The following is a 144,179-nucleotide window of genomic DNA, read 5'->3' on the forward strand; positions in this document are numbered from 1 at the left end:
GTACTATCTGGCCCTGCAAAAAAGCAGGGTTAGCCGGCTTATTGTGGTGCTAGCACCACAATTGCGGTGCTAAGAGATGCAGTGTGAAACGAAACAGGGCTAAGCAACAGTGGGGCTAAGCATTAGCCAATCACAGAAGTCGCAATTGCACGTTAATCGCGCTCTGTATGGTAAAATCATCAATATTTATGAGCTGTGTGATTGCCCAGGGTTAAGGCGTTAACCTCGGCTAAGCAAATAGTAAGGGGTTAAGAAAGACAGTGTGAATCGAAAAAAAGATAGTATGGGGTTAAGGATAGTCCGGGGTTAAGGATAGTATGGGGTTACGGAAATGCAGTGTGAAAAGCATATAAGAGAGCAGCCAGCTTCCTCCTTAAAGGAGAATTAAACTCTTGGAGCAAGTTAGCTTTTGTGAAAGCAGAAAAATCAAAGAATAAGATCAACAAAAGTTTGAGTAAAATAGGACTAGCAATAGAAGAGTTATGAGCATTTGAAAGTCGAGATCACTAATGCTATGGAGATCCTCCCATTGGCAATGCGACCAAGATCTACGATGTCACAGATGAACAACTCTCCCCTTTTGGACACTGAAAATATACCACAAAACATCTCTTTTTGCTCATTCTAATCATATGACAAACGATTCATCAGTGATATAATGTTGTGAAACCTCTGTACTTGTCCTCTCATAAAGAGAACACCTCACCTTGTGATAGACTCTATAAAAGTAGGTGGTTTCAAACCGCCTCGATCACAAGAATCCCCGTTAAATTACGAGAACTTTTTTAGGTTGAAAAATACCCATTAATTATTCCTGCATTCACACCGCCCTGAAACATACCCTTCGGGATAAGTTCCTGAAGTTACGAGCATGCGCAGTATGGTCTGATAAGCAGCAAGGCGCGAAATTCAAAATCACTAACCCAGCAGCAACCCATGCACGGCGCCGCACCCAACGACACGCTGGGCTAAAAGTTCCCGTAATTTGCTTTCAGACCGCCAAAATACCCACGACCTTGGAAAAATCCCCGCGAAAGTTCTCGTAATTTCGCCAAGTACCTACTATTTATCGGGTATTTTCTTTCGGGGATATTACGCGTAGTTTGCTTTCAGACCGCCAAAATACCTGGTATTTTCTGATCGGGGTAAATTTCCCGATCAGAGAATACCTGGAACTGGCGAACTTCGAGGCGGTCTGAAACCACCTAGTGAGAATATAAGTGAAATAAGTACTAAAGTAATAAGGGAGTTGTACGTGGGTGACATCACAGATCTTGGTCGCATTGCCAATGGGAGGATCTACATGGCATTAGTGATCTCAATATTCAAATGCTCATAACTTTCTTATTATTCATTCAATCTTCCTCAAACTTTCAACAATATGTTTCTTTGATTTTTCTCTTTGATATGGATTCAGCTGGTTTCAAGGGTTTCATTCTCCTTTAAATACTGTCCTTTGAAACTTTCTGTACTTTAGAGTCAGTTGGCTATTCATCAAGGCCCTTCTTGATTCCATTACTTTGTTGTTTAACACAATGGAAGGATTGGTTAAGTGTATGATACCCATTGTTCAGGGTTTTGCGATCAAGCTCCCCTAGAGCTTGACCAAGCCAACCTGGGGAGGGGGCTTCTGTGTACATTGGCATTGTTTACATCTGGCAAACAAGTGAAAAAGTTCGGATTAGATTATAAATTGGTATGGATCCATATATGTATTCCTGGGCCCATTCCGAATAATAGTCCTGGAAAGCCCTGGAAAAGTCTTTCAATTTTCCTTCGCTCAGAAAGGGTAAAGACTCTGTCATCGTCATCTTCATCATCATTATCATTATCATCATCATCATCATCGCAGGGAATAATTTTACTGGTATGGCATTGCAATTTGCTCCACATTTTAAAAGACTGCTACGCATGAAGTCTTTTGTATAGCATATTTTTACATAAGACTGTACATTACGTAGTTGAGAGCTTTTCTCATATGACCAAAAATGCTAATCAAATTTGTAAAGCTAAACTATTCCCTGCATCATCATCTTCATCACCATCATCATCATCAACATTGCCATCATCTTCATTATTATCATCACTGTTAATAGAACTTTTGTCATCGTAGTCATCATCATCAGCATCATGACCACCACCACCACCGTCATCATCTTCATGTTCCCATCACCATCACCACCACCACCACCTCCACCACCGTCACCACCATCATCACCACCACCACCACCGCCACCACCACCATCACCACCACCACCACCGTCACCACCACCATCAGTACCTTCACAAAATATATACACTTTTTTTTTGGGGGGGAGGTATAGTAGTATATGGATTTGATTTGCACAAAGATGATAATAACAACAACAGCAATAGCAACAACAAACAGCAATGATAATTATTTCTTCTGACTATTGGTGATTTACGAACTGAACAAAGTGGCAATATTTTGTAATGACATGATGTCCATTTTACATATATAGATATCAAAATTATCTTCTAATATTTCTTTGTACTCAATTTATACATATTTTGAAACTTTGAATTAATATTCCATTTCTTTTGTATCTTCCTCTACCATATACATGTAGAATCAGAATCCAGCATTCCAAATATTGTTTTAATGAATGGGAAGTGCAACAGACAAAATAGCCTTGGGTCGAAATTTATCATGCGACAATAACTGAAGCAATTTATTGAAATCAGACCAGGCAAAAAATGAAACTGTTTACAATTTCTGAACAGCTATTATCCTCGCTTCATTATATATTTCAGTTTGTTTGCAATGCGGGAGGTGGGGTGTTGATCTGTTTTGCAGTCCGTCACATATCATGCATGACATCTCTCTAGAGATGTAATCACACATGGATCTGATACATAGAATTGTGTAAAAAGGGGTTGGACTGTATTTCTTTGAAATATATTTGCCTTTGAATATAGAATTGATTCAATTTGTCAAATCTGACTGGGCTTATTTTAAGGCTGTATTAAGATACATGGGATATCCAATCAGGATATTCTGCTCAGAAATATCAAATTTTCAACACTGAAATGTTAAACGGTGGGGTTTGGGATTAAACTATTACATTTATACCCCTTTCATAAACCCATCCTCCAATTATCCGCCTAAGAGCAGGGGTGTGAGAGATCAGATTTTTATCTGATTTCAGATTTTTTTGGTTTTGATTTTCAGCTTAATTTCAGCTTATTGTTGGCTTTCCTCTGTACAAAAAGTATGGGAGCTCTTTCTATACCAGATTTTTTCAATACTCTTCAGCTTTTTTCAGATCTTTTTATTTGTGACCACTCACACCCCTGCCTAAGCGTAATGCGGATAATTCAATAAGAATTGCATTCACAAACTCCGAAAATAATCCGCACTATTTTTTACGAGCGCCCGACCTGAAAAAGGCGGATAATTGTCACGGCAACTGCACACACCCCCTCCGATGGGGTTATGTTGGAAAAGGGTGACCTTGTGACCGCACCATGGCAATTATCCGCATTACTTTGGAAATGCGTTCATAAAGTCAAAATCTGGTCCCGATGCCGCTATTATGCGGATAATTGCAGCATCGAAATAATGCGGATAACTCTGGTCCCGCTCCGATTTTACGACCAAATTATGCGGATATTATCCGCATAATTGGGTTTATGAAAGGGGTATTATGCACAAATAGAAACAGATCCAAAGGATTTCATGATTTGGTAATAGGATAGGGCCGATCAAAAATGGAAGCATAATATGTATGGTGAAAATTGCTCCTGGAAATATTTCGTCTAATGTTGAGTTAGGGTTGCAGTTCGGGGAATGGTTAGCTACCTATATTTAGGGTAAAATCAAGGGTTGATTAATAGTCATTTTGTGTGGAATCATAGATGTAGGTCCATGGTGGACTTAGTGTAGTGAAGCAATTGCCACTGGAGCAAATGTTGTGGAAGCCATGTATAGTTTAATACCATAATGCAAGGTAATTTGAGAATCAATCTTGTCTTTATGATTAACGATGAAATATTTTTTCATGGTACATTGTATGTTGTACTGTCTCACGTTACCTGTACAACTGTACATATATGTACAGATTGAATCCTATATATACATGTACACCGTACTTGTAATAATGGTAACAAGATAGTAAATGTACATTGTAAACCCTTAAAAATTAACATTCAAGGCCAGTTGCCAATAGAAATGCACACATGGAACAATAATAAAAAATAAATAAACAAGTGGTCTTGTAGGAGACTAGTGGAAACTGTAACATCTGTTTGCAATTATGGTTTACAAAGGTCATGTACAATACTACAGGTGGATCATCATTGTCATGTATTATGAGAGAAACAAGTTAGTGTCATGTAACATCATTCAAAATTATATGAAATGCTTAGCTTATGTTTTTTCCCCATGCTTGCTTGTTTAATAAACAATTATCCGATTTGTGGTGATTTTTGGCAGAATGAGTGAGTTAACATTCAGGTCATTGTCATAGTGTAAGTATATACAGTGGTAGATATATATATTTTTTTTTTTGGGGGGGGGGGTGGAGGCAGGGGGCACTTTAATATACAAATAATGAATGATTATGAGTGCAATGGACAGAATACTTCATGAGGTGAAATATGAAATCCATTCAACGAGGTGTAGCCGAGTTGAATGGATCATTATTTCATCTATCACCGAATGAAGTATTCTGTCCATTGCACGAATGAAAAAACATTCATTATTTGGTTTATATGACACCTAATATTTTTTTTTCCATATGAATTTCATGAATTTCGATGCAAAACATGCTCATGTAGTGCAAGTTCGTTCTGTTGATTGTTACGTCATTACAACATGCGCACTGCTGGTGCATGAGCTGCAGTCTCGGTGCGCGAGTGCAATGGACAAAATCGCATGGATCCAAAATTGCACGGTTGATGACGTCATTGCAAAATGGGCTGAATGAACGATATCAAACAACCAATCAAATTACAAGGATCTATCTAGGTGTCATATAATGAAGATTATTGTGGGGCAGTAGTCATCTGCAATTCCTTTTCAAGATTACAGTGTTTATAGATTATATCACAAATGTAGTAGTCCTGTATCTAATTTACTCCCCCTTTTTTGCCTTTTATAGACATACAAGTATGTATGTATATGATTCCATCAGTTGTTTGTTAAAAAACAGCCTACATGTATTTGTCTTCATGTGGGCCTACGGCAGAAGATAAATATGTTGTACTGTGATCTTATTCTTTTGTGGATTTGGGAGTGAAACATTGTTAAAATGTTCACTTTGTGTATTGTCGTTATTGCCCAATGTTGCACACATCAAAACCAAAGTTTGATTGTGTACATAAAAGCTCAATAGAAAAGAAATATCTGTCAGTGTGTATACAGACATTGGCTAATAAGCCAGTTAATACTATAGACAGAAGATTCAGAAGATTCTGCACATGATCAGAGGAAGGTCATTGGTACTAATGTGACATGGTGGTTTAAAGTTTAATGAGATAAGCACCAACTTTGATGTCTTGATTATTCATATATTCATGTGAACTGTGTTTTTCATTTACATCCACAAAAACAACAATGCGTCCACGAACGACTGGTATTTCACAGATGGCCAAGTACATTGTACTACATGCTATAAATAATTATGCATTCAAAGTAGAAATGCAACAAATTTTAAAGTTCATAGAGTGTTCATTGATGTGCTATTATAGTCACCTGGTTTATTCTATTTCTTCGTCCTGCTATGTAAGGCATGCATACGTAATATCTTGCTTTGGAATCTGCCTATCATAATGAAAGAAATGAAAGGTCATTTGACCAAAATTGTCCATGAGGTAAAATGAACTGGTCTATTAATTGACTATAAACATCCCATAAAACAGATATCTACAATATACACATGTACAATGTATGTGAACAGCACCAGTATACCAGTATTACAAAGGTGTTTACTTCTCAAATACCAAATCGTTGTGATTTTTAAATAAAGTAAATATTCTGTAATCATGAATGAGTGGAGGAGAGAGATCATACAGTTGTCATATGTTTTTCCATTGCATTTGCTTGAATGAATCGGTTGTATTCTATTTTGTGCAGATAATCATTATTATCACATTATGAGACAAATATACATGTAAATGGTTCATGTCTGGTAATAAGTCTCTATTTGCAAGGGTGGCAGGAGAAATGACAAAAATGTCACCCATTGTTCATCTACCGGTTGAAGTACAAGGGCTCACTAATGCGTATTATTCCAGAGCCCACTTAGCGATACAAAGATCTGTCAATATGTGCCGAATCGCAAACATGGGAAATATTATGTTTGATTAAGCTGGCTTATTTTTATACAGGAGTGGTGCAGATACTATTTTCCGCTTGCTTGCATCTGTTTAATATTCAGCTTTAGTTTACCAATTAGTTAGTTTGTGAATAGTATATGTACAGTGTACATGTAGTTATTGAAAATAGATGGGATTTGAGCCGCATATAGCCTTCAGGGAGTCCAGATATTATCAGTTCACGAATATATCAGAAGTAATACATTAATAGCACCTGAGGATATTGGCGCAATATGCCTTTGGAAGTGTTGATAAGCCAAAAGCAAGGTGTGATACATTTCATTTGCTCTATCTGTTTGCCATTCGATACCAGATTAAAGGAATTAATGGTCTAGACATCATTAGCAACGTAATATGATTAATTAATTTCTCAAGCATCTCTCACATGGATATTTAAGAGCTTGGAGTTTTGTTTGTGGTTTTGATTATTGGTTTTGATGATGTGTCTTCAATGTTCTGCAACAGTTGAAAAGGAGAAAATATACCATGCTGTCTCGATTGATGGGCAGAATACCTTTATATTGTTCTTGGTTTGTGAAAAATGTGTATTGATACATACTCTGATTTGTTGCGTTCTGTTTTTACTTCCTGTACATGTAGTACCATCTTGTGAGTCGGTTTTATGTTGGAACATTTCTTAACGCATTAACTACTGGAACCGGGTGGTCAGCGGACAAAGTCTATGGAAATTTGAGAATTCAGTAGTCAACGGGTTAATTGATCCTGGGTAGAGAGAAGCAACACCAATAAAATGCCCATCAGCGATGTATAAACGTATTCATTGTGCGGCATTAACTACGATGTGATAGCGCCTCGAAGGTTTCTACGTATATACATAGAAATGGCACTACATGTATAAAGTTGTACAAAATGCTGCTGCTCGTCAACTTCATCTGACGTAGCTGCAGCAGTGATCGTTCCTGTTTCTTGATTGCTTTAATTTTCTTCTGTTGCCGGCTCATTTGTTGAAAAAAATAGCTTTCATTCTGTGAATCTGTTTGGTGGACTTGTTTGACTTGTTATTAGTGAGTGTATTTTTGCTTCTGTCCTATGCAGTGATGATAAACACGGAAAGTTGTTTTGACTCAAGCTGGCAGTTCTAACCTAGTCTCGGATGGTGATAGATTGTTACCGTTGCTTTGTGACATAATCGCTGCACATGGCATATTGAAGAAACTTTGTACTTTGAATCATGGATCAATACCATTGCACATGATGAATCAAAGAAACTCTGCACTTTGAAACATTGGTAAATACGATCTTCGAGCATTACAACCCAATCTTTGTTTTTTTTCATAAAGTGAAAGAATAGCAGAAAAAGCTAATCCCTTCATATTTGACCACCCTCTGTATCTGTTACCGAATGCATTCATTTTCCAAGGTTATTTTGATATCCACTGTGGGATACAAATTTACATTACATCTGCAGACTGGCATTTTATTTGAATAGTGATTGGTCTCTGGCGATGTTGAATTTCTGTATGTATTGCCCCGTTTCCCCTGTGTACCTGTAGAATATTAATTGTTAATTCATCTTCTCATACAGTTTGTGCTCATGTTCATAATATGATGCATACCCGGTAATAATTTGTCTGGATGGCAGGTCTGCACACTGGATGCTGTTGGAGGTGAAATTATTGATTCCATGCTTGAACAGTTTATAAAATTCTCAGTCTCATTAATGCCATTGATATATTTGATAGATATTGTCGAGCCTCTTGATCTGAATCTCTGGATTTGTTGCAGTCCTTTTATTTTGAGTTTCCAGAGAATTGGTGGAATAAGAGTTTACCACACTATTAAAAACAGGTTGGTTTGTGCACTTTGTTCTTGATACGGGGAAAATACTGTGGCATTGTTGGCATGAATAAGGATGAATCATTGCAACTCATTATAATTACATGTACCTGAAAAGAGCAAAACAATCACAGTTTCTCAATCTTGCGAGTTTATTACGGGCAGACGTCTTTATTCTTTTGGGGTAAATTTATCATCCTTTTTATAGCTTTCATCAATTACAATCCCGAACTTTGATGTTGTGTAGACAGATTGGATGGGTTCGGCATTCACCTGTTAGGAGAATGATTGAAAGGAATATTTTGTTATGACTTATTGCTCTTGGTTCAACATAAATCATATTGCAGATGATATGAAGGCGTTCCATGAAAACTATATTGTGACGATTGACTAAATTTGCAAACTAGAATGGGTGATGGCCATTAAATAATGCCTCTGCTATTGCCAATAAACTCTGAAGCAGTGTGCAAATTATCCGTAGTCATATTACTCAGAATTACTTTTATTTTCTTCAACTATATATAAACTATAAAAATGCCAATTCTTTAGAATCATGATTTATGATGTTAGCCTATACCCCTTGAGGGAACGGTGATGAAAACAAACTATGTCATCAATGTCCTGCCATAGTTGGTCAGGCTAGGTGCAGCTTCAGACCATCTCTCAGGTCCTGGAACCACACCCACTGAATTTACATATTGAACTTGATGTTTTCCCCTCGATAAACCTGAATATAAAAGTCTGGAATGGAGGCTTCGGTCCCAATAGCAGAGGAATTTCAGAACCAACTGTTGTCAAGTTTTAGTGGTTTATGATTCAACGGTGAAAGTTCAAGCCCCCATCATCATGGTTCAAGTTGATCCATGCATATAGATTTGTAGGTGTATGCTATTCATGCTTTTCATCGAAAGCCTATCAGGAGTGGATTTGAAGGGTAGTTGGGATCAAAACTGGGAAATGAGCGGGTGTTTGCAGTACTAGGACTCAACTAGGACACTTGGAAACCTTGGACACATACATGTATTTGCCTATGTATGGAAGCGAGAATGTAGAATTGCCTGATGTTTGTGATGTTTAGAAAAATGTCCTTAGGTGTGTAGGATCTTGGAAATATTAACGGATATACTGTATGCTACGAATTTATCTCTGAATCATCTTTGAGTCTGTGTTTCAGGATCAAACTGATTGTATCTCTTGATGATTGTATCGCAGTTCTATAAACCTGAGTTATAAAACATGATTATTGAAGAATTATGAATATTGTTCATATTCAGTCTGTAGATGTGGCTTGCCAAGTAATCCTATCAAGCCTGCCAGCCAGTATTTTGATGATCTTTTCAATGGCACAATTAGCAGTAGAATTGTGAGAAAGATCCCCATGAAGCGGAATAGCTGTTCCTGTGAACCTTCAACTATATTAGCCACGTTGATCTGGTAGCTTCAGAAGTGCTGAGATGCATCCAGTGTCAACTGCACGGCTTAATGTTTCTATTTTCAGTCTGGAGTTGTGCATTCAACCAAATTGAGGTTATTACTCTGTAAATTTACTTTAAAAGAGGTGTGGATTGCTCTGTTTTCCCCTGTGTAGAGGATTCAATCAATACTGTTGACTTAATAAGGACAGCTACTAATCATCAAGCCCTTCTCACATCATTATGACGACAGTAGCTGGGATCTGCAGCTTCTTGAAATAAAAGGATTTCACGCAACAACTCCCATCTTCAATGCTAGATGAGGGCTTAACAGTGAGAGCTGAGAGGAACAATTAAATCTATCTAGTCAGTTCTGGTCTAGTGTATACTGTTTTTCCTCATGCATACCATTTTCAATGGAGATGTTCTGTAAGTGATTATCAGGAGGATAATGATCTACCACGTTGGATTTTTACATAGTGATGTACTTGTTAATGTGTAGTTACGGTCGTCTGTAGCTGAAAGTTGGGGCTCAGGGCAAGTTTGTGCCCTCTGTAGTTCTGGTGTTCAACAAGTGCCATTCTTTTCCGTTGATGAATCTGCTTTTATAGTGCTAACTTTCAAGTTGGTATAGAATTTCATGCCATTTTGCTGTTACTTTATATAACGAGGGCTTCTTTAGTGTGCATGGATCATATTCAGTTCATTCATCTTGGCTATCGAGGGAGCGCATCTATATGTTTCATCAATGATGGATTATAGTTTACGTTGTGTCTTCTCGATGTTAAGTGCTTTTATATGTTCAAGAAACTGATTGCAATTGGCCAAAATCTTCGCGAAAAGTTGCAAGTTTTGATCTTGAAGTTGGCCCTGTGCACATAAAGCATCAAGATTTCAAGACTTCACTTTTTTATTCTCATGCTGTGGATTGACTGATGCTGTTGTATATTGTGGCTCCAAATGCATTCAAATGGATATAAATTAACATCTTCCATATTAGATATATTAAACAACATGGTTGTGATGCATGTATACAGAGATTGCACATAACTTTCGTATCAGGATGATAGAGCTTTAACGCTGTGTTATCTTTGCTATTTTGCCAAGTGAAAATGAAAATAGAAATATATGATACATCACATGTTTGCCTCTCTTCAAGAGGAACAAGACTTTCATAAGATTGTGTGTGCAGTATTTTCCTGTAGGATGTTCCATCGTGAATTCAAAATTTTTTTGACCTACAACATACTTCAGTGATTGTCCAATAAAAATTATTGTCTCAAAAAGATCGAAGACTCCGTTACTATCAAGATGTCAGTGAAGATGGATCATTTGACGTTGAATGTGAAGGCACTGATAACGTCACCTCAGTTTATGAGGAAGGCCTACAACACTCCGAAGATTGTCATCAACAATGAGGTAAGAACTCGTTAAATCTTGGAAGGGAAATTCTATTGTAAAAAAAGTATGATTATTGTTAAAAGAGAAGAGAAAAATCGAGAAGAAGACCCGTCAAAGCGTACAACAGGAGAGAACAACGTATGTCATGATTTTATTCATTGTATGTACTACCATCACTATAGATAGTCCTGCATTATAGCTGGAATACGAAATGGAACTATCTATTTTGTAGTCTTGTGGTATCAGCAGTGTCTGTCCAGAAGCGCTGTGGTGTAGCGGTTCTGACTCTTGCCTTGTAATCAAAGGGTCGTGTGTTCAAATCCCACTATGGCCTATATAGCATCCTTTGGCAAGGCATTATTTGACACTTAACCACTCTCACCCAGGTGCTGATTGGGTACCGGTAGGAAACAACCGTCATTGTGGTTGGTTTAGCAAGTGTGCACCTGTAATAAGCTGCTAAAAAGCTATGAATCCAGTGACCAAGTAATAATAATTGTGACAGTTTGTGAAGTGCTTTGAGCAGTTGGAGACTAATAGAGCACTATAACAGTCAATTGTTATTAGAGGAATATCAAAATTTGGCATCTAACAAGATTGATCTGATAACTTTTGTTGATTTGATCTGACTGTTGCTATGGTAACGGTATACTTCAAACTGACACAAAGATTACATCCTGAAATTTTTAGAGCATTCCTTGCTTTAGAAGGGATTTCTGTGTACAAGACCGAATTATTTTTGTTGGTCTTTTGGCTTTTTTTTAGATAACAGTGAGTAGTAAATTTTCTCATAAATTCAAGATTTCTGATCATATCTTTCATACAACATTTTTAATGATTTTTTTCCCTTTGATATTACCATGAACCCAAACTCTACAATTGGAAAATCTTCAGATTGACAAAATTTAAAAAACTTTAATCTATGTTTTGGTAAATTATTTCCCAAAGTGTTGGTCAATATTCTTGTGTGGATGATATACAGTGAATGTATTTTGCAATTATTATGTGAAAAATCATATTATATTTGTTGGTTTTGGGGAAAAGAAATTTCCACAAGTATGGAATGGGCTGACAATTTCAGGATGTAGTCTTTGTAGCTTTCTGGTATATACAATCCCTAAATTTGCATAGATATAAAGTGTTTCTTTTAAAGAAAAAATAATGAGAGAGGGTTCCAATTCTGCTAAATATGCTCAAATTCAAATTTCTGCAAAGAATGAACAGATGATGTGATACAACAATTATAATTCTTATAGTTGAACCTTAACAAACATTTTGAACATACTAATATGATATCATGTCATATATATATGATTTGGAAGAGGTTTATCGTGGTGAAGGATTGAGTAGAAGAAATAAATGGAACCCTTATACCAGGAAATTGTTCTAACAGACAAAGCCTTGGTGTGCAACTTCAGTACAAGTACCATAGCAACGCTACCAAGCAGCCTCATGGTTTCCATGTAAATTTCATACCCAGTTTGAGGGGGAGGGGGCCCTGTTTCTTTACTTATGCCATTTTAGAGATCTTTGACCTTTGATTTTTACAGAATTTCTTTTAACTTCAAACTATGGGTTATGAGGACATCCCCCAATGAGTCAAACTTTATTATCCTTACTCAGGGCGCTTTATTCTTGAGGTATTTTATTATTCTTAGAAGCCTTTGGTTAGGTGCCAAGAAGCATTTCTAATAGTTTGGAATGACACATATTCTATTCCCATGAAGTATTAAACACCTATTCATCTTCACTTTATTTGAAATGCAGCTTATTTATTTGATTGATTAGTCCTCTTTTTTGTGCTTTATCATTTGTAAGATAAATTGATTACAGTGTGCAACTTTTATTACTATTATTTGATTTACAAGTGATTTTTAGTGAACACAGTAACGCAGTAAACTAGAGTCTTTCTTTAGTTTTCTTTTAATATGGGAAGGCATAGCCAAGTTGAACTGTCTCATTCTTAATTCATATTCGCTGTGAAAAGTGACTAGAAAACCCTGCATTTGAATTTTAAGATTGGCATTTGAATTGTTTTAAGTTTGAAAATGAATAAATAGGAAAAATCGACTAGGCAAATTGCGTATAGGCCCTACATATTTGAATCTTTGACACTTTGGCACTTTGACACTCATCCAAACTTTCTTTCTTTCTTTCTTTTCTTGTGCGCCTCGGAATAGAATATTTCTAGATAGATGGCGCTATATAAATGCCTACTATTATTATTATTATTATCTTGTATCTTTGAATTAAAATCAATAAATCCAAATCCAGAGTTCTATTGTTTTACTATCCAAAGCCTATCTTAATTCATTTTATTCACCGTACATGTACATGTCTATTATAAAAGAGTGTAATCTTTTCACATCTTGGAAAAAATCACTATAGGCGGTTTCAAACCGCCTCGATCACAAGAATCCCCGTTAAATTACGAGAACATTTTTAGGCTAAAAAATACCCATTAATTATTCCTGCATTCACACCGCCCCGAAACATACCCTTCGGGATAAATTCCTGAAGTTAGGAGCATGCGCAGTATGGTCTAATAAGCAGGCAAGGCGTGAGATTCAAAACCACTAGCCCAGCAGCCACCCACGGCGCCCGCGCCCAACGACACGCTTGGCTAAAAGTTCCAGTAAATTGCTTTCACATTGCCAAAATACCTGCGACCTTGGAAAAATCCCCGCGAAAGTTCTCGTAATTTCGCCAAGTACCTACTATTTAGCGGGTATTTTCTTTCGGGGAAATTACGCGTAGTTTACTTTCACATTACCAAAATACCTGGTATTTTCTGATCGGGGTAAATTTCCCGATCAGAGAATACCTGGAACTGACGAACTTCGAGGCGGTCTGAAACCACCTAATCTTTTACTGTGGTTATTCTTCATGTATACACCTGTACCTTATGTATATTATGCAAAGTTGTACAAACTATTTATTGAAGTTTCAATACTTTTTTAGTAAATATAATGATGTGGATTTTCTGTATTGCAGAAGGACATAGACTGTGACATCCTTCTGCAAAACAGAATACTGTCCTTGTAGTTTCAAGTGCCTGTATTTATGTTGCTATTAAGACAAAAATTTTGTTTTTTACTCTTTTTTTAGCAAACTTTGATAAAAATGAAAACAAACAAATAACCACCACTTCAAATGAATATTGATGGATATGTATATACATGTATATACTGTTGTTTCTCAGATTAATACAAATACTAAAGATCAACTTTATATTTTGCTTTTCAATGATTTAAATAATTCCATCCTCAATATTCTCATATGCTGTATTGAAGAGATGAAATCATAATTCACTATCTATGATTGTCAAAAATAAAAATGATAACTTAAATTATGCACCTAGTTTTAAATCTTGTAGATGCACTGCATCCTAGTGTATGTAGATCTCACTGGGATTAAAGTTCAAATATGAACATGTAGGTCAAAGGTCAAAGGGAGTTTCATATAATGATTGGAATTGCAAATTTCTTCTGAGTGTTCAGTAATTTTACACCCAGGAGTTCATTTGAACTATACAGTACCTTTGATTGTAAATATCTTGTCTGGAGGGAGGGGAGAGAGGGGGGAGGGGGTGGGGGTGTCTGCTGTGCAAACCCCTCACTCTAGTTAAGGGTCTGAATTTGCAGCCTACTCATCCATTGTGTACTGAAGGCTTTGTACGTGCTAGTCTGTGTGGATACACACTTGCTGATCAAAGTTTCAATCAGGGTCTGTGCCTAGACTAGGGGGGGGGATGATGACACTGGTATTTTGACTTGGGAAAGACAAAAACAAAAGGGACATTTTTTTGCTCAATTGAAGAAAAGGAGTAACAAAAAATAAAGAGTTAATTTACCCAGATGATGCCAGATCTCTCATTTTGATCCTCTTCTGTCTTCCCCTTTCTTCCTCTTTGTTCCCTCACATCTTGAAAAATCATGGTGTGGTGTGGGGGGGGGGGGGGCAGCTGCCTCCTGCCCTCTTCTCTGTGCTGATACGACTGGAATGAGGGGCTTAGGATCGGGGGGGGGGGGAGTGATTTCGCTGGGGTATTTTATTTAGTGGGGGCAAAAAGTCTCTGATTTTGATACTCACCTGTCTTCCCCTTTCTTCCTCGTTCTTCCCTCACATCTTGAAAAACCATGGTGTAGTGTGGGGGGCACTTGCCTCCTGCCCTCTTCTCTGTGCTGGTACGCCTGGAATGAGGGGCTTGGGATCGGGGATCGAGTCGGTGAAAATGTTATGCTTGGCATTACGCGAGATGCGGCGAGAGCTCCCACCCCCCATCTCACTTTAGTTTCTACTGATTAATTCTTGTTCCTCCCTGCATTTGGGATAAGATGCGTTTGTGGACTATGCTATCTTGTACGGCTGATGGAAAGTTGTGATCCAAAGGCTTCTCACGATAATGAATGTTGTTGGCGTATGTATCTGGGGCCTCGTTTCCTAAAACTTGTTATAATAACAAATTTGCGATAATGGTTAAAAGCTAATGAAATATTTCAATCTGATTGGCTGGATAGTAGTTTGTTGCAGAAATTATTTATTTGTTATATTACAAAAATTCCTTATGAAACGGGACTACAGTTTGGTACATGCATATCCATGGAGATACATTTTTTTTATGTGTGAAGTGTGAACCCGAGGAATATCTTTGCTCTGAAGGTCACGCGTGTTGTTGAGGCAGACAGACAGTGAATAGTCATCAAAGGCCAATATGATAGGAGCATCAAGAGATAGAATATTTGTGAGATGAAATATGGGTGACGTTAGGACGGGCAGCTGACAGCTCATTTCCTGATGGGAATTTCAAATCCCCAAAATACAGAGTTGGTTCGTGAGGTCTGTTCTCATTTGCCCAAGTTAGAAACATAAAACTGTCTTGTTTAAACAGGGAGCCTCATCCCAATTCCCTGGTTTAAAAGTGGGATCTTATCAGGTTGCATGTCTTGCACCTACAGAAATCGATAGCAATGCAAGACCAGCCCTCTTCTTTGTTTTTCTCTCTATTTTCAAATTTTTGTTGGGATGGATTTTAAGTTACCCTTCAAATGAAAGCCAGCAATTGAAATAAAAAGTGAATTTCGTGAAATATTGGAAAAAGGGTTGTTTACCCTATTAATATCGATATATGTGAGCATAATTTCACAATTTATCTTTTCAAGTCTTGAAGATTGTAATGACAGACAAGGTCTATACAAATTAACAATTGTGTTTGTATTGCAAAAAGGCTGATATATACACTGTTTCTGATGCAATACATACATGTAGTAAAGATTGTGATTAGAAAAGGATATATTTCAATTAATGAGTCAGGAGCGAACTACACAATTCTCAGAATTGAGTTTATTGTCAATCAATCTCTTTATTGTTTAAAAGCTAATTAAAAGATTTCTCAGTACAATATACACAGTTTGAAACTAATAATACCAGAGAAAGGTACTGTGTGGTTAATATTTGTCTGGTAATACCATGGACCTATTCCATGGTAATACCCTGTCAGACAGTGCAAACAAATACAGCTAAACCTATTTTAGAGTAATTTAAATACAGCTACGCTTGAATTATGACTTCCACATGGTGATTTTACACCCAATGTTCACAAAAATACCTGTAAAATGTGTGACCCAGGAGCGGATCCAGGATTTTCCAAGGGGGGGGGGGGGGCACATTGTCCCCAAGGAAAATTTGAAAAGCAAAATTTAAAAAAATGGTCCTCACTTGTGTATGGTGGATATATTTCCATTGAAAATATATGCCGTAACTTTCTAAAAGGGTGGCACACTTGTGTAAGAATGCTATATTTACATGCACATTAATTTTTGTTTTTACTATGGCTCGTAAAAGGGGGGGGGGCGCACAGGCCGAATGTACCCCCCCCACTGGATCCACCACTGATGTGACCCTGCAGATGCCTCAAATTAACTTATGTATTTTCATAGAATTTCATTTCGCAATCGTGGAAAGTACCTTTTATCAAAGTAACTCTCACATGCATGACTTTGCATGTGCACCTTTTTTCTTCCACCTCCCTTTCCCTACAGTATGCTTTTAAAAGTGACATCACTTTTATAATACTACACTTGTGTTTATTAACTGGTTTTCATGTAGCCCAGTTCCTGTGACTGCTATTCTCTCAAGATTTTGCTTACGATAGCTGGCCACTGCATTCAAATTATTTATGAACTTGTAATTATGATTTATAAATAAGTGTAGTAAACACCTGCTTGAGAAAACAAATGTCTGCAATTATCCTGATCCCAAAAACGATTAATGCTGGAGACGTATAAAGTGATTTTCACCCAGATAGGAAATGTTTTGGGAGGCTTAGCCAGTATGCATATATAGTGAGTGTAGGGGGGGGGGGGTGTTGTAAGTGGAAAACTTGAGTTCAAAGACTAATGTTACAATTGTAGGGGCCCCACAGGGATATGTCCTCTCTACAGGCCTTTTCTCACTATACAGTGCGTCCCACAAGAACCAGTGATCTTTTAAAGTTTGTCTTCTACACTGTACTTGTAGCATGCTGAAGTATCTGGCTACTTAATTCACGATGCTATCAGAGCACATTTCTCTGATTGTGGACCTAGTAGGTCCATGCTCTGTTCAATCATTTTGTTGAATGATGTAATAATCATGATTCAAAACACAAACGTAAATCACGGTAAGTGCAGAATAAGGGTTAAGTTGACCTGCTCTCCAACTAAGTTTCCCTCTCACTTCGAGCCTCACCAGTGCGCATAATTTTGCGCAGTTTGACCCAGGAATTATTGGTCAACAAAGATACTCAACATCTATATTTTCAATAGATGTCTATGACTACTGCAAGAAGCAAAAGTGTTAATATTCTGCTGGCATCGCGCAGTATGACATGAACAAGGAAGCTGACCGACATACACATGTACATGTAAATGCATGATTAAAAATAATCCCATTACGTTTGTATGACCATTTTCAAATACGATTCTGCAGAAAGGTCTATTTCCAAACGCCTCCTTTTCTGTGGTTCATGTTTGTGATTTGAAAGATGTTTATTTTCACTTTTGACTAAACGCAACCGTGATTCTGCAGAAGTGTCTTTCTAATCATGATTCAAGTAAGTCATGATTCTAAGGTAAAAAAGTGGCGCATAAACCCGAACCCTAAATTTCTATAAATTTACTTTTACACTGCAAAATTTCTGGACAAGTCTATATGAAATTTGTTTTAATTTTATACTGAACGTAAATTGTCCTATTTTCATAGCAATTCTTGTGGGCAATATCTTTTTAGATATTACAAGTTCTGTGCTTTCACACTGGCATTGAGGCAGCGTAGCTCAGTTCGTTAGAGCACCGCCTGCTTCAGATATTATCGTATGCATGGCCGTATGTGCAGTCGGGGGCAGAGGGGAAGTTGGCCCCCAGAAATTGACTGCTACGATGGTTCGGATGAACGCCGACGATATGTATGCAGACTATGCACTTTAAACCAATACACTCTTTGTAAAAGAGTAGGGTGTTCATCTGATGTATTTACCTGCTGCCCCCCCCCCCCCCCAAAAAAAAAAAAAAAAAAAATCTTCAGAAGGTCAAGTCAATCTTCAGTTGCAACATTAATCAACACTTTGATTGTGGGTATTGACAGAAAGACAAAACAAGAGACTAAAATCACTATTTTCTGATCTTTGTAGAATTTTGGATCAGATTTTTTTTTTTTTTTTGAATTTCTTTAACTTCATCTTTATGCACCTTTCCCAGAATGACCCAAAGCCCTTACAACAAGAGAAGAGAAATTGTTACAAATATACAAATGAAACCTAAGACGGTACCAGGTATTTCGTCAGATTGGGCCGGTATGAAAGTACCTTTTGAGGTATTTTGATTTCCCTAGTGTATCTTACAGCTACATAATAGGCCAGCAGTAACCACATAATACCCCATATGCAGCCATGCTTGAACCCCTATTGTGCGACAAAAGTAAAGAGAGAGAGACTATCCAACCATGGACAGAGCGTTTTGATCAAGTGCGGCGAGTTCACTATATGTTGGTGACGTTTAGTTGTGTTTTTATTGACGTTATGTGCAGGACGTCTGTTAACTTGGCTCTCGTTGGCTCGCTAGATCTCGAGGAAGGAATGTAGGACTTTTTGTCACGTAGAGCGTATGAACCTAGGATTTTGTACAGGTTCTTTTGGGGGTTTGGGTTGGGAAGTTTGTGATGTGTACTTGGATTAGTTGCTGTATTATATATTCATTAGTGGATTTATCTGCTCTTGCTGTGAATTAGATTTGTGAATTCCTTTGGAAGAAAAGGTAAGTTTTGTTCTTGATACAAACAATTTTTTGTTTGTTTGGGAGGGTGTGGAGAGCATTCAGTTTGAATCAAAGGAGGAAGTCAACCTTGATGTATTAAAAGGTTTTATGCTCCTAGAGTCAGGAAAATAGCGAAATCGGTCGGTAAAACCCAGAACTTTCAGGAAAATCTGGGGAACTGTTTTGAAGCACATACAGGGTTTATAGTAAATCAGAACAAAGTTTCAAGGCACTTTCCAGATAATTATGTTACTACCCTGGTGGACCCTGGTCATTGGATGCTCCCATACCCTCACACAATCATGATAATAAGTATTCAGTTCTTGTAATCTATATCTAGTATATCATAAACCATTTAACAGCTCTTATTGCTTTAAAAGGGACTGTTGGCTGTAGCCGAGAAATTCTGTTACAGCTCACAAGCATTTCAAGGAATACACATAAATTCCTGACAGATACCCCATTTACCTCACCTGGGTCGAGTGCAGCTGCAGCATACTGTGGATTAATTTCTTTCTAAAGGAAATGGGTCAGGATCTTGATTCAAATTTTTCTTACTGTAATTTCAATTCATCTGCAATTTATATATTTTCATTTTAAATTCAACGGCGATTCAGCTTATAACATTCTGGATCTTGAATCTTGATTTTTCTTTTTTTAATAGTCATATAAACCCACTAAAACCTGTGTTTGATATGTAACTGAACAAAAATCCGACACTCAAATATTTTGTCATAAGAAAATACCAAAATTTTCTTTTGCATCATTTCTGTCCTTGTTATAAAGTTGTTAACAGGCACATGTATGTTACAATCCAATACATTATAGTAGTCATCACACCATATGCCCCAGTTATATCTGCATACTGCATGATGCTATTGTGACAAACACAAAATGCATTTATTCATATGAACAAAGAGGAAGTTTTTGTGTGAATTTTCTCATCTATTATTTGTCTATAGGCTGACCACTAAATTACTTTATTTTGATTTGTTGTGCCAATAGATAAAAAGTGTGTCAAATTTTGTTGATCAATGATGTACTCATACATGTATGTCATATTTTCTCTGTTTATTAAAGAGATGTGCAAATAAAAAAAAAGAAGATGAATAGGTTTCTAGTTTTCTTTATGCATAAAATAGGAGTCAGACTATTTTGTTGAAAAGTTGAAATTGTTAGGCAAAAGTGCCATTTCATCCTACAAAATGTTGGGGATGAGTTATTCTTGCCCAAAACTGTAGTTGATAAATGTTGTTGTTTGTTGGAAATTAATGGCGACCAGTCATATTTGACTATTACCGCCAACTCGTTAGGTCAACTATTATTTTCTTTCTTTTCTTCGACTTGTCCTTTAAAATTGTTCCTCTCCTTTCTTTGTTTTTGTTTTTTTCTAATTATTATTATTATAATAAAGACTATCGTATCTTTAATACACAAGGGTTTTATCCTAGATTTTTAAATATTTTATAATGCACATAATTGTCTAGTGTCATGATATCATGCAATTGGAGCACTTGTCGTGTCTGCTACATTTATTTATTAAACTACATCCTGAAATTCATAACTCATCTTCCATAAAACCCTGTGCAATATCGAAGCATCCTGCAAAGTTTACACTGAAGGAGTGAGTGCAATATAGGAAATGATTCTAATGTCACATCTTCCTGTGTTCCTGATAGTGATCTTTAGGATTGGTCAAATCGGGTCACAGTCTGTCAGTATGACCCCCCCCCCACTGGGGCTTCTGCCACCCGCCTCTCCAGTATACCCCACCCCCAAAAAATTTCTTGCCTGTTGATACTGAGGAAGTACTACTGCTTGAAGATTAAAAAAAAATGGTTTCTCAATATTCAGATGTTATACTACACTTCTTGGTTCGCTCTGTGTACCAAGTTGGAATTGCACATAGCTTTGTGGTGAATTAAGGTCTATTTGCACACTTAACATTGACTATTTTTTTTTATTAGTAATGAAATGTTTACCATACCTATCCTGTGGTACAGTGGTTAAGTGTATAGGCAATATTTTTTTTTATCAAACGTATTTCATCAAACGTGCTCCCTTATTTGTTTTACATATTTTGTAATTTGTTTTCTTGTAATCATATTATTTCCATCTTATTTCATGTAATTAAAATGTTAATAATCCAGTTTTGGTTTTGAATGTTTGTGCAGATCAAGCCATTGTGCATTTCATGATCCTCTCACCAAAAGACGTTTGTTTCTACGTTTGTATGAAATGTTTTTATCTTGTCTTGAAGTGGAAATAAATGAATTACAAATTGAATTGAAATATGAAAATCATCAGGGATATTTAAAAGATACTGCATGCAAGGCCCATGCTATGAGCCTTGTGTTTCGTTTCTAAGATGGGAATGATTTGATTTGACAGTTAATTCATTTCCTACTGACCTTCCTTGCCCTATGTCTCATTTATGAAATGAATGATTTAATATGACAGGTTTTTCATTTCCCCTTTCTATAAAAGGGATTGGTCTGCATATGGTTACAGTTTCTATTTGTGGTACATATATATAAATGTCTAGTATTATGATGGCAAAATTAATTAATAATCACTTACACTTTCAAAGCACAGTGTCAAGTTGCAAGTTTTGTATATGTCAACTTTACCCAATTTTGTTGTGTCATACTGTCATTTCAAGGATAAAAAGATGTGTTTTTGTTTGTACAATTTAAAGTATACATTTTGCGGGAAACTTATATGTAATTATGTTTTTTTTTTTAATTTTTTTTTTAAATGTTTTTATTGATAAATCTTCAACATACAAATCATTTACATCAAATTCCACTATAAAAGTTACCAAAAAAAAAAATCAAAAATCAATTATGTTACTGTATATAGTTGAACATACATGTATATATATGAAATATTAATTCAAAAGGTTTTTTTCATATTACATTTATAAGCTTGTGATTTCAAATATTATGCTTCATTAGAGTAGCATTTTCTTTGATTTCAAAAATCACTTTAAAACAACATATAAATAATGTAGATGGGGAATAGTAATATTCTCATTCTCATGTTGATTATAATTTTGGTCCAATTCACTGGCATAGGGCTGGAGGGCTTGTTCCACAACCAAGACAAATATAGAAAAAGAAGAAAACATAAAATTAGAAAGGGTAAAATATGATATAATGTTTGGTTACAAAATCTATCAAAAACGTTGATTTCATTTTACAAAGGTAAAATTTTTCACATTTACACCTGTATTCATTCATTCATTCATTCATGTATGTCATTCATAGATTAAAATAACATTTACAAACATATTGATATAGGATTATACAAGAAATATAAATAATTTATAAAGCAAGAAGACAGCTTAGAAAGCAGAGAAGCCTTAAAAAAATTGGTGCTGCCAACAAAAGTACAACATACAAATTATACAAAAAACCTTACAATATAAATACAACACCTAATAGCATATTGTGCCCTCTCAAAATATTTGCTCATTACACCACTGCCCCGAATCTAGTGAGTGTTATAGAGTGAAGGGCAGGGAAAAATACATGGGGGCTGGGGGCACTTTACCACCCCCCCCGAAATACTCAAAAGAGCCATGGAAACTAAAAATAAGAGCCCTGGAAACCCCCATTCATGTTTAAAGCTTAACCCAATGTTTTAGACAGCATTTAGGGGGCAAGTTGTGAAAAGTTGCCCCCGAAAATAAATATAAAAATATTTTTTTTGCCTGAGGAATTTTTAAAACCTGATTTGTGATTGAATTATATAACCAAACACCAATATGTATATAAAAGCACCAATACTGAGCACCTGCAGTATGTATGTATTCCAAATGGTTAATTCTATGTACAGCCTGTATGTATTTTTTAATGATTTCAATTTCACGTGACGTTCATCCTATTATTCAATTTCTTTTAAAAATATGATGATTTCATTCTTTTTCTTACTTAATATTTCTATGTTTAGGTAATGGTTGGTCTTGCAACCAAATTTTCATATATGAGTAATCATTTGCAGTAGGGTCTAATTAATATAGACATTTTCCTTTTTGAGAGTATTATCAGTTTCATCAGAATGATAATTGTTTGAAGGTCAATTTGTCATCTTTTAATGTGCCTTTAATCATCTTTAATCATGAAAATGTAGAAAATGTAATCTTAATTGCAAGTGGAATGATGGTGATATTGTTTTGTGACTTTAATATTATAAAAACCTAAAGTTTATCTTCACACCTAACCAGTCCTTATCTTACATCCTGTGGTAAAGTATTGTGGTTAATTAATCAGGTCAGTTGAGGTCAATGAGTGTAGTTTGGGAAGTAATCATGGAAATTGATATTTATGTCAACAGATCGCGGAGGTGGAAGTTGAGAAATCACTTGTCAAATCTATGCTTGTTATTGAACTGGGATCAGTGTTTCTTTCCTGCGGACTTTGTTCCATCTTCACAATACAAAAGGAAACTGAGTGGCCTTTTTTGCCATCTTTGTTAACTCTTCATTTAAATAAGAATAGGAGTAAATATGGTTGATTAAAACATTTTATAGATCATAATCAATACCCGGTATTATCAATGAGCTGGTGCATGATTATTTCACTAATTTTACCCTATATATGTAGGTACAGTGTACGATGTTTTAAAAAACAGTTCAGGTCTCTATATTTTTTTACTTTTTATAAATTCATGTTTTTATTTTGAAACTTTGCTTGCATGATGCATCCCTTCCACATACTTACAAGTACATACACTTAATGCAAAGATTACAAGGGGGAATATTGGGTTTATTTCCAATTCGTCCAATTGCCAACTCGTCTACTACCAATTGGTCTACCATCAGTTCGTCCACTCACCACATGGTCTACTTTCATTTAGTCTAATGCCATTCCATCTAATAACCAGTTGGTCCAATAGTCATTTAGTCCATATACCATTTGGTCTAATTAAACTAAAGTGTTAATTGTGAATGAATGAAAAGAAAATGGGTATTAGACCAACTGGTTATTAGACGAAATGGTCATAGACGAAATGGTGATTAGACGAAGTGATGATTGGACCAAATGGTTATTGGACCAAGTGGTTATTAGACGAAATGGTCATAGACTAACTGGTGATTAGACAAAGTGATGATTGGACCAAATGGTTATTGAACCAAACGGTTCTTAGACGAAATGTTGATGGACGGAATGGCATTAGACTAAATGAAGGTAGACCATGTGGTGAGTGGACGAATTGGCAATTTACCAATTTATTTGGTGCATACATTCTACATACATAATGCAAAGATGATAAGGAGGACTAATACTCTCTTCATGTATTTTATTACCCCGGTAATAGTTCAGACAATTGCATTTGGAAATGAATCAATTGTTCAATTTCTCTCCGGCCAGTGGGCTCACACATGTGTAGTCAAACAGAGAATGATACTGCTGTTCCTCAAACTATCTGTCATGTAGATGTCATTTGTATAATTAGAGCATTTTGTTGTGTCAGTGCAAGAACGCCCTTCACACCACACTTTCGCGCATTGCATGCACGCTAAATCGCCCTTTTAGCGTGCATAAATGCATTGCGTATTAGGGCATTTCTGCAACGATGTGGTGAGCGAAAATGTTTTGCTAAGGGCGTTCTTGCACTGACACTATGATTTCCTTTTGTAACTTCATATATATGTGATATAACAAGTAAACAACTTACAAAAGGATCATTCTTGTTTGATGTCATACAAGAAGAACGTCATTCTTGTCTGATGTCATCATTGTCTTAATATCCAATGTATGTTGTCAGTATTTATGTAGTATGAAACAAGCCCAACCTATTTTATTCCCTCCCATTGACTCATTTACTGAACAAACGTCTTAATCTCCAATGGTTTCCTTATTTACCACCAATCACTGAAGATCAAGCACGTTTCCATATAACGGTTTGTTGACAGAATATAGTCGCGTTCACATGGGAGTCTGTGAAGTTTAGCATTTCCCTCATCTACATGTACATGTATAGTACTAAGAAAAGTTTTGAATTGATTTTGAAATTGATAAATTCCCAATGATTGTACCAATCAATGTTCCAATCAATTTCAGCGATGGGAGGTCATTGATTGAATAAATCTTCATTTAGGTGACAAATGTAAATGCCCTTTTGTAAACAAACTGATGAAATTAAAAAAAAATGACATTTAGATGGGAGTTTGTCATTAATATGTATAGAATATTCTGATGACTCATCACTCAAGGTACTACTACGCAATAGTCGTACTAGATTATTGTATAGATTATTGTATACATAGTTTTCCATTGTTGAGTTTGATCGGATCTATTGAAACTCGTTTTTAAGGTATTGATTTAAAGGTCTGTATACGTTAATAATTTTCATCGCTTCATAGGAACTTGAATTACCATATATTGATTGAAGATTATAAAAATTATAGTGTAATCAATAATTGGATTCTAAAAAATAATCGCATTATATAATTTTGATAATAATGCTGTTGAAACGAAGACATTAGTAGCAGTAATTTGGCTGAAGTCAGCATATTTTGGGGCTATTTTAGCTTTATTATTTTTAAGTTGATTAATTCTGCTAATACGCTCTTCTTATGCATGAAAGGAAATTTTGTCATCATGCAGTACGCTCACTTTTAAACTAAAGGTGTTCCGTGTGAACATAGCTAGTGTTGAGTCAGTGGATGAAGATCCCCTGTTAGATTTCCATTTGTCCTATATGTGAACTTGTATGGATGAAGAGGATAGTACCTACGGTGCCAAACTGCCTACGAGTTAGCTCAGAGTGGAACGCAAATAACGTTTTTTTTATAGCTGAGTGATTTCTGTCCGGGTTAGAGTGTTTGCTGCGCTTCGTATGAAGCCAAAACTGGCTCCTCAACTTTAGATTTATCGCCCATGTCCAGCAAATTAGGCTGCTCAAGAACAAATGTTTGCTCTTGGGTCACTGGCAGTAATACTTCTCTCCAAGATTTGTTAGGAGACAGTCAGAGGCAGTAGGTCCATGGGTACATCAAGGTTTCGTGTTCTGTGGTTAGAAGATATCCTGGATCCTTGAAGATTTCCTTTTAAGCAGGAATTCCCCACATCACTGGAACTACCTGAAGCAGTTTAGATCGGTTTTGATTCATAATAAGATCATTTGTAAGTGAGTTGCAGTCATGTGAATGAAGTCATATGATGATAATTTGGTTTCGATATAATGATCCTCTGGATAGATGAAACTTCGCTGCAGCAGTTGTGTCACTTATATTTTGCCCTTCACAGGAAAAACTGTGGTGTTATCCAGTGTAAAAAGGACCATACCAGTCATTATACTCTGGTGTTTAAATTGACAATGTTAGTTCTACACCCATTGGCAGTTATTACAACACCTTTGGTTGTTACTTGAACAATATTTGGTGTTGTGTTCATTTTTCTTTAAGGTGTAATTTTTACACCTCAAGGTTTGGTCCTCTCGAGACACCAACTGGTGTCATTTTTGTCAGGGAATTCTACAGGCTGTTCAATGCACACTTCTGTGTAGGAACCTACTGAACCAATCTTGTTCTTGCACTCTGTTACTTTCAGGAATTGGACCTGTCAGGAAGCCGGAACTCCTTACACGGATCGGACTACGGTTCTCCCGGTTCCCATCTTGGACTTCCATCATCACCCCGGGGATACCTGGACGGCGACCTAACTCTTAGGCCGCGGAGCATGAAAGTAAGTCTGTCTCCATCAACTAAAATTTGTTCAATTTCAAGATTCTCACCCGATTAGCTCTCTTTGAGATTAAAAGCATCATTTCCATATTTTGCAAAAACAAAACATCCACAGGATTTGAACCTTAAGATGAAACCTGCAAAATGTTCTGCCTATAACATTTTTTAAAATAGATATAAATGAAACTGTTGTGGTTAGTATAGTTATCCGAATCAGAAAAAAAGTGGAATTACTTAACAAATCGGGCTGATGTACATTATAAGGGCCTATTATATGGTCTGTAGACTACTGCACATAAGACATTTAACCTAAAATTCTTGAGAATTCTCTCAATCAAAACTTGAGAAGGATTTAACTTGAAAGATACCATTCATTGTACAATTGAGCTTAACTGTAAGTTTTTTTAAACCATGTACAAAAAGTTACAGTGAATATGAAGCATAGTTTTTATGCTACAGCCCGAGGACTTATTAAAATTCAATATACGAATGGCAAGGCCAGTCTTTTATATGGCACATTTCTATATTACAGCACAAATTAAAAAAAAGGCCACAATAATATCCAAGGCCAACAATTGGTAGGCGATCCAGGGGGGGAGGCACTTCCATTGGCGAGTGGATACCAGGCACGACCAAAAGAAACATGTAAAAAGGATCTCTTTTCAAGATTGGGCATGGTACGTAACTAACATAATAAGGGTGTTAAAAACACTAAAACACTGAAATAGTGGCCTTAGATTAATTCAATGTAATCATTGTTAGAATGAGTGAAAGTGAGTTATGTCTTCTTTTGTCCTTCTTGTTGCAGACAAAGCGCGGTGGGAACTTGGGTGAACCTCCTGCCAGACCTGCTAGCATAGCTGTTATGTCCAGCGGTGGACCGCTGACCGCCGGATATCGCCTATCTAAAAGCAACTCATCGACCAGTATAAACTCTGTCTCCGACTGTATGGAGACACAGATTGTTAATCAGGAGGAGATCCTCCAACTCACCAGGGATGTCCGCAACTTCTCAGAGGCACTCAACCAACTCAAGAGTGTCTTCAACCATGATGGTGGGGGTAAGTAATACATGTAGCAGTAGTAGTAACCTGGGGCCCGTAACACAAAGGTTTGCGATGGATTGCAAATATAAAAGAACCGCACTGGTTGGTCCCTGGTCGGTATTTTAAACCAAATGCGCGTGTAACATTGATATTGATTGGTCAGTTAATGTAGCGATTGATCGCTAATCTTTGTGTTACGGAGCCCAGGGGACTGTTTCATGAAAGTTGTCAGTACTGACATGTTGACTCCAACAGTCAGAAGCAAGTGCCCCACAGCCAATCAAAACCCAAGAATTTCACTTAAACAATCAGCACTGCATTACAATTTAGTCAGCACTGACAACTTTCATGAAACACCCCTCAGAACTTTGAAATTTGATTTTTATTTCCTTGATGGATAGGAGTTGGTGGATTTTCTTCGCACGTGCAGCATTCATAGTTACCTCCTCCTTCCATTTACCTGATTCAGGATTTCCTCATGATCTTTCGTCCTCAATCCAACCCTCCTCTGGTTGTTTTCAAGCTTTCTTTGGTTTCCTACTCTTCCTTGAAGCAGTCACTTTGCCCTCAATAGCCATTCTTATAGGGGCTTTCACAATCGTCCATACGATCATTTGCGATCATTTGGTCACAATATATGTTGCACACAATCGCAACGGTTGTAAGCAGTCGCACCACCAATTGTGAAAGGGGCTTAAAACATGCTCTTTTTTGGCTTCCCATAAGAAGGGACAGTTTATAAAAGGTAATATTTATGATTATTTTTTATTATGCCCTTTTCAATTTGTTAATAGTTTGAGTTTTATTTGAAATTTTGAAATAGTTTCTGCATCATTGGCTATAAGCTAACCTACGATGTACTCTTGCAATATTTGAAATGAAAAAAGAAATCTTAAAATTTACCCAAGTCCCTTTTTGCAGGAAGCCAACATCTTAATCTTGCTTCAGCACTAAGAAAGATCTGAAGAAGATCCTGTTTCCTAAGCTGGATGATCATGTGGTTCCATTAGTTCTGTAATTTGCAACATCTTTTTCAAGAAATTGCCCTAATTGGGTATTAGAAAGCAGAATTTGGGACAACCGAATTAAAATATGTACCTTGGTTTCTAATATCCATTTTTTATAACTTCAAGATGAGTAGTTGTTCATACTAATTCATGCTGTGTTGTTAATCCCTGGAAGGAAGTATACTCCAGAAAGAGTTGCCAAAATGTGAGTCAGCGGTCACATAAAAGTTAACAAGTGTGAATAACTCTTTCGATATCAAATCGGTCATAATCGCTCTGTACTGAGCAACAATGATATCAGCAACATGAACAAATTGTGATAGAATTGAGTACCTGAAAGTCTTGATTCCAGCTGTTTCTTTGAATAGGTCTTTATTGTAATTCACTGCTTACAAGGCGAGCAAATTATTTGCTTCTACATTGTAGTTGAACATGCATTCATATTTCTAAATGTCTTGAACAGAATGAGTACTATACATGGATGATCAGAGTCCATATTTCCTCAATATTGTGGCGGTAGAAGAAAATAAAGAAAGGAAGAAAAACAACATTTTTTTCCTTCCTTGTCTCCCTGTCTTCTTCCTTTTACAAATAACGCAAAGGAGTTTGTGTTATTTTCCATTTTTCATAATATTAAGGAAATACTTTGACATGTCAGAGTAGCAACTGGTATGAATTAAAATATGTATCTGCACATAACATATAAACTTATTATACTTCCATATAACATTATTAACGTACATGTGAGTTGTTCATATTTTTTTTGCTGTATTATTTATTGAACATGTTGAGAAAAATCAGTAGAAGAAATAAGTTAGATGGAAAGGGAACAACTAAATATGGAGTAATAGAAGTGATACAGTCTGTTCTTGTTTTTCTGTTATGTTTTTCTCCCACTTCAAAAAATGACCCTTAAGAAGAAAATGATAAGCTGATATCCATTTGCTGTTTATTCATCTTTTTAAATGATCAAAGATCTGAAAGGGCCGCCAGCATAATAACCAAAACATCAAGCAAAATATGTGGCTGAAAGTAAATGGATTTTGCGATGAAAAGCATTCACCTCTCCATAATATATACTGATTACAAGCTTGAAATCTATGAATAAAATCAAACCCATGCCCCCCAGAATTGATAATTAGTGGTAAGGCACTCGAGCAAAAACCTTGGCCACTGTTCGTCACTTGCAAGATGTAAAACCCACACGTTTGACAGAATGATTGCCAGAAATTGACTTCAGTTTAGGCCTGAATGGCAGGGCACCGTCCACTCTCGCTCCCAGTGTGTATGACTTGAATAGAGAGCTCAATGATGAGTTATTGATCGCGGCACCCTAACTAGACGCACCGATCAATAGGGATTGATTGGTAGGCAGAGGGCCGTCATCCTACCCCTACGGGTGTGATACCATGCACCCCTTCTTTCTCCTATACCCCTTTCACTTGCCCTCTTCTCAGTTTTGTTTGCTGATCGTCGCGCTCGGCTGCAGTTCTGAACATGATTTGATCAATTCAATCCTCCAGCGACAATTTAGTTAGGCAAATTCAGAGAGGGGCTAATCGATGGGCGAAGGAAGGCCAATTATAGCTGGCCATTTGCAAGATGCCGATGGGACAAATACAAAACATGTTAGGGATTAGAGTATTGTGGTAGTGAAGGAAAGAGAAGCCATTTACTCAAAGAAATTAAGTGTTTAGGCAAAGACATAAAAGTCACCGCCGTTTCTTCTTTCTTGAAAGTGATATTTTCTTGGAAGTAATTTTTTCTTGAAAGTGATTCATATGTTTTTCTTTGTATATTTGTGTACCAATATTTATATCAATCAATTATTTTCAGTAAAGTCTTGATGAGTTAGATTTTTTTTTAGTCTATGCACTTTAGGAAAACATCTCTCCTCTTTATTTTAGTCAATTTTTATGACACTTTTATGACACTTTTACGACATTGAAATTCAATATTTTAAATTTATTTATTCAACTATCAAAAGGACATTCAATACAACTACAAGATAAAGGATTTGCACTGAGAGATACCTGAAAGAAGATTGCAATGAGGGTTTAGAGACCTTGGAGAAAGAAAAGCTTTTCAATGCTGTCACCAAAATATTAATACATATATGAAAACTGTATGAATTCTTTCAATTCTTGTAACCAAAATTGATTCTTCAAATGCTGCATTATTGTTTTGTTTTTGTTGATGAAATAGACTAAGTGCTCATATAAGTAACGTAATAAAAACAAAACAACGATAGGCTCTTGTATAGTCTGTCAGATATGACATCCCTGGTGCTTCGGAATGATAACCCCACCTTTGCACAGTAAAAACACTTTTAAAATTTTATACAACGTTGTTTACCATCATGTGAACCTTGCAGTAGTTGTTTCAACAGTTTAAAGAAGTGTTTAAAATCTTAAACAGCAAAGTTTGATTTTTAATATTCAGTTCTCAATAAATCAAGCATGGTTGTTAAAACTTTTAAACAACTAGATTAAGATTCATATAGTAAACGGTGTTTGATAAAATTAAAGCAACATTTTTACTGTATAGCGCAGCTGCCAGTATTAGGTGTTTTGAGCATTTCAAGGAATAAATTCCTGTTTATAGCTATAAACCATTTTATGTACCTCACCTGAGTCTACTTTTATTACTTATTGTTCATTCTTCACTCCAAAGGGAAGCATTTATCATTTTAAGGCTACAGAGGGGATTATGCCAAGTTGCGTAATTGTGTGAGTTTTGCCAAAATGGGTTCCTAGAAGTGCGTTTCATCAGTATCACAACTTCTATTCTCTAGTTTTAGATGCTCAGTTGATAAGAAATCCTCACGCCATCGTCAGTACCGGTACTTGAAGTGTGTGTTTCATCAGTATCACAACTTCTTTCCTCTAGTTATAGATGCTCAGTTGATAAAAAAATCCTCACGCCATCGTCAGTACCGGTACTTGCAATTTCCTTTCAAAATGTCACTTTTGGTGGAACACTAGTGCTACATTGCACAAAACGAATGGTTGTGGTTCTTTATCTGCTATAAAAAACAGAAAGGATCAATATTGGGAAATTGATACTCTTAAGCACCCAATAATGGAGTATTTAAGTTGAATTGATTGGTATAATCTGAGACAGTGAGGCGTGCTAACTTGCATCCGTTTAACGGCACTAATGCACCTGCTTATTCCATGCCATCAACATGCACAAAGCAAATGTGTCATGATAGAACTGAAAAAAGGTTTTGCTTTCCTGCTGCTGATTAAGTGGAAACCTTTTCTGAAAAAAAGAATGATGTGCATTTAGCTGAGTAGGCTATTTTTATTGTTTAAGAAATGGCATAAATTTCTTTCAGACTGAAGCAATCATCAGAATACCCATGAATTTACGAGAACTTGCAAAAACATCAAAATACCAGATGATCTGTTTTCACATGAATTCATATCTACCTGAACCAGATCTTTTTTTGGTAAATTCTTGAATTTATGTGCATACGAAGTATACCGTGCTCTAAATAGAAGGTGTACAAGTTAAACAATCGCTAGCCATCAGAATGCCATAAATTTATGGGAACTACATGTAGTAAAAACATCAGAATACCAGATGATCAGTTTTACATACATATCCACCTGAATTAGATCTCTTGGGGCGTAAATTCTGGAATTTCTGTGCATACAAATACCCTTTTTACACACGCTAAAATTTCCTTAACCCCGTACTATAGGTGGGGCTAAATTGCCATTTAGCCCCACCTATAGTACGGGGTTAAGCTTAGCCCACTTTCTTTTTACACATCATTTTTGCAAAGTGGGCTAACCCCACCTTTAGTACGGGATTATTTGGCCCTGCAAAAAAGCAGGGTTATCCCAGCAATTGCGGTGCTAAGAGCGATAGTACGGGGTTAAGATCGCTAGTGTAAAACGAAAGTGGGCTAAGCTTAACCCCGTACTATAGGTGGGGCTAAATGGCAATTTGGCCCCACCTATAGTACGGGGTTAAGGAAATTGTAGCGTGTGTAAAATGGTACGAGTGAAGTACTTGTACTACGAATGATCGACAAAAACCACTAGTCCGGGGTTAGCGAGTTTCGTGTGTGAAAAGCAAGCATTCCTTATCCGGGGTTAGCAATAACAATTTGGCATGTGTAAAAAGGAAAAAAAATAGTATGGGGTTAAGGATAGTACGGGGTTAGCGATAGTCCGGGGTTAAGAAAATCCTGTGTAAAAAGGGTAAAAGTATACTTGAAATAGTAGACGAGGTGCACAATTAAGCAATCGCTAGATCAGCAAGCTCTCCACAGGGCCTGTTCCCAATATACTCGCTGGGATAGGAATTAAATTTTTATTTTATTTGCTTTGACCCTGCAAGGATACCAGCAACCTTGGAAAAGTGTTCTTACGTGTAATTAAAAAAAGTACCTGCTATTATTTGTTTGATTTCACATTTCCAGAAAATGCCTGGTTTTCTCTGTTGGGGGTAGATCAGGGCATGGACCTACATGATCAGGGTAAATTTCCTGATCAGAGGATACCTCAGTTTTTTAGTCAGTCTGAACATGGACCTACTAGAGATGGTCTGAAAGCAAGAGAGAAAGAGAACTAAGGCCAAGAAGAGCATAGAGAAAAGGAGTCGATAGACGGCAGTCGAGCATAAAAAATTAATGAGTAGTTGAGACAGGCAATACCACTTTGAACCTTGTGGATTGTAAAAGACAATACCTTGTGCTTTCTTCTGGTAAGCGGCCTCATGTTGACACCACTCACTAACCTTACACAGATCAATACAAACGTTCACCATAAAAACAATGGTTTTTGGAACGCAGAGCGTCTTCAAGGTACGTTAAGCAGCCTCTTCCCTACAGGTGCGCATTGTGGTTGAAAGAGGCATTGGTAGGGGGCCGCTTTATGTAGGTGAGGGCTTTCACCTCTCTTGTTGCGGGGGTGTACATTGACCCCCCTGCACTCTTGAGGTACTTCTGACAGTAGGATTGAAGTACATTGTGCTTTTAAGTATAAGGCAGTTTAGGCTTGGGAATTTCATGCTAAGTGAAGCAAAAAGAAGTGTCAATTGCTTTCACAAATAACATACTTGAAATCAAGTTAAGACGGATGATCCTTTGAATTTCCTAGGATACAATTTACTTCAGAGTATTGTATCACCATGAACCTATGGTCTTATGAAGAGTTGCAATTGATATAATCAATCAGTATTGGGTCCAAGTGAGTCTCAGACAAGCCTGATATCGAAGCAATAGGCACTTGTGTCAAGAAACAGCTAAGAATGAGATGAGATATGAGACATGCTATCATTGTCTCAAGGCCAAGACATGAGACACCCGTTGTTGACAGATTGAAGTCACTCATTGAGATTAAAGTTAAAAGACAATAGTTGCAGCAAACAATTATTTGATGAGAAAGTCTTTTAAATCAAAGGTTAATTGTCAAAATATTATCATACATCCAGACACTGATTTCATCTATGGAAAGCCAGCAACATCATATAGTACTATGCAGAAATGCTTTTAAAGTGTCACATGTTCAGTATGTTCAGCATCTAAACATACTGAACATTGCAATATGTATAGCATTGCAATGTTTATTTTATTCAGACTTTAACAGCACTAATAAATAGCCATTTAGTTTGCCTTCCATAATAATAATACTTTTCACAAAGTCTTAGCCTTTAACTTTTTGTTAAATTGGCAAATTTTTCTACATGAAGATAAATGAAAAAAAAGTATAACAGTTCTTCGCAAACCTGTATTTTTAACCCCAAATGAACTTTTGATGATAACATTAATTAATTAGATTGTTGAGAAGTGCGTATCTATACATGTAGCTCCGCATTATTTGTGATGTTTTTTATTACCGGTAATGAGAAGTGAGAAGTTATTTATTAAAGCCATATTGCTTGAATAATATGAAGTAAAGTCACACGGAACAGTGATATGTGGAGTCATTGGAGTGTACATGTAGTAGCAGTATAATGCTGGAATCTATTGATCAGCATAATGTATATCAAGGCAAGAAGAAGTAGATAATAGGCCTACATGTAGTTGAATGATCTTGAAGCCTTTGAAATAAAAAGCGTACACCATACTCCATAGCATACTTATCCTTGCACAGCTGATCAGTCAGCAAGTTCCCCTCATGTGAAAGGTGAACTTCTGAGGTGATCCCTGAATGGTGATGAAAGCGTCATACCAGCAGAAGGGTCTTGTATTACGCACAAGTCCTGTCCTAGTATACTGGGTAGTGGGTAGCAAACAATGCAAAACAAAGTACTGTAAGGCAGTATTGTTTGTAACTTTTCAGGCGTTCAGTCCATTTATGGTCATATTTCAGGAACTTTATCTGCATTTAACTAGTACTGAACATTTAAAGAAACTTGGCTAGATACTGTTATACAAAAGTACAAAAAAGTAATAATTTATAGAAAAGGTGAAATATTGAGATGCATCATTAAAGGTCAAGTCCACCCCAGAAAAATGTTGATTTGAATAAATAGAGAAAAATCAAACTAGCAAAACGCTGAAAATTTCATCAATATCGAATGAAAAATAAGAAAGTTATGACATTCCAAAGTTTTGCTTATTTTTCACAAAACAGTGATACGCACAACTCAAATGAGACAGACGATGATGTCCCTCACTATCTCTTTTGTTATTTATTGTTTGAATTATACAATATTTCATTTTTTATAGATTTGACAATAAGGACCAACTTGACTGAATCATATATTATTAAAAAACGCTCATCCCACATGTTCAGGGAGGAATTAATCGTTGTTCCACTTGATAATGAGGAGAAAAATAGAATATTGAATATTCCCTATTTCATATAATAAAATACAAAAGAAATAGTGAGTGGATGACGTCATCAGTCTCCTCATTTGCATACCCACCAGGATGTGCATATAACTGTTTTGTGAAATTAAGCAAAACTTTAAAATATAACTTTATTATTTTACATCCGATTTTGATGAAATTTTCAGTGTTATGCTAGTTTGATTTTTCTCTATTTATTAAAATCAACATTTTGCTGGGGTGGACTTGACCTTTAAGGAAACAAAAGAAGAAGAAGTCAGTGCATTGTTATTTTTATTGGTGTAGCCTACACGTGCAGTCCATTTAAAGGGATACTCCGGGCTGAAGATATTTATATCTCAATAAATAGAGTAAAATTCACAGAGCAAAATGCCGAAAATTTCAACAAAATCGGATTACAAATAATGAAGCTATTGAACTTTAAAGATTTGCATTATTCCGGTGAAACAGTTCTAGAATGTCTTCATGAATATTCATTAGGTGGGCTGATAATGTCACATCCCCACTTTCCCTTTTCTTTTGTTATTACATGAAATCATAATTGTTTCATTTTTTTTCATAAATGTGTAAATGATGTGTCTCCTTTATGATGAAATAAGTTGCAGCAATAAATAACTAATGTCAATCCTATTGTTTTAGTTCATGGTAAAAAGTTTTGAAGAAACCTAATTTCATAAAATAAAATAAAGAAGAATTTGGGATATGACATCATCAGCCCACCTAATGAATATTCATGAAGACATGCCTAGAACTGTTTAACCGGAATAATGGAATTTTTTTTTAATTCATTGACTTTGTTATTTGTAATCCAAATTCAATCAAATTTTCAGCATTTTGCTCCGTGAATTCTACTCTATTTAATTATTGAGATATACATGTAAATATCTCCAGCCTGGACCATCCCTTTAAGGAAACAAAGAAGAAGAAGTCGTGCATTGTTAGTTTTATTGGTGTACATTACACAGTCCATTTAAGGAACCTTTAATAAGAGCAGGTATAATGCTGAAAACATACTCTCTTTTTTATTTCGAATGTGCCATTGAAACGCATGAACAGATCTGCTTGATTGCAATTGACGTCATAGAACTTGCTGGTACAATGTTTTCAAGTTGTATCATAGAAATATACCCTCACTGCAATTCAAGTTCCTTTGTTTACTATATTATCAAGGTTTTTCTCCAGGAAATAACTTTTTAATTATGTTGAATGATGAGCTCATCTTCCTCATTAAATAATTTTCAAATGCAGATCTTTTGATCAAATTGTGGTATTACATTTGAAAAAAGTTGGTCTGATGTAAAAAAAATTTAGGAAGAAAAAATAACGGGTACCATCAGGTAACATTTTGCCAAAGCTAGTCATAGTAATGTGAAGTATGTTGAAATATGCTATCATTCCAATTTTACAATAGTGTACTGAGTCCACTGACCATTACCACTTTCAATATAATAATTTTTTGTGTAAACTAATTTTTGTACTTATCATTTTAGTGCAGGCTATTCTTGGTATTTTTTTTTCTAACTTTGATAGGTCATTGAAACATTTTTTCTTACAGACTTGATACTTTAATCAGACAGCTGTATAGAGTTTTTTTTAATACCTCAGTCCATGCTTTTGTAATAGAAACAGAGTTATTATTTTTTTTAATTAAGAAAATTATTCATTTTCCATTTCTTTTTTTCTTTTTTAAATTATTTTTGTTATTTTATTCATTAATTTATTTTTAGGGGGGATCCAACAGAAATAATGTGATTTAAGATTGAATCTGGCGTAAACATTTGTTTTCATGCACATGAATGAACTCTGAAATGTTAAATTGGGAGACAATTCACTACTTAGCACATGCTTTCAAGAAGTCATAGTGTAAAATGCTAAAAACATGTTTTTATTTTCTTTCATGAAATCACATGTACGGTAGGCCTACATTATGAACAGAACACCACCCTGTTGTACATGTATTTGAGGTCACAGAACAACATGCAGGTACAAAAGTTACTCGAGTAATGGATATGCTCACTGCAATTCAAGTTTCTTTGTCCATTGGGTATCAAGGTCTTTCTCCAGGAAATTACTTTCAAATTATAATTAATGATGAGATCATCTATCCCATGACTTACAACAACTTACAAATTGATATTGATATAGAATGAAAGTTTAATGCTTTTTAAAGTTAAGTTTCCATTGGTATTTCATTGCTTTTTCTTAAAGCAGAAAAAAGAGAGGAACTTATGACAGCTTGGCAAAAATCCATCAAAGAGTAATAGTTCTGGATTTTTAATGTTTTGATTGGGAAAGTCATATTTCATCGGGGAGCCTCTCACATGTCCCATTAAGTGCCATTTTCTATCAAAAAATCCAAATAGGTTTTATACTTGTACTGTCAGCAATATGTAAAGAGGAATTATTTCATACAGTTACATTCTTCTATGCTATGTAAAAGTGTTCAATCATCATAAAACCATTTAAAAAATACAAATTTGGTATCTTTATGAGGGGAGATGCTTGCATGCATGTGACTGCACAAAGTCAAAATCTTCAAAATCCATGTATATTAAACTCTGTGATTCCTTCCTGGGTGGATTGTGCCCAACTTTTATTGAAATGTTTAAAGTAAACTTTCACTTTTAATTTTGGGAAAAATTATTTCACTGTGCCTTGAGGGGGAGTGTTTTTTTTTTTTTTTGGGGGGGGGGAGGGGGAATGTTATCTTGAAGCGTGTTCCTGTAAATAGTAACGCAAAATGGCCTGATCTTTTTTTTAGCCTGTCAAAATGATAGACAAGCGAGACAATGCAGATCCTCATAATAGCCATCTAAACGACTCTTAAATGACTCAAGCTGAAACATGCATTATTCACATCTTCTTACTTTAATTGAGTTCTTTTGTCGCGTGTTTGCCGAGGAAAGAGGCAACATCCAGTCTATTGTTCAAAGGTGTTGGGTTGAATGATTTTTGAACTACGTGCCTAGGGGTAGTTTGCACTCCTTTAACCAAGCTCTCAGCTTCATCAGAGTTTTCAAAATGTGATGCACTAGTTGGTGCTCAGAGTGGGGTACCAAATAGAAATCCGCTCTTTTGTTGAATTATTATATTTTTTTAAGGTTTGTACCCTGGCTTCCTAAAAAGTGTGAAATTAATTTATGTGTGCTTTATTATCATGTCATTCGGCATTTCAACGAAGATCAATTTACAAGCAATTTACAATACATCAATGTTAAAAATCCTGTTATTGCTCAATTATTGTGCTTTTTTTGGTCACAGTCCGACTGTGCACATGCAGGAATATGTGTCCGTGATTGTTCAGTGTAAAATGGTTGTAGCCTACTCTTGATGAATGCAAGATAGCAATTCACAACGTGGTACCCCGTGGTACAGCTTTGAATAGTGCATCATTCATGTATCCCACGATTCCCGATCTAGCAAATTGTTCCCAATCATCGGGACCCTTTTCATAAAGACTTAGTAACTAGAGTAACTTTGTCATTATTGTAGCTACCATGGAAACCTTGATTTTGACTGGCTGCTGATCTCTGTTACCATGGTAGCTACCAATAATGTCAATGTTGCCATAGTTTGTAAGTCTTGATAATCAATTGGTACTTATATAGCGCATAATCAATTGAAATTGCTCTATGCGCTTTGTACAAATTGCTCTCCAATATTACAGTTACACTACAACAAAAATAAATATGTTTTCAAATTTCTTTTAAAAGATTCAACAGAAGTACATGATCGAAGGTGAATTGGTAAACTATTCCATTATTTGGGAACGCAAAAATCAAAACTAGCTTTCCCCCCCCCTTTTGAAACAACTCTAGGAATGTGTAAAATTGTAGTGTCTTCACTAGAACAAAGTCTATAATGTGGCCGGTGTGGGGATCTAAGAAAACTATAGAGGTATTCGGGTGCCATTTTATGCATACACTTATAAACTAACAGTGCAACTTTGTAAGAAATTCTTTTGTCAACTGGTAACCAGTGCAAATGCTTTGATGAGACTGGGCCCAGAACAGTCTCAGGAACTTCTTATAGTTGTAATGAAGATGCAATTAATAAGTTATTTTGCGGGCTTGCCATCATCTTGAGATTTCATGCCTGAGTCAAATTTGTTTTTTTCAGGGAGGGGGGGGGGGGTGAAAATTTGCACTATTTGGTAAAAGAGGCACTCTTGATGTTTATTATGTCCAGATTAATCCCCCAAATGGCTGATAAGGGCCCCTTTTCTTAAAAACTTATATGATAACTTTGCCATTATGATAACCTCCATGATTTTGATTGGCTGCTGAGCCCCGCAGGCGTGTCATGGTTCTGACTCTCACCTTGGTTCTGATTCTCGTGGTTCTGACTCTCGTCTTTCAAACAGTGGGTCGTGGGTTCGAATCCTAGCCATGGCGTGTTTTTCTTAAGAAGAAATTTATCCGCACTGTGCTGCACTCGACACAGGTGAGGTGAATTGGTATACCCATGCACTGAGCGCCGGTGATGGTAGCTCGAGCTAAAGCCGGGGTAATCATAGCAGCGCTTTGTATCCTCAGGCAAAGAGCTTTATAAATACAGCTATTATTATTATTATGTGTAGTTACCATAATGGCATACAACCCAGTGCTAGATCAAACTCAGGCTGATTAAGAATCAGCTAAGCCCTTGTTAGAAGGTATGAGGATTGATGGCATGCCTCATTGCTGGCGCATTCTTCCATTGACTTCCCTTTTCCTGTATTTTATTAAAAGTGATCATGTATCATCACATCAGACTGTCTGGAAACCCTGGAAACTGGAGTAAATACCCCCCCCCCCCACTGGCGGATCCAGGGGGGGGGGCACAGTTGGCCCTTGTCCCCCATTTTAAAGTGAAGCCCTTTTACTTTTTGCTTGGCAAATTTTTTCGTGGACGAGATGTCCATAGATTTATTCTTTTTTTTTATAGATGAAATGTCCTTAATTTTGGGGTGGAAGCCTTTTTTTTGCTTGTCAAATTTTCCTAGGCAAAATGTGCCCCCCCCTTTGGAAAATCGTGGATCCACCCCTGCCTCCCCCCCACACACACCTTTAAACAAAAGCTATACTGTAATTTGGGTAAATCAGAAAAATTGAAGTATTCACATGAAACTGTGCATAATTCACTTTGATGAATTACATGTATAATCCTGCAATATGGACATGTCTGATAAACAGAAATACCACTTTTTCGAACTCCTTCACTCAACAAAAATACCCTGATTCGGTTGGTATAAAAGAGCTCATATCCCAATATTTAAAAAAAATTAAGCAGTATCTGTGATAAAGGAATGTATTAGATGCAAAGATCATCTGCCTGTGTTGTTGTTCCCTGATCAGTAAATCCATTTGTACAGTGGTTGTTATAGAATGAAACACAGAACAAACAAGAGATCTTGAATAGATTCTGGGACTGTAAAAGGCTAGACAGGTACTCCAGAATGTAACGTGATGTTCCATTGTAATCTTGGGGTCCATTGAGCGGCTCTTCTGTTTGTTCTTTGCAATTTGACAGAGAGACATCAGAGTAGTCTCACAATATTGACTGTATTCAAGTTTTCAAGATCGCTTCGCCTCGGTAAACTGGTTTTAGCGTAAGTGAGGACACAACCGTTCTTCGGGATGCGATCTTCGCACATTTTGAGCGCGCTACTCCACACGACAGGTGTAGAATGCCTACGCTGCGGTTTCGAATTTCGCGCGAAACGTGTCACCCCACCGAGAGCGTTTCTCTAGCAATAAGATCGTTTTACATGAAGTGATTTTGAAAAACACTTTCGTGTGATCAAGTGGGAACGCTAGCAAAGCGATCTTCCAAACTGGTTTCCTGTATCGGTTTCCAGAAAACTAGTTTTAGAAAGCGTAATGAGAATGGCTTCATAAATTATGACAAATTGTGACTTTGATTTGTTATTTATAACTAATTATGATGATTTTGAGAGTTCATTTTCATTTAGAAATTCACAGGAAGTTCACAATGAAATTAAACTTAAAAAACCATGCTTCTGTGTGAGGTCACACACATGACCTCTAAGCTTGAACGTGCATATATTTTAGACAGCAAAAAATATTTTCAAATGATAGCTGAGCAAAGGTTAATGTTATACATGTATAACCTCTGAATTACTAAATCTCTAAAAACTATAGATTATATTTATAACTGGTAATCAAAGTAAAGATTTGTCATAATTTCGGTCACACATGTGAACAAGAATGGCCCATTCGAGATACATAGGAGATCGTGAAGTATGTAACTGAACTTTATATAACTGTTTAAGATTATTAAAGGAAAAGAAGAATATTTACTTCTTCCCTTTAATAATTTTTGAATTTCACACAACAGCCTTGATTGAATTACTTGTTTGATATCACAAAAGTAATTGATTACCTGTTGGAAACGAGGGAGTGAGGAAATGTCATACCCTTCTATTACACATCCACTCCTTTTAAAATGTTTCTTCCTATGCTGTTCGCATGTTTCCTATAAAATATTCTTGTCTTTATCCTTTCCTGTTTTCCTGTTCATATTTCTTTCCCTATTCCCTATGTATACTCTAATAGTTCCTCATATTTTCCCTCTCTTATCTCAGGACAGTATGAATATTTATTGATATGATAACAAAGACTAGAGTCTGAGCTGTTAGACTACATGAGCCTCCCCCTGTTCAATAAAATTGATACAAAAGAATTTATGGATCGGGTCCATTGAGCCGTGGGTGTGAAAAGTGTGACATTAGTGCAGCGAAGAAAGCTCAATGTTTGGTTTAGGTCATTCTGAAGTGTGTATTGAATTCATGTTGGTCCCCCGGCCGCCATCACCTCCAGCTTTCTCGTGATAGGGATGTTATTGGGGGTCGGAATGGCCTGTATTGATCCGAGATTAATGTGTGAGAATGTTCGATGGGGACGAATTGATATATTAATTATTCACGGGTTATATTTGAGCTAATGGACTTTTATCACAACAACGGAGACTGGGGATGGGTGTGATTGCGAAAGAAAGAGTGACTTTATTGCATATTGATCGGCACAGAATGTTACGTGCTTATTTTATGGAATGGAATGGGATGGATTATTATCTGTTAAGCACTCCTCGGGCGTCAACCTCGCATCAAGTAATGATGATGAGGGATAATGCTCTATTGGCTTTTATGGAGCAGATGATGTATTATTCATAGCTCATGTTTTGAGAAATAAAAATTCACAAGGAAGCGCTAAAAGTATTCTTATTCGGGATGAACGATACGTGATGAGAGTGAGAGAAAAGATAAAAGACTAATGGAAATCGAGGCATGGAGAATAAGGCTTGGGTGGGCGTGTCTGGTGAATAGACAGGAGCCACCCAACCCGTGTCGGTGAACTGACATGAATTTTCCCATCGGATGAATGCACCCTCAGGCACTATTCATTGCATCCCAGGGTCCAAGCTGTACATTCAGACTATCATCATTTTGGGTTGCATAGATTTAGGCTGCGTTTATGCGACCTCAAGCCAGAATCATGATTTGAATCATGATTTGAATCATGATTCAAAACACAAACATGAATCACGATGTCACAGAATCAGCGTTTAGACGACCTTCATTACAATGCTGTTTCTCCTCAGATTCGGGCCAATCCAGTGCGCATCACTAGTGCGCAGTTTGACAGAGGAAGTTTTTCGCACGTGTTTCGGCTCTCGAAAAATCTTTTGCTTCCAGAATTCAGTCTATACCTAATTTTGTTTACTTCTATAGGGTCCATATGCTTCTATTCATCTTGTTAGTTTATCCAAAATGGTGTTCGGAAGTGAATTTCAGCGTAGATCCAATTTAATATTAACACTCTATACTCAACAACAACTGAGATCATTGTCTGTCCAGTTAATTCATTCACTAGAACTTGAAGTTGAAGACATGACCAAAAAATGAAAAGTAGTGGACGATGCGATGACCAACACAGAACTTGAACATGACAAGAAATGCATGCAGAGTAACCATGTACATACAATGAGCATATAGAGAGCCTTGAGCTTGGCAAGAGTCAAACCGAAAGTAGCCCGACACAGTGAGGTCATATAATCATGATTCAAATCACGATATCGTTTATTCGAACATTTTCATACGTGATTATGTAGAAACGTCTTTCCAAACGCCCCTTTTTTCGTAGTTCATGTTTGTGATTCTAATCATGATTATATTCAATTTCGACTAAACGCAATCGTGATTCTGCAGAATCGTGATTTGAATCATGATTCAGATCATGATTCTAGGGTGAAAAAGTGGCGGATAAACGCACCCTTAGAGAATGATGCATAATTAAACTCATAATTTTTGGTTCTCATTCTATATTCTGATATAAGATGAAAGATATGAGTTAGTAATGGATCCATGCTGAAATTTCCATATGAAAAACATAAATCTTCATCTCAGAAGTCTATTCACACTTATTTGTAGATTTTCATTAAACATGGAAGAGCTGGTTTCACCATAGAATGCTACATGTAAGAGTGACATATACGCCCAGCCAACAGGAGCTCATAACTGACTACCATGGTAGTTTGAGATTGTCCAAATAAGATTGTTGCTTTTAGATACACTTCTCTTTTTTACTGGGTGTACTCCTTTTATTTGACACTTCTTTCATGTTTTTTCAAACAATTTCAAAGATGAACAATTTACCTACACAGAGTAAATGGGTTACAGTCTTTTAAGGATAATGGAAGCAGGGAAAAACATTATATGAGGGTTTGGTCAGGGGCAGATCTGGGATTTTCAAGGGGGGAGGCACATTTTCCCCCGAGGAAAATTTGACAAGCAAGAAAAAAAGAGGTTTCTACCCAAAATGAAAGCTCATTTCGTCCACAAAAAATTGACAAGCAAAAAAAAAAATTAGGTTGATTAATTTTTTTATGGCTCTCAAAGGGGGGGGGGGGGACATCTGGCCCGTCCCCCCCCCCCCCCCGGATCCACCACTTGCTTTGGTCAATTTGCCTCTGAAATGTATTCAAGAGCACTGGAAAACTAAAAAAAGCCCATGAAATTCACATAGGGTCCACTTTTAACTGCAATACAATCTAGCAAACTTTGCCTTGTGAGCTAAAAAAACTAGCCCCAGAAAATTATTTATTAAATTTTGCCTGAATGGCAAATTGACCCTCATCACTTACGGGTGGTTGGTCCATGTAGTGTCAAAGAGGCCGTCACCACATAAAGATGTCTTTATAAGTGTGCATGATTAGCTAATAGAATAAATGGCTCTCCTTTTGTTGGAGCTACCGTGAAGGGTTGATGAGTTCGTGCAGTCCAAGAGTTTGTTATTCGTTTTGTATTGGCCTTGTTGTGATGTACATCCAAGTGTTGGGATGATATGCTTTGCCAGAAGGAACAGTTTCAATTTATTATGTTTAGTTCTTACTTTTCATTTGTTATTTGGTGTACATATTGTTAAACAGAGGTTGAAAGGCCTATAATGGAATTTGTATTTTAAATGCCGGTATTAAACCCTTTTGAACTGCCTGTTGATGTGAACTAGTTATTCACGCTATGCATTAAAAAAGTTGCGCTATGTATCAGTGATAACATTTCAGGATTTCATTTTTTTTTTACATGTACCTCACTGCTATGCTGGGCAATGGGGTGACAATTTATGAACTTATGTTAATGATGATATACTTTAGCAGTGTCTGATATATAGGCAAGCTGCTGCTTCCAGCGCTCGGTGCATTTAAGGAATTAACAGGTTGAGAGAGGGTGCCTTGTAACAATTGTAAAAAGTCTCCTGACCCATGTAATTGTTCTTACTCCTACTTTCAGTCAGAGGGTTATGGGTTCAAATCCCACTCAGAGCAGTAGTTTCTTCAGCAAGAAAATCATCCTGACTGTGCTGCATTCAGCACAGGTTAAGAAAATGGCTACCATGTAAAAATCATTGCATTTATGCTTACACTGTACATGTAGCCTAGTCTGCAGGCACAGACCCTGATTGAAACTCTGATCAACAAGTGTGTCTCCACACAAAGACTAGCACATACAAAACTTGCTGTTTACACAAGGCATGAGTAGGCTGCACATTCAGACCCGTAACTCGAGTGAAGGGTTTGCACAGCAGACTACGTGTAGCCCCTACATCTACATGTACATGTATGTCAGCTAAGCCTATACTGTCCCTTTGCTGTAACACCATATGAATGGAAAATATCCATAGATGTGTTTAATATTACTTTAATCTTTTTTCCAAACATCAATATGTGATCAACTTTTAAACATACATGTAGGAGAGTGTTTCATGAGGATTTTTGTCAGTGATTTTCACCAACAGATGTTATAAGCTACTGTGATCCTTGCATCTGATTGGCTGAAGGCAAATGAGTCAGTGAATGATCACTAACAAAACTCCTCTTGAAATGTTCCCCATACATCTTGATACCTCATCATTAAAATGCCTTTATGTATTTTTTATATTTCTGCAGAACGCACCGAGACAATCCGAGTGGCTGCCCACGAGAGGCTACGAGATCTTCTCAACATCCTGCGCGGTATCCTAGACAAGTATACTGCTCTCAAATCAACCGATATACACACAGCAGCTGTTGTACTCATAGCCCAAATCAAAGGTATATATCTGTCTTTTCTTCATGATTTTTTTAAATCAATACAATAGCCCAAACAACCCTAATTTGCATTTAAAAACGTAATTTAGAAAAAAAATCAATATTGTAAATAGTGTTGCCAAATTTCCCTGATTTTCTCAGAGGGACTCCTTTATAATAAGTGAATATAGTGTGGAAAAGTGTTTATATTTTTGCTTATTGTGTCATTATTTCTCTTGAGTCATTTGCAATTCAGAAAGACCTCTTTTAATGCTAATCAGCTCTGTCTTTCTGCAGCGGGCTCCTCCTAAAATAGCAATTTCCTGGTCCAAATGAAGATAAAAATTTACCCTGTACATGTTTGAAGTCTGAAATGATTTTCTTGAATACAACTGTGCATGTTGTCTTCAGTCTGATAAAATATAACAATTTTGTTCTTGTTTAAAATCAGGTCTTACAAGCAATAATGAGGAGAAAGACAAAGGGCATTTCTTTGAGGCAATCGATGCCTTGGCACAAGCCTTCAGTAACAGTGTTACGGAGTATCTTATGGGTGATACTGAGCAGGCTACGCTACATCTAGGATATCCGGCTTCTAAGGTAATAGCAAATGGGTTTATTTTCATAGGTCCAATGCCAATTCGTCCATTTGCCAACTCATCTAATATCATTTGGTCTACCATCAGTTCATCCAATATCCACATGGTCTAATTGCCATTTCGTCCACTCACCATTTCGTCTGATAACCAGTTGGTCCAGTCCATATTCCATTTCGTCTAATTAGACTAAGTATTAATTGGGCGAAATGAATGAAAATAAAACGAGTATTAGACAACTGGTTATGAGACGAAATGGTCATAGACCAACTGGTGATTAGACGACGTGATGATTGGACCAATTGGTTATTGGACCAAATGGTTGCTAGACGAGATGTTGATGGACGTATGGGCATTAGACTAAATAAAGGTAGACCATGTGATGAGTGGACGAGTTGGAAATAGATGAATTGGCAATTTACTTTTTTTATTGATGGCTCAGATGCACGTAGCTTCATTATTAAGCGCTATTCAACACCATTTTTTTTAAAACTGGCTATAAACCTAATATTTCTAATTAAGCATTTTGATTGGTTCTCTGAAATGTTCCTAGTGGTATCCATTTTGTGGGTAGAGCTTGAAATGGAACGAATCTAATTAAAAAAATTTTAGGGATTAATTTTCCTTGCTGATCACATGACCTCAGCTGTAAATTGAACGGAAACAAATTTAATAGGTGTTATTCTTTTTTGTATTTAGCTTTGGGGTATTATTATAAAGCATGATGTGAAAGTTGAGATCTTTAATGTGCCACAATCTTCATGCATTTGTTCAGCTCCTTTGAACTGCATGACAAATTAAGTAAAGCATCAGATGTCTTTTTCTCCTTTAAAAAATATTGTCACAAGTTTCAGGACTTCACAACCTCAAAATTTGTCCACTTCCTGACATACATCTTTGTAAACAAAATCAATGAGAAAACATAGAAATATGCTTCATATTGCTAATTTCTCTCTTTGAAGAGAATTGCATAGAGTGTGTAGAATGTTCTTATAAATCACAGCTATTTAGCAATCTACAGCTGTGAACATAATATGCATTTATAGCTACAGTTAAATAATATCTATTTGATTGTTGATCAATTGATACTTTAATCTCATTCTTGTGTTGATGTGTTTTGTTTTTGTTTGCCAATCATGTGAGAGCTAGGTATTACTAAACACACAATTCTGAATACATTGGACCAGCCTTTACTAGATCAGATACAGCTAGTGATGTCTTTGATTGTTGATCAGTTACTTTAATCTCATTTACACACATGTGCTCATTTTTTTTCCCAGTCATGTGAGAGCTTGGTATCACTAAACAGTAATCCTGAATTGGACAAGCCTATACTAAATCAGATACAGCTAGCGATGTCTTTGATTCTTGATCAATTACTTTAATCTCATTTATATGTTCTTTTTTTTGGTTTTCTAGTCATGTGAGAGTTTGGTATCACTGAACAGTAATCCTGATTACATCGGACCAGCCTATACCAAATCAGATTCAGCCAGCGATGTCAGAGAAGGAAGTAAGTTGATATTCATTTCCTCAAGTATTCTGACATTGTGGTGTCTTAAGGTTACCAGAATTTGCAAACGGCAAAGACGACGTACAAGTCCTCCATTTTTAAAAATAGATTGCAACGAGATTCCCTTTTTTCTGGGAAATTTCCTCTTCTTTATGAATCTTATATCTTCAAGTTATTTATTCTTCTTTGTATTTCGTCTTGATGCTTACAAGTAGTCAAAGACAAATACCAGTAGTGATAACGATCTCAAAATGAGTTCGAACAGAATCTTATGAAACTACATGTACCATCAAAGTGTTTGTATGTATAAATACAAAATATGTGCCAAATATCTCTGGAAGAAAATGCGTAATTGCTGCTGAGTAATGAGCAATATAACCACGGAATTCCATCAAATTTCGAATATTTTTCGAAGCAATATTAATACACTGTCCCACACATGCTTTTCTGTGTTAGCGATCAGAATTATCAATTTTAAGCTAAGATTTCATGATTTAACAAATATAAGTTTACATCAATGTACCAGAAATAGATGTCTGATAATATTTAGACATTAACCTTGATTTAAATTACCTTCCTCATGAAAAAATTGTTTGCTGCAACTACTGGTTTTTACCTTTAAAATTTAACAGTGTCCAGATGAATTATTGTTAACTTTCCCTTTTGTGATTTCTTTTGTTATTGTAATAATATCAGCCGGCCTTTTGTTATACAACATGTGAAATAACAGTTAGCCTTTCATGAATATAAATGACGGATTCATATCTGCCACTAGGTGGTTTCAAACCGCCTCGATCACAAGAATCCCCGGTAAATTACGAGAACATTTTTAGGCTAAAAAATACCCATTAATTATTCCTGCATTCAGACCGCCCCGAAACATACACTTCGGGATAGATTCCTGAAGTTAGGAGCACACGCAGTATGGTCTAATAAGCAGGCAAGGCGCGAGATTCAAAACTACTAGCCCAGCAGCCACCCACGGCGCCGCACCCAACGACACGCTGGGCTAAAAGTTCCTGTAATTTGCTTTCACATCGCCAAAATACCTGCGACCTTGGAAAAATCCCCGCGAAAGTTCTCGTAATTTCGCCAAGTACCTACTATGTAGCGGGTATTTTCTTTCGGGGAAATTACGCGTAGTTTGCTTTCACATTACCAAAATACCTGGTATTTTCTGATCGGGGTAAATTTCCCGATCAGAGAATACCTGGAACTGACGAACTTCGAGGCGGTCTGAAACCACCTACTGATAAATGAATATGAAATCCCAATATCAACCATCTAATTTAATCTTGTCTTTTAAAGCATGAGATAAAAAGATTATTGAACTTGACATCCACATGCATCAATGATTGCGATGACCTTTTGAGAGCTCCATGCTATATACATGTACTGATTTTAATCTGATGGCTGCTATGTTTGTATATTGCATGGGGCTAACACAATAAACAAATATCTGATGAATGTGCATCCAAAGTGCATATGAATAATGTAAATGGGGTTACGGTCATGTGTGGAGATTGTAGATAAAGGGAGATGAACTCTCGCTTACTTCTTGAATTTTCTTCCAATAGAAACCTGACCACAAAGTGAAAGTCAGCTTACTGAAAGTCCCTTTTATTGCCTATAGGGCCGTCTGCACCATCCCGAGTTTTCAAATTGGCGCGCTATTTCTGATCCGGTAAATTATCCCGATCTGAACAATCTGGAGATTATTTGATTAATCTTGGGATTATTTGCAAAATAGCGCGCTATTTTACGAATTATCCCGCTAATTTGTCGGTGCAGACGCACTCGGGATTATTTATTCACGGCGTCAGACCATAATGCATCGATGCCTCGCTCGAGCAGGAATCGCTCTTCTTGCGATGGTGGAGACGGGGTTTCTTGAATCTCGAGATTAATCGCGAAGAGGGCCGATCGGGCTAAAATCTCGAGATTGAGCAAACTCTGGCTGGTGAAGCACCACCTACAATGGCAGGCAAACTGCATCACCAGTTTTTACCCAATGCAATTCACCAGTCTGGGTGGAGAGTGACATACTGTATAAAGATGTGCATCAAGATTTCATCAAAGTATGATGGGGGACCTAAAGCAACGCACTTTGTTTACAAATGATAAAAACTATGACAATTCTAATATTTGTATGGACTGTTTTATCCTAATTTGTGATCAATATTCTAAACATCATTGACCAAGAAGAAACTATCACGAAACTCACTAAAACGAAAATCCCTCTTGTGTTTCCGAACAACTCTTGATTTCTTTGCCCGATGTAGAAGGGGTCCTAAAGCCACGCGCTAGATTTATCATGCTAGTATGAAAGTATTTCCTGTGCCTCAGTTTCTAAGATATGTTCATATTATTATAGGAAAATATGAAATTGAGTGAACAGTTGTGGGTTTTCTATGCATTTAATGATTTATTGCAGCCTCTGTAGAAAAATTGAATAGGAATCGTTCTTCACACACACTTGAGTGCGCATTATTTTTGCCATTGAACTTGCATGCGCTAGTGGTGCGTAGCTATAGGACCCCCTACCATACCTACTGCTGCACTCAGGGTTGCCTGGAGTGGGAACTACTGGTGTTAAATAAGCAAATACCAGCAATTACTACCTCAATAATTTTCGAGGAAAAGGGGAAATAAGTTGGAAATGCAGAAAAATACTAAAGAAAGCATATTCTAGCATTTCTCTGTACCAGCCACCCTGTACATCTTTTACTTCCCAGAATAAGTTTTTCCTGGGATTTCTTGCCTGGAGGAGGGGGGGGGGTACCTAAGCTTCTGAGGAAATTGCCAACCTGGCTTCAATGGGATTTGAACCCTGGGGCTTTTTCACAGTTTGAGGTCTTATCCACCGATCCACACCACCCCTGTTTTGTGCTGCACGTACACCGTGAACAGGGTTATGGAGCCATCAAAACTCGGCCAAGAATTTTCAAAAAGTCTTGGACTCTGTAATGTCAGTAGAGTTCATCGGGGGAAGGGAAATATCCAAGGGGTTTGAACCCTAGACCTTGTTCACAGTTTGGGGTCTCACCCACCGATCCACGGCATCCCTGTTAAGAGTTTTGCATGTAAACAGAGTTATAGCACCATTGAGTAGCATGTAGATACAGAACTCTGCAAGGAGTTTCAAGAACTTGACGCTGCAGTCACATCAGCGAAACAGACTCATCCTGACAAAATCTATTACACTATTACCAATGGCATACCATCGGTCGGTGAGGAGTCGGAAGCGCCGGTGTGACTGGAGTCTAATGTCAGTAGAGTTCATACACAATCATTGGGGAAGGGAAATAGCTGAGATGCCAGACATACCAAGCCCAAGTCCTTTTCAAAGGGCTCTTTACACACAGATGTCCAATATATAGATAGCGTGCTTGTCTTTGATGGTGTGAACAGAGAGATTCGTTACGCTTGTCTGTTGTGAGCGTCTGTTGATATGAGTTATCGATATGCCACATATAATGAGGTTCATTTACTTGCTTTAATCTCTGAGTACCTAAGACAGGGCTTGAAAGATGAGTTAATTCATTAGACAATGCATGTCTCTATTAGGTTGAACTTTATTAAGTGAGTTGTACAGTCTCTTGCCATGGAGGTTTGTAGTGTAACTATTGAAGATCAGAGAATTAAAGTCTCTTTGCGTCAGATTTGTTTTGTGTTTTCTTGAAAACAAAGTGTTTTTATATACACCCTATTTCTTATGGTACTAGACTAGCCACAGTTTTATGATTGTTTAAAGTAAAATAGAAAAGCATATGTTTGGAGTACATGTAGGCTTTATGCTGTGAGTTTAGGCCATTTCCAATGAATTCAGTATTGCCAATGAATTCAAAATTGCAGAATAATAGAAGTGATACATAATTGATAGTGGAACAGTTAATCTATTGTGGAAGAAATAAGTAATAGGCACCAAGTTTTTTCCCCCAATCATACATTTCCAATATGACATATAATGCTGTACTACAAATCTTATAGTATTAAATGGGGAAAACATCAATTTGTTGATTGTAAAGACACCTTTCTTTTGATGATGCAAGTTTTGTTCAAGGCTTCTGGAAGACCATGTGTAGAATGTGAGAAGAAAAGTAAGCAAAGGGTTATTTTTTTCCAACTACAACATAGATGTTAAATGTTTAACATTTTGGTGGAATATGACACCGTTCTCATTATACTTTCTAAAACTTGTTTTACTGGAAACCAGTTTGGAATATCGCTTTGCTAGCGTTCCCATTTGATCACCCAAAAGTGGTTTTCAAATCCACTTGACTTCACGTAAAGTGGTCTTGTTGCTATGGGAACGTCCTCAGTGGGGTGACATGTTTCGTGCGAAATTTGAAACTGCAGTGTAGGCATTCCACATACATGTACAGTGTGTGGTGTAGTGCGTTCGAAAGTGCAAAGATCGCTTCCCGAAGAACGATTGTGTCTTCACGCTAAAACCAGTTTAACGAGGCAAAACGATCTTTAAAACTACATCGCGAGGTGGTTTTCTGAACCGTTGTGGAAGATTGCTTCCAAGACTGCTCCGACCTTTCTCATAACATATTATTGTAAACTAGTTTTAGGACGGTAATGAGAACGGTGTCTATGGTAGTGCACTTCCTCAAGTGCATCCACCCCAGTCTATTTTCCTAAGAGCGCATACAGTTATTACTTCCAAGTTCCAAGGCTTTCATGACGCCCCTGTTGTCTTTGAACTCTCCTCCCCGTGATCACCTCTAGACATGATATGTCAACAATGTATGAAGTTTTATATGAAGTGTTTTGGGTCCGGTTTTACAAAGAATTGCGATTGATGCGATCAACTTCAACTGTATGGAAATCCATCAATGTCATAGTTTTTTTCTGCTGAAAATGTCCTTTGTAAACAAAGAGAAGCACACTAAATTTTCAAGAAGATGAATCTGTGAATATACAGCATATTTATAATTTTTTGGGAGCAAACATGCATTTTAGATGTTGATGTTGCTGGCTTTCCAACGTTGTGGTTGATCAGATCAATCACAACTCTTTGTAAGACGGGGCCCTGGTCTTACAAAGAATTGCAATTGACGCGATCAACTTCAACTGTATGGAAATACATCAATGTCATAGTTTTTTTCTGCTGAAAATGTCCTTTGTAATCAAAGAGAAGCACACTGAATTTTCAAGAAGATGACGAACCTTTGAATATACATGTACAGCTTATCTAGAAAATATTTTGAGCAAACATGCATTGTAGATGTTGGCGTTGCTGGCTTTCCACAGTTGTGGTTGATCGGATCAATCACAACTCTTTGTGAGACGGGGCCCTGGGGGCCGTTTCATAAAGCTGTTCGTAAGTTAAGAACGACTGGTGAACCTTTCATACGCGCTAAACCATCACCAATGAATATACCATTTGCCACTAGAAAGGATCACCAGTCGTTCTTAAAGTCGCTCTTAACTTACGAACAGCTTTATGAAACACCCACCTGGTATGTAGGTCAGTTGAAGGGGAAGGTCCACTGCTGATATGCTGTGTTGAGAGTCACAGCGGGACTGGTTCTTCCCATTGTGGAATAGACTTCAAGGGAAATATCTCGCTGTCTTGTTCAATAGGAATATATGTGTGAAAATAAATGCTGGTGGGGGGGGGGGGCATGTTTAAGAGATGACTATGATCATGAAGATGCTGTATCAACATTTACAAAAGATCATCCTTTATTCCATATGCATGTAGTCCCTTTAATAATGCCCCCCCCCCAAAAAAAAAAAAAAAAAAAAAAGAAAGTCATACCTATAAATTGTGGTCCATATGCTGTTATTCTTTTCTAGGTCAGCTAAATACCATCGCAGCATAGCTTCTGTATGAGCTGCCAAAGGGATCTACTACATCAAGTATCAAGTAAATTCAGAGAAGATTGATGCATGGTTGATGAACTTAGAAGCCAGAGTAGACCTGGCCCTGGAATAAGCAAAGGCCTGGTCTAACTCGTCAAAGATGTCATCCTGTATATTGTGGTCCAAATAAAACCAAGATCTTTCTTACTGTTATTCTGTATGTATTAGGTCAATTGAATTCAGAAGAGATTGACGCTTGGTTGATGAACCTAGAAGCTGGAGTAGACCTGGCCCTGGAACGAGCTAAGGCCTGGTCTAAATATGCCAAAGATGTCATCTTCTATGTAGAGAAGAGGGTCCATCTTGGTGAGTTTGTCATGTCAGCACATATTTGTTTTTACTGTTAAAAAAACAACAAATTTGGATACAATAAAAGCAGAGCTGCCGATGTTAACATTCACCTTCCAGAGAAAATTACAGACAAATCTAGAAAATTTAAAAAGTTAATTTTGTATATGACAACCAGGGATGAATGGAAATTGTGCAAATGTTTTATTTTAACCTTGTTTGCTGAAATTGAAAGAAGAGTAAAAGTATAGATTTTCAACTAGAATACTTAAAATTGTCTGTATATATATATATTTAATATTTTATTTTATACAGGTAACTTTGCGTAGTAACATATATTGATCCACATATTTTTGTTTGACATAGAGGAAACATTTAGAAGTACTTGTATAACACATTTTTTTTCATGAATCTGTTAAAAAAAAAATTCTTTGGTGTATGTTTGACTTATGAACAGTTGACTTTTGCAAGTTTTATACCTGTATGAGCACACTTAAAATTAATTTATATATTGCTTATAATTCTTTTTTTTTATACAGAGATGGAGTTTGCAAGAAGTCTGTCAAAACTCGCTGCTACAACTCGTCCAATACTCAGAGAAGAGGTAAGATTTGATTGGATATTAATTTACATGTATTTTCAGGAATATTATAGCCATTAAATTAATGTGTAAACATACAATAAAACAAAGTAGTATTCAATGTTAAGCTCAAGTTTCATTTTTATTTCCAACTTTATATTAGACATACAAACGTCTTCCCTCTTTCACTTTATTGAAACAATATATAATATGCTTTTCACACTACACATATTTTCCTTAACCCTGGGAAATTGGTGGGGCTAAGGGGGGGGGGGGTCTTCGTCCACCAATTTCCTGGGGTTCAGCTTAGCCCACTCCGGTTTCACACTACGTTTTAGCAAAGTGGGCTAGCATGGTAAATAGTACGGTACTATCTGGCCCTGCAAAAAAACAGCGTTAGCCTTACTGCGCTGCTAAGAGATGCAGTGTGAAACGAAACCAGGCTAAGGAAAAGTGGGGCTAAGCATTAGCCAATCACAGAAGTTGAAATTGCTCGTTAATCACGCTCTGTGTGGCAAAATCATCATAATTCATGAGCTGTGTGATAGTGTGGGGTTAAGAAAGACAGTGTAAAACCAAAAAAAGATAGTATGGGGTTAAGGATAGTATGGGGTTAAGGAAATGCAGTGTGAAAAGCATATAAGTTGACATACTACATCATACTCTCTCTTTTGTTATCACCAAAACAAGGGTGATGCCTTCTTATCACAATGTATTAACAAAGAAAAGGGTAATATTAGAAAAAGTGAAATCGGTAAACATAACAAACAAAGCTTGTAATCAAATGGATTCCTCAGTAATAAAATAGAATTTTATTTCAGACTCTCAGATTTCAGATTTTTGCAAGAAAGTTACCAAAGTATGCAGATCTTTAAAAATCTTTCCAACACAACATGATACATCATAATTTGTGTAATATTATAAGTACATACTTTTTGACATATGTACATGATGTAGACATGTTGTTGTGACCTTACAGTGAACTTGATTTTATGACCAAAAAGACAAGGTACTTGAAAGGAAATATAAATTACAGAATCTGTTTGATCTACATTTGTACTGGATCTTTAATGATATGCTTCCTTTTATTGCACTTCCGAAGCAGCACTGAATTTTGTGCCCCCACCCCCGTATGACATCATTTATCATTGCAGTATATGTTTATCTTCCTTCATGTTTATAATGATGCTCTTTGGAGACACGTTAATGTAGAATTTTGTGTTTTGATGAAAAAAAATATATATATATCTGTATAGGCCATCAGGTTCGAAGAAACATCATTCCCTACAAAACATTTTCTTAAACAGAGATCTATTATTTCACATTTTGAGTGACAGTCAGAGATTTCACAGAAAGCCTACCCTCATACTTTGAAATACTTTGAAATGCACTCATTAGGAATTTGAAATATCAATCAGGCACTGAAATGCTAATTGTTTTATACATATGGTATATTTTAGGGAGTTATTTTGTGTAAACTTCTTCAAATCCTTGGTAAAAAAAACACAAACAGATTAATTAATTTTCGCATTAGAAAGCATTCGATCCCCGTAGAGTTCAAGTTATTGACAATCCTTGGCTGGATTCTTGCATGTACATTTTTGTACACGATATATATCACTGGGATGTTTAATCCTCATACCTCAAAGTTTAACAATTTTGAGCGCAGCTACGAAAAACACTGTATTTTAGAAATATGGCAAACTGTAAAAACAGTGTTTAGAATTTAAAGCACAGTGTTTATTAAAGCCTGTTATCTTAATAAACTATTTTTTAAACTTTTAAACGCTTTTTTTTAAACAACTTGTTTAAAAGACTAAACAATTGTTGTTAGAGTGACAGGCTTTCTATAGAAAAGATGCCTACAATTTTAAACAGCTTTTTGTACAGTGCAATGGGGGCAACCTGAACATATTGTCTAAAAAGAGTCACCTAATTCCTTTAGAAAACTCTTTCTAGCCCAGCCCCATTTAATTTTTAAATGTCATGAATCTATAAATCTAGCTTTTTCTGAGCTGTTCTTAAAGTTTTTACATTTTGAGATACCACATGAGGCTTTATAAAACCGTAGCGATGATAGGAATATACAGCTGCACTGAAGCTCTTAATTCAATTAATACCATCAAGGCAGTTGCCAGACAGTTAATGGGACATTGCTGTCATCACCATTAATCAAATGACATTTTGACCTCCAAAGCACACCTGCATACACCCGACTACAGACAGGCTATGATCTTAATTGAATACTTTTATTAATGAGAACTTGGAAATGACATCAATTCTACCCCGGAGGTGATCGTCTCCATAATGCCATGCAGGGAAGTTACTATCAAGGCTTTCAGAGAGCCATATATCAATGTCAAATATCCTGTTCAATTATGTATGTAGGCATGTATGCAGACAACTTGCAACAACTTTATATCTGGGCAGTATCTGTGCACATTAAAGTGATGATGGAAGCATAAATAAGACTGAAATGTCAAGGTGGTTGTGAATTTTTTGTGAAAAAAGGGGGAGGGGGATATTAGATAATAGACTTCAGAGGGTTAAGTGATAATTTGGCAAATTGACACCCCCTTCCCCCCCTTTCATGATATAATATACCCACAAATGTTTGGGCCTGAAAGAGTTCAGCTATTTTCAATGTAAAACACCTGAAGGTTATTCCTTTTTACCCTAAATGAAAATAAACTTGAAAAATTGCAATGATTGTTTTCACCTTTTTTGCCAAAGGAAAATGCCCTGTTAAAGTGGAAGTTCACCCTGACAAAAAGTTTAAATAGAAATAGTAGAAAAATAGAAAAAGATACATGTATTGGCAAAGGTTTAAGGAAAATCCTTCAAAGATTAAAAAAGTTACGAGAATTTTGATTTTTATTTGTGACATCATATACGAACATCTGACTTCCCCATGAATATGTAGTAAAAAAATGAAATATCATTTTAAAAAAAAAATGATGTTTTTATTGTACCTTCAGTATATCAAAAGATTAATTATTTCACACACCCTCATGGAAGGAAAAGAAATAGTCATTATGAACCATTAAAAAAAATGAAATTTATACAATTACTTGATGTATGGGACAGCCACACGTCTATGATGTCACAAATCAAAAACTGAACTTTTTAATAACTTTCTTAATCTTCGATGGATTTTCCTCAAACCTTCACTAGTATTTTTTTATTATTTTTTCCTGCTATTTTTACATTAAACTTTTCTTCATTGTGAACTTTAAGGTGTCTTGCGTTTGTGATATCAACATCAAGTCTGAGCGGAACTAATTGCTGTCATTACTATTTATTACAGACCAATTAGTACCTCTTGATCAACTACACTTTAATGAGTTTGGATAACCATCATTAAATGTGTTTAATATTACAGTGTTAATTAGGTACTGGGATCATTAGCGATTTTATGAGAAAACTATTAAGTTTGACTTAAAGGTAAAAGTAGTTGCAGCTTACAATTATTTCATGAGAAAGTCTTTAAAATCAAGGTCAAATCCCACCCATATTATCATAGATCTAGTTCTGGTAGATTGAAATAAACTTATCTTTGTGAAATCATGAAATCTTAGCTGAAAACCGATAATTCTGATGATCATTAATACAAAAAATGCATATGTAGGATTTACTATTGTTTGGAAAATACCTGACATTTTATGGAATTCCAGGCTTATTTTACTCATCTCTCAGTACTTGCACATTTGTTTACAGAGCCATTTGGCACATAATTTTTATTTATATTTGAATGGTCATTTTATTGAATTCTGTTCGAACTCATTTTGAGATCCTTACCACAACTGGTATTTATCTTTAAACAATTAAGTTATAGAAAGTTTCAGATCTCTTGTAATGAGAGGGTACATTGCACCAAAAGTATTTGCGTTAAGTTCAAATTGCATTTCTTGATTTAACTCAGATTGAGAGTATAAATTAAAGAGTAGAATTTCTCATAATCATTGGAGATGTTAATGTTGTGTGCGAAAGGAAATTGTTCAGTGTATATTGTGAATGTCCTTGCTGACATTTATATCATTTATAAACTATACACTCTGAATTTGAAGGATTTAAAATATATAAAGATCTAGTGGCTCTGAATAATGACAAGCCAAACATTAGGATATATTTTTAACCCCAAGGATGAACTTATAGATCCAAAAATATTTAAAGACAAATCTTTCAGCTTTGAAAACAAAGCTGAAAGGTTAAAACTTTCCATAAAATTCAAATGTTCGGCTGGTCACTGAACATAGCCGATATGAATTTATTTAAAATCCTTGAAATTTAGAGTGTAAGTTTGCTGTAGCAGTCCCAAAGGAACTTGTGAATATTAGGGCTGATTTAAAGCTAATCCATTTTCTGAATATATTGTTGATATAACAGTTTTCCTCTTTCATTGAAAGTTTTTCATTTGACAGCATAATTTCCCTTTTCATTGGAGCCAGTGTTTAAGCCCTTGCTCGTTCGAATCCTGATATTCATCAGCTTTACGTTAAGAACCAAATGAATGCACAACAACGAATGCTAATTGTAGTATCGCATTCCAAACCATTACCTAATTAAGCCATCAAAATGGTTGACATTCCCAGCAAATTGGGTGTAGCTTGCTCTGAACGATGACCTTGCTTGACCTAGGAATGTGGTTCCTTGCGGCCTGAAAGGTCAAGTTTATTGCCATTTATTGAGTTTTAAGGTCGAGTTTTGAGATAATGGGTTGGGCATAAGTGGTCCCTTGGGGAGGGAGTTGTGATAGGAACTTATTCCCAATTGATGGAATTTCTCATTATAATGGACGATATCTATTCATTTTGAAATTGTTGTGATCCCCAGTGGTCATACTGTATTTTAGAAGAAAATGATTAATGGGTATTGCGGAAATTTTGTTGAAATATAATCCTCTGATAGAAAAATAAAAATAAGCATTTCTAAGAGAGGCATAATAAATACCATATAAATAGTCTCTACGCGTGTAGAAGAATTGTTGTTTTCTATACATGTGTTTCTTAAAGAGATAAGATTTGAATCTGTTGAAATCTGTTATTGATCTTGTATTATGAGGCAGATTGTCCCACAATTTTGGTGCCATTTTCCCAAAAGCTCTAAAAAAAAATCAACAAAATCTCATATCAAATCAAACCATTGATATCTTAAGGCCAGCGCACACCTTACGACTGTTCGCGATCCGATTTTGGAACAAATTGCATTTTGCTAATTTTCTGAAAAAGTGAATGGAACATATAATTTTATTTGAGGTTAAAATTAATTGAAGGAATACTAATATTACCATTTTGAAAGATTACAAGCCTTTATTTTAGAGTAAAGGCCAAATTAGTTTCAAATCGTAGGCAATCGTACGACTGCTATGACGTCATTACGACTAGATATTAAATTCGCTTTTATTCTAAAAAGGATGATAGCACAGTCACAGATTTGAACACAGGTATTCGTACGATGGTTTAGAACATCACACTGTAAGATATTCCATGTCTCAATATTAGCATCAAATTCTACTACATTTTATTCTGAAATCGGGTCGCAGACCAATCGTAGGGTGTGCGGTCGTTTTACATACACTTCAAGTCACACTTCCTTATAAACTCACTATAACATTTTAAGAGCACAGAACAATAGTTGTGGTTTACTGAACCTATTGCTCTCTCTCACAGTGTAAATACTGACTGGTAGTGTGTATCCTTGGACTAAGAAAAATACATTTAAACATGGTGTTTCATTCACAATATATAGAAGCATTTGTAAATGTCTGTTGTCTACTCTTTAAAAGAAAGTACATATACTGGTACTACATCATTGTATACAAAATATTCTATGCCCACCCCCCCTCCATTTATCATGTTTATTATGATTGAAAATGCTGGTAATTGTCTGCTTATATGTATGTCGGTAGCGTTTTGAATTGTTTGTGCCCCATTGTTCAGCTGTTTCGGTTGCTTAGAGCAATGATGCTAATGTTTTGATCTATAATTGCCTTAGACTGGAAGATGAGACATTATTAGTCATTTTATTGATAAATTGCCAATTAATAATAATAGCCAGTTTTTATGAAGCGCTTTCAGAATGGCTCAAAGCGCGTTACAGCATATTATTACCCCGGTCGTTGGATTCATTTCAATCCCGCACGAAAAGTGCACAATTTCCACTCCCTGGGGAGTATTCCTTGCATTCATCGCAGCCTCATTATGGCGCTGGCAAATTCAAACATACAATATCTCTCGCACATTACCGGGTACCCATTTAGCACCTGGGTGGAGAGCGGCAAAGTGTGGATTAACGCCTTGCAAAAGGACGCTAGATCGCGGTGGGATTTCGAACACACGACACGACCCTCTGTTTACAAGGCGAGAGTCAGAACCACTACACCAAGGCTCTTCCACTTGGCCAATTGGTCTACACCCACTTTGTCTACTTTCCGTTTGGTCTTATGCCACATTGTCTAATCCTAGTTCATTTGTCCCAGTTTGTATTCAACCATTTGGGCCAATTGCTGAAAAAAAAACAACGTGAACCGATAACCATTTTGTCTAATTTCCAGAAAAGGCTATAACAATTTTGTCTAATACCCGCTTGATCCAATACCACTTAGTCTATATATGCTTATTAATCAAATTTTCATCGGACAAAGTGCAAAATAATTAGTAGACACAACAGAAATTATACCATCTTGGAATAAGATTAAATGACAATTAGGCTCGTAGTGTGAAGTCAGGTTTAACTTAGACCACAGTCTTACTCTGTGCTGAAATTACGGGGAGCCAAAATTCAAAAATTCTGTTTATATTGTTTATTTTTTATGCTTACTTAATTTTGTTTCCTTTTGCTTTCATAATGAAGAAAAATACTTCAGTTATCATTTCCAGACAATTATGAACAATTTGGGTGTCGTATGAGCTAATAATAAATGGTATGTGTACTGTTAAGGATTTGTGCCCCCATTGGCTCTTTATAGTTAAACCACAACTTTAAACCAGGGTTTAATTCAAACCTGAGTTCAGAATACGGGGCTACTGAGTCTAAGTGGGTGTTAGACCAAGTTAAGTGTAGACTAGACACCAGTTACAATGTAAACCAAATTGGTTTAGTCGAGATCTAAGAAGTAGATGAAGTGCTTTTAGACCCAGTGAATATAAGCCATCAATATACACTGTACACTGCTATACATGTAGCTTCGGTATTGTCACAGTTAAACAATGTTAATTTGTTCAAGGTAACATGACAATTGATGCGTAAATTGGATTCTTTCTTTCCATGTTTTCCCCCCTGCAGACGTATCTACCTTTCCAATCAACGTATCTCATGTCACTAGAACATGTAAGTATGCCTGACCACTTCCCCCTTCCGCAGAAAGAGAAAACATACATTAAAAAAAAACAAGAATAAGACCTATGATACCCTTTTCATAAACCTAATTATGCGGCTAATAGCAGCATAATTTGGTCGTAAAATCGGAGGAGGACCAGAGTTATCCGCATTATTTTGATGCTGCAATTATCCGCATTATAGCGGCATCGGGACCAGATTTTGACTTTATGAACGCATTTTCAAATAATGCAGATAATTGCCATGGTGCGGTCACAAGGTCACCCTTTTCCAACACAACCGCATCGGAGGGGGCGTGTGCAGTTGTCATGACGATTATCCGCCTTTTTCAGGACGGGCGCTCGTAAAAATAGTGCGGTTTATTTTCGGAGTTTGTGAACGCAATTTTTATTGAACTATCCGCATTACTCTTAGCGGGCAGCTAATTGGAAGATGGGTTTATGAAAGGGGTATGAGTGATAAGTGAATTTATTATCAATATCCTCCTCGCTCCTGTGTAAGATTTGATAAATTAATTATTGAATAAAAATTAATCAAATTCTGAGCAGTTCCATATAATGTCTGATCCCCTTTATGTTGGACCTTTCTTAAATGATTTGACTCTGTTTACTAGTTATTGTATAGAAAGTTACATTGTTCTAAAAAATATCATGGCTTGAGCAGTTTGTGAAATAAAAATAAAAATGGAGAAAAATGGGGTTAGGACGTACAATTTTTTTATGGAATTGCCCTTCTATATGTTATTCATTACTATCAAGATTACTGCAACACTGCGTATTTAGTTTAAAAGGAAAGGGTGTTTTTTGTATTTTATAAATAATGTTATCGGTGTACTTTGTTTTGAACTGATTTCCTATCGAATTGAATTTTATTTCATTGACACTTGGAGAGGTCATGTGAAATGTGATCCTCTTAAAGATATATAGGTTTTGTAATGTAATTTAATAGCTTGAAGAAAAGGAAAAAGAATAAGAGAATACAGAGCTTGTTTGATGATCTAAAATCCCCACATCTGTTACATGTATAAGGAAAGAAAGTGTTGATTATAACATGACTCAATCTTAAATGATCGCATTTATGCTTCTTCAATAACAATGTTTGTGATAAATGGTCTATTGTCTTCTTGAATTGCAGGACATTGAATACGCCACAAACTGCGAGGCTACCTATACTCACATACAAGGCCATAAGTTTGTTGAGGTAAAGCGATCTCTTTCAATTTCTTTGAATTGCTTTCAATGTTTTTCTGTTATCTTATATCAGCGCAGTCAGTGTTGCTTCAGCAACAACCTGCATCTAAAGGATCACATGTCTATAACAATTGAGTGGTCTGTTTCCTTGGAATGTGACCATTTTCTAAAGTAACTAGTTTAACCCTTTGCGTGCGACGGGCTTCCACAGAAGCCCAGCGAGTCGTTCACTTAGCTACGACAGGCTTCTACAGAAGCCGAGAAATGTTTGGTATAATTCAATGAAGTTTTTCAGCTTATTCGTAATTGTTATGTACTAAAACCTCTGTCACTATTTCCTTTATAAACCTATTTCGATAACAGATTGAAAAAAATATACAGCTACGTGGGGAAAAATCCCGAAAATAGGAAATCATTTCAACTTTACCCGACTTTTTCGTTGGAGTCGGACGGGGAGGATAAATTTTGTGACGAGCACGTACGCGTGCGCGCATAAGGCCTGATCACGTGATTGTTCTGATCACGTGATATGATCCATACTGTTGTTCTGATAGATATATGCTAACATCTTTTCTGCAAGATCGTCACGTGATAAGCTACGCGTTTATTCACCAATTTCATCTTATTTGTTTAATCAAGAAGATATCACTCTAGATAGAATGATATCTCCATGGTTTCATCGATCGATTGCATTTTCAGAAAATCAAAAAGCTTGTAATGTCTTCGTACTTTGAGCTGATCTAGGTGCACTTTTGAACTTTTCCCGTCCCCATCATCCCTCTTCTCATTATTTTTGTCTACTATTCTGAAAAGGAGAAAAGAAAGCAGTTTAGCACACCATTCATCTTCTGCTCTTTTCAAAAGGGGAACGTCCATGTAGTTCATGATATCGGCACTAACCGAACAAAAGAATGTCTGGGCGGCCACTCAAACAAATTCCTTCCGAAAAGAGCAGGATACAGATGGTCAACGCCCCGAACAAAAGGAAGATCAGTGTTTATCGGCAGGGTGACCCATTGAACGCTTTTCGTACTTAGCAATACAAAAAAGCTTTTATGAATCCTTTTTTTTTCGACCAACATACCGTATCTAAAAAAATGTCTCATTTACCGACAACACAGGTGCCTATGACATCCGTCAGTGATTCATATTGCATAAAGGCGCTTCCCCTGGGTGATGATGCATATAAGAATGAACGAATAATTATTTAGGGAAATTATCGAAAAAAAATATGTTCAAATGTCAGGGAGAACGAGAGAGAATGAAAGACAGAGATAAAAGGGGAAACAGACAAGTGCGCTTTTGCTAAAATTCCATGAATATCTACTTAAACGAATTACAACATGACTTTATTTTTTGGTTGGATTACTTTAAAAAAAATCCCACAACGTTTGTTTGTTTGTTGCAACTCGGTCCTCAGACCCTTGCCAAACTGATGACTTTTTATCATTGTTCTTGTTTGACCTCCCCCCTCCCCCCGATGGAAATGTTCTGACCTACACTCTATTATTGCTTATTTGTCTCCTCTCTCCGATTTTCTGTTTGTAATTGCGAGTAACGCGGTAAAAAAAGATAAGAATAAAAACCGCCCTGGCCCCTTTCCCCCCTGTTACGACCAAAAAAAAAATGCATTTGGGGCGCTTTTATGGTGCAGGGGTTGAGCTGTGGGACGGGGATAAAGCGGCTAACAAAATACGATTTGTTAATTCATGTCATTTTACAGAATGAATTTATAATAGGTTAGGTTTTAGAAGCTCTTCATCTTATTTCCTTTTGTCTCCCAGATGAAAACTTTTGCATTGAAAAGTTGACGGAAACATAATCACTTCAAATGATAAAACCAATAATGAACTAAAAGTTTCCTCGCGCGAAATGGAGGAAATAGAATGATACAGGATGAGAAATTACGCTATAAGGCACCCCTATAAAGAAAACACGTTTGTCTGGCGTGTCACCCGATAGAATCCCCTCAATCCCACAAACTTTTATTCATGTGTAACCTACAGCCCCCCCAAAAAAAAAAAAAAAATTTTGATACCGACCCTAATTTTATTGATTTTCCTACTTGTTTGCCAATTTCTTTCTCCTTTTTTTTAACCAGCGAATAGCGTGGTAGAAAAGATTCATAGAGGGAAAAAAATTGTTTCCATTACTCAATGTGGGAGGGAGTGGACCGGACGAAAAACATCATAAATTTATATACACTTCAGATTTTTTGTACATGTTTGCTGAAAGAGGTGAGGACTGAAACTTCCTACCAACTCCGCCGCCTCTGTACTATTAGATTGAACGATTAAAACGATAGAGACAAAAATGAATTCCAACTATTGTGAATGTTTTTTTAATGATTTATTTTCGGTTGTGAAATCAAGGAGACAATAGAACAAAACGAAGGAGACAATCGAATAAAACGAAAGAACAAATAAAAAAAAAACACTTATGATTGCGGATGCTATAATTTATTCAAGAAAAAATACTTTCTGTTACTTTCAGTACTTGCTTGGCTCTTTTTGAGGGAATAGTAAGATAAAGAAAGAAACGTAGAAAGTGACAAGAAGAGAGTTGGGAGGTATGATTTCAGACTTACAATTATAGTCACTTTTATTCGTTTAACTCTTTTAATTAATTTCAGGATATTACAAATCGAATACCGATGCGCAAACTTCAGGAACAAAATTATTTTATTTTTATAATATCTGCGTGGGAAATCGAATTAAATGACACATATAATTTATGAAAAAATCTATAAAAAAAAAATACTTTTAGTGAAAGATCGAGGCCTCTGTCTTGCCATAACCCTAAGCCCCAAGTTCACAAAAAATAGTTCAGTCGTGCATTTTTATACGATGATGATGATCATCATCATCATATTGTCTTTTGCGAAAGATATCTACCAACGTTATCAATATAGAAAATGGAAGATGATATAGAATTTATTGTGAAATGACAGTTACAATAGTAATTTTAAAAGGTTTTTCGGGACATTATTTGAGAAACAGGGGGGAAAAAACCCAAAATTTTCGACATGATGACCACGATGCAATAGGACTAAAGACCCACAAATGCAACCATCTCCGATCAATACAAGTTGGCAAAAACGAGGCATTCTCTCGGAACCGTTACCGATGAAGAGAGAGAGAGAGAGAGGGGGGGGGGGGTAGACGTTAGATGTAATGTAAAATGACAGGTACTGAGAAGAAAAAATCAGAAAGAAAGGATTGAGGGGGATGGGGGCGGGTATATACCTCGTAATCCAAATCGGGAAGAAAGAAGACGATACAGATATAATTTAAATGAGAAGAAAAAAAGGTGTAGAAGGGAGGGGATATAGAAAGACGATAGATATAAGGGAATGAAAGCGGTAGATAATACATTCAGTTACAGGTTAGAAACCAGAGAAAGGGAAAACGAGGAAATCCCTAATTGGTACCGTTTTATAACATTATACATGCACATTTTATATTGAAACATACGCAAATTTACCATCCACCAGTCAAAAAGAATGATTTCAGTAGCTTTCAAGTGTTATTGAAAATTTGTAAACAAATTTTATATAAAACGGGCCCCTGGAAAACTTTTGACCCCCCCCCCCCCGCTTTCTCTCGTTCTCTCATCCGATATTGCTCTTATTTTTGTCTTCTATTTCAAAGGAAACGAACAGAAAATAAAAGAATTAAGAACACCGTTTATCCTCTGCTCTTTTAAAAATGAACAAAAGAAAGTCATGGCGGACGCTCAAATAAATTCTTTATAAAAAGAACAGGGGACAAATAGCCAACGCCCTGAATGAAAGGAAGATTAGTGTATTTCGTCAGGATGACCTAGTAAATGCTTCTCGTATTTAGCGATACAAAAAGCTTTTAGGAATACTGCTTTTCATATTACGACAGTAACAATAAAAAAGTAAATGTTTACTTTTTAAAAACATGCAGGCGCTTAAGACATGCCAAGAACATTTTCTTGAAAAATAATTTACTTTCTCTCATTGTGACGAACAGTAATCGGTAGCATGATTGTTTTGGAGGGAAGAGGGAGATAGAAAAATGAAACGTAGAACGAGACGAGGAGAGCGTTGGGAGGTATGATTTCAGATTGAGTCACATTTACCCCCTTCGCTCTTTGAAATTGCAACAGGAAAACAAATCGAACACTGGTATGCAATCTTCAGGAACAAAATTATTTTTTATTACAAACTGTAATTTATGAAAAGAAGAAACCAAAGGCGATTTTTAGTGAAACATTGAGGCCACCGCCTTGAAGCCCAGAAGCCAAAAATCACAAAATAGTTTTGGACTTTCGTTGCGCAGCATCATCATCGTACTTGCAAGGGAATATATTCACCCTTTTTTATTCATTCTGGAAAATAAAGGTATTTGGTATGCTGTGATTTCACCCAAACGGATTATCGTCGTAATTATACACTTTGCAAATAATCTGAATACAAGGGGGTAAAGAGACCATTCATGAGTAGCGTGACAATAGGCAATGAAAAAAGCGCTAGAGCAGACAACAAAGCGGTATCGATCGAACCCGACTTGTCCGCGCGTGCTGATTGCCCTTACGCATTTTTGTACACAGTGCCTATTGACTTGGGAAAAAGCGAAGATTTGACAAAATAACACGACTTTTTCCTCGTAAATTTCTTAACTATTCTGTTGATTTGAGAAACGAGACCTTTAATTGTAGAAAGAAAAATGTCTGATCTTTCATCTTTACATTTACTAAAAATCCTGAAAATACTTCAGTTTGGCGCAATTAGCAATAGATTAGGAAAACACCGCCACAGATCCAAATACCAGCAATGTACAAAAACGGCTCCGCCGCAGGGAGAGGTATCCGGTTTCGCGGGCCCGCACGCAAAGGGTTAAGTAAATGTTGTTTAAAAGTATTTTATAATAAAAGAAGCTTATTCATTTAGGTCACCTAACTATGAATACCATATTTCATATCTCATGTTTTATCTATGGTTTTTATGTGGCACACAGGCTTGGTTTCCTTTTTTTCTTGATTTGTTTGTCCTATGAGAGACACCGTGCATCGTAAGTAAGATAAATGAGCAACATCGATAAAGTGCAGTGGCAGGACTTACATGTAAACCCATTACCCTAATGTGGATAGACAAATGCTTTGAAATAATTTTCATGTTTTGTTTTTTTGTTTTTAGTGATAGAGATATGAATTCTATTTCAAATTTAGTGATACTCTATTTCTTTCAAAGAAAATATCTTATTTTAAATGTATTTAATGATTTTGCAGGATTATCCATGTACATGTAATGAGGGAATGTCAGTAGTATTTTATAAACTAAAACATTTATGCTGTTTATGGCCTTACATCTGGTGTACTGATGCCAATGTGTTGATGGGAAAATTACTTGTACTCTATGCAGGTTATTAAGAATTATACTTCTCGAAGATTATGCAGGATTAGATGAATTTGAATACACTTTATGAATAATTCAAGTTTATGAATCAGTCAATTGATCAATTATGAATGTAAGTCCTGGAGCTATGTGGATCCTACTTTAATAATGGTAAATATTCATGTATTGGACTGTGATGGCTGCGTGATGAAAGATACTTATTCTCTCAATTGTTGTATGTTCATTCTATTGTGTAATTTATTTGTTTGTAAATTTCGATTGTATTTTATGTTTTGAGATTATGAAAATAAATGAATTGAATCGATATTTCTTCAATATTTCTTGAGTGACTGCAATAATGGGAGAATGCAGAAAAAAGCCATATAATTTTGGAGTTTCCATATTCTATTCTCTTGAATTTCTTGTTTTCCTTTAATAATATGGATGGAACTTACACAGAGGGGCACAGTACTGCATGTAAATTTTTTTGGGGTTAGAATTGAGTAAATATTTTAGGACCCCTTAAAAAGGCTAATGCTTTTTTGTTTGGGTATTGATTTTTACCAAATGTGACCCGCCACCCTAAAACCAACAATAAGTCGACCAAAATGAATATTGAGATTTTTATTGAGCTTGAAAATTCATTTCGTAAGCTTTAAAATGATATATAATATGTTAAAATTGACCAACAATAACCATTACAAGTACTTGATTGAATGTATTGAATGAGATGTGCATACTGTGTAATCTCAGTGAAACTGGCAAGCAGTCTGAAAAAGTAGTATCCAAGAAACTCTTGCATCTTTCCTTTTATTCATTTTCACGACTTCAAATTTTCACAGTATGAAGAAAAGGAATTGCTTTATCAGATAGCTAATTTTTTTCAAATTTTTCGATTTTGGAGACTAAATTACTATTTTGGCTATTGACAGAGAACCTTACCTGGCAACTTATTGGTGCTTTTGGGGTGATAGGTCACATATTTAACCCCAAATAAAGTTGACAATTATCTTATTAATTTTTATAGGTTTCATCATTCGCAAACAGAGTGTGAACTGTGTAGTTTTTGGTCCCCCATCATACAATGTAGTTCTTTTCATTCCACCTATTTCCAATCAATAACTATATGATCTGACAATCAAAACAACTTATAGAATGAAAGGAAGGACAAAGTTATTATGTGGCTTTTCATCTGTAACTCGCAAATCCAAACACAACACGAAAATGATGCTGTAATTTGAACAACACTTTAAAATTACCTCAAGAATGAAATGGGGCTAGGACAAGGCTCTGTATGTGTATTGATTATAATGGTCTGAAGGGCATTTCACTTTTCTTTTCTACCATTAGCAATTAGACGCAAGGAGGGCAGAACACGACAAGAAAAGAAAATCAATAAGGCTTCAATGGAATACGGTCAAGAAAGAAATGGTATGTGGTATCAGATTGGTATTTGCTCTTTGTATCACATTAGTGAGAAAAATATGTGTAAAATTGTTCATAATTGTTCATTGTGGAGCGTTGTGGCCCAGTGGATTAGTCTTCGGACTTTGAAACAGAGGGTCGTGGGTTCGAATCCCAGCCATGGCGTAATTTCCTTCGGCAAGAAACTGATCCACAATGTGCTGCACTCAACCCAGGTGAGGTAAATGGGTACCGGTAGGAAGTAATTCCTTAAAAAGCTGTGTGCGCTATGAACGCCTAGCTTAGCCGGGTAATATAGGAGCGCCTTGAGCACCTAACAAGGTGGACATGTGCGCAATATAAATACCCTATATTATTATTATTATTATTATTATAAAATTACATGTAACCATTTGTTTTTAATGAGACATTTCCTCACCTTTTTTGAGAAATAAGGCTATGAAAATGTATTTGTTTTCGGGCCTTTGATTAGGCCTTATTTGTGTATGTGGGAGGGGGCGGGCAGAATAAAGAAAAGTTTCATTTGTTGAATCATCAAACTACCTGATCAACTCTGACTGAAATTTGGACTGGAACTATGGAAACATAAACCAAGGATAAAGATGATAACAGCAATACTAATGATGAGGATGATGATGATATTGATGATGATGATGATGATGGTGATGATGGTAACGATGACGTTAATGGTGATTGTAAAAACAACCTGTTTTGATGTAGTATTTTATAAAGTGCTTGAGAGATTTTATTATGAGGTAACATATCCCCCATTAAAAAAAAAATAACCCTGTTAATCAAAATATAGCCCTTGTATACTACTGATTGTGTTCGATATAAAGGGATGCTGGAAGTGAAGAGAAACTTCATTTTTTCATGTTTCCAAATACATTGAGATAGTTAGCATATGCTTTTGTCGGCAGTAAACTCAAGAAATTCTTTTCCAGTTCTTGATTAACGATAGCTCTATGGTACATGGATCTCTTTCTATCTACTTTATAGACTGAATGTCGCATGAACCTCGAGAAGTCACGTCAGCTTTACTACTCAAGATATCACGAATACGAGAGAGCGAAGGAAGCCACAGCAAAGATAGAGAACGAAATGATGAACTCTAGTGGAGGAACTCACCATCCAAAGTTAGATAAAAGAAAGAGGGCAGAAGACGACGCCTTGGGAAAGGTAAGACTTGTTATTGTTTCACTCCATCGTGATGATTTAAGCAGCTACTCTAAAGATTAAAGTGTGTTGATGAATTCTAGTCGAGCAACTCACGATAGGCGGTGCTGCACCAGCCCAAGTTTGCTCAATCTCGAGATTTTAGCCCGATCGGCCCTCTTCGCGATTAATCTCGAGATTCAAGAAACCCCATCTCCACCATCACAAGAAGAGCGATTCCTGCTCGAGCGAGGCATCGATGCGTCTCCATTACAAATAATCTCGAGATTGTTCAGATCGGGATAATTTGCCGGATCAGAAATAGCGCACTAATTTGAAAACTCGGGCTGGTGCAGCAGCCCTTTGTGAATTTATATAAAAGAAAGAGGACAGAAGATGGAGCCTTGGGGAACGTAAGACTTGTTTCATTCCATCATGAAGGTAGATTAAATATTTACATGTAAGTGATAATCTGGGGAGCATTTCATAAAGAAAATAGTAAGTGACTTTTGCTGGCTATTGTTATAAGCTACCGAAATCCTTGCATCTGATTGGCTTAGAGCAGATTAGTCAGTGGAAATCACTGACAAAGCTTTTTCATGAAATACTCCCCCGATGAACTCAAGCAGAGGAGGTCACTATGCAAAGCTTGATAAGAGAAAGAAAGCTGAAGATGAAGGAAGCCTTGGAAAATAATGATAAAAACAGGCCTAATATTTGAAATTTATATTAAATTACTAAATTATACATTAAACCTTACATGAATTATCTAATAAAACTAAACCTTAAACCTGAAATATTTCATACAAATTAGAACAAATTAAATCCATACATAAAAGTTACATAATTAATGAAATGAAAGCTTACAAAATTTAACAACATAATATATTGAACATTATAAACATTATTTTGAAAATAAGTAAGTTTTAAGCATAGATTTAAAGATGGGGAAGGATGGTGCAGTTCTAATATTTAACAGTAGAGAATTCCAGAGCACAGGGGCAGATAGGAAAAGGGCTCTTTGACCATATGTATTTGTATTTGTGGAGGGAACAATGAGAAGAGTGAGAAGATGTTATATTGCTTGAAATATTCTTACTACCACTATTAATGTTCCAATATCAAGGCTTAACTATCACATGTATCATTCATTTTCAGATCACTTTGTATAGGTTCATAATTATTAATTAATAACCTGGGGCCCATTGCATAAAACTTTTGCCATAAAAAACTTTGGCAAATGTTTTGCCAGTTTTTTAATGTGTAATTTTCAATGGCATAATTTTGTTTGCCAGAGTTTTTTATATGTCAAGAGTTTTATGCAATGGGTCCCTGGGGTTTAATATAATCAATACTGTGGGAATATCAACCTAGGTTATTTGCCTACATGTAGTTGACGCCATGTTTTCATTTCTTTTCCCGCTCTATATTTTGCAGGCTCAAGAAGCAGAAACAACGTATAAAGCCTGCGTAGCAGAGACTAACAACAAGCAACAAGACATGCTACGAGTCAAGGTTTGTGACCATCTTTAACCAATCACAAGGCTAGCTTTATGTGAAAACAAATTGTTTTAACCAATCAAATGTCTTCATTTCTGAAGCTTTTAACGGTAGCCTGCTACTTGCCTGTGATAATCAGTTTTTTAACAGACCTTTACTAGGGGCCCAGGTAACACAAATCTAATCACTTGATCTTAGGTCTGATTTTACGCTTGATTGCATTGATTATTATGTACAAATGAAATTTACGATTGATTGCTAACCTTTGTGTTACCGGCCCCAGGTCGATATATCAAAAGAGGAAACAATTCATTGATATGAAGTACACACCTTTCACTTCCATAGATTAGTCTGTGCATTCAGCACTCAAAGAGGATATGGTCGTTTCCTAATCCACTCAATTTCAAATCTAACTACAGATGGTAAAGATCACTTGTGTAGGAAATCATCAATTTGATGAAAAATACAATTCTCGGTTATGACTTTTCTGTTCCCTTTCCAATAGGTCATTTGTAGTTCCTAAATCGGCAATTTTTACTCTCTCATTTGTCTGTCATATTTTCTCCTTGTTTAAAAAAATAATATTTCAGTCATTTACAATAAGGTATTGACCGTGTTTCCTCCCCCCTCATTTCCTTCCACTTGTCCTTGTCAGTCTTTTCTTCCCCTTTACTTCCTCTATGCAGTGATAACAACAGCAAACTTAAAACAAAATTATGACAGTGGTGAATATGGTCATCAGTTAAAGGAAGAGCATATATAAATTTCTTGTTGCCTCTTACATAATACTAGAAGAAAATTGTTTGCTGTCTAGCGTTGGATTTTTTTTAGTAGCATCTGACTTTATTGATGTTTCTGTATTTCTATTTCAGCAAAAATTGTTGGTACAACTCAGAGAAATCATCTTTATGTGTGACCAGACCATGAAAGCAGTAAGTCACTCTGAATGTTAGATTATATAAGGCTCCGTTCACATATGATGTGACGAATATCTGCAACATTTCTTTTATAGTATTCATACCCCAGTGACACAAAGATGCCTCACTTACAAATGTACACTATATGACTCCGATTCTGATGTCCAATTTAACTTACATCATGGTCTAACTCTATGCTAAAATTATTGGAAGCCAAAAATGCAATTATGTTTACAGACAGTATGCTGCCGTACTTTGGCAAAAGGAAGCAAGTTACAAAAGTATCATTTGTTGTAAATGAGCATTGTGTGTTCGTCATTTACACAGGTGTCAATGCAATTCGACAGCATATTTTCTTCAATATCTTTCCATAGAACGATCATTTCTTCCCCAAATTTTGCCTGAACGTGCAACATACAAAGGGTAGTTCAGAAACAACAATAACTCAAATTTGACTGATGTGTCACTTGCTTCCTTTTGCTAAAGTTGGGCAGTATGTTTCTCATGTTTACTGGGGTCTTTACTCATATTTTATGGTGAAAGCAACTGTCTTATATATAATTCCCAGATGGTTATTAATGTCTTTGGTGTAGAGTAAGCTGATGAATTGAACCTCTACTGTAAGAGAATTGTATGAAGATTGACTGTTCATAGTTAAACCACAACTTTAGATCAGGGTTCAAATTAAACCCAAATTCAGAATACGGACCTATGTGTCAAGTCTCAAAATGCTCCACAGGTGCATGAACAATTTCATGACATAATCATGATTCTATTATGAAATGGTCGAGTATGAGTACTGTGTTGCAGAGAATATTCATAAAATGGCTGCTTGGTGTATGTTTATGATTAATGTATAAAAAAAAAGATGATAACAATATTATGCCACATACATGTATATATATAGTGCTTAATGTAATGTACATGTATTACAGCGTAATTATTGCTATGATGGAAAGTATGATTATTGGATATTTGTATTTCTTTCAGGTGACACATAGCTACTTCCAGATGCAACACACACTATCTGCACCAGCACCAATACAGGTAACTAAACCTCGTTTTGTATTTTTGGTACCACCATGAAAAAATTTACCAATTGAAATTGATTGAATATCATCTCACATTATTAGTTAGAGATACATGCATGAACTTGTGTGGTATCTCATGAATGTAAGTGTATATTCAAATTAGATCAATTTGACATAATCCCTCACATACCAAAGGAGCAAAATGACGATTTGGAGTTTTTTAATTTTCAAATTAACTTCTATATTAATCAATTTTTTTAAATATATGCCGAACCCTCATTTTTGTCTCCTTTTTAACCTCGCTTCAAAACTTAATACTCCAGCCATGATTATTTGAGAGCTCTTCAAACAGGAATGTCCCACTTGGAGGGGGTTGGCTTTACATATTTTAGGAGATGCTCATTTGAGGATGTAGTGGCAAAGTCTGCGATAAAGTTTTAATATATTGATGTTCATTGATGTGCTAAACAATTTTAACGTTTGTTTTTTACTCTGCTTCAGTAGTACAACATTATGTTGTCTTTATACGCTTTTATGCTTAGATGTTGATATGTTTACTATCCATGTTTCATTTATGTTTGTTCCAGTTTCAAACCCTTTGTGAGCAGATCCGGTCCTACGAACCCGGCCTTCAGTTCAGCCATTACGTCAAACATCACAAGAGGTTCATGACGGGGCATGCGTTACAAGACAATGAACCACTCGTGTTTGAGCCGTATAACAATGCGTAAGTTAACTCTTACCCCATCATGACTATCCTTAAGAGTGACTTTAAGAATGACTGGTGATCCTTTCTTGCTGTGAATGGTATACACCAACATGTTTATTGGCGATGGTTTAGCGCGTAAGAAAGGATCACCAGTCGTTCTTAAAGTCGCTCTTAACTTATGAATAGCTTTATGAAACACCCCCTGTAGTCTAGGAGATAGGGGGCTTTATTCAGAATTTTTGGTGGGGAAGGTTTGACAGGCTTATCCGGGGTAAAATTGTGTGCTGATTCCAAAAATGTCAGTCTTATTGACCGTACTCACGACATTTTAGCCATTTTGGCCAATTATTGACCAAAAATGACCAATTTGACCACTCTTTGGAAAATGGTCCCTTAACAGAATGCTTTTGTAACCACATCCAATTAAAAGGGTCTATCCTAAGCAAAAATGCACCCAGATTCCAAATAAAGTGGTTTTATTTTCCAAATCACACTAGAAGTGGTCATTTTGGCCGTGTTTTGACCAAAAATGACAATTTTCATGATTTTTTTTGTCCGAAATGTGTTACAAACATTGATCAGATCAAAGATTGGATGTCTTTAGAAATCCACATTTATTTTTAAAATGTGCGCTGGATCATAACAATCAACCTCATATAATTTATTTTGTCAGTTTTGACCTATGACGGTCATTTTGGGTACTTCAGACATAAACTGACCATTCACGCAGTTATGCATAATAAACTGTGCAAATCGACAGGAATTTGAGGTCTTCAGCATGTATCTTCTTAATGGGATTGCATTTAAAGGTCTATCCTGTGTAGAATTTTATGCTGATTCCAAATATATCAGTCTTAATGATCCTATTTAAAAGCTTGTGGGCATTTTGGTCATTTATGTCCCTCAAAATGACCAATAATACAAGTTAAATTTATCCAAAAATACTTCGAATGTTACCAGAATCGTTACAAGGGTGTGCTGTGACACTTAACATTGGTGTATTAATCCTTAAATTGAACATCTCAAAATTAGTTTGACTTCATGTAACTTATTCCATCAGTTTTGACCTATGAAGGTCATTTTGGGTACTTTAGACATAACTGACCATTCGCGCAATTCTGCATAATAAACTGTGCAAATCGACAGGAATTTGAGGTCTTCAGCATGGATCTTCTAAATGGGATTGCATTTAAAAGTCTATCCTGTGTAGAATTTTATGCTGATTCCAAATATATCAGTCTTAACGATCCTATTTAAAAGCTTGTGGGCATTTTGGTCATTTATGTCCCTCAAAATGACCAGTAATACAAGTTAAATTTATCCAAAAATACTTCGAATGTTACCAGAATCGTTACAAGGGTGTGCTGTGACACTTAACATTGGTGTATCAATCCTTAAATTGAACATCTCAAAATTAGTTTGACTTCATGTAACTTATTCCATCAGTTTTGACCTATGAAGGTCATTTTGGGTACTTTAGACATAACTGACCATTCGCGCAATTCTGCATAATAAACTGTGCAAATCGACAGGAATTTGAGGTCTTCAGCATGGATCTTCGAAATGGGATTGCATTTAAAAGTCTATCCTGTGTAGAATTTTATGCTGATTCCAAATATATTAGTCTCAATGACCCTATTTAAAAGCTTGTGGTAATTTTGGTAATTTATGTCCCTCAAAGTGACCAATAACATCAGTTCAATTTATCAAAATATATGTCGAATGTTACCAGAATCGTTACAAGGGTGTGCTGTGACACCAAGCATTGGTTTATTATATCTTTAAATTGAACATCATGAGAGTATTTTGACCTCATGTAACTTATTCCATCAGTTTTGACCTATGAGGGCCATTTTGGGCACTTTAGACATAACTGACCAGTCGCGCAGTTTTACATTCATGTACTGTGCAAATACGTAAGAACTTAAGGTCTCCAGCGTGTTTTATCTTCTTCCCTTATAAAATGGGAATGCATTCAAAGGTCCATTTTGTGTCTAATTTTATGCTGATTCCAAATGTATCACTGTAAATGACCCTATTTAACAGCTTATGGTGATTTTGGCCACTTATGGTCCTCAAAATGACCAATAACATCAGTTTAATTCATCCAAAAATACTTCGAATGTTACCAGAATCGTTACAAGGGTGTGCTGTGACACCAAATATTGGTGTATTACCGTAATTCTTTAAATTGAACATCTCAAAAGCTGAGTATTTTGACCTCATGTAACTTATCCCATCAGTTTTGAACTATGAGGGTCATTTTGAGGACTTTAGACATTACTGACCATTCGCGCACTTTTGCATAATAAACTGTTCAAATAGGCAGGAATTTGAGGTCTTTAGTGTGTATTATTTTCTTCCCTTATAATATGAGAATGCATTTAAGGTCTATCTTGTGTAGAATTTTATGGTTATTAAAAATAAATCAGTCTTATTGACCGTATTTAAAATCTTTTGGTTATTTTGGCTTCTTTTTGGCCCCAAAATGACTAATAACATAATTTATCCAATAATACTTCGAATGTTACCAGAATCATTACAAGGGTGTGCTGTGACACATAACACTGGTGTATGAACCCTTGAAATTGAGCATCCCCAAAGTATTTTTACTACCTTGGTCATTTTGTCCACAACGTTATGAATACTCGATGTAAAGGATTTCATCACATGTATCAACACTCCTCACCGATTATTGGTAGTTCATGCTGATAATGACACTGACCAACATTTAAGCATTTTTTTTATCATCAAGCATTAGTGGTCACTGGTCATTGAGGAAAAAGTGGTCAAAAGGACCACAGGGTCCAATAGTTAGGCCAATAACACTGGACTATATAAAAACTGTATTGATTTTCACCCAAAAGCTTTCAAACTTTCTCCATTTAACAATAACTGATGCTAATATTAACGCAATCCTGAATCTATCCTCATCATGTTCGCTATAGGGTGAATTAACACACACATTGGGCAGGGGTCAAGCCCGGGGGTCAAGGTGGACAAAATGACCAAGGTAGTAAAAATACTTTGGGGATGCTCAATTTCAAGGGTTCATACACCAGTGTTATGTGTCACAGCATACCCTTGTAATGATTCTGGTAACATTTGAAGTATTATTGGATTATTTATGTTATTAGTCAATTTGGGGCCAAAAAGAGGCCAAAATGACCAAAAGATTTTAAATAGGGTCAATAAGACTGATTTATTTTTAATAACCATAAAATTTTAAACGCATTCCCATCTTAAAAGGGAGGAAAATAATACACACTGAAGACCTAAATTTCCTGCCCATTTGAACAGTTTATTATGCAAAACTGCGCGAATGGTCAGTAATGTCTTAAGTACTCAAAATGACCCTCATAGGTCAAAGCTGATGGGATAAGTAACATGAGGTCAAAATACTCAGCTTTTGAGATGTTCAATTTAAAGAATTAATACACCAATATTTGGTGTCACAGCACACCCTTGTAACGATTCTGGTAACATTCGAAGTATTTTTGGATAAATTAAACTGATGTTATTGGTCATTTTGAGGGCCATTAGTGGCCAAAATTACCATTAGCTGTCAAATAGGGCCATTTACAGTGATACATTTGGAATCAGCATAAAATTCTACACAAAATGGACCTTTGAATGCATTCCCATTTTATAAGGGAAGAAGATAAAACACGCTGGAGACCTTAAGTTCTTACGTATTTGCACAGTACATGAATGTAAAACTGCGCGACTGGTCAGTTATGTCTAAAGTGCCCAAAATGGCCCTCATAGGTCAAAACTGCTGAAATAAGTTACATGAGGTCAAAATACTCTCATGGTGTTCAATTTAAAGATATAATAAACCAATGCTTGGTGTCACAGCACACCCTTGTAACAATTCTGGTAACATTCGACATATATTTTGATAAATTGAACTGATGTTATTGGTCATTTTGAGGGCCATAAGTGGCCAAAATGAACATAATCTTTTGAATAGGGTCATTAAGAGTGATATATTTGGAATCAGCATAAAATTCTACACAGGATAGACTTTTAAATGCAATCCCATTTAGAAGATACATGCTGAAGACCTCAAATTCCTGTCGATTTGCAGTTTATTATGTAGAATTGCGCGAATGGTCAGTTATGTCTGAAGTATCCAAAATGACCTTCATAGGTCAAAACCGATGGAATAAGTTACATGAGGTCAAAATACTCTCATGATGTTCAATTTAAGGATTAATACACCAATGATAAGTGTCACAGCACACCCTTGTAAAGATTCTGGAAACATTCGAAGTATTTTTTGATAAATTTAACTTGTATTTTTGGTCATTTTGAGGGACATAAATGACCAAAATGACCACAAGCTTTTAAATAGGGTCATTGAGACTGATATATTTGGAATCAGCATAAAATTCTACACAGAATAGACCTAAATCCAATCCCATTTAGAAGATACATGCTGAAGACCTCAAATTCCTGTCGATTTGCACAGTTTATTATGCAGAATTGCGCGAATGGTCAGTTATGTCTAAAGTACCAAAAATGACCTTCATATGTCAAAACTGATGGAATAAGTTACATGAGGTCAAAATAAATTTGAGATGTTCAATTTAAGGATTAATACATCAATGTTAGGTGTCACAGCACACCCTTGTAACGATTCTGGAAACATTCGAAGTATTTTTGGATAAATTTAACTTGTATTATTGGTCATTTTGAGGGACATAAATGACCAAAATGACCATAAGCTTTTGAAAAGGGTCATCAAGACTGATATATTTGGAATCAGCATAAAACTCTACACAAGAAGGACCTTTGAATACATTACCATTTAATAAGGGAAGGAGATAATACATGCTTAAGACCTCAATTTCCTGCCTATTTGAACAGATTATAATGCATAACTGCGCGAATGGTCAGTTTATGTCTTAAGTACCCAAAATGACCGTCATAGGTCAAAACTGACAAAATAAATTATATGAGGTTGAGTGTTATGATCCAGCGCACATTTTAAAAATAAATGTGGATTACTAAAGACATCCAATCTTTGTTCTGATCAATGTTTGTAACACATTTCGGACAAAAAAATCATGAAAATTGTCATTTTTGGTCAAAACATGACCAAAATGACCACTTCTAGTGTGATTTGGAAAATAAAACCACTTTATTTGGAATCTGGGTGCATTTTTGCTTAGGATAGACCCTTTTAATTGGATGTGGTTACAAAAGCATTCTGTTAAGGGACCATTTTCCAAAGAGTGGTCAAATTGGTCATTTTTGGTCAATAATTGGCCAAAATTGCTAAAATGTCGTGAGTACGGTCAATAAGACTGACATTTTTGGAATCAGCACACAATTTCACCCCGGATAAGTCTGTCAAACCTTCCCCACCAAAAATTCTGAATAAAGCCCCCCATCTCCTAGACTACTGGTTTCAACTGTCAAATGAACTGGGGTCCGTTGCAGAAAGAGTTGCGTTTAAACGCAAGTCAAAAAATCAATCGCAAGTCCCAAATGCGCGCTGTTGATCGGTTGAAAATCAAGTTGCGCATGATTTTTAGAGTTGCGATTGATTGCAACCCCTTCTGCAACGGGCCCCAGGTGGGTGTAAGTTACAAACAACTTTGGTGTATGACTGGTGATACCTTCTTGTGGTACATGTACATGTACATGAAAGAGTAACAAACAAATTATAGCACCCGAGAAGGTATTACCAGTTGTTTGTAAAGTTGTAACTTACGGATAGCTTTATGAAACACCCCACAGTTACCTTCCTGCTCCAGTGGTGAATTCAAGCATAGGAAAAACAAATATGCCCCAAAAGTTATTGAATGGTAAAAAAAACACAATGTATTGAGAAGGAAACCAATTAAAAGAGGAGGGGAAGATGTGGGATATAAATGGAGAATTATCCCCTAAATATTCTTTGTATGCCATCATGCATGATCAGTGGATACTGTACTTAAAAAAAAAATCATGTTTTACCACAAGAATTGATTTAGGGTCTTATTAATCAATTTCATTCCCATTATTTTCACCCTTGCAGGAGTTCACTGCAGAGAGAGAGGAAGACAAGCTCGCAGTCGTATGATAGCTTTGAGGATGATAAGATATTCCTTCGTAACAGGTCCGACTCTGGATCAAGACGATCAGGTAATGAAGCTTTTCTTATTTTCTCTCCTTATTCAATTCTGTCCAACAAATATGGGAATCTTCAATAATGTTGTGGCTATGCTCCTCTTTTATAATGCCAAATTAAAGTTGTAACAATGATGAAACGATGATGATGGTGGTGGTTGTGGTGGTGGTAGTGATGATGATGGAGGTGGTGGTGGTGGTGGTGATGATGATGATGATGATGGTGGTGGTGGTGGTGGTGATGATGATGGAGGTGGTGGTGGTGGTGATGATGGAGGTGGTGGTGGTGGTGATGATGATGATGATGGTGGTGGTGGTAGTGATGATGATGGAGGTGGTGGTGGTGGTGGTGATGATGATGATGATGATGGTGGTGGTGGTGGTGATGATGATGATGGTGGTGGTGGTAGTGATGATGATGGAGGTGGTGGTGGTGGTGATGATGATGATGATGATGATGGTGGTGGTGGTGGTGGTGGTGATGATGATGATGATGGTGGTGGTGGTGGTGATGATGATGATGATGATGGTGGTGGTGGTGGTGATGATGATGATGATGATGATGGTGGTGGTGGTGGTGATAATGATGATGATGATGGTGGTGGTGATGATGATGATGATGATGATGATGATGGGGGGGGTGATGATGATAGTGGTGGTGGTGATGATGATGATGATGATGATGGTGGTGGTGGTGGTGGTGGTGATGATGATGATGATGATGGTGGTGGTGGTGGTGATGATGATGATGGTGGTGGTGATGATGATGATGATGATGATGATGGGGGGGGGTGATGATGATAGTGGTGGTGGTGATGATGATGATGGTGGTGGTGGTGGTGGTGGTGATGATGATGATGATGGTGATGATGATGATGATGATGATGATGATGATGGTGGTGGCAATGGTGATGATGATTGTGGTGGTGATGATGAGCATTTCTTGAAACGAAAAGTCAATGATTTTCTCTGAGTATTTGTTATAACCTACTGAACTTCTAGCACACGATTGTCTCAGAGCCAATTTGTGAATGAAAATCACTATTTGTTTCTTGAAATGCTCTCCATGTAAGTTCAGAGATTCACTGAGCAACAACACCTGTACAATATAGAAATATGCCACAACAGTGACCATGCTGTGAAGTACATGTATATTGAAATTTAAGGCTTGAGACTTACATTTTAGCACTTACAAAGCGATCTTTTCATTTAAACCTGCTCAGAGTGCTTTGCAATATAACATAACAATTTAATTATTTCTGTAAATGTCACAAACACTTTGCCCTTTTACTCTAAATTTCGCTTTTCTTGCTTGGTTCCTTTTGCCCCTTGAGCAGATAAATCTCAGAGGATGCAGGCGTGGCAGGCCCATCCTGTAAGTGACTCTGAGAGCATCAGTGGCAGTTCTACCAAGTCAGCATCGCCATCGGCTAGTCCTAGGAATGGACCAAGGGTCATCGGCAGGGATACGGGGGGTGCGCTCTCCTCGGGCGATGAGCTAGGGGACGACGCCCCACCTGTTGTCGTCAGCAGCAGACCCAACAGTAAGTTTGCCAGTTGTCGATCCAGTCGAAATCGGTATACAAAGTGGAAAATGTCAGGAAATAACAATGTACATGAAATGTTTTGGATGTGCATTCATTAGATATTGAACTTGGAGATGATACTCCAACTGTTATCAGACCTTCATTTTTGAGGAGCGCGATCGCGCCGGCGCTCCTACCGCGCTCCTTAAAAAAAATAAGGAGAGCAAAAAATCGCGCTCCTAAAAAAAAAAAAAAAAAAAAAAAATATGAAAAAAAAAATTGCTAAAATTTCACATTTCACATCTTTAAATCTATGAAATGGTCTTCTTTTTTCCATAATTCCTTGAAATTACTTTGATTTAGTTGAAAACTATCAGAAAAATTAAGAATATTCATCTCTTTCCCGACTCTGATTTTAATTTAAACTCGGTAAATATTTGCAGTCCCATGTAGTCCCATATGTAGATTTTCATGGCAGCACCATGAAAGTCTACATGTGGGACTACAATATTTACCGAGGTAAGTTCAAATCAGAGTCGGGAAAGAGGTGAATATTCTCTAGCAGTAGCGCATACGACATCTTGTAAACGTATTGACGTGACCCAGGCCTAGTTCACCACAGATTAATTAATAGCTAACACAGCTACTGCATATATACAATGTTAAGAAAAATCTACAATTTATCATACATGTATTGTAATAAATTGATTTGAGCTCCTCACGGAGAGCGATTCTGAGGAGCTCAATTGAGCTCCTCAGAAAAATAAGGAGAGCGATTTATTGAGCTCCACGAAATTATAAACGTGAAGGACTGTGTTATTCTCAATAGTGGACCAAATAGTACATTTTTTGGTCTCGCATTCAGAGCACAGAACAAGACTATAAGTGCTGCTTTTTCGGCGGCGGTGTCGTCAACATCGAAATCTTAACCAAATATTAAGTTTTTGAAACGTCATCATAACTTAGAAAGTATATGGACCTAGTTCATGAAACTTTGATATAAGGGTAATCAAGCATTACTGAACATCCTGCTTGAGTTCAGGTCACATTACCAAGGTCAAAGGTCATTTAGGGTCAATGAACTGAGGCCATGTTGGGGGAATCAACATTGAAATCTTAACCAAGGTTAGGTTTTTGAGACGTCATCATAACTTAGAAAGCATTTGGATCTAGTTCTCGAACTTGGACATAAGGGTAATGACGTATCACTGAATCACTGAACATCCTGCGTTAGTTTCAGGTCACATGATCAAAGGTCATTTGGGGTCAACAAACTTTGCCAATGTTGGGGGTATTTGTTGAATTGCCATCATAACTTTGAAAGTTTATGGTTTTAGTTCATGAAACTTTGATATAAGATTAGATAATATAAGATATTTATTTGTCTTTCTTTCTGTACGTACATGTGTGTTACAAAGAGTGATCAAGTATAACAACATCCTGTGCGATTTTCAGGTCACATGACCAAGGTCAAATGTCATTAAGGGTCGCTGAAATTAGATTATGTTCGGGGAATCAATAACACGTAGCATCCAGGCAAGGCAAACTAACAGCCCAACCCCATTTTATTCTTATCAGGACTGATTGAACCAATACCAAACGCATTCAAGAACTTGACCCTCTCCAAGGCTGCACTGACGCACATGATCAGGAAGCTCCGTACCCCATCCAAGTGCCGCGAGTGCGAGAGCTACGTCTACTTCAACGGTGCGGAATGCGAGAGGTGCGGACTGGCTTGCCACAAGAAGTGCCTGGAGTCCCTGGCCATCAACTGCGGTGGCAAGCGGCTCATGGGCAAGATGAACGTCTTCGGGGTGAACTTGGCTGAACACCTGAGGGCGACAGGCAGGGAGGTGCCCTTCATCGTGACCAAGTGCATCTCAGAGATTAACAAGAAAGCTTTGCAAGTCAAGGTAGTCCCTCATTTCATAATGATGTCTTAATGGTGTGTTGCAAGAAAATATTTGAAATCGATTCCAAATTTCTGTTGCAAATTTACAACTGTGAGAGCAATCCTAACTATAGGTGATCGGTTTGAAGTTCTTGTCTAAAACGTAGACCAGCAAGTTGAATGCAAGTTTGCAATTGATTTAAAGAATTATGATTGATTTTGGGACTCTAAAATCGACTTGTAATTGATTGCAAGTTTCTTGCAACACTCCATTATTCTGATGATTCGCATCATTGACCTGCTGGCTTCTATGCTACATATCACTGTGTCTTGTCCGTTCTAGGCATTTGTGATCAAGGCTTTGTCCATCGACATCTGTCTTGGGGCAATTTCACTAAGTAATCATCCTATTTTTTTGCATGTCCACCCCTCTTCCCCCCCCCCATTTTGGTATTCTTACCCCCCTTCATGAGCTGCTCAGGCCATAGTGATTTAAGAGCATTAAAACCGTTCATATGAACTAGAAAACGGGTGTTGGATGTATACTTGGTTGTTGTATCTCCAGACAAGTTGTTGTCTGGACAAGACTGTAATTTCAGGAACTTTGCGATCAATATTTCATAAATTGATTGAAAGTAATATCAGGCAATAACCAGAGCACAAATATTCACAATTAGTTTTTGCTATTTAATGCATAAATTTCTATAAAATACAGTGCAAGAGATTTTTATCTGCTTCAGTGTCCAGACATTGGACCCCCCCTCCCCCATTCTACATGCTTTGTGGAATTGCCCTTTGGTCAATTGTACTGTGTTCTTACTGATAATGGTAAGTCCTTGTATTATCATGTGTTTGATATGTTGGATGTATTCCAAGAGGACAATAACCTTGGAAGGTGATATTTTGGACAAATCGAAACTTTGACATTTGTAACAATTCGACAAAATATGACACTGTTTCATGATGTCACCACACTGATTGATTGGTGGTGATTTTTTTACCTGATTGCTAAGAAAGCATGAATGCTTGTAAGCAAGCAACCAGAGGACCGACGGCTTAAGGTCCCCTCCGAAGGACACTCTGTAGGCTACTTGCCTCTGTCTGTCTGAACATGAGATGATCACATTGATGGTGATAATGCTCCTTTCATATTACTTTTAAAGGAGAATGAAACTCTTGGAGCAACTTAGCTTTTGTGAAAGCAGAAAAATCAAAGAATAAGATCAACAAAAGTTTGAGTAAAATAAGACTAGCAATAGAAGAGTTATGAGCATTTGAATGTCGAGATCACTAATGCTATGGAGATCCTGTCATTGGCAATGCGACCAAGATCTATGATGTCACAGATGAACAACTCTCCCCTTTTGGACACTGAAAATATACCCCAAAACATCTCTTTTTGCTCATTCTAATCATATGACAAACGATTCATCAATGATACAATGTTGTGAAATCTCTGTACTTGTCCTCTCATAAAGAGAACACCTCACCTTGTGATAGACTCTATAAAAGTGAGAATATAAGTGAAATAAGTACTAAAGTAATGAGGGAGTTGTACGTGTGTGACATCACAGATCTTGGTCGCATTGCCAAAGGGAGGATCTACATGGCATTAGTGATCTCAATATTCAAATGCTTATAACTTTCTTATTATTCATTCAATCTTCCTCAAACTTTCAACAATATGTTTCTTTGATTTTTCTCTTTGATATGGATTCAGCTGGTTTCAAGGGTTTCATTCTCCTTTAATAATCATTTCCATATTATCTTTGTTTGTTTGTTTGTTTGCAGGGTATCTATAGGGTCGCAGGGTTAAAGGTCAAAGTTGAGAAGCTGTGCCAAACCTTTGAGAACGGTGCCGACCTCGTTGACCTCTCGGAGAGTCCTCCACATCTCATTACCAGTACACTCAAGCTTTATCTGAGACAGGTTAGATTACCACTCTCTGTACAGTTCAACTGTACAATTGTAATCTCATACATACATACGTCAGCAATAAGTTGGTCCATCTAATGAGCCTATGCGAATAAATAACTTCAGGGCAGTTCATAAATAGATTTAAAGGGGGAGTGAACTGTGTGTGGTCTCTCATTGACTGTGTGTTATAAATACATAGTCTTAACATATACATTTTTCAGACATCTACTTATACTACAGATAATACATTGACCTATAATTGTATTTGTATAGAGAAACTAAAATGTTTTGAGAGGAAAAGCAATTGTTTTGCTACTTGGTAACATAATTATTGCAGCATAAATGTATTGAGTAGTTAATAAGCATGTTATCATTCAAGTGGGTCTATATTACTAGACTACACTAGCATTATGGGTAAGGAAACTGGCCAGGTATGAGTAGTTGAGGACTCGAGATGGCGCTATTAGTTCGTATCTGCTTTAAAAAATTGAATGTCCATCCCTCATCCTTAGTTCTTTTTTGTTACTCTAAGAAAAATACCAGTTGTAACAGAATCCAATAAAATTACCACCCAAGTGTTTGTATGTATACATATAAAATATGTGCCAAAGAGCTCTTGAAGAAAACGTGTAATTGCTGCGGAAAAAAAAAATCGCAAAATAAGCATGGAATTCCATCAAATGTCGGGCATTTTTCGAAGCAATAGTAATACGCTGTCCCACATATGCTTTTCTGTGTTAGTGATCATCAGAATTATCGATTTTCGAGCTCAGATAGGTTTACATTAATGTACCAGATCTAGATGTATGATAATATTTTGACAATTATCCTTGATTTAAAAGACTTTCTCATGAAATAATTGTTTGCTGCAACTAATGTCTTTAACCTTTAAAGAGAAATTCCAGTAGTTGCAGAAAACACTGATTTCATGAGAAAGTCTGTAAAACCAGGCTTAATTGTCAGTATATCATCGAAGATCTAGATCTGGTACAGTTACATAAACTGAACTTGGTGAAATCTTAAAATCTACGCTGAAAAATGTTCAGACTGAACTTCCCCAACACAGATAAGCGCACATGGGACTGTGTATAATTATTGCTTTGAGCGTTGGGCCCGACGCTCTACCCAAATCCTGTGCTTATTTGCTGATTTCTCAGCATTTACACAATTTCTTCCAGAATCCTTTGGCACATGCATTTTATTTATACAAACAGACACTTTGGTGGTCATTTCATTGGATTCTGTACGAACTCATTTTGATATCGTTACCAAAACTAGCATTTACCTTTAAGCTCAGAAGAGAAAAATTGTAAAGGCAGGATAATTTTTAGCCCTACAAATTTTTTTTTATTTGAATTTAAATAAAATGGAGACATATCGTTTCAGGTACATGTAGGTCATGGATTATTGGGTGTCAGACTTACATACTTCTTCGAATTGAGCTTCTGTTACCGACATGCTATTATTCTGCTTTTATTTAGCACTTGTCATATTAGAACAACGTATCTAACTGCATTAAAAATATATATATTTAAAAATGTCTTTTATTTTTACCTACAGCTCCCCGAACCACTGTTGACCTTTAACCTTTACCCAGACTTCATAGCAGCAGCCAAAGAGTTTCCTCAGAAGGAGGGTGTGGTCTACGACGACGCGGAGATCGTCGCCAGGTTCAAGCAGGTCATCAACAGACTCCCCCAACCCCACCACAACACAGCCAAAGTTCTCATGTATCACTTAAAAAGGTTTGTCAATGATTCTAATGTCTTCCGTCCATGACTCTATGGCCCGTATTCTGAAGTCGGGTTTAACTTAAGCTCAGGTTTAAAGTTGTGGTTTAAGTATGGACAGCCAATTGTTACATAATCACTAACAGTAGAGATATCATACTTTCAGCTCATTCGGCTCTCAAATCATTCATAATTGTGTAGGAAGTATAAATAGATGATTGTCTTCACCATCGATGAATCAGGAAAGAGCACAGTAAACATAAGAAACATACAACTTAATAAAAATTTTGATACTTTTGGCTGTCCATACTTAAACCACAACTTTAAACCTGAGTTTAAGTTAAACCCGACTTCAGAATACGGACCTATGGGACCAAATAACTCTTATCCACCCCAGGTAGCTTTCAAGTGAAGTATGCTTTAGATCCCGAACCTTGAATGAAAGTGCTGATCAAAAGTTCTTCACGAGTGAAATAGAACTCAGTTTTGTCCAGACTTGTGCAGTTTGTTTTTATTCATAAAATCAGTAAATGATGGGTTTGATGCTAGGCAATTCCGTAAAATGTACGTCCGACCCCCGATATGTGGGACCTTCATGAAATTTTCTGTCTCTGATATCAGGTTCTTTTGACAGTCTCTGTAATGCTCTCAAATGACCATGACTTGGTCAGTTTATGAAGTAATGTAAAACTTGAGAAAAATGGGGGTCGGACGTACAAAAAGGTTGATCATTTTATGGAAATGCCCTGCTTCGAGAAAAATTGACTTTTTCGTTAATGCACAACATTTTGATTTTTTTTTTCTTTTTTGATTTGACTCCATGTGTTTCTTTTCACTTTTGAATACAGGGTATCGGATGAACCTCTGAATCACATGTCTGGTAGTAATCTTGGCATCGTCTTTGGACCAACTCTACTCAAACTAAGGTATGTATTAATCAGCATCATCAATAGTCATTTATGCCATCTTCATGAATATTCATTACTGCCATCTTCTTGAATAGCCATTAATGCCATCTTCATGAATATTCATTACTGCCATCTTCTTGAATAGTCATTAATGTGATCTTTATGAATATTTCATTAATGCCATCCTTGAATAGTCATTAATGCCATCTTCACGATTATTCATTAATGCCATCTTCTTGAATAGTCATTTATGCCATCTTCATGAATATTCATTTATAATGCCATCTCTTGAATAGTCATTTATGCTATCTTCTTGAATAGTCATTTATGCCATCTTCATGAATATTCATTAATGCCATCTTCATGAATATTCATCAATGCCATCTTCTTAAATAGTCATTAGTGCCATCTTATGAATATTCATCAATGCCATCTTCTTGAATAGTCATTTATGCCATCTTCACGAATATTCATTAATGCCACCTTCTTGAACAGTCATGTATACGATCTTAAATCAATATTCATTCATGCCAGTTTCTGCCATTGTATGTGTGGCGTAAACTGTGTGCTCTGTTCCGTTCTACCTACCAAAAATTATTATCTGTCAGATGCGTGAGAACAGAAGCTGTTTTATTCGTAGCAGCATTTAACCAACTTTTTATTTGTGGTGTCATGTAATTTTTTTTCCCTCTCCAATAGAGGCCTTTACAGATAAGATATCTTTACAGTATAATTTTCAGTTTTATGACAAATTGCCTATGAATATTGTACCCATTCCCCTTTTGAATGAGTGTGTTACATATTTCTATTTGGATCTTTGTATTTTGAGATTTTGCAATATTTTCTATTTTCTTGTGTTTCATTCTTTCAGAGATGCTAATGCTTCGTCACTGGATGCACTCATTGACATGAACCACCACACGAGGGCGATAGAGCTTATGGCGTTATATCCAGAGGTGAGTTTCTAATATTTTCAGGATTTTTTTTTCTTTCATTTCATTTATTTTCCACAAATCTATCAAATTAAAAACATTCAAGTCATTTGGAAATGGCAAAACAATTACAGAAGTGGAATAGAAGAAGAATAATCTGAATCTCTGCATTCATTGTTGGGGGACTTAAAATGAAGCATCAAAAGCTATTTGTGAACTATTTGTAACAGTAAATAATGATGATAATACTCTTTTGTCAATGTTAACTTGTAGATTAACTTGAAATATCCTGCATAGTTGCATCTATTGTTTAAACCTTGCATCTCGGAATGAAAGAAATTTAAGGAGCTCAGGAAAAGCTGTCTCGTATAATTATTACACACTCCACGTCGGCAATGCCATGGAAACAACACAATCACTGTTTAAAGCTGCAAATTTGCAACTTTTTTCTAAATTTTGCCTTTATCACTCGTAGATTCCTGCCATCTCCGTATATGATTTGTTTCAGGTAGAAAATGAATAGAAAGTAAGTTAATATAAGTTGCCAATTCGAGGAGAAATAAGTGATTTATTATGACGTATTGAAAGCTGTGTACCTGCATGGGATAATGCATTGAATATTGTTTTTCAGATCTTTGGACCTCAAGAAACACCGGTTGAAGACTTCCAGAGAGATGAGGCTCATTCTCCAAATGATATCCACAGAGGTGAGTTGCAAGCTAATACATGTACCTTATTGATGATGATATTTGAAGCCTTTTGTAACTGAAAAAATTAAAGGGTGCTATCCCAAATACTACAGTGTGAGTTAAAAAAAAAATTGACACCTCATAAATCCCCAATTAAAGAAAAAATATGTATTGAACGCATGATCATTATAACTGGCTGGAAAGAATATCTTCTCCCAAATGATTTGTATGTATAGGGTACATGTATATGTATGTATTAACGCTTGGGTGATCAGGAGGTATTCTTTGCAGAGATGTAAATTTTGATTTGCGCCAAACTAAGGCATGAATCCAATGAATGAATCCAGATGCCAATGATTTAGAAATCCTTCATTAGTTATTAAACATATTTGCAAATCCCTTTTCAATGAAGAATTGATACTAAAACTTGATACTACATGTATTAAACAATTATAAAGTAAATTACTGGAAAAATGTTTGGAAATGGATTTTAATGCAACTCTTGTAGGATTATGACATTGACATCTGAATTCATTCATTGCAGTCATGCCTTTCTTTGACGCAAATCAAAATTTACATTACTGCAAAGAATACCTCCTGATCATCCAAGCATAAACACATACATGTACCACATAAATATGGTATCAAATTATACTCTCTTTAGCCATACATAATAACTATGTTTTAATGTCATATTTTTCCTTAAATTGGGGATTTACAATGTATGAGGTGTCAGGATTTTTTTGACTCACAAGGTAGATTGGATCGGAATAAAATACCGCTTTAGGAAATACACCATTTTATTTGACGGGATTGCCACACTGCCCCTTTTCAGGTCACGCTCTGAACCAAAGTTCAAACAACTCAACCCATCTGACGAGCTCCACCGCCACCCCGTCACCGTCGTCGTCATCACATTCCATGGGGTTCACCTTACCTGGGAGCAGCGAGGATCGCGGCGATCATCCGGACAGGAGGAGAAGGAACAGACACGCCCAACGTGTCAAGAACGGACATAGCAGCGATGAGGACGGTGAGATCATTTGCATAGTAGTCAGATATGCTCGGGAGATACTCTATTTTTATCTGGTTATCATTGAGAGTTTTTGTTGACATAAATTATACTGTCGGGGTTCCCAGCCCATCAGGGAAATCATTGAAAATTATTTTACTTTTTTTCCAGTCAGGGAAAATTCAGGGAATTTGAGAAAAAATACCTTTAAATCAGGGAAAAATGCTTCAAATGAGGGAAAAATCAGGGAATTTTGATCATCCCAAAAGTCGAGAGCACGGTATTCAGTCAGACTCTGTTATATTTTGTTGCATATCAAAACAACATTCATTGAATGACTTGATTATTGTTTTTATACTGAAAATACATGTAATTCACTGCAACAACTTAGAAAACATGCAAAACTGGGAATTGGTTTAAATAATTATCAGAGAATTTGTAAACTTCATCAGGGAAAAATCAGGGAATTTCTTTATCTTGAAAAGCTGGGAACCCTGTCTATGTGTTTGAAGGGGCCATCCTAGTTCATCAGAATATTTCAGAAAGCAGTTAAAAAAAAAACGAATTTTGTTTTAAAAAAATCAATGTAAATAGTGTATAAAGCGAAAGCCATTAAATGAACGCTGGATTATATGCATGTGTCATTAACTGTATGCTTGTTTACAATAGAATAAAATGCCTTTCGTGTGCATTGTGAATTAAATATGACTCGAGTCAAAGTTGGCAAGTAAACTTCATGTTCCGCAAATCTGTCACTAGGACCATGGATGAGAGATATCAATATATATATGTACATGTACATGTACATTACCGAAGTTAATAGTACGAAATATTTTTTTACTATTCCCCAGGTTCAGGGAGTGATGGTGAAAGTCATCACATCAAAACACCCCACTCACCAAACAAACCAACGCTCCTGCAGCTGTCGGGCGGATCATCACAGGAGAGGTCCGGTGAGCCAGGAGCGTACGTCCCCAGCGCCTATACCAACCAGCAGCCACAGAGGAAGGGCGCAAGTGCGACCACGCCCTCGTCGCCGGGGGGCGACGCCACCAGTCAGAAGCAAGCCAAGGGTGGCCAGAAGCTGGACCCCGGAAATCCCGACCAGACGACGCAGAGGCGGCGAAGCAGGGAACCTCGGTTCGTGTGACGTGCCGAAGAAAAGTCCTCCATGGCTCACATGCTGTTCTTGTTTAGTGAGGATGGTTCCGAACATTGGGTACCATTTGCAAGTCAGGGATATGCTGTACTTCCTTCAAATGATGTAGAAATCACCATATCCTGGAACCTTTGAACTTGGAGTCAAAGCAGTGTGGCCGTTCTCCCATGCATGCTTTTATAGATTGAAGGCTGGACCTTGTCTCCGTGAACATTCATTATCATATCTTAGGATCTTATCTTCTTTTTAAAATTTATCTATTAAATTCATCTCAAGCTTAATGTACGTTTAATAATAGAAAACTTGTATATGAAATTGGAATCTTCTTCCAGCGGTGGTTTGGAAACGGAAATGTATGGTACATTTGCCCATATTATGATAGTTGCCAGAGATGTACTTTTGTTGTCTCAGAAAGTATATTGTTGATTCAGTAATGCTTTGTATGAACAGTTTGGTATGAATGTATGTTAGGGGTTTAGTATGAAAGAAAGAGAGAGAAAATGAAGGAGAAATACAGAGAGAAAGAGGAGGATAAATACATAGAAAGGGTGAGAGAGAGAAAGATGGGGAAATACAGAGAGAGAGGCTATGTTGAAAACAGAGAAGTGAGAAAAAAAAGAGAAAAATAATATTTAAACAAACAGAACCCTATTCTGTTGTATATGATGCAACTTTGTAGAATTTTGCATAGAAGTATCTGGGTAGCGTTTCATAAAACTGTTCGTGAAGTTCCGCACAACTTTCCTCGAGGCCAAGTCAGCTACATAGGGATATATTTTACAGTAGCAGAAAGGGATGTAAGTTGTGCGTAAAGATATACAGAACTTACAAACAGCCTTATGAAACCGGCCCCCAGAATATAATTTCATGTCTTTAGGAGCTCAGTGTAGTAGGATTTCTGAATAAGTAACACTTATGCCAGCTTCACACTATTTCTACTGCATCAATTCTCACCTAAAGCTATTTTCCGATGTCTTCCACTGGTAACAGCTATCAGATGTTTCGTGTTTGTAACTCTTTTCCAGTGAATGCATGCATTTTAGTTGAGAAAGATGCTTCTGAGATGCTTCTGTTGGAAAGATGTAGCTCTGACTTTGGTTAGCTACCAAAAATAGGGATTATTTGTAAGCACTACGCAGACGCTTTTTGGAACATTGAGGATCTATTGTCGAAATCCCTTCATGACAAAGCAGTCTTTTGGCGTGTTTCTACAAAGAATCGTTAAAAACTGTTTTTATCTTTTCCGGATTCGAAAAACCGTATCGCCCTTAAACCGACCTGTTTCTACAGAGAGAATCATCCGATTAACACGGCAAGAACCACCTCCCAGAGGTGGTTATGAGAAACCGTATTTTACGCGATGCGGTTTATCAGTAACGAATCGCTTTTGTTTCTACAGGGAAGTTTTCCTGAATTCTAGATACTTCCGCGGGTAATACTGTTTAATGATTTTCTGTAGAGACACGCCGTTAGTAGCAAATCGATGTCCATGACTCTGGACAAACAACATATTCGCAGTTTTTCGTCAGCTCCGTATCTGCTGTCCCGGATCACCAATTTTCGACAAAGATCTCTCAGCTGTTCATTGTGATTCGACAGGCATTTTCAATGCATATACTATGTTCTAGAATCAGTCCCTGTTGCTATAACAAAAACTCTCTTTTGACACAGATCAAAGCACACCAATCGTCATAATCAAGATTAGTTTAATAGTCATGCTTAAATGTCAATTAGTCCTGAATAATATACTGATGAAAATGGAGATTCTCTCTAACCATTCGTATCGAACCACCGATTGCAATTTAGCTTAATGTTCCATGCTGAAATCTGTATGTGTTTTCAACCAGAATTCCTGTGTGTGTTAACGGTACAAACTAGACCTTGTATACATATTATAATGACAAAATTATGTGGTTGTTACTTCATCCATGTGAGAGGATTTATCTTGACAGTAAATTCACGGCTCTTAAAAGGCCACTGCACACCTTACGGCTGGTCCAGATCCGATTTGGGAACAAATCGAATTTTGCTCATTTTCTGAAAATATGAATGAAATGTATCTTTTTCTTTGAGGTTCGAATTAACTGCAAGAATACGAATATAACAATTTTGGATGATTGCAAGCCTTTATTTTGGAGTAAAGGCCATGTAGATCAAATTGTAGCCAATTGTAAGGTCGCTATGACGTCATTATGACTAGATATTAAGTTTGCTATTATTCCAATGATGAAAACAATGAAATGAAAAACGATGAAAATCCATATTTTATTGTTCGAAATAGACATGAAATGGAATACTCCAAAAATTTGCTTTGCCCAATTGATAGTGGGCTATAGCGCCAGATCGATGAGGCTCTATCCCTTAAATCGTTGAACGCCAAACAGGGTAGCAGCAACTCCCATCTTTTAGCGTCTTTTGGTCTGACGCGGCCGGGGTTTGAACCCCCGACCTCCCGGTTGTGAGACGGACGTTCCACCAACTGAGCCAACACACCCTTAAACAATAAGGATGATATCAGAGTCGTAAGGTGTGCGGTGGCCTTGAGAAGAAACAAAAAAGGCTGTTCTATTTAGCTTTACATTAGTAAATCATATCGGTGCTGGTATACATGTATGTTGAAGCTATGACTACCCCATTTCTGTAGTAATCTGTGTCTCTCTTTCTCTCTCTGTCCGTTTCTCTCTATTGTTCACAAGTTCCCGGTTTCATTTGTTTCTTTCTCTCCTTACTTTCCCTCCTCAGTTTTAACTCTATGGCCCTTATTCTGAAGTCGGGTTTAACTTAAACTCAGGTTTAAAGTTGTGGTTTAAGTATGGATAGCCAATTGTTACATAAATCACTAACAGTAGAGATCTCATATTTCAGCTAATTTGGCTCTCAAATCATTCATAATTGTCTAGGAAGTATAAATAGATGATTGTCTTCACCATGGATGAATCAGGAAAGAGCACAGTAAACATAAGAAAATTCAACTTAATAAAAATTTTGACACTTTTGGCTTCCCATAATTTTAGCACAGAGTTAGATCATGGTCTAAGTTAAACCTGACTTCAGAATACGGGCCTTTGTAATACTACTCTCTCCTTTTAGCTTTTCTATTTCTCATTTCTCTCTCTTTCTTTCAATTGGAAATATTTTTGTCTAAGCCCCGCTGCCTATTAAAGAAGACAGCCATTCTCTGTTCGACTTTTATCATATTTTATCTTATGCTTTAATAGATTACACCATGTGCAATGTATATGATTGACGTAGTATTTATGTAAAATATGTGTCATATTTTGATAGTACTCTGATTTAGAGGAAAAAAGCAAGAAATTGTGCCAATATTTCTTTTATCTTCTGAAAGTGTTCTGAAGTCATTGGATGTCTTCCAACAGTATAAGGTAGAGTGATTAGAGAATAATCTAAATCTGTGTTGAGATTTTGGTTACATATTGTGTTAAACAAGTGAATTGCAGCAGCCACCCAGCTCCATGTTATGTGCTGTTCGAAACAAAATGAAAGAATGACATTTTGGATGATGAATTATGATTACAGAAGAATAAACGCTTCTTACTTCAATAGAATTCATATTTACAGAAAAACAAGTTTTAATCTGATTTTCACATCAAATCCAAATGAGCCATTTCATGGTTTTCCATTGCCCCATTTACAATTAAAAAAAAAAAGACAAAATCCATTTCCTACAAAGCCATTATACAGGTGCTTATCAGCCACAAGCATATCCATGAATTTATTCACTCAAAGGCTGCTCAATTCCTGTTAACTTGTTGGGCGTTGCAAGAAACTGTTTGATTGCACATCAAAGGTGAGTCCCACATTAATTGATATTTGGCATGGCGAGAAATTTGATTATTGCGATTGAACGCGAATCAAGTGTGTATAAAATCAAAGGAATTATGTTTTTGTGGCCCCCTAAGGGGGTGTTGCAAGAAAATATTTGCGATCAATTGCAAATGTTCTGTTGCAGTTTTACAACTGATAGATCAACGTTAGTTATAGCAAATCAGATTACACTTCTTGTTTCAAGGAGCAGATTAGCAGTCGATCACTAATTTGCACCAAACTGCAAGACATATGATTGATTTTAGGGACCAAAAATAGACTTGCAATTGATCGCAAGTTTCTTGCAACACCCCAATATACTCGTAATTTAGAATGGAACATAAGTTTCTTGCAATGCCTTATAAGTGTAGGGACTACCCTATTCCTGTCAAACCAGTGAGTTAATTCTCATATTGCAATTGGCTTTGACAGTGGTCACTTGTTGGGCTTCAAATCAACTGATCTTTTCCTGCTTGTCATAGGTTGGATGGGAGAGATGGGAAGGGGCTTCCAAACTTGGAATAAAAGATCATTCAGCTGAAAATTGATGGTGATAAATTGAGTTGTCATACTGCAGTAGCTTTATAGATCATATCGTCGGCGGTTATCCGAACCGTCTTATCAGTCAATTTTGGTTTAAAAAAGAAAATGATTTAAAGATTTTTTCATAAAATGAAAGTACAAGTCCTACTCTATTCATAAGTAAATTTCTGGGCAGCAATTTATTTCATTTCTGAGATAGAGGATTTTCACGGCGATGCCATACAAATTTTTAATAAAATGCGCAAATCCCATTGGAAGCGTGTACTGTAACAGAGCGATACAACGTTTTGACTGACCTCGATTTCAATGCGCGCGGTCAGCCAAACCGTCGTATCGGCACTAGGAACTGCATTGACTTTGCACGTGAAAAGCGATATGATATTTTGACTGACTGTGCGCATTGAAATCGCAATCAGGGTTGTTGTATTCCCTATGGCGTTTTTGTTCAGGGAAAATCTAAACCGCTCAAACCGAAATTACAAGCATGTAGCTCTTTTGCGATATTTTCTCGGATTCTTAGTTTTGTGTAAAAATAAAGATACCAATGTCAAGCAATTGTCTTGGTCTTTCCAACCATGTGCTTTTCTAGCAATGAATATGTTGTAAGGCTGGGGAACTAAGTGTGAAAATTATAGTAAACTTTGTCGATTTTCTCTGAAATGGGTTTGCACCGTCGTATGTGTGATACGACGGTTGGGATGACGGCTGACGATATGGGGGTAGAAGATTGGCATTAATCCATGGGGTATTAAGTCAGGGGACAAGGGAAGGGAGTGAAAGGACTAATACTGTTAAAACTAGTAAGTACCCAACAATTATTCTACCATTATGCAGATAATCATTTTGAATGGCAACAAATTTAAATGAAAAATTACTTGTATTTTATGTGACTCACTTTACTAAGCGGATCACAGATAATGCTATATTAAAAAGGGGGACCATTTTCTTTTTTCATCCAAATTCAGGTATTATTTAGCAAATCATACCATAGCGGGGGGGGGGGGGGGGCATTATGAAACCCTATAGTGTTCAACTGAATAATTTTGGACTTTTCCCAATGATTCATCACAATGACATCTATTTAACCTTGTTTTCAGGCAGAGCTATTAATTGTCAATATTATTTTATCACATATTTCAGTGAGGGGGAACCCCCGTTTGTGACAGTAAGCTGAATGAACATTTATTGTTTGCAAGATAGTAGTTTATGCAAGTTAAATCTAATTCAGAATAGAAATCATAAAGATGTACATGTTTTGTTACTGGCTTCCATATACAGAGTTCAATAATACAGAAAAAAGACTTTATTTGTGAATAAATATATAATAAATTATTTATAATGCAACAATTAGATGAAATATATCATACTTTTTGAAGGCAATAGCATTTATCTGTAGAACACTTTTTTATCGATTCTGCTTAATAACAGAATGATATTGTTGAGACTACATGTATAGATGGTATTTGGGGAGTTTTTATTTGCCATGATAAATACGCACATTCTGCCAGTGGGCAGCATTTATATCAGCATTTTCTACAATCACTGATTATTTACATGTGTATGTTTGTATGTATGTCTGTACAGTCCCGTCTGTATATGTTCTTAGCTTCAGACCCTATTACTATTATATTAATAAAATATGGTGAAGTAGAAAGAGAAATTTGTTGTCAGACTCTTTGTTTGTGTTGCTATGAATTATAGAATGGTGATATGGATCCTAAGCATATGATTGGCTGAAATCTGTCATGTGACCAGTCAATAATTTTAGCTAACAGTCAGATTTGCTGAGGAATAGTTCAGATGAGGATGGTTCATCAAATAACAAGGATCCACACATCACATTATTATCTTGTAAAAAAAATAATACACATCATTTTGCTCTGGCATTATTACTTGCACTTGTTACCTTTGAAATAGTCCAAATTTTCTAGATATGATATATTTTAATACATTCGCTGTTGTCTTGAAGATTCAGTGTAAATATCTTTGTTTACTAAGGAGATTGTGCAAATTTCCTGTAGAAAAAATATGGTATGGATACAGTTGAGATTGATTGGATCAATCATAACTCTTTTTAAGACGGGGCCAATATCAATATTATCCTAACTTTCCATATCGGTGTTTTTATAGTGATTCAAACTTGAAGTAAAATAAAAAATATTCTCAGTGAAGATGCAAAATGTGATTTGCTCCAAAATATGGTCATAGACTAGTTGCAAGGTAGCAGTGGCTCTAAGGGTGGTGTACTTGTTGGTGGATTGGTGATTATACGAATTAGGGAGCCAATTTGTGACATTTTTGGTGTCCCATTTAATACACAATAAGAAAATTTGAGCCAATTACGCCATAAAAATTGTCAGGAAACTAGTCAGATTTATGTGGGCTACCAAATATTGAACTGTAGGCCTAGTATGTTCATTCACTGTATCTTAGACGAGACTTCATGCCAGTTTTTGATGGCATATAGGTGAAAGTTCCAACATGTAAACGGAACACCAGAAACATCACAAACTGGCACCCTCTTTTTATGAATGGAGAAAAGGAGTGTAATCATGAGGCCCGATAATTTATTTCTCACTTCATTCCTTCTCTCTTAATTACCTCAAGATTAATGGAATGATTTAGCCAGCCCCACATTATTAATGACAAATTTGTAATGTGAATTCTTAACATTCTAGATGATTTGATTCTTTTGAGTATTGCACATCATCTGATTCCAAATTTGAAACACCTTGTTATGTGGCTCTAAAGTTACCAAGGCAAGATTTTGTCCCTACTTTCCAGCTGAAATCTGCAAATATGTAATTATATATCGTATTCACATTGCTGATCAGAATAAACTTTTTTGAGCTTTTTGTAGCCGTTAATACCTTTACCAATTTTTTAATGAAAATATAAGTATTTTTCTTAAAAAAGGGCAGTCCATTACAATGGATGTAAAGATTTGACATGTAAAATTTCAGCAACTAGTGGGGAAGGCTTTAATAGTGTGTGCCCCCATCCCCCCCCCATGGTTAACCCTAACCACCCAAATAGTGCTTTTCAAAATAAATAATAATATTCTGCATTTATATAGCGCTTAATACATCGGAACAACATCTCTAAGCACTTTACAGATATATTATTACCTCGGTCATCGGATCCTTGCATGCCCGCATACAATGTATACACCTTCTCCACTCCCTGGGGAGCATTCAAACAAGAGTGTGACAAAAATGTGACTCAAGCCTAATGATGATGTCTTCCTTCTCATCTTTTTTTTTAAAATCACAAACTTACACTTCAATATCTGCCACACGACATTAAAACGAAACAATCAAAATTGATTTACGATTTAGTTTTAGTTTTAATAATTTGGCGAATTAAAAATAAAAAGATATTTACATGACAAGCAGTTTGATTTCCTTCAGATTTACGATTCACCATCTCTGCATTCTTCTGAAGTAGCCAGTGCCATTCGGCCGAGAGCCCCTTCGTTCAAACAGTTATGATTGATCCAATCAATCTCAACTATGGAAATCCATCCATGTCATAATTCTTCTTTATAAAATTTGCACAACTTCCCTCTGGAAACGACGAAGAGTAGCCAATATAATAATAGCCAATTTTTATAAAGCGCTTTTCCCAAAATGGCTCAAAGCGCGTTACAGCATATTATTACCCCGGTCATTGGATTCATTTCAATCCCGCACGAAAAGGGCAAAATTTCCACTCCCTGGGGAGCATTCCTTGCATTCATCGCAGCCTCATTATGGCGCTGGCAAAATCAAACATACAATATCTTTTGCATCCTACCGGGTACCCATTTAGCACCTGGGTCAAGAGTGGTAAAGTGTAGATTAACGCCTTGCCAAAGGACGCTAGACCGCGGTGGGATTCGAACACATGACCCTCTGTTTACAAGGCGAGAGTCAGAACCACTACACCCCGGCTCTTCCACAGAGTACTCTGATTTGACAAGATAATGATGTATTTACAAGTATAGATCTGAGTTGGACCGCAGTTTGAATTGTCTTAAGAGAAATATTCTTGTATCTTTAGAGTTACAATAAAATCTGTATTCCGAAAATTCTTGTATCTTTTCTTGTAAATTTACTTGGAACTTTCGCTGAGTGCGTATGATGTCAGAGCTAGAATTATGCGTAAAGTTAAAAAACGGCGCATAAATATCCCTTTGCGTAAGATAACATATCGAGATAAAAGGTATTCTGAAATTCTCTTATCTTTTGCGTTCTGTTAACTTTCTTGCAAAATACAAGAAAATTTACAAGAGGTAGGGTGCTATCGTAACTTATTGTTGCATGTGATATTTGTCCGTCTTCAATAATTATTTCTTGCTGCATCCCGCAAGAACGTCATGTTTTACAAAAGGAGACATTCCAAAGACATTATAACGATGGATTGGTAGACTTTTCAGAAATTGAAAAAATTGGTGTTCTAGACGATGAATCTTTTCAGAGAAAATATGTCTTTGAAAGGAGCCATGTGTATTTTTTGCACAGAAGCGCACAAGCATAAGAATCGGGGGCGCAAGGAAATTACGCCTCATATCAACAATGTGCTTCATTATTTTTCAAAAGAGACGCTTCTATTGGTTGACCTAAGCATGTAACAAGCTTAATTATTGGTTGATGATGAAATATTGGGTGTGTCAGAGATAAAATACGGGACGTCCTTACAGAGATAAGAAAATTTTCAGAATACCAATTTAAGAGAATGCTAGCGAGCTGTTATCTTGCTGACTTACAAGAAAAGTTGAGACAATTTCGATAATACCACCCCAGGTCTACAAGTGAACAAGTGATTAATTGGATCAAATGCAAACCCTTTTGTCGTTAAGCCCAGACCTCGAATTACCCCGTGTTCAAGAAGTGAACCTATAAGGAAATTCCGACATACATGTAACCTCTGCAGGCGGTAGTTCTCTACAAGACAACTACAGCTCAAATCATGGCCTTAAAGCACTCTCCTTGAGTTCTTGGAACTCCAGATATCAGCTTTCAACAAGACAACTGTGGAATTTGTCTTGACTTTGAGGTACTTTATTTAGAGGTCTTGGAACCCTCTACTACATTATAGATCTGATCTTTCCTCTAGGGTTGTGGAACTTCAGATATCAGCTGTCAATAAGACCGCTATGGATTTGGCTTGGCCTTGAAGCACTGACTTTGAGGTCTTGGAACTCTCTACTAGATATAACAGACCTTGTTTTTAATTTGAATGCTCTCTTTGGGTCTAGAACTTCAGACAGCAGCCCTCGATAAGACCAATATGGTTCTTGTCTTGGCCTTGAAGCACCTACTGTGAGGTCTTGGAAATCTCTACTAGATATAACACATCTTATCTCTGCTTTTGCCTTCAAACTAGTTCGAGCACCAGTTCCCATCATCGGCCACATCATCATCTAGTTCATCCTCTTCGTAATCACATTATAGTTTTACTAAGGTTTGTGAAACCTGCTCCGATGCAAGTGAGAAGCACCTTGTCTCCTCCCGACCTCCTGGACCCGTCTTCGTCCACGTCACTGGGCAACACCTCCATTTTGAACATGACCTGGAAGAAATCCTTGAGATGCCTCAGGAACTGTATCCTGTGAGGTCATGAAGGGAAAAAATGCTTGATGAAATACAAGGCCAAACAATAAACGGATTCTAGGAAATGTCATCAATTATATCAGTGAAAGCTGCAAAATAACCACAGATTTTCTCTCAATATGATTTCTGCATGCACTTTGAAAAAATACAGGTGAGTGTTTCATAAAGCTGTTCGTAAGTTAAGAGCGACTTAAGAACGACTTGTGATCCTTTCTTGTGGTAAATGGTTTATTCACTGGAGATGGTTAAGTGTGTAAGAAAGGTTCACCAGTCAATCTTAACTTACAAACAGCTTTATCAAACGGCCCCCAAGTGAAAGTCAGGAGATATATTCACTTTACCATGAATCCCTGCCAATCAATTTCATATCAAATAGTCAATTTCACTGATAATGAATAGCTATGTTACGGTGGAATATCCCTTGGAAAGGATTTTATATGAAGGCCCCCGAGTAGAGGAGGGTCACAACCTTTGCACCTTAAGAACCCATGGTACTGTTCGTATTTGACGAGGGGAAATTCAGGGTATTGTTTCACTTGTAGAACCCCAATACACTATATCCAGAGGAAAGACCCATGGGTCACAGTGATTAATTTTCATGTCTTTGACATGAAAACAAATAACACATAATAATAATAATCTAACACTGTTTAATAATCATCATTCTTATCATCCAACTCCTGACTGATCACACCAATAATTTAAACCCAATGGCCCGTATTCTGAAGTCGGGTTTAACTTAAACTCAGGTTTAAAGTTGTGGTTTAAGTATGGATAGCCTATTGTTACATACATTTGTAATTCACTAAACAGTAGAGATATCGTATTTCAGCTCATTTTGCTCTCAAACCATTCATAATTGTCTAGGAAGTATAAATAAATGATTGTCTTTACCATCGATGAATCAGGAAAGAGCACAGTAAACATAAGAAACATACAACTTAATAAAAATGTTGGCTTCCCATAATTTTAGCACAGAGTTAAACCACTGTCTAAGTTAAACCCAACTTCAGAATACCGGCCAATGTGAGTGAAAATTGATAAATATTATCCACTTGTCTCAAGTATCCTCTCCAAAAAAAAAAAAACAGAAAACAAAAATCCATTCAATGAATCAACTTGTTTCAATGGTAGTACAGTTTTTTCTACAATTTTGTGTGTGAAATAATCACATTTGAATTACTTCACCAAATTTGAAAAAAAATTAAATCTTTGTAGAGCTCTTGTGACATAATACTTTTTTTCCAAAGGGTAAAGTTTCATGGTTGACTTACGTGTAAGGTGACAGAGGGCCTGTGACAATCTTGGAAACGTCTCCTTGACCCAGAGTCATTAATAACAATGCAAGTGACTGGTGCCGTGAGTCTACACACCCACCCTGTAATTGAAGGATGTAGTAGAGAGTAAATTATGCAATTTTTCTATCCATCTTAATGAAATATCACATACATGTACATGAAAAAAAAAAATCTGAACAAAATAGAATTTATATAATGCAATTTTTAAAAAGAATTTTACAAAATCATAGACAGACAAAGTCTTGTATATACCCTGCTAGAGCTAAAAGCAAGTTAGGTAATTAATATATAAGAGTAGTAAAAATGAAGGAATCTATTTTAAAACATAAACATACATCAATTAATCATTTAGTCAAATATAAAGAATCTAAATTCCGGTACTGCATACTGTTTTTCAGGTCTGGATACTAATGGAAAATATTTCAAAACAAGTGATTCTTTTTAGTTCTTCACTTCCTATCAGCTCTACACTGACCTCCAGGGAGGTGTTTTATATGTGTTATCCAAAAACGTGGAGCATGAATAAAATTAGAAATCCTCATTTAATAACTATAGGTAGCTACAGTTTAATTAATGAATGTGTGTCCCACAAGGCTACATATCATACCCGGTATATCTCCTCCATGAGTAACATAGCAGTCTGTTTTCCAAGATCTTCAGGAATGCTGGCCTCTTCACCAGCTTTGTTAGATGCTGTTTCGGCAGAGATAAAGTTTCCCTCCGTCGTCTCCGCGACCAATGATAACCCAAAACCAGGAGATCTATGGATAATGGAGAATGAAAATAGTGTATAGACCTTATAAATTGACGTCATCACGCAGCCATCTTGGAGGCTGAAGCCGTTGCCTTGCATGCGCTGGTGATCTACAGCTGACTAACAGTCACACCTGAATTCGCAGTTGCATGTGGTAAGTAGTGCATTGGTCAACTTGTACTTAGAAGACACATGCTACTTTATGAACCAATGGGATTGCACATTTAATATCATGTGTGCATTAGCATTATCGATAAATACCAGTTGAGGTAACGATCTCAAAATGAGTTCAAAGAATCCATTAAAATTACTACCCATTAGTTTGTGTGTAAATGTATGAATGAAAAATATGTGCCAAGTGGCTCTGGAAGAAAATACATAACTGCTTAGAAATGAGCAAAATAAGCACAAAACTCCATCAAATGTCAGGTATTTTTCTGAGCAATATTAATACACTATCCCACATATGCATTTCTGTGTTAGTGATCTTCAGAATTATCTGTTTTCAGCTTAAGATTTCATGATTTCCCAAAGATAAGTTGAATTCAATGCACCAGAACTAGATCTATGATAATATGGTATCGGTTAACCTTGATTTGAAAGACTTTCTCGTGAAGTAACTGTTTGCTGCAACTACTTCCTTTTACCTTTAAGCCAACTTTAGGTCACACTTGAAACTTGTGAAACAACTCCCAGATATCCGGGGCCCGCAACACAAAGCTTAGCAATGATCGTAGAAACATTTTTCTACGATTGATTCCATTGACTACAATACACCATCGTGAAAATCAAGCGTACGATTTAATCGCCAAACTTTGTGTTATGGGACCCTGGTGTCTAGTGGATGTTCCATAAAGCTGTTCGCAAATTTATGCATGTCCTTAGGTGCTAAGTCAGTTACAGGAATCATCATGCAGCACAAGAAAGGGTCACCTGGGCCCCGTCTTACAAAGAGTTACGATCGATCCAATCAAACGTAACTCTATGGAAATCCATCAATGTCATAATTTCTTCTATGGGAAATTTGTAAAATGTCCTTTGTAAACAAAGGTGAACACACCAAATTGTCAAGAAATCAATGAATTTATGGATATACATTCATATCTATAATTTTTTTGAACAAACATGCATTTTATATGTTGACGTTGCTGGCCGTCCATAGTTGGGAATGATCGGATCAATCTCAACACTTTGTAAGACGGGGCCCAGCTGTGCGCAAAGTCATTCGTAACATACGAACAGCTTCATGGAAACACCTCACAGATCCTTCTACTTACTTTCCAGACTGCGGTCCCTTCATATGGTCCGTGTATATGTAGATATCCGGTAAGAACTGATTGAGGATACTCCTAGCTGCATCCACTATCCTGTTGGGTGTGGCCGGAGACACTCTCATGGCGTATCTTAACCAATGTTGGTCAAAGAAATGTCTCATAAACAGAACAAGTGGAGCGCCTCTGGCAGTCTCACCTGCATTATGCGATTCAACATAGCAGCAGTGTTGACTTTGAAAACTACTACAAAATAATTATTCACAAAAACACCATTCATATATTACTACCTTCATTGACCATAAATGACATTTGACCTTGATCATGTGACCTAAGACTTGCCAGTGATACTTGATTACCCCTATGTCCACAATTCATAAACAATATTCATAAACTTTGAAAGTTATGACAGCAATTTAATAATTACCTCCAACATGGCCAAAGTTCTTTGACCTTAAATGACCTTTGACCTTGTGACCTGAAACTCAGGCAGAATGTTCAGTAAGACTTGATTGACCTTATGTCCAAGTTTCATGAACTAGGTCCATATTTTTTAAGTTATGTTGTCATTTCAAAAACTTAACCTTCGGTTAAGATTTGATGTTGATGCCGCCGCCGTTGGAAAAACGGCGCCTATAGACTCACTCTGCTATGCAGGTGAGATAAAAATGAAAGTACATAGCAAAGTATAACATTCTATCAAGACCTTTTAACCACAAAGGCCAAATTACCTCTGACGCTACATTTTCAGCTTTAGTTTTGATTTGCTAAATAAAGAGTAATAACACTATTTTGCTTTTTTTTTATAATGCTGAATACATTGATCTGAACAATGATCCTAATGACGTCTCGAAGTGCTTTACTGGGGAGCGTTTCATCAACATGTTTGTCCGACAAGTTGTTGGGTCCAACAACATTCTTTGATTTTGATTGGTTGAGAAGCACAGTTTCTAGGGTAACTGTCGGATAACAATTCAGACGATTAATCCGACAAGACAAGCGTTAAGTCTTGACAGGCCCTGCCTTCTTCCGTACACCGATGATGATGATGAAGACCTTTCACAAACTACTCCCCTGATTTTATCATTACCCTTGCCATTCGACTCTGGACTTTTTCCGCTCTCACTCTCTCTCTCTCTCTCCCACTCGCTCATACACTAGGGACCTGTTGCATGAAAGCTCTATCATAAAAAAACTTGGTCACATACACAAAAACTACATTATACTACTAAAAATAACACATATCACAAGACTTTTTCTTTCAAGCACCAGGCCCTAGGGGTTACAAATATTCAGATTACTGTGAAAGGATACGCTACACCTCTAATTCTCTTGATCTTGCCCGGCTTGGTGAGTTGCAGAGGTCGAAGGTTACGTATGACGGGACATCGGAACAGTATCTCTCCCCCACCATTAGGGGGCGCCCCTCTCCTGTTCACCTACAAATTCAAAATGAAATTTTTCACGATCATTGGGATATGGTCAAATTTATTCATTGAATTCCAAAGAAGCTGAACTTTCTGTTTTCACCAAAGTTTTGTACATACATCTCTGTGCCACTTTAGATATATGCAATCATTTTTAAACAAGCTGCCCTTAAAATTTATATATATATATTTTTTTTCCAAATAGATTAGGTATTAAAAACCTAATTTTCATCAAAATTCTATGAAAAAAATGTAAGCATCATTGCCAAATCGAATGATTTCCTTTAATGATATTAACCCTCAATCACCCGGGGTATTTTGATTCTTGTCATTCCCGGGGGGGGGGGCCATTATGGCCCCCCCTTAAGATCTCGGCCACTGATCGCTCGAGCGACGCAAAAATTTGCATGCTGGTTGTGTGCGATGTAATCTACAAGGCTGTATGGTAACATTTTCCAAAATAATGAGATTTTATTTTATATGAATTAATTATGCTAATTTATGCATAAATCATACTTTTTGCTCTAATTCACTAAATAAAGCTCCTAGAATGCTAATTTTTGATTAAAATATTCTTTGTAGCATTCTTAACAATCGCAATTAAAAAAAACTTCGGTTTGGAAATAAATTTCTTATGTATTTTATTGTTTTATGCATTTCTTATGTATTTCCTTGTTTTTTTTACTTTTTGTTTTTTATTGTTTTTTCAATGGAAATCGTTCCAGACTTAGTTCTGATCATAAGCAAGGCAAAATTAATTAAATTCAATCAGTAAAAGTAGAAATAATGATACATTTATGGCTCAATACACAATTTGCATTGGATTTGTACATGAAATCACGTTTATGAGCAATTTAGGGTCTGACATGCACTTACATAATGTTGCGTAATGTCGTAACCGCGTATCCGGGCGTCACAAATTTGGTCTCAAAATTTGTGCGAGACTTGAAAGTAAAAAGTCAGTGAGCGGCGAGGTCAAAAAATTTTGCGCAGCGGATATATCGCGAAAATTGTCGAGGGGGGGGCCATTATGGCCCCCCCCCCCGGGAGAATTAGGGTTAAGGGTAAAATAACTTTTGTTGGGTACATTTCTATATTACAGCACAAAAAACAAATTAAAACGGACAGAAAAATATCCAAGGCAGATGAGAGGAACATTGAGCCCATTCAATAGGCATCTATTAAAGGCTAAGGCCATGGCCTTTGGTTAACCTGTTGGAGACCAAGTCAGCATATGTGGCCTGGAGTAGATGCAAAACATGTGTTATATAGTAAACTCATTGGCCCGAATTCACAAAGGTGGTTTTGAAAACCCACGGTTGAGTCCATGGTTTATGCACATTTCCTGTATAAATTACGCTTAATTTAGCGCGTATCGGGCGCGTGTATAAAACATGTCCAATGCTGATGCGCGCTTTTGTCACAGTGCGCCAAATTGACGCCTCTTGCCATGGTTATTCACGCTATTTTATTCATGAGTCCACTGTTTTTATTCATGAGTCCACTCTTCAAACAGTGGACTCATGAATAAAATAGCGTTTATAATAACCATGGTCACAGGCGTCAATTTGGCACACTGTGACAAAAGATCGCATCAGCATTGGACATGTTTTATACACGCGCCCGATACGCGCTAAATTAAGCGTAATTTATACAGGAAATCTGCATAAACCATGGACTCAACCGTGGGTTTTCAAAACCACCTTTGTGAATTCGGGCCATTGAGTCTTACATTGGTTAATAAAAGGACTGCATTATGACAGTGATATATATTCAAGCAAGCAACATAAGAGCAAAATAGCAGAGTTTAAATCTACATTCCCTAATGCAAAACATCATTTTTCCAGCTAAAAACAATGTATTGCTGATAGCAAACCCCATTCCAGGGCTAAATTAACCTAAAAATCACGGCTGGTCTCAGATGACCCACTGACTGCACTCTACACCCATTTAATTACCCTTGGACATATTTGGTGCTATTTTAAATTCCCATTTTTTGCTGAAATGAAGAAATATGTCCCCAAAGAAGAGTGGCTTTGCCCTTGAAATATTAAAATTTAAGGCCTGCCATCCTAATCTGAATGATTTCTAGTGCCTCTGAAGTCTCTTCCCCTACCTTTAGTTCTAATCCTTCATCGATTCCAAATTTCCTGAGGACAGGGAATGTCACTGCCTTGATCACATCGACCTGCAGATAGAGAGAGAAAGAAAATTAGTTTCTATTCAAATTTCACATTCCATATCTCAATCTCTTACATGCTCCTCATAGTCATATTGTACATTTCCTTGTAATTTGTAAAGTGATTACACAAGCTTTTGACCATTGGAATTCCATCATTGGTCGATTTGATCAACCTTGACACAGATTTAGATTCCAAAGAACGTGGAAGTGTTTCATGAAAGGACTTGCCAGATGTTAAATCATATGATGTACGTTTTATGCAACAATTACCATCTAAACAATATTAGACAAATGCGCTTCTAAGTTCAAAGCGAATCGAAAATACACAAAGATGTCGAATCTGATAATCTAACAGATGAAAAATATGGATTCAGCGATCTCCAGAGTTATTTCTGTTGATGAAGGAATTAGCATATCATTTAGCCAAGCTTGACTGAGAAGTTAGGAAGTAGAAGTACAATGACAGCATTTGATTTCTTGACTCTGTCATTTCAGAGAATGAGACGGTGTCATAGTACTTGACCAGCAGAAACAATATTTCTGCATTACATCTTAACAATATACATAAACTGTTCCTTTGCTCTTCCTTCAACTCATATCAATAAATTAAAGAACATGTGATTGTTATTAATTTTTCTTTTTCGCTTAATGTTAAATAAAAAAATGATAGCAATCACAACAACATTTGACTTTAGTTCTATGAAAGGAATTGCATAATCTACAAAAAATATGCCAAAAAATATTGCCAAAAATTCTTAGTTCAAAGAAAAGACTTTCAAGACTCCCAATTTAGTTGTCTTATACTCACTGTATAAAGCAAAACCCACATTAAAATTCTTCCTCCATTTTTGCTACAAATCAGTCTTGACTGGACAAAGTTTCACTTACCGAAGGGTCAATCTGGTCATTGGTCACACCCCTCAAGACAGCCTTGACCGGCTTCTTACCGAACGGAGCGAGACAGATCAAGGCTTCCATGTAATATCCTAGAGCCCTCTGAATGTTGCAATCATGTTCTATGCTACCTCCTACAAGAAGACCAGGCTGGTAGCGCACTTGGGTTCCTACAAGAAAACAAAAAAATGAACATAAGTTAGGTGCCTGTACCACTACCACATATCTAATTAAAGGTCCTGTTGCATTGTTCCGTGCAAGCCTTGTGGGTAAGTTGCGGGCAATTACCCGCAACTCACCCGCAACAAAGTTCTGAGCATGTTCAAAACTTTTCTGATCAGACTTGTGTGCGCTTCTGCGGACAACTGCGAGTGAGATGCGTGCAACATACTGTCAATGCAGTCGACCTGAGGTCGTCCGCAAGTCACGCACAAAGCTTGCATGGAGCGATGTGACAGAGCCTTTGAATATTGGTTGTGAGGCTGATTTCTATGATTGATCATACACAATAGAAATCATAAACCTTTATGTCAGAGGACCCAGTTAAAAGGGCACTCCGAGCTGAAAACAATATGATTTGAACAGGTAAAAAAAAAATCAGACAAACAAAACACTGAAAATTTCAAAACTGGACAAGGAATAACAGAGTTATTATGACATTTTATTTTTTTGCATTATTTACTTTGGTCAAACAGTTTTATGCATATCTTCATGAATATGCAATGAGCAAGCTGAAAATATCATATCTCCACTTATTGTTTTGTATTTTACTATATGAAAGTATGTTTATTCACATTTTGTCCTACAGTCCTCATCTCCTCCAAGAATGAACAAAATAAGATTGACTACTGATTTAATATATAAGATAATAATTGTTGCAACTATTATTTGTAATCAGGGAGACATACACACACACACACACACACATTAATGAAAATATGAAATTATTAGAATTTCATGTAAACATAGGAAAAAGAAGTGTTGGTACATGGCATCATCAGCCAACCTATTGCATATTTGTGACGGCGTGCATATAATTGTTTTTACAAAATATTGATGAAAATAAAAATTCAATACCTTTGTTATATGTTATAAGATTTTGAAAATTTTTAAGAGTTCAACTTCTGCTGAACGGGATCGGTTGGTTTTCCCATGCTGATTATCGGTTTGTCAAAATAAACTATGAGGACAAAGGGATAATTTCAGTGCATTATGAGATCTTATAAAAATGGGAAGCGGTGATTTGAATCTTACCTGTCTGGTTAACTTCAATATACGATCCATTAGTAATCTTATCCAGAAGACGGATGAAGCTTGCTTCAAAGTCTGACAAAAGAAATAATAGTATATTCATATATTTACATCAAAATGATAATTACAAATATATTTTACAATTAAAAGCTCTGGGGCCAAATTGAGCCCATTTGTGAGCTCACACATTCTTAGCAAGAACCTTGCTTTTATATAAAGACAGTCAGATAATTATAGCTTAGACACCTGGACTTTGTCTGTTTGGAGATGTTTTAGTTTTTTTTTGTTACTCCTCCTGTACACAGACAGCTAACCACCTTAAAATCATAAAATTCCACCAATATCATAAAAATCGCTTTATGATACTTATCGGCCGATGCAAGAATTTTACGATTCATGATATTTATCGGCCGATGCAATTATTTAAAAAAATCCAAGTTGGCAGCTAGACACGTGTGCGGTATCTACATGTAGGTATCAATAAAGAAGGCAAGATGGCGACGAAAACAGACTGGGTAAGTAAACACTCATGCTCTTCATTATTTTTCAAATATACTACTATTTATTGAATAAATATATGCAATGTTATCAAATATTGTTTTGGCCCATGTACGTTAGTTTGGGCTCAAAACGATAAGTAAAATGTGTGATTTAGGTCTAGTTTCACCGTGGGAAAACCTACGGTATATAGAGAGCAATGGTATCCCGACCCAGGCTTCATGGAGAGTAAGCCTACGTACAGTAGAAATACTTTTAGGCCAAGTAAAAAAAGATAGTTGATCGTCCGGGTTTTATGAGAGCAGTGATGAGGGAGGTCCTTACTATTTGCTATCTTACTATTTTCTTTAAAAACAAGGAGGCATTTTGTCGGGCCATTTTTTGACATCAGTGATGAGGGAGGTCCTTACTATTTACTAAATTTTTTGCTATTTTTTATTCAAATGATTGACGCAAAAGTTAAATGTATCACGTAATTATAAATAATTATACTAATTATTTATAATTACGTGATAAATGTTAACATTTGCGAAATATTTTTTTTCTATAAATTATTAATCAGAACGGCATCGCTAGCCGGAAGTACGTCATACATAAGCCATTCAAGGGTTGACGCTATTGTACTTACGTTGTTTACATGTGGATTGAGGGGTCTACTCGACATCAGTTAGGTCAGAAACCTTAATTTTTTCACATTTTTATATTATAATTTTTAAAACCTTCCTACCCATTAGGCGTAGGAAGGTGTAAAAATCAACAATGAACTTCATAAAATTCAAGTGATTTTTTTCTTCAAAAGATGGATTTCCGAGGGAAATCCATCTTTGTTCTGGTCCTTCTCTTGAACTGCGACTAAAAGTATGGGAAGAGTGTCAAGACGTCAATGATGAAGAAGTATATTTGATTATTTTAAAAGTTATCATCATTGCGTCCTCAAGTCAAAACTACTTTCGCACGCAGTCCGAAGGAATTATTTCGGCGACCACGTAGTCATGACGTGATCTGCGCGATTGGCCAATCAGCGGTCTCCAATTCGCTGAGCCGAGACGGTCTATCCGTTGTTGTACACAGTACAACAACGGATAGACAATACACCACAGGTGGTATGTACGGCATAATCGTGATATAGTCCCCAAATCCAAAAGTGGGGATTATTAGAATCACACCTACCAGAACGCATGAAAATCACTTCCTTTCTCCAGAACACAATCTCCAACTCTCGCACAACTCTGTGGCAAAATGATAACACACAAATGAAACACATTGTATATAAACACTAGGGTTCTCTCCCTATTATATACTCGTGATACAGTCCCCACTCAACGGGAAATCAAGCTTGATTTTCACGGCGGTGGGGACAGTTTCAACAGTATAGTATACTCGTGATCCAGTCCCCACGCTATGGGATACACGGTTCACTTTGCACGCAGTGGGGACAGTTTCAACAGTATAGTATACTCGTGATCCAGTCCCCACGCTATGGGATACACAGTTCGTTTGGCACGCAGTGGGGATAGCTCCAACAGTATATTATACTCGTGATACCGTCCCCTCACAACATAAAATTGTGCTCGTTCAACAAGGGGATGGGGACAGTTTCCCGATGCATTGTGACAAGGATAAAACATTTTAGGGTATGGCTGCGGAAGTTGAGGGAGGGGGGGGGGGGACTTCAGCCCCGCTTCAGCCCCTACCTTTTTCCAAAACATTGTGAATCATTCTGAACTAAAATCCTATATAAATGCCTTCATATAGCATAAAAGTGCAAAGTATAAATTGTAATATAAGTTCAAAGTCTTTTTTTCCAGACCCGGTTAATTAAAAATTATAATATAAGTCCAAAGTCTTTTTTTTTCCAGACCCGGTTGTTTCAAAAATTATCATATAAGTCCAAACTAAGATACCATAATGATATTCCAGTGGAATAAAAATTAAAAATCGAATTTAGTCTTTTCTCCAAACCCAGTTATTCCAAAATTATAAATAATAATACAGCAACAACAACAACGTTATTCTACATCAATAATATTAGGGGGGCCTTGGTTAATTAATATTGTTTGTTTTTATTGTTACTCATGATTTCCTATTTTGAAATAACTGGAGCAAAGACTACACCATATTTCTGTGCTATTCAATGTTGATAAGATTTCAGGGTTTTTGTTTTGTTGTGTTTTTAACGATTTTTATAACTGGGTCTGGAGGAAAGACTACGCTATATTTCCATGTTATTTAACAATAATAAGAGATTGGGGATCTTTGTTACTTTTTTACTCTTTAAGAAATGATTTGTAAAAGTGGGTCTGGAAAGGAAGAAATTACAACAATTAATGCGGGGGGAAAGCACAAGGCTCCAACAGCAAACTCGGAGTGGGGGTGGGTGCAAGAATGAATGAATTAAGAATGACACGAAAATAGTCAACCACAAAACAATAAAGGAATCAATACAAATATGTGACGGAAATGAAAAGGTGCAACAATAATGATAATGATGAGGTAATTTTATAATAAAGAATAACAATATTTATAATAGTGATAATTATGATTATGATAATAAGGTTAATAATAATAATAATAACAATGGTAATAATAATAAAAAATAAGAATAATCATTGTTATAGGAAATAATAAAAGAATAATAATAGTAAAGCGAAATTATCATAATAATAAGTAAAAATAAATGACAGTAAGAAAAAAAAGAACAATAATAATGATGATAATAATTATGACAATAATACCAAACGTTATGAGTCTACAGCGATTTTATTTGAAGGAATTACGTGAAATACAAGAAACGGAATGGATGGAAGGGGCATATTTTCAATGATAAAGAATATCTATACTAATGATATCATTATTTTGATAATAATAATAACAACAATAATAATGATAATAATGATAATATAATATTACCAATAATGATGATGATGATGGCAATAATACAGGGGCCGCGGAACGGTTTTCAAAATGGGGGGGGGGCTGACCATGCAAAAAAAATCATAATCCCATGGTCACATTTTTACGTTTATGTTTTGGAAAAAGGTGGGGGCTAAAGTCCCCCCCCCCCTTCGCGGCCCCTGTAATATCCAAAGGTGCTTTTTCCTTGTCACAATGCATTGGGAAACCCCCCCCCCTCCCCCCAGCTTCCGCAACCATACCCAAAGGTGTTTTTTTCCTTGTCACAATGCATCGGGAAACTGTCCCCATCCCCTTGTTGAACGAGCACGATTTTATGTTGTGAGGGGACGGTATCACGAGTATAATATACTGTTGGAGCTATCCCCACTGCGTGCCAAACGAACTGTGTATCCCATAGCGTGGGGACTGGATCACGAGTATACTATACTGTTGAAACTGTCCCCACTGCGTGCAAAGTGAACCGTGTATCCCATAGCGTGGGGACTGGATCACGAGTATACTATTAAGCTTGTAACCGATTTTGCAATCGGCAACCGATTCCATTCGATTTCACCACAATCGGCAATCACTTGCCGATCTTCGATCATGCTCCTTGAAGGAAAAAATCGAGGTGCTAGCTATTTAGAGGTCGCATTATTCAGGGAGAAAGACGCGGTATTATCTATGGCGATGTTTAAGAGGATAGATATCTTCTCTTCCAACTCATGGTGATAGCGGATGCCGCCGTGAACTTTGAAAGGTCGTATTACCGACGGAGCTCACTGCGTTACTCTCTTACAGTATTGCTCGGAATAAAGTTGACACCCTTCCGAAGGGTCACGCATCTACCGCGAGACAGGCGTGACCCAAAAAATTACCACCAGCCGATTTCGCGCGTGAAATTCACGCGTCAATTTCACGCATGCAGCTGGCAGAAGAGAGGCCCAATGCTCACGTAAAACACGAGATTTTTTCAGATTTGATCTCTATTTGTTCATGTAGTTTGCGCCTCAACTCTAGGCACTTTTTTGTCAAAACACGACGCAATCCCGATGCAATCCCGTCGGTTTACTGATGGATGGTCTATTATCACTTGGTCTAATCATCAGATGGGCTAACAACATTCGGGATAAACCCACTTAGTCCAATTCTCTTTTAATTCACCATCCCGTCATTTGCACTTCAAGATATTCAACCCGATAGACAGCGGGTTGAAAATCCTAAATTCCCAATAGCTAGACAGCGGGTTGAAAAACTGCCTCAAGCGCGCGCATCAGACGAGTCCCCGCTAGAAATCCATGTGCCCAGCTCCTGACCGAGTGACCCAGTTATATTTACATCTTTGGCTTAAAGGACGAGTAGATTATCTTTCCACTGTTTATTTGTGGAGCTAGCTCCATGGTTTATTTTTCAGTGTTTATGTTATCAAAGACGTCTTCCGTTTTAAGGACAAGTCTTGCTTTTTATGCAGGTTCCCTCATATTTCACTCTTTTAAATTGTCTTTAATTCCAAATCGCTATTTTCTTTAATTTGAATTAATTGTTGTCTGATTTGTATTCTCATAAGTTTTCTGATATTATTTTCATAATTTTGTTTGTACTTGTGAAATATGTAAAATAAAGTCAAATCAAATCAAGTAGATAATCTTTTTCTATCTTTTATTTTTTATCTTTTGTTCTTCAATTCTGTAATTTTAATCGGGTACGTATTTCATTCAAAAGAACGAGTATTTTCATCATTTTTCTATTCATCATTCAAAGAAGAAGATTCGCTTTCCATCATTTTCTGTTCATTGTTTTTTTGTTTTTTTTAATCAGTAATACATCGTTCATTTAAAGGACGAGTTGATTTGCTAACCATCATTTTCTGTTTATCAATTCTGTTTTTTCTTCAATTTCCTCACTTACGTCTTTTAATCAAAGATTCGCTTTCCATCATTTTTCTGTTCATAAATTCTGCATTTTTATTTTATCAGTTACGTCGTTCATTCAAAGGACGAGTAGATTTGCTTACCATCATTTTTCTGTTCATTGATTGACCCTTTTTTCATTTAATCAGTTACGACGTTAATTCAAAGGACGAGTATAATTCATATTTGAGTTTTATTATGAAGTTATGAAACAGAGATTTAGAATCAAGTTAGAATTAATCATAGTTATAGAACATTAAAAAAAAAACACAACCAATGAGATGTGAAATCCATTAAGAATGGAACAGATATTACTAGATTTGCTAACCATCATTTTCTGTTCATCAATATTCTGTTTTTTTTTTTCATCACTGACGACTTTTATTCAAAGATTCGCTTTCCATCATTTTCTGTTCATTAATTCTGTATTTTTATTTTATCAGTTACGTCGTTCATTCAAAGGAAAGTAGATTCGTTTTTCCCAATTTCTGTTCATCATTATTCAGTTTTTTTTAAATAATTTCATCATTTACGTCTTTTATTCAAAGAAGATTCGCTTTCAATCATTTTTCTGTTCAATTCTGTATATTTTATCAGTTACATCTTTCATGGCAAGAACGAGTTGATTCCTTTTCCATCATTTTTTGAGTTCCATCAATTCTGTGTTTTGTTTTCATTGTTCATCAGTTACGTCTTTTATCTAAAGAAGAAACGCTGTCCATCATTTTTCTGTTCAACAATTCTGTATTTTTATTTTATCAGTTACATCGTTCATTCCAAGAACGAGTAGATTCACTTTCCATCATTATGACGTTCAGAGCACGAGTAGATTTGCTTTCCATTTTCCTGTTCATCAATTCTGTGTTTTAATTTAATCAGTTTCGTCTGTTTATTCAAAGAACGAGTAGATTTGCTTTCCATCGTTTTGTGTTTATCAATTCTGTGTGTTTATTTTATCGGTTACGTCTTTTATTCAAAGATGATTCGCTTCCCATCATTTTTCATTTTTTCGCTATCAATAACAGTTGATTTTATACCCAAAGATATTAATTAACAATATCATCATCATCATTTGTATATTTATTCTCCTCATTCAATTCTTCTTATGTCTTTCACTTCTTTTTGTTCCTGTTCTTCTTTCTTTACCTTTATCTTTACCATGTTCATTCGTTCATCCACCATATCATCTGTTGCTTCTCTCTTATCCTTATCTTCTTTATCCTTTATTTCTTTCTCTTAGCCGTCGTCTTCTTCCTCCTACTTCGCCCACTTTTCTCTTCGATCGGCTATCTTGAACCCCCCCCCCCCTTCCCGGAAAAAGAATACCCGCAAGTGGCCCTTCTTTAAATGCCTAGCATCAGCACTTTCTGAAAAATCTTATTCAGTCCCCCCCCCCCCTTGTATCTTCCTTAAATATTTTTTTTGCATGTTGTGTTACTCTGTTCCCTTTCTCTCCGTCCATCATTCCAGCAACAGCCTCCCCCTACAAGTAATATATCGTCTTTTTACGCCCGCCCGTATAAGACGAGACGTAACTTGGTATCACGCTCGGTATCCGTCTGTCCCTCCATTCGTTAACATTTCCTTATAAACATGATAACTCCAGTTTAACTTAAAGGGATGGTCCGGGCTGAAAATATTTATATTTTATTACATAGAATAGAATTCACTGAGCAAAATGCCGAAAATTTCATCAAAATCGGATAACAAATAATAAAGTTATTGAAGTTTAAAGTTGAGCAATATTTTGTGAAAACAGTCGTCATGAATATTCATTAGGTGGGCTGATGATGTCACATCTCCACTTTCCGTTTTCTTATGTTATTACATAAAATCATAATTTTTTCGTTATGTCATACTTGTGTGAATAATATGTCTCCCTTATAATGAAATAAGTTGCAGCAATAAATATCAATGCACTAAATCAGTTGTCATTCCAATTTTTCTACTTCTTGGAGGAAAAAATTTGAATAAACCTCATTCATATAATAATATACAAAAGAACAAGTGGAGATGTGACATCATCAGCCCATCTAATGAATATTCATGACGACTGTTTTTCCCAAATATTGCTTAACTTTAAAATTCAATAACTTTGTTATTTGTTATCCGATTTTGATGAAATTTTCGGCATTTTGCTCAGTGAATTCTACTTTATTTATTAAGTTATAAATACTTCCAGCCCGGACCATCCCTTTAACCCGAGGCTTATATTATTTGGTGTGTATATGATACAAGCGTCAAAAGGTCAAGTCACCACCTTCCACTTTTTTTGCTTGACCAATATACTCCATTTTCCGTGTAACCCGAGCGAACACAAAAAACATTGACAAAATATCAAAAAAAATGTTTGGTAAAACATGAAAATGTTTAAGGGAAATGTTAAAATCATATAAAATGTATGGTTTTCTCAATGCTATAATACATTTTCCTAACGTTTAGCATTTAAAACGTATTTCCCTAATGTATTTTAGTAATATTAATAAAATGTTGCAATGATATATTTTTACGAATTGACTCGTTTTAATCCATGTGCATATTATCTCTTGCTAATTTGTTTATTTATATTCATTTTATGTTGCCCTGTGTACTGTTCGTCTATATAGAACAGACAACCTGGACTTATTGTAATTGTTTCTCTTTTTATCAAGAACAGGTGATTTTATACAGAAAAATATAATTGATTTTCAATATCAACATCTTCCTCCTTATCATTTTTCTCATGGCCATCATCGTCACTCTCATCACCACTCCGGGCCCCCAAATGCCGACTATATTGGACAATTTGGGGGTGGGCATTGATCATAGACTGGCTTAATCACTGATCAGTGGGCCGGCTTAATACATGTTCTATTCAAACAGTTACACAAAAGATCATTGTGTAACTTACAGTCTTCTCATTGTTAGCTGTTCTTTAATCTTCACACCTCTATTCATTGTCCACAAAACGCGCCAGACGGTGTAATTAATTGACCCCAGTCAAGTCCACATATAGCTAGGGTTGTTCAATTCAACCACGTTTCAAGAGTAATTAATATACGAGTAGACATTCCTGATCTTATCTAATATCTGTATAAAATAATGTACACATTAGATAGGGAAGATTGATACTGAAGAAATAAAACAATGTAAGAGTCTTGTACCGTCATATTATACATGTATGACTGATGGAACGATTGAAGTTAAAGAGAAATGCGAGAGAAGAAAGGAAAGAATGATCTGAAGAAATAAAATAATTAAATGTATATAGACTTAAAAGAGATTGAACAAGAACGGTAGAAGAATAAAAGATAAGACAATAACAATTGATAGTGAATAAAATAAGAGGATAGACGTAGAAGATATTCAACAAAAAATTAAGAGCGATAGAAGAAAAGAGGACCGGAACTATTGATATTGAATAATAAAATAAAGGGATTGACTTAATAGAGATTAAGAGAAATTAAGATATATATATATAGCAGGCGTATGTGTACGTGTAGAACAAGAGAGGTTGATACTGACTAAATGAAAGCAAATGATGGATAAATTGGAACGACTGATAAGAAAAGAAATACATGTAACCCACCCCCTCACCCATGCTGATGCCAGGCCGTCCTCGACTATACCCGATGTTCAAACTAAGTTTGTCTTTCCACATTTCTAGCTGATTGTTTTACTTTAATCATTTTTCATACACATTCATGAAAAACGTACTGCGCAATTTAATGTCATTTAATTGGATATATTTCTTTTTTTTATTTAAGTATACTGCCACTTCCGGACATAATTGTTTCCATTATTGTTTTATTGCTTGGTTTTCCCTCATTCGCTCCCTTAATAATTTTAATCACATCATATCACTACTGAAGTTTAGGGGTGGATCCAGCTTTTTCAACGGGGCCCGGGGGGTTGTATGCTTATTCAGTAAAATCTTACAAGTTGATAAAAATGAGTTTCACTCCCAAATAAAGGTAATATATTCCACGAAAAATCTGAACATAAAAGCAAAAAGAAACCTAAACGAAAAAAAGTCAGTTCATGGCCGTATGCAGCGGGGGGGGGGGGGGGGGGTGGGGGGATATTGAAAACTTAATATTTTATTTTTTTTACAAAATTAATTAAAGGCATGCACGAAATGCTTCAATTGCCCTTTACAGAATGGAAAGACGCAATGACAAGCTCGGTCACTTTTCTCACTTCCTTTCAATTTTTTTATATTTTATGCATCTTGCCCACCCCCCCCCCCTACCCGCGAAAAATTTCTGCATACGGCCATGGGTCAGTTCACTTATGTATGTCCGATATTTACCACAACAAATATTTTAATGACTCTCGATTGAAAGGGGGAGGGTGCTTATGCCCCCCCCCCATCCTCTACGGCTCAAATTCACATTTTTTTTAATTTCAAAATTTTGCTTGTTTCGATTTCAAATGGGATTTTCAATTTCAGAAAAATTTTCCTTAGTACTTGTTCCCATTCTTTATAAAGTTCTCGCTATGCCTCTTAGAACTTGTTTTATTTTTTGTAGTATTTCTCGTTGATATTAGGCATAATCTATTTATTTTATTTTACTCCTAAATCATACTATAATTAAAAGAAAAAATCCATCTCGTGCGAGTACTCGTTTATGCTTTTGCAGATACCGTACCAGAAATGCACGAGCTCGAAAGAAAATCAGATTGCTTGAACTAAGTTACAACAAAATCACCAAATAGAAAGTATTTCGTGCTTTTTGTGCTATCCCGGTGATTGTTACTGAATCTAAACTCATTCTCTTCGGTAAAATGATACAGGTATTGTATTTTTTTAATGATGGACGTCCATTTTAGAGACAAAATCGGAAGTATATGCACTGTCACTGTCCTCTCTGCCTCTGCTCACATGTACCGCCTACTGGTACCGTAGTGTACCGTACGATGACTACCTAGCTTAGCTACCGTATACTATTCTCGTACTAGTGACCGTGTGATGGTAGCTAGCTAGCTAGTACTAAGTTAAGTAGTACAATTCTTCAAGACTTGGTTAAGCCCAGGCCTAGCGTTGATCGTATACCCATATATGCTTACTTTGTCTTTGTAGCAATGCAGATATCGACGAGTGAGGGATATGTTAAGCACATTACAATTACAAGCCTTCACAAGGCACAAGCAATTTTAATAATGTTGATTCTACTCGATTGTCATAATGTGAATGTCCAGTCAGATCCTTTTTATGCCCAGTCGCCATATTATTACCAAGTTAGTAAAGATCTAGTACCACTAAAGATCTATTTGAGAATATCGACTAGGAGTAGGATTGTAGATCTAGTCTAACCCATGCTCATGATTATGACAGTGCAGAGCTCCGATTTACCTCTATTCTGGATATGCTATCATAAAGAAATACGAAACCTGCATCATTGGACTGAAGAAGAGTAAGTCTACAACATGCAAATACTAACGTTATGTCTACATTTTTTAAAATACAGACAGCAAATTAACAATTACAATGTAAATGTTAATTTGCTGTCTGTATTTTAAAAAGATGTAGACCTGACGTTAGTACGTGCACATGGGCGAATTTGTAAGCAAACATAACCGAAGATATAATACTTACAGTTAATTGACCTGATGTTAATCAGGCCAATGTGATCCATTGTCTGACTTCAGTGGTTCATCTTCGTGCCTTCAGGCTAATCCACCGTTGGGTCTTAGTTAAGACCAAATCTTTACTTATATTGACAAATATACATCTATATATCAAATCAAATGCATGTTTCTAAGGAATGATAAGGGAAAAAATGAGTCGAGCAAGCATTAGCGTACCTACGGGGGGGGGGGGGGGGCAGAGGGTACAGACTGCCCCCCCCCCTGATGAGTCACGACCCATGCAAGAGACGTATCCCTGCCCCCCCTAACAAGCGAGCGAGATACAGATGGCCCGCTCCTTTGAACTTGAAGACCTTTTTTTTGTCAATTTTTTTTCTGATATGAAATCCATAATTTGTGGTTGAAGCCCTTTATTTTTCTTTTTCTTGTCAAAATTTTTCCTGGTATAATATCTTTTATTTCTGGTCGAAGACCTTTTTTTTTTTGCTTGTCAATTTTTTTGACGAATTTGCCCCCCCCCCCTTTGGAAAATCCTAGGTACGCCACTGCGAGCAAGAGATGACAGCAGAGGTGACGTGATTCAGTGAGAGGAGAGAATATAAAAACAATTCTGAAAACTACCATTCGAACAATGAAGATTAATAAAAATTGATAAAGATATATGGTTATGACAATCGGGTGACAATAAATTGACACTTAATTTTTTTTTTCTTTGTTAATTCATAAACACCAGATTGAGCGTCGCATAACAAAAAAAAACACATACACAGAAAAAAAGGGATTCAAAAGGATTGAGAAGAGTGGAGTAGAAAAAAAGGGTAGGGATCGAGGGAGAAGTGAGCTGAGATAGCGATAGAGTAGAAATTCAAGAGTGAGACATGGGTCAAATGGAAATATATCAACATCAAAAACGATAAAAAATAAAATATGAGGAAACAAGGGAAAAGAACACTGATTGTAATTAAGCATAAGTCGAGGACATTCGTGTTGCAATCAAATTAAGCCCTGTACGTCCTGTGTTTGTGTGACTGGATCGAGTGGTGGGAGAAAAAAAGGAGTTTATCATTCCTTATATCATAATGGCGGAAGAATGTTTGGCAATAATGCACTGAAAATATGATGAAATTAAATCATTCTGGTTGCAAACAAAGTAAGAGAATGACGATAAAGGAATGTAAGGAAATAAACAATAGGTCTATTTTTTCCAGCCTCGGCGTCTCTTGCTTAATCTAGCCACCCCGCCCCCCTTTCTCTCCATTTTCTTTTGCTCTCTCTCTCTTGATCATTTCCCCCTCCATCTGTCTCTCGTATCTTTCGCTCTCTCCTTCTCTTGCTCGACTCTGTCCATTCTTATCTTGGATGCTCCATTTTCTTATAACTATTAACTACTTATCCCAGAAAGTACGCGATCTCATCTCGACCCGACTTTCATTCAACGAAGTTCAGAAAGATGTAAATTTGAGGGCGATGACACGAGCGTGCATTAAAATTGTGCACTCGCGCCAAGCTCAACAGCTCTATGATTTTTTTTTGTTTGGGTTTCGAGGAGACGGCATCTTACGGCAATAAGTTGTTGCTGTACATCGTAATTTCGAGAGACATCGCGGCAAGTCAGGAGGGCTAATTCGAGCCATGTGAGTTGTCCAAATGGTGACATTTTATTAATTATCAAATCAATATCTCTTCGACAGAAGATCGTCCCTCCTTCTGCGGTATTATCGCGGTAATACACGAGATTTTCAATTAAAAATCTCGTGGTACATTACCGTGGTAATTTCTCTCAGAGTGCGACTCCCGCCGATGGAAATTTGCTGGTGGTAATCGCGCGCGACCCGATTTCACATCGACTTACGCGGTACAGCGCGGTAAAGCGTCAACTTTATTCCGAGCAATACTGTACATCGTTTATGATTATATACATTTTATTTTCAACCTCGTGGTGATAGCGGATGCCGCCGTGAACTTTGAAAGGTCGTATTACCGACGGAGCTCACTGCGCTACTCTCTTACCCCCTTTATAATGATATAAATCTTCTCTTCAACCTCGTGGTGATAGCGGACCCCGCCATAAACTTTTAAAGACTGTACTATTGACGGAGCTTATTGCGTTACTCTCTTACATCGTTTATGATGATATACATTTTATTTTCAACCTCGTGGTGATAGCGGATGCCGCCGTGAACTTTGAAAGGTCGTATTACCGACGGAGCTCACTGCGTTACTCTCTTACATCGTTTATGATGATATACATTTTATTTTCAACCTCGTGGTGATAGCGGATGCCGCCGTGAACTTTGAAAGGTCGTATTACCGACGGAGCTCACTGCGCTACTCTCTTACCCCCTTTATGATGATATACATCTTCTCTTCAACCTCGTGGTGATAGCGGACCCCGCCGTGAACTTCAAATTGATTTGAAAACGCTAGCTACCCAAAACATTTTAATAACATATTTCAAATCATCGTGCGTGCTTGCGTCTTCTACTTCATTTTAATTGCACTTGCGACTTTAAGATGATGCGTCGTAAGAGATCATTCCAATAATTCTAAATCGCTATAGCACCTAAAAATACTCCTAAAAGATGTCCCGCCGATCGTTCATTAACCTGTGATCTATGAGAAATATTTTCATTTTATTTTCCTTTGCGCCTTTGCTCGGAAGATGCGTCTTTCGTTTATCTTTCTAATAAAAATCACTCGGTTTATTTTAAAGCAATAACACCTCAAAACCCCTGGCTTTAAAACATGTTCCAAACGATCGCGCATGTTGGCGACTTCCATTTCAATGCATTCGTCTTTGTGACTTTGTCAGGAAGATGCGCGCGACCGCGAACAACATTTTGATGTATTCCTTTGTTTTTAAACATCGCCGATTCGATTTTCGATTCGATTTCGATTTTAGAAGCTTAACTGCCGATCCGATTTTCGATATGATTTTTGATCCGATTTACAACATACTGTTGAAACTGTCCCCACCGCCGTGAAAATCAAGCTTGATTTCCCGTTGAGTGGGGACTGTATCACGAGTATATAATAGGGAGAGAATCCTAGTGTTTATATACAATGTGTTTCATTTGTGTGTGTTATCATTTTGCCACAGAGTTGTGCGAGAGTTGGACTTGGAGATTGTGTTCTGGAGAAAGGAAGTGATTTTCATGCGTTCTGGTAGGTGTGATTCTAATAAGCCCCACTTCTGGATTTGGGGACTATATCACGATTATGCCGTATGTACTTATATAGGAAGAAGAAGAAGAAGAAGTCTATGGACAATTTGCCACTGTGCTACAGGCTCTACTGAAGTTAGCCACGCCGCAGCCGCGGCGGCGGAATCCCCCATCATTCTGCAAACACGAAAAGCAGCGTATGGGGCTATGAAAATCTCACTCAACAAGAAGATCAGAGGTTAAAATTCTACGGACTCTTACCCTTTAGTCCCGGGTCATCATCCTTATGCCTAATTTTGCTAATACAGATAGGTTTTCCACTAAGTGTTGCAAGGACCATGCGTTGGCGAAAGAAGTTACAGCCCTCATATTTCAAAATTCCACCCTCGGTAGTCATCTTCCCCTGCACACGTGAGAAGTTTGTATACTGTACACAATTGCCCTCCAGAGGGCGTTTGAACCAATCAGCGTATGAGCCAAAACATTTGGGCCATCCAGACATAGCAGCTGAGTTTGGGGCAATCATTTCAAAATATGCTGCGAGCGAGAAAAATTTGGGGACTTTTTAATGCAAAATAAATCTGATTTTATTAAAGATTTTCGACATAGGGCGGGCCTACCACTCAATTATTTCACCCCTTTTCATTCCCTTTTCTTTCTTTTTCTCCTTTTTTTTTTTGGTCGTGGAAATGAATGGGAGTGCATGGCCCCAAGGCCTCCATCTGTAGGGAAATACCTATCAGAATTCAGTTCAATTTATTCAGCTCCATAAAGGAAATTTATTTCGGGATTTACATACATGCATTTCATGACAACATCTAAAATACATGAGTGAAAGACATGCAAAAGAACGAACGGCAATTATAAAGAAATTGATTGATTGATTGATAATTTATTTCATTCCAAAATTTCAACAAAGTTACAAAGTAAAGCCAAATATAATAAAACGTTATGAAATGAAATAGAAACCTTCCGAAAAGCAAAGCTTGTTATTGATGTTATTGAAGGTTTCCTTCAATAAATAAGACATATTAATGCAAAATACAAAGTTCAATATAAATATATGTAATATACAAATCATATTTTTTTTTGTAGAAGTTCAAAATACATATAATACACAAATCATCATATCTTTCTTGTAGAAATTAAATGTAAATCCTTGTTAAATATATTTTGTTAACATATTCTCCCAAGTAAAAGATAATAGTGCACCATTATAAAAATATATATATAATACAAACATAATATCATTTCTTCTAATGTGATCTTGCTAATTTGAAATGAGGCCAAGTCCTAGTGCCGCATAGGCGGCGGAAGCGGTGGGGACGGGGGGGGGGGGGGGGGGACGTGTCCCCCCTAAATTTTAGGTGGGGGGGACGATCCCCCCTAAATATTTTGTTGATAACCTCTTTTTTTTTTTTGCTTGTCAAAATTTTTTTGTGGTCCCCCCTAATATTTTTGGCTTCCGCCGCCAATGCCTAGTGGTAGGCCTAAGTGTTATGATTTGTTTTGTTGTTGCTTTGTTCCCCCCATGCAACTAAAATACGTTCCTAGCGCCTCATCCCACAAGCTATTTATACGTGTCATGATATTTAAACAAATATTCGTTCTGTCATAAAGGTGGGTGCTGATGACCTATTACTATTGTTTTTGAAAGTACACATTCCAAAAGAGGAAGTGACCTTTCCCCCTGCGCCCCACCCCCTACTTTCAACCTTTTCCACCCTGGGCCGACATGGCAAAACGATGTATCTGCAAAATGCCATCAACTAGTCTATGAAGTTTGTGGCTCACCGATTATGGTAAAAATATGTATGTTGCAGATACATCATTTTGCCATATTTTACGAAGCTCACTCATTTGATGGAAGAAAAGTATAACTAACAGATACATCTTTTTACCAAAGAACATTGCGCTCTACTGCGGCATTTTTGGAGTGTATCTGTAAGATACATCCTTTTACCATCAAACGAGTTGGCAAATTTGAAAAAAAAAGTACTGCAGATAGCCCATGCTATCTTGAAAACTAAAATACCTGTGATTATGAGAGTATGATAAATGAAAAGAGCTCCCTGAAAACCCCCACCAAATGTCAAAACCTGAAAAGGTCAAAATTTTCAGATACATCGTTTTGCCATGTGACGGCCGAGTACACGAAGGATGGAGATATGGTATATCCATACTATCTACCCTGTGTTCATTTCCCAGTTTTTATGGAAACCGGAGAATCGGACCACCATCCATCCTTTATCAGGACTTGGTGCTGATCCAAGGGTGCTGAAGGGGCTTTGTCTTCACCCCGATTTCTTTCCCTTTATATTTTTTTTTGTCTGTCAGTATTCATTTGTCAACCACTGATGCAAATTCTTTCATAACATTTTGTATTAAAGAGTGAAACCGGTTACCTGCTGATATTAGGAACTGTACAACTCTTTATCAGTTTAAAGTACACTGTAAGAGATATCTCTTTGATAATATGGGTTAAATCTATAAAAAGTGTTGTTCTATAAAACTATGAGCTATTACCTAGCTGGCCATCCTAGACGTGTGTGTGAGGTTGTATGTGTTGCATATTTCTTTTTGCTTATTTTTGTTGTTTGTCCATATCTGTATTTTATTCTTATTATCTACAGTATGTTCCTTCGTTGTTTACATCTCATTTAATGTCGGGCCCCACTCACAAGCTCTACTTTCTAGGGGTCCTCGAAAACCTCTCATATTATATATCTTTCTGTATTATCTGTTAATTGATTTGTACTTATATGTCTGTTTTTTTTAATAAATTGAACTTGAACTCCGCTCTCCCGCTTGTCCAACCTGGATCTACCCTCTCATGAGAAGTACAGAAAAGGAACTTTTATTTTTATTATTTCTTTTTATATCTAACCTTTGATCAATTTGATGATGAATAATATTGTGTGGTCATGATTACTTTAGGAAAGGTCTTGTCAGCTTTTTATGTGAGGGAAATTTCAATTTGCCGGGGGGGGGGGGGTATTCATTTTCCGGCCGCTCAATCATTATTTTGCCCTATCCACAAATGACCAAGAAAACTGACAACTAAAATAAACATGTTAAAAATTTTGATCGGGAATTTTGCAAGAAGGCAAACAAACTTTCTACCAAAACATAAATAGATAGGCCCTATCCAATTTACACCCCACCACAGAAGAACGAGTGGGATACCAATATCAAGTATATAAATATAGCTTATTAATAAACTCAAATACAATTCAAATTCAAATTGAATGAAAAAAAAAAGAAGAACAATAATATTGGTCAATAGAAAACAATAGTCTTGTTTGGTTTATCAACTTGTTTTAAAAATCTAATTCACTTTGCCTTGATGACTGCCTCGCACTTGCGGACTAATGGGGAGGGGGGAATCTTCTGAGTCAATTTAAGCACTTTTTCAAGCACTGTACAGGAAAATTTTGAAGTGGATATGGATCGCACTTAATTAATGATGCGAGCGCGAAGCGCGAGCTGATTTTTTTTATTATTGTTTTGATATAGGACCGGGACATTTTAAGGACATTTGTCATCATACGAAAATGAAAACTATTTTTTTATTCCTCTTCCTAAGCGCGAGATGAATCAAAATACAAGCGCGCAGCGCTAGCTGATTCGTTTTGACAATCAGACCTGAAAAATGATATTTTGAAAACTTAGTTATGAAAAACAAGAAGAGAATAGGTACTTGACATAATTATCCGATAATGCGAGCGCGCAGCGCGAGCTGAAAATATCGATATTCAGACCATAAAGCGGACATTTTACAGAGCACTTTTGTAAAATCAATTTGTAAATCACACAGAGCGCGAGCTGAAAAACTTGCTATGCCGAACTAAAAAAAACCGGACATTCTAAGGGCCATTAAACCATCAACATGATAGGTTTATAATTAATTTTTAATTCGAGCTCAAATTGGGAGCTTTAAATCTATTTTCAGTATTTTTCACTTTCCGACATAAAAATTGGACAGGCAAGGGTTTCAAAATTTTGTTGAAACAATTGACTGACATTTCTTTCCGTCTTCATTTGTACTTTGCCTGTTTTTCTCAATTTTTCTTTTCACTTTCATTTCTATTTCTCCCTCTCTTTGCTCTCTTACTATCGCTCCTATCCCTTCTCATTTTTTCTGTTTTTCATTCTATTCTTCCTTTCCTTTCTTTTCTTCTTCTGTTCTTTCCTCTTCCCTTCCCTTTGTTTTTCCCTATATCCATTTCCCTCTTTTTTCTCCTTTCTTTTCTTCCCCTACTTTTCCTTCCCCTTCTCACTCTCTCTGTCCTTTTCTCTTCCCTTTCTTTCCCTTCTCCTTTCCCTTCTCTTTTCTCTCTATCCCTACCCTTTTCTTTCCCCCTGTTCCTTTACTTTCTCATTTTTTTCTCCCCCCCCCCTTTCCCCTCCTCCTTTCACTGCTTCCTCTCTCTCTCTTTCTCTCTCCCCTTACCTCTGTCTCCCGTCTCATTTTGGCAGAGCGTCCGCTTCATGACCGGGAGGTCGTGGGTTCGATCCTCGGTCAAGCCATACCAAAGACTTTAAAAAATGGGACCTTCTGCCTTCTTAATAGGCGCTCAGCATTTAGATTGGAGAAGGGTAATAATAATATACTATGTTATGCAGGGCCCGCTGGTAGAGCATTTTCCTTACTGAAGTGGCTACCCTGGGTAGATAAAACGTTATTATGAATATTGTTTTTCTCTCGTTCCCCTTCCTTTTTTCCTCTCTCCCAGTTTTTGTCTCTCAACCCTTTCCCTCCTCTTCTTTTCCTCGCTCCCTTTCCTTTCTCTCATTTCTCTGCTTACCTTCTATTCTTTCCACTCCCTCCCTTTTCTCTCTCTCTTTTCCTTCCCTTCCTATCCTTTTTCTTTCTCTCTCTCTTCCCTTCCTTTCTTTTCCTTCGAGTTTCTCTCTCCTTTCCCTTCCATTTCCCTCTCCCTTTCCTTTCCCTCTTTCTCTTTTTTCCATTTCCTTTCCTTTTCTTCCCCTTCTCTCTCTCTCTCTCTCTCTCCTTTTTTTTTGGGGGGGGGGGGGGGGCAAGGCCCCCTCGGCCCCATGGATCCGCGCCTGAGTATACCCCCATCCTTCCTGGGTTCAACACCAATGGCCTGAATGTCAATATTGACTGATATTTAATGTATTGTACATACGAGTTGGCTCATATAAAGTTGTTAGTTCTATCCCAAATCAAAAGCGATAAGAAGTGAATCCTTGCATTGTCTTCAAAATCCTGTCCACCCAAAGTATGCTTTGAAAATTCTGAGTTTAGGGAAGAGCCAATGAAAACGATCTTCAGCACGATATCTCCAAAGTGACTATCGCTGATAATTTATAAAGGAAAATGCCATAATCATTAACGTAATCACGATAAACCAAATTCACAAGGTTTTCCCCAATCTCATATTTCTTTTGTTGTTGATTGTATAATTGTATTATGATATACATTTAGCCATTCCGTTCATTAACAGTTACTGTTGCACAATCCTGTGTATGTCCTAAAATGAATACGAAATGAGGAACGCTCATCCAATTTTTTTTTTTAAGGTCAAGTCCATCCCAGAAAAATATTGATTTGAATCAATAAATAAAAATTAAGCATGCATAACGCTGAAAATGTCATCATCAGATGTAAAATAAAAAAGTTATGACATTTTAAAGCTTCTCTATTTTTTCACAAATTTGACAATAATGACCAATATGACTGAACCATAAAATGTTAAAACAATGGCAATGAAGTTACATATTTAAGGAATAGAACTTTGTATCACATGACAATGAGGAAGAAATTAAAATATTTGATAATTGATATAATGAAATATAAAAGAAGTAGTAAGTGGACGGTGTCACCAGTCCCCTCATGTGCATACCGACCGGGATGCACATATAGTTCAATAACTTTATTATCAGATTCTGGTGACATTTTCGGCATTTTGCTCGGTGAATTTATTTAGATATATAAGTCTTTTCAGAATGGAGTATCCCTTTAAAACTGCAATTCTATTGGGTTGGCTGGAGACCCCCCCTCCCGACACCCACGCACACACACCCACACGCACACACACTCCATATAGTAATACTCTTTCCGATTGATATGAGCCTGCGCTTATTTCCGTCCATGCTGCCTGGACGGAAATAAATGGATATAGGAGTTATGAACTCCTATATCCATGCACTCTCAAGTTCAAGGCCTGCCTCTATACGCTGATCAAAGTTCGGAGAAGTAACCCGGTCATTGTTGACTTTTTTCTCGCAGTATGAGTGAAAAGCTTCAGCTTTTATTCAAGCTAAACATAAAAGCCCATTCTTCTATCATATCGCTGTATAATACCACGCTTCATCAGTCAATCATGAAAAATTCATAACTGAGTACAAGTCATGTAGGCCTATACAGGATCTATATGGGTATAGCAAGTCAGGTGGAGGGTAAATGTTCTTCTTCTTGGAACCAACTAGCTGACTGAGGAAATGTCTAGTTTATTGGATGAGACTTTCTAAAGGTATATCAGGTGGGTTTATTTCTGCTATTGTTAGAGGCAAACATTTCCAATATCCTTTCGATTTCATGTTTGTAACCTGTGGCCATTTTTAAAATTCAATTTGGTGACGAGTCATCCATATTTTGATTTCTGTAAGTGTAAAAAATAGATTTTCGCACCAAGTTCAGTGTCAATAATTATTATTATTATTGTTTTTTTTTTTTTTGGGGGGGGGGGTTCATTTGGATTCTATATTTAATTATGTTCACATGTAAATTCATGCAATCCAATTTAAAGCGCTACGTTGGAGCATTATCAGAATGATATCATACAGTCTACTTGAAAAACAAAGCTAGATCGTTGATAACGAATTGTTTTGATAGTTTCTGGGCTTTTCCAAAGAGCTAGGTTTTGGCGTAACTAGGAGAACGACAAAGTGGGGCCATGGCCCCCGATTGATTGGCGAGAGAAAAAATAAAAAGACAAAAAGGTAGTCGAATCCATTCCGCATCCATTTCCACACCCCTGCCTTCTGAAATTGGAGTATTTTTAATGCTCCATAATTTCAGCAATTGCCTCACTCGGCCGCAGGGCTCATTCCCTAATGATTTTTACGACTTTGTATAGGCCTACGACGTTTCAATAGAAATGAAATACAGAATTGAATTTGACTGAATTGTTTTGGTTGGATCTCTATCCATTCATTATGATGCCTTTCACAAAGTGGCCTTCGCGGGTAATTTAGAGGGGCCATGATGAACTCGATTGACTCGATTTTCGCAAAACATTAACCAGGGTTTGGTTTTTTTCTTCGTTGCATTCTTATGCTAACTGTTCATTTTATTCTGCATTCTTGTTTGTCATACTGAAATGATTTACTCGACTGTTTTCCTCATTAATTTTCTGTTGTATCTTTTTTTTTCCAGTCATTTTTATCATACATTGCCATGCATTTATATCGTCCGTGAAATCAAGTATCTGCTTACACACTCTATAATCTCCTATTTACGTTCCTGTAATATTTCCGTATACTGTTCGAGAGATCAGCGTCATACAAGCCTCGCTTTTTAAAAAGGTTTGATTTATCTACGATGTTTGTTGTATATTGTTTGTCATCACAAGTTTGCAAGTGGAAGCGCTTTATTATGATTGATTTGTATTGATTTTGTATTTATGTTATCTCATTTGTATTATGGAAAAATGGATATAGAAATGAAATAAATCAGTGAAATTCAACTGTATATATACTATTTGCTTTTTATCTAGTAGAAAATAAATTAATGAAATGGCCCCTACTACCAGGCACAGACCCTCCCATGAGTGTCGATCAAAGGGAGGGGGGGGGGGATACCTCCCCATATATTTCATGTGGCGTGATGGCCTATGTTATCGAAGATCGAACATCGTATTACTTATGATGAATCATAAGTATGATAGTGATGATTAGGAGTACAAGGGAGTACAAGTTGATAATTATCATGTTCTATGTACACATGACATTCATCTTTTTTTCCCTCGGAATTTACTTACGTTAATTGTTTTAAAAATGGGAATGAGACCAGTCTTTTCAGAAATTTTTAGAAATAGGTTGTCGGAGAAAGACAAACAAAAATCAGGATGAAACAGATTGTAGAATAGCATGTTCTTGTTGGCAACTTTTTAGATTTTACCCCTCCCGCAGCCAAGCGTGGATGAGCCCTATTTATTGTCAATTTATTTTTGTTGATATTATCGATCCAGGTTTATGATGTAAAATAAGAGGAGAACATACAAAAGAAATTATAATTTAAATTTAAAGGAGTGTAAAAAAGGGAAACAAATATGTGCCAAATTCAAGAAAATAATGCAAAAATACAAATGGTTCATATTTTCAATCCACGATCTTGCAATCTTTCTCGTTCTATCATGTCTAAAAGATGTAGACATGACGAGATCCTAGATCTAATTCTTGTCATCTGATCCTCTCTTCTATAAGATGTAGACATGACGAGATCCAAGATCTTGTCATCCGATCATCCCTCCCACGGCAGGTATACATGACGAGAACCGAGATCTTGTCATCTTATCCTTTTCCCTAAGAGATGTAGACATGACGAGATGATTTTTTTGAACATCTATAGGTGGCACTTTTAAGCTTCCATAGTTTCCAGACCTATGTTCAAGTAGGATTAGCCGTAAGTGATTATTATACAATCATAAATCAAAATCGTAAAGCCTGCCTAGAGCTTTGGTAAATGGTCAGTAAAGTGAATTATATTCGAGTTATCTGGTACATAATTCCCATTAGAGTGGTCATTGTATATGTTTTCAGCCGATAGAATTCAAATTTGGCATTTCCAGCCGGTAGAATTTGAATATGGCACCCGTTTAAATAACATTTGATGTAAAATCGGTACATTTATGCAATAAAACACATTTCTTTTTATTTTCTATCGATTTCGTTAGGGCACAGACATTTATATAATAGAGTGATGGATAATAGTGGCATGCAATTTGGGGGATATACATAAACTAAAGATGGGCTCTAATTTTTATTGATTTGCAGATATTTCTCGTTCAAAATGGTGGAAGGTTCCGAAACAGCAGACAAATGGCGCTACGTGGTTGCTTTAGGAAAGTTTGTTATACATCTGATCTTCCCGGGTATGACAAAAGCTTTGTCTGTCCTCGTTCCTGCCATGGTCTTCCAGCTCCAGGTTGATTACACTACGGTGGGATTTCTAGTTCCAATGCAGTATGGCGTCCTCTACGTTGCCTGTAAGTTATTCTGCTGGGTGTAAGTTACCCAGGGGCCTGTTTCATAAAGACCATTATGGCAACTACCGAGGAAATCCTGATCGTGATTGTCTGGAGTGCCTAGCTGTTACCATTATAGTTGTAATAATGGCAAATTTACAACAGTAGTAAGATTTTTTTTTTATAAACTGGGACCCAGTTGTGATTCGAGGAAAGGCCGGGGCACAAGGTGTGTCCACTTTTGTTTCCGTCTCCCACATCTTTAAACTGTCCATGCTATTGATAAAAAACTATTTCCAATGACGTTTTAGGTGGCATCAAAAATATGTCCTCTCGTATTAAGAACCGTTAGTCACGATTCAGTGGTGCCTCCATATCTTTACAGGTCCGCTGAGTAATTATTTGGCGACGAAGTTTGGCCATCGTTGTGTCTCATCAATCGGCGGATTCTTGTCAGGAGTTTCTATGATAGGGGCCTTCTTCAGTCAGTCAGCAATGACTCTCGGATGCTCATTCTTCTTTACAGGTACTCGCCTTGTCCAGATTGGACGCTGATAAGTTACCTTCCCATAAGCTAACGAGGGATTGACTCTCAAGTCCCCCAAACCAGTGGCAAACACCCTCAATCAATCAGTCAATCGGAGTGTGCTGAGATCTCTTGGTTGGTGAACTTCAGAGTCATTGCAGTCCCTTTACGGTAGCTTTAGGAAAGGTACCTCGATCAACGTCCAATCTGAACTAATGACCGTTACACTGAAAAGAATGCTTGACTTCACTTTCGAATCTTCAACAGTTCTTTGGTGGCGTGTTAAAATGGGTAGGCCTAAAAAATATTTGATGACAATGTACATAGTCTTTTAAATGTCCTTCCACGCCAGTTAAGTTGTTGAGTTGGCAAGGACCAATTTCCCGCCTTCAACTTGGAAGAGCCAAAGTTGAGTTTAGGATCGAATGCAAAATTGTCCCTCGCTTAAATCGTAAGTTCAGCCCACCGTTTCTTAATACTTCTCGAGTAGGCATATTTGACTATTTTCCTAAATGAATGAATATCGGATATTTGCTTTTTGCATTGTAATGTTCAAAGAGAGAGGGGCATATATATACAGAGCGTATAAAAAAAAGTTAACACTTTGAAAAAGCCCTGGGAATTAAAAAAAATATACAACATGTGGGTAATTTTTTCACATATAATCTTGGGTGTGGGTCTCATCTATCCAATGAAAGTAAAAGTTTTGACAGAATGTTACGCTTGAGTGAGCACTGTCCATTTTTATAAAGCTCGTAGAAATCTGTTTGCGCAGAAACGCGCTCGTTTTCACGCTGTGTCAAGGCGAAAGGGCGAAATCAAACTTACACTGCGAAAGATTTCTCATACATTTCCCTTGCACTTTAAGTCAATTGAAATAAAACGGATACATTCAAGCATTTTGTAACAATTTTGCCACCCAAATTGAAATTTCAACACTTAGTAAGCACAACCTTTACCCTTTTTGTGCCAGCTGGATCTGAGGACAACTGAATCTGAACAAAAGTTTATATCAGACATCTCCAGCATTTTTTTCACTACGTTTTTATCATTCAAAATGGGTTTACATTTCATTTTAAATTTAATACTTGTTTCTCCATACTTTTTCCAAGCTTGACAATTATTAACAAAATGAAAATCAAGTATTTTGATAACTCGGAGCCCTCACATGTGCACTGGGAAAGATTTTTTCATCAAATATCATTGTATAGTACAATTTTTTTAAAATACAAATTAGATGATTAATTCAGGAAATATAATGGCAAAACATTTGCACTGAGGCACACTTTAAGTATATCTATGTGCCCTGTGAGTGATGAAGCTATTCTACCCTTTCGATCAAGATAGTGATGTTGGCAGTCGTTACTGACACAATTTGTTTGGGGATCATAATATATCAGGTTCATAACTAGTAAGAATGGACATTTATAAAAGTAATCAGATTATGACTTCCCATCACAATCCTGATTGTTTTACTTTCAGGTCTCTTTTCGTCACCGTTACGTCAGAGTTCAACTGTCATGTTGCGTGAACACTTTGGGGAAAAGTATGGGATGGCCATGACCTTCTCACAAATGGGAGGCCAGATTGGAGGTATCATTTTACCTTATATAACTGCGCAGTGTCTGGACGCATATGGCATGAGGGGAGCCCTACTCTGTTTAAGTGGTATCTTTTTCTACCACGCAGCGATTGGAGCCACTTTCAGAGCCCCTCGGTTACCTAAAGTCAAAGAAAAGAAGGACATCGAGGGATCGACTCTACTACAAGGTCAAGAAGATGAAACCTATCTTCGAGGGAACAACCTTCGACCTGACGGTGAAAGTCTCAGTACTTACGTGAATTCCAGCGATGAATGTTGGATGCCAAAAGATGGAGAACCTCAGAAATCCAATTCGACAAGAAACTTGATAGAAAATGTTTTATCATGGATTTTACCTGTGGATTTTCTGAGAGAGGAACGCGTCTTCATCTTTCTTTATATTCCCTGTCATATTCTTAACGAAATAAGTTTCTTCACTTGGTTAATATTCTCCCCATCGTATGGAGTGTCAGTTCGTCTCCATGAGAAGGAAGCAGTGTATCTCCCAATTGTTGGTTCTTTAGGCGGATTCGTAGGCCGCCTGGTTCTCATAGGAATTCTGTACAAACATCCACACCTAGCACCTCACGCGTTTTCAGTCAACGCAGCAGTATCATCCGTTGCAATGTTCGCCCATCCTATTAGCTCATCCTTGGTTCATCTCCTGATCTGTTCCTTTTTCGCAGGGTTCGGGTTTTATGGTCTCTCTTCTTCCTACTACGCTACTTTAGCTTTGAGGTTAAAGAAGGATAACTTCCCCATTGCCTCTGCGATCACTTTTATGACGAGTGGAGTCGTGCTTCTTCTATCTGGAACACTTGCAGGTAAGTAGGCCTAAGCATCTATTCCAAAAAGCGGGGATACTTGAAAGAATGCTGGGGGGAAAAACACAAATTTGCAAGTTATCTTTTAGCATCGATGACTAGGAAAATAGTGTCTCTGTAGAATGACTCTAAAACAAAACAAAATCACTGAGAGATATCGAAGTACCTGTAGATATTGACTGCGAATTTCTTAGAGACTTATGCGAGATCTAATGATCGGGAACTGATCATCGAAATACCGATAGGAACACTGGGAAACCACCGAAAGATGATTACTCGACAGACTTAATGAGATGTTCTAGACTTTAGCCCAAGGTGGTCTTTGCGACCGACCAAGACCTCAAGGGTTCTTAATCTTTGAAGAAAAAAAAACGTAGCTGTACAAGATACTTTTGAATGGTTTTGCAATTTACTGACGTATCATGAAGCACTTCGGAGATTACTGAAGGTTCAGTTATTGGAAATAGATTGGAAACTACCATAGGACTCACTAAAACTTTGATTAATAGTGGCAGTAGTTTCAACGAAAACCCCTTCTGATATCAATAAGGAATCTTAGCCATCACTTCGTAGACGCTTTCTTTCACGCAGAGAGCCCTCATAACAAAGCAGTCTTTGTCGAAAATCGGTGAATCAAAACAGCTGTGTCGTCATGGACTCTGGACAAACGATATATATTTGCCAATTTTCGTCTGGTCCAAATCTTAAGGCGATGTACTGTCCCGGCCCACCAACCTTCGACAATGACCTCTAAACTGTCCATTGTGATTTGACGGGCATTTTCAATAGATTCTGAACGTTGCAGAAAGTGTCTGCGAAGTGGATGCTAAAATACGCGAATAGAAGAAGGGAGACGGTTCTATCAGTGGTCACCAAGTAGGTTTGAGCTCTGTAAACGGGACAAAGCATTTAACGGTACTACTGATCATATTTCCATAAATGATCAATTCTGTCAGTTTTCTGATCTGACACCCTTTAGAACTATCAACTGTAATCTGAAATTATATGATCTAATCATACAGATGACTTAGCGACAATGTACAATCATTGAACTGTTATTAGCAGACGTTAAACACATTATAATAACCTTTGTATGTAACTTCAAGATTTTCCTAGTTGCCAATGAGATCGTGTTTCACCTTTTCTTGTCAGGTCTGTTCTATGAGCACTTCGGGTCTTTTAAAACCATCTTCATAGCGATGGGGGTGTTTTCCGTGATAAGTTGCGGAGTGTTTTCTAGCTACTTCTTCGTTGACGCAAGATTAAAACGACGCTCCTCCACGGAGATGGCGGGATGACGTCACTGGGAGTAAACATCCGAACAGCGATAGTGCTACCGGCGCGCCGCGGCGTACATAGAGTGGGAGATCGGGGACACGCACATCGGGATTTCCAAGACCAAGAAGAAGAAGAAGGAAAAAAAAACAAAGGGAAGGAAAGGGAGGTATGCAGTAGCGTACCGTGACCCGGAGGAGACAAAGCATTGGGGGGGGGGGGCACATCATTGTTCACAGACAATGCAGTGCCCCCCAATGCTTTGTCTCCTCCGGTTCACGGTACGCTACTGGAGGTATGATATTTTTTCTTGATATATCATGTCACAATCTATCACCAAATCAGATTTTTTTTCTAAAAAGGCCAACATATTTGATCGGTCGCAATACAGTACGTCATTTTAAGATGTTATGGAAAAAAATAAAACGCTGTTATTTTAACCGTCGGTATTCCACAGGTGTATAGTATTAGGCCCGGATTCATTTTTAAAATGATATTGTTCAATGCATTTCGACTGCTGTTTGATATATTTTTGCTGATGATGTTATTGAGTACCTACATTAACATTTCTGATTCTAAATTAAGTAAGATTTAAAGCGATTTACAAATATGTTTACATGAAATTGATAAGTGGTATAATGATAATTGTTTAAAGATTAATACTACTAAAACAGATATTATGCTTATTTCAACTCGTTATAAAAAAAAAACTAAAGGAAAACTGGACATAAAGCTTAATGGCGAGCAACTGAAACAAGTGATCTGTGGAATATTTAGGCGTTGATGTTGATAATAATCTTATATGGGGTGTTCATGTCAAACATCTTTGTAGATCAATATCTAAGTTACAATGCTCGAAGACATTTAAGTTCAACTCTTAGATCAGATTTACTGAATACTTTATAAAAACGACTATTCAGCCATGTACAGATTATGCTTGTTCGGTTTGGGGAAATTGTACGTTAACAGGGAACTTATAGCACGTAAGTCATTAAGGAATATGATTGTTCTATTAGTTGTACAGATTTAATGAAGAAACTGAAATGGCAATCTTTTGATACAAAGAGGGGTTATTTCTCCTTTATTTTAGCTTACCAATGTATATATGGCCTTGCACTTAATAGACTTTGTAATGATATTGAACTATTTATTGACAGACATGGAATGTATACACGAAATGCTGATTAACTGAATGCCGTATTACCTAAGCCAAATATTAAATGTTTCTAGCAATCCTCTAAATATAGTGCAATCATGATATGGAACTCCTTGCCAAATGAACTCCAGAATATTTCAAACCTCCTACCCTTCAAGCGGTCGTACAAAAATAAGTATTTTTAAATTGATATACTGATATTTTATCCATATTTTATTGTGTAATTATAATTTATTCTGTATCATGTTGTTGCACTTCGTTCTTTCGATCTTCTCTCTCCCTCTCCTATCACACAACCCAAACTATCTCTATCTTACCTCTCTCTACTTCTTTTTTTATCTATTTTCCCTGAACCCTGCATCCTTAAGTACTATCTTCCTGGTCTTTCTATTTCCTTGCAACTTCCATTGTAAATTAAATATATACCAAGTACTTTAACATAAGTTTGTATGCAGTTTTACTGTTGTTTGATATTTTTAATGTAACAGGACCGTGTTGAAAAACAGTGTATTTTATCTGAACATGTTATCCTGTATAACGATGTTTAAATAAATAAATAAATAAATAAATAATCCACGACTTAGGAAAAAAGGGGGCAAAAAGAAAAATGAACGGAAAATTGTAAAATATAAAATTATTTTCTGGAGCTGTTAATATCTATGAAAATACTAAATTTTCGTTATACAGAAGAACGTCATTTCTGCAATTATTTTTAGATCCCTAATACGTCATGATTATGTTCTTTTAAAGTTGTTAACTCATTAGCCAATGCGCACACACATGTAATAGATTAAATTTATGTTTCTTTCGACTCTCCATGCACACAGGGCCCTGGCCTGGGAACAATTTTTGTTTAACTAGGGGTGCTGATGTAAATTTCAAAGCCCCCCCCCCCCCAAAAAAAAAAGGGGGGGTCACTATATACATAAATGAGGGTTATTTTGGTTACATTTTCCATTTTTACACATCTTCCAGGATATTGTGTTGTGGCTCAGTGAACCACAAGGTCCGGGGTTCAAATCCCACCGCAGCACTTGCGTCCTTTGGCAAGGCGTTTATCTACTTTTGCCACTATCCACCCAGGTGTAGTTAGTGGGTACCCGCCGTCTACCCGGTAGGAAGGAATTCCTTGAATGCTCTTGCGTCCGACCAGGATAGCCGTGCTAAAGCCGGGGTAATAGTATTCAGCGCTAAGAAACATTAATTATTAATCACTATATAAATGTTGCATATTATTATTATTATCATTATTATTATTATTATTGCTATTATTATTAAATCTGGGGTGCTAATCATGAAGAATAACACACGCAGCATCCCCAAGAAAATTTTGGTGGTGCTAAATACACCCAGCACGCCGTATTCAGTTCTGCATAAAACCAAAACTTTTCGTCTTTGTTCCCCCCAAAATATGATGAAATAGATTATTTTAAATGACTGCCTTTTCCTATTCATATGTTTATTGTTGTGCTATCGCACAATTAGATCGAAATCATAGTATTCACACATTCGTCATAAATAATTTATTTTGTGAAAATTCGATTTCACATGCTTCTGCAATATCAATTATGTATAACGTTCTTCCGGATTCAAAGCATACAACATTATAAATAAGTTTAAGTTCTTAAAGATATCTTTTCTACAGAGTGTCCCACAAAAAAAGGTTAAATGGCACTTTATAGGTGGGTATAATATAAAACTTACAACATATTAACTATAGCTTTGCACCGGTAAACTACCATACATTTCCCACAACTGGATGAAAATTGATGTGATATGGTCCAATGATCACAAAGATATGAGCATTTTTCATTACACATCACGAAACCTCTCCATCCAAGTTTTGTATTATAAGTAGTATGTGTAGTTAGGAAAAGCATTGTTCGTCGAGCTCTCCTCCACATTGGCTGAATGTGCACAGACTGGCGGATCCAGGGGGGGGGGGCACAGCTTTTGAGAAGCAAAATTAAAATTTGTAATGTAAAAATGCCATTAAAACAGACGTGTGCCCCCTCTTTTGAAATTGAAGATTTTTTTTTTCCTTTTTTTTTTGGGGGGGGGGGCTAGTGAAATTTTTTCGGGTACGAAATATCCTTAATTTGTGGTTGAAAACCTTTTTTGTTTTTTTGCTTGTCAATTTTTTTCGGGTACGAAATATCCTTAATTTGTGGTTGATTTATTTTTTGCCTGTCAAAATTTGCCCCCCCCCCCTTTGGAAAATCCTGGATCCGCCCCTGTGTGCACAGACTGCAAACATGATTGCGCCTTGACGGGCAGAACAGCTAGGTCATTATTTAGTACATAAAAACAGCCGTTCAACATGTAACTGCTTAAAAAAAATAATAGATGTTAATAATTTACATACATATACGAACTAAGAGAAAAATACGCAACTTTTCAATATGAGATCATGGATTAAAAAGGTTTTAATTTATTTTCCTGTAGTTATTGAAATGGTCTTATGTTCATAATAATAATAATAATAATGGATATTTAGAGGCGCTAAAAACAAAAAGTACCATAGCGTGTACAATGTATGAATAATAATTTAACATTTGTAATAATTACCACAATATTCAAGATAAAAAGGGAAATTAATTATTGAGGAAAAAGGTTTGTCTTAAGGGAAGATTTGAAGCCAAGAACACTGGAAACGTTTCTTATTGAAAGAGGGATAGCATTCCAAGTCTTGGCAGCTGCTACAGCAAAACGTTTTTCGGCAGAGGAGAGAATGCAAAGTCTGCATGTGTCAGTGATTGAACGAAGATTACGAGAGGGTATGTATAATTTGATGGT

General features: G+C 36.6%; 3 protein-coding genes and 1 long non-coding RNA gene across 7 annotated transcripts; 3 read left to right on the top strand and 1 right to left on the bottom strand.

Moving 5' to 3' along the window:
• Positions 1–18,906: 18,906 nt before the first annotated feature.
• Positions 18,907–32,253, top strand: LOC129271443 (uncharacterized). The gene is made up of 3 exons (XR_008585628.2): positions 18,907–19,240; positions 26,800–26,934; positions 27,742–32,253. It is a non-coding gene; the product is annotated as an uncharacterized LOC129271443 (long non-coding RNA).
• Positions 32,254–45,828: 13,575 nt separating this feature from the next.
• Positions 45,829–96,348, top strand: LOC129270758 (rho GTPase-activating protein 29-like). The gene is made up of 24 exons (XM_054908080.2): positions 45,829–45,832; positions 46,244–46,387; positions 46,815–46,963; positions 48,379–48,472; positions 54,518–54,655; positions 55,177–55,241; positions 62,502–62,546; positions 63,690–63,755; positions 70,458–70,538; positions 71,532–71,711; positions 73,125–73,202; positions 74,060–74,119; positions 75,095–75,151; positions 75,723–75,862; positions 81,873–81,979; positions 83,302–83,508; positions 85,069–85,403; positions 87,173–87,310; positions 88,859–89,043; positions 89,877–89,954; positions 90,808–90,892; positions 91,500–91,575; positions 92,393–92,590; positions 93,421–96,348. Exons 1-24 carry the CDS (start codon positions 45,829–45,831, stop codon positions 93,717–93,719), a joined length of 3,009 nt encoding a protein of 1,002 aa, XP_054764055.2. The 3' UTR covers positions 93,720–96,348.
• Positions 96,349–100,075: 3,727 nt separating this feature from the next.
• On the bottom strand, positions 100,076–117,481 carry LOC129270760 (RNA 3'-terminal phosphate cyclase-like protein). 3 transcript variants are annotated; one of them, XM_064106552.1, is made up of 10 exons: positions 117,116–117,481; positions 114,436–114,494; positions 112,771–112,842; positions 111,511–111,686; positions 110,557–110,628; positions 108,328–108,452; positions 107,020–107,145; positions 105,596–105,749; positions 104,965–105,068; positions 100,076–103,686 (listed from the first exon to the last, which is right to left on the bottom strand). In XM_064106552.1, exons 2-10 carry the CDS (start codon positions 114,443–114,445, stop codon positions 103,521–103,523), a joined length of 1,005 nt encoding a protein of 334 aa, XP_063962622.1. In that variant the 5' UTR covers positions 114,446–114,494; positions 117,116–117,481; the 3' UTR covers positions 100,076–103,520. The 3 variants fall into 3 exon arrangements, with proteins under 3 accessions (XP_063962622.1, XP_063962623.1, XP_063962621.1); XM_064106553.1 differs by having other exon boundaries at positions 117,325–117,439; XM_064106551.1 differs by lacking the exon at positions 117,116–117,481 and adding an exon at positions 116,755–116,908.
• Positions 117,482–133,015: 15,534 nt separating this feature from the next.
• Positions 133,016–140,927, top strand: LOC129271444 (monocarboxylate transporter 7-like). Of its 2 annotated transcripts, none has more exons than XM_064106735.1 (6): positions 133,016–133,314; positions 135,830–136,041; positions 136,406–136,546; positions 138,029–138,952; positions 140,105–140,396; positions 140,523–140,927. In XM_064106735.1, exons 2-5 carry the CDS (start codon positions 135,846–135,848, stop codon positions 140,248–140,250), a joined length of 1,407 nt encoding a protein of 468 aa, XP_063962805.1. In that variant the 5' UTR covers positions 133,016–133,314; positions 135,830–135,845; the 3' UTR covers positions 140,251–140,396; positions 140,523–140,927. The 2 variants fall into 2 exon arrangements, with proteins under 2 accessions (XP_063962805.1, XP_063962806.1); XM_064106736.1 differs by having other exon boundaries at positions 133,116–133,305.
• The last annotated feature ends 3,252 nt before the right edge of the window (positions 140,928–144,179 follow it).

This window comes from Lytechinus pictus, chromosome 11 (genome assembly GCF_037042905.1).
Source record: "Lytechinus pictus isolate F3 Inbred chromosome 11, Lp3.0, whole genome shotgun sequence".
In the NCBI taxonomy this organism is placed as follows: Eukaryota; Metazoa; Echinodermata; class Echinoidea; order Temnopleuroida; family Toxopneustidae; genus Lytechinus; species Lytechinus pictus.

Excerpts from the sequence above, each read along its gene's own strand:
- LOC129270758 (XM_054908080.2), top strand. Across the intron at positions 87,311-88,858 it reads TCAAGCTTTATCTGAGACAG|CTCCCCGAACCACTGTTGAC; the intron begins GTTAGATTACCA and ends TTTTACCTACAG. Across the intron at positions 91,576-92,392 it reads TCCAAATGATATCCACAGAG|GTCACGCTCTGAACCAAAGT; the intron begins GTGAGTTGCAAG and ends GCCCCTTTTCAG.
- LOC129270760 (XM_064106551.1), bottom strand. Across the intron at positions 111,687-112,770 it reads TATTGAAGTTAACCAGACAG|GAACCCAAGTGCGCTACCAG; the intron begins GTAAGATTCAAA and ends GTTTTCTTGTAG. Across the intron at positions 107,146-108,327 it reads AAGAGAATTAGAGGTGTAGC|ATACGCCATGAGAGTGTCTC; the intron begins GTATCCTTTCAC and ends ACATTGGTTAAG.
- LOC129271444 (XM_064106735.1), top strand. The coding sequence starts at position 135,846 with ATGGTGGAAGGTTCCGAAACAGCAGACAAATGGCGCTACGTGGTTGCT. Across the intron at positions 136,547-138,028 it reads ATGCTCATTCTTCTTTACAG|GTCTCTTTTCGTCACCGTTA; the intron begins GTACTCGCCTTG and ends TTTTACTTTCAG. Across the intron at positions 138,953-140,104 it reads TCTATCTGGAACACTTGCAG|GTCTGTTCTATGAGCACTTC; the intron begins GTAAGTAGGCCT and ends TTTTCTTGTCAG.